Source organism: Malaclemys terrapin, chromosome 9 (assembly GCF_027887155.1).
Source record: "Malaclemys terrapin pileata isolate rMalTer1 chromosome 9, rMalTer1.hap1, whole genome shotgun sequence".
NCBI lineage: Eukaryota > Metazoa > Chordata > Testudines > Emydidae > Malaclemys > Malaclemys terrapin.
Genome location: NC_071513.1, coordinates 27,580,204 through 27,686,761, shown reverse-complemented (window position 1 = coordinate 27,686,761; position 106,558 = coordinate 27,580,204). Strand labels below are relative to the sequence as shown.

At 43.4% G+C, this 106,558-nt stretch overlaps 1 protein-coding gene across 1 annotated transcript; it reads right to left on the bottom strand.

The window, feature by feature from the left end:
* Nucleotides 1-5,978: 5,978 nt before the first annotated feature.
* On the bottom strand, nucleotides 5,979-91,642 carry LOC128842783 (sodium/hydrogen exchanger 2-like). Its single transcript, XM_054038967.1, has 14 exons — nucleotides 91,542-91,642; nucleotides 90,974-91,001; nucleotides 62,544-62,696; nucleotides 61,141-61,391; nucleotides 49,641-49,858; nucleotides 43,529-43,725; nucleotides 32,990-33,079; nucleotides 27,331-27,401; nucleotides 23,625-23,789; nucleotides 22,247-22,358; nucleotides 20,863-20,997; nucleotides 16,068-16,134; nucleotides 8,096-8,228; nucleotides 5,979-7,238 (listed from the first exon to the last, which is right to left on the bottom strand). The coding sequence occupies exons 1-14, from the start codon at nucleotides 91,640-91,642 to the stop codon at nucleotides 7,214-7,216; spliced, it is 1,746 nt and encodes a 581-aa protein (XP_053894942.1). The 3' UTR covers nucleotides 5,979-7,213.
* Between the last annotated feature and the right edge of the window lie 14,916 nt (nucleotides 91,643-106,558).

Below are 106,558 nucleotides of genomic sequence, written 5' to 3'. Positions count from 1 at the left end.
CTCAATAAATGTAATTTAAATCAGTTTCCATTTAACTAACATGTAATACTCGTTAAACCTGTCTTAAATAACAAGGAAAATCAGTTCCCTTTTGTACTGGTGACCTATATCTTAAAGTTGAACATAACTGGAGTTGGAAACCTTGGGGATGTTTTAAAATGCTCAGTTAAGACATGGGTTTGCATTGCAGATGTGAGATCCTTTTTACAGATTGCATTACATAATTATCTAAGATCCTTAAGTTAAAGCACAATATGGGCACTTGTTCCTTTTTTTAAAAAAGTGCTAATGCATTTCCATTTGGAAAGTTTCCTGATTGAAACTCAATCTCTTTGGCAGAAAAACTGTGTGTATTTGAGGTAAAGTATTGTAAGCACCCAGTCCTTGCTCTAGCTAGACTGTTATGCATACAGCAAAATATTTTCCAAATTCTTAATGGGCAGAATACGGATTATGTTTAGAATGTCAGAATGTCTCTCCGTTTAATTAGCTTCCCTTTCTCCTCAGCATGCCCCATACATGCATTCTTCAGCATTAAGGTCTGGAAAAAATCCTGAACCTGATAGACAACAAAACTATGTGCTAGGCCTCAGACCCTCGTTTACTCCTAGCATTCATCTTAATAGACAAGAGAGTCTTGTGTTTTCAAAATATGCCCCATCATTCATGCTTAGGACTTTAATTGTTTTCATTTATCCATGGGATAATTAGAAAGACTGTATCAGAACAGGGGCACATCAAGCATTCATATAGACATAGGGTAGGATTTTCAAATGTGCCAAAATGAGTTAAGAGAACAAATCTCATTGACTGTCAGTGGGACTTATGATTAACTTCTGTTCCTAACTAACTTAGGCCTTGTCTTCACTTACCGGAGGGTCCGGCGGCACGCAATCGATGTTCTGGGATCGATTTATCGCGTCTGGTTAAGACGTGATAAATCGATCCCGGATCGATCCCGGAAGTGCTCGCAGTCGGCGCCGGTACTCCAGCTCGCTGAGAGGAGTACGCGGCATCGACGGGGGGAGCCTTCCTGCCGCATCTGGACCGCGGTAAGTTCGGACTAAGGTACTTCGAATTCAGCTACGTTATTAACGTAGCTGAATTTGCGTACCTTAGTCCGAAGTAGGGACTTAGTGGGGACCAGGCCTTAGGCATATCTGAAACCCCCATCTCTCTATAAATAAATTTACTCATAATTAGCTACGATAATTTTGGTGTGTGAATTAATTTTCCTCCCTTATATTAAGGCAGGGATCGGCAACCTTTGGCATGCGGCCCATCAGGGAAATCCGCTGATGGGCTGGGACAGTTTGTTTATCTGCAGCATTCACAGGTTTGGCCAATCGCAGCTCCCACTGGCTGCGGGGTTTGCCATTCCAGACAATGGGGGCTGCGTGAAGCCGCCTGCCAAAGGTTGCTGATCCCTGTATTAAAGGGATTGTCTCATTATTGGTAAGTGCTCTGCGGAGCTGATAGAAGAAGTTAAAGTTGTAATTAGGGCTGTCAAGCAATTTAAAAAATGAACCACGATTAACCGCACTGTTAAACAATAATAGAACACCATTTATTTAAATATTTTGGATGTTTTCTATATTTTCAAATATACTGATTTCACTTACAACACAGAATACAAAGTGTACAGCGCTCACTTTATATTTATTTTTGATTACAAATATTTGCAATGTAATAAACAAAAGAAATAGTATTTTTCAATTCACCTAAAACAAACATTGTAGTGCAATCTCTTTATCGTGAAAGTTGAACTTACAAATGTAGAATTATGTACAAAAAAACTACATTAAAAAATAAAACAATGTAAAACATAGAGCCTACAAGTCCACTCAGTCCTAATTCTTGTTCAGCCAATCGCTCAGACAAACAAGTTTGTTTACATTTGCAGGAGATAATGCTGCCCACTTCTTGTTCACAATGTCACAATGAAAGTGAGAACAGATGTTCTCATGACACTGTTGTAGTTGGCGTTGCAAGATATTTACATGCCAGATGCGCTAAAGATTCATATGTCCCTTCATGCTTCAACCACCATTCCAGAAGACATGAGTCCATGCTGATGACGGGTTCTGCTTGATAACACTCTAAAGCAGTGCGGACCAGCGCATGTTCATTTTCATCATCTGAGTCAGATGCCACCAGCAGAAGGTTGATTTTCTTTTTTGGTGGTTTGTGTTCTGTAGTTTCCGCATCAGAGTGTTGCTCTTTTAAGACTTCTGAAAGCATGCTCCACACCTCATCCCTCTCAGATTTTGGAAGGCACTTCAGATTCTTAAATCTTGGGTTGAGTGCTGTAGCTAGCTCTAGAAATCTCACATTGGTACCTTCTTTGCGTTTTGTCAAATCTGCAATGAAAGTGTTCTTAAAACGAACAACAGATGATGGGTCATCATACAAGACTGCTATAACATGAAATGCAGGCAGAATGCGGGTAAAACAGCCGTAGACATATAATTCTTCCCCAAGGAGTTCAATCACAAATTTAATTAACACATTATTTTTTTAATGAGCAGCATCAGCATGGAAGCATGTCCTCTGGAATGGTGGCCAAAGTATGAAGGGACATAAGAATGTTTAACATATCTGGCATGTAAATACCTTGCAATGCTGGCTACAAACGTCCCATGCGAATGCCTGTTCTCACTTTCTGGTGACATTGTAAATAAGAAGTGGGCAGCATTATCTCCCATAAATGTAAACAAACTGGTTTGTCTTAGCGACTGGCTGAACAAGAAATAGGACTGATTGTAGGCTCTAAAATTTTACATTGCTTTGTTTTTGAATGCAGTTATGTAACAAAAAAAATCTACATTTGTAAGTTGAACTTTCACGATAAAGAGATTGCACTACCGTATTGTATGAGGTGAATTGAAAAATATTATTTCTTTTGTTTATCATTTTTACAGTCCGAATATTTGTAATCAAATATAATACTATAAAGTGAGCAGTGTACACTTTGTATTCTGGTTTGTAATTGAAATCAATATATTTGAAAATGTAGAAAAACATCAAAAATATTTAATAAATTTCAATTGGTATTCTATTGTTTAACAACGCAATTAAAACTGCGATTAATCTCCATTAATTTTTTTAGTTATTCGCGTGAGTTAACTGCGATTAATTGACAGCCTTAGTTGTAATATTATGCATCCTTGTAATAATCATGCTGTCTCCAAAGAACAAGAGGCCAATAAAAAAAAGAAGCCACCTTTCAGAGACATCTTTATGAATTATGAAATTTGTGCCCAATTCCTAGAGGAATTAGTGTGAAAAAGATGTATAGCCATACTTTTAAAAGCGACCACTGCCATTGTGTGCTTCAGTGTTTTGGGTGTCATGTAAGGTGTCTTGTGCACCCAAGAAGGGTGGCACCCAATATCAGTGGCCACTTTTGAATATTTTGACCTTAACGTTTAGAAGACTGCTCTACACTTTCTGTGTAAGCCAAAGAGAAATAACTCTATGAACTGCTTAGGGAAGTTACAATTTATTTCCACAAAACCGTGCAATATTCAATGATACAGTGAATCGATGTTTTAAACACTTTTAAAGGACTAAAACTCTGCAAAGAATTAATTAGCCATGCACTGAAGCCCAAGCATTTAACAGTTTTCCACTCAATTGTAGGATTTCAAGACCACCAACACTGGATACGGGCAAAGATTATCAAGTGTATTCTAGGCTGGAATTTATATTGGTCATAAGTCTAGGGCCACTGAGCAACTGGAAAATACTTCATGAAAGCTTTGGCTGAGCTATTATACTTAAGCTTAAAAAATATTCCATACTTTCTGGAAGGTTAAATTTGGGGCAGAGTGAATCACTGGGAAAAAATGCACTGTATAAAATATTGTCTTTTCTGCAGATCACGTGAAATGTTAATACAACAGAGATCTATTTTACAACCCCAATCCTGCAAAAGTTTCTAGCCCTCGTGGCTGTGGAAAAAGCTTCAAAATGTGACCCCAGTGCACTCTATAGGCTCAAAAGTAGAAGGCAAATAGAACATCAAATCTATTATTTTTACATAATCTAATGATTTTAAAGCCAGTCTCATTATTTTTGGTGCGTCTGACTCATAATTTTTCAACATTTGGGGTTGGCAAATACTGGAGAAATAATAAGGTTCGTTTGCTCCTTTAAAGAGACAATACCAGCAGCTTGCCACATTACCTGGCGTTAACAATTACTTCCGTTCAAAGCACAGCATTGGGTTGGTTTAGATTAAAATAGAACAAGTTTATTAACAGAAGGACGTAAGATAAGTGATACCAAGTAAAGGAAATAAAGGCAGAGATCATCAAAAGCAAATAAAAGTGAAAACACAAATCTAAAATTCTAAAACTTAATCTTGCAAGGTGCAGTCTTAGTAAGATGTTTTTTCTCACCAATTATTCTTTGTCCAGCATGTCTGACCGTCTCTTGGTCATTACCTTCCACAGAACTACAAGGTACTGGTTTTCCTTGTCTTCTTAGGCAAAAGTTAAAGATGGAGTCTCTCTCTGGACCTTATATTCCCAAAGAATTGTCTTTGTTCTCAAAGTCAGGAAGACCTCTGGGGGATTCCATCGCCTGTCTCTCTCTGGGGTGCAGGAGCCATATTAATTCTTTGTCTCTCGAGTTCAGGCGCAAGACACCCCCACTGGTTTTTTGATAGCTTTGTTTACAGCTAATATGTAAATTAAGGTACATCCACATCCCTCTGTCCGTTTATCACCTTTACCTAGGGTAGTCTGTATTCTTAAATAGGTTCTAGTAACATTATACAGCGATAATTCATTACTTCCCATATAAGATTAACACATGCATTTTATATTATATTACAAGGCATATTTTCTACTGACATCAATACAGAAGTGTGTAGGTGTGAATACAGGAGCGCTTAGATTCACACCCTCTGAAACATCTGGTACTGGGTACTGTTGGAAGACAAGCTATTGGGCTAGACAGACCATTGGTCTCAATCAGTGAGGCCATTCTGATGTTCTTAACCAACCCAAAACAAAATATTTTATTTAGATATTCCTGATGGCAAATGAAATTTTGGGGGCAAAATTGATTGTCTTCCATAGAAAATTTCAATTTTGCAAAAATTGAATTTTCTGTCAGAAAATCATTCTGACAGAACATTCCCAATTAGTTCTATTAACCATATATTGCATCTTTGCAAAGAAATCCAAAACTGGTGAAAAATCACCCCATTGAATAGGCTTCTTGTCCAATAATACTACGACAGATAATTTATTTGACAAGACATGGAAATCATAATTTAAAAGAAAAAAATCATTCTTTATTTTTTTATCCAGTACCCAAAAATGTGCTAGGTACCTCACAAGACATAAAGATGATACGGTCACCACTACAGATACCAATCAATTAGCCAAGGGGTTCCAAAAGTTTCCATTCTTCGGTTCCAACGTTTTTTGGCTCAAACACCGAACTCTCTGCATTTCTGCTCTCCAGATAAAGAACCTGAAAACGTCCACCTTGGTAAATCTTTATATAATTATACATACCATGTAAAACATAAATAGTAATTTAAACAATGTAAAAATTAAACTATAGGTAAATAATAAGGCGGAACTCACTATTTATTAAAATTCAATCACTAATGAATCAAAACAGAGATATCAGCTGTAAATGAATATGCCTCCTTCAAAATGTTAGCTTTCTGATTCTTCTCAACTCACATGCACATGTATATGATTACTAGTGTCAATAAACAGAGCAGTGTAGTTGTAGCCATGTCAGTCCCAGGTATTAGAGAAACAAGGGGGGTGAGGTAATATCTTTTACTGGACCAACTTCTGTTGGTGAGAGAGACAAGCTTTTGAGCCACACAAAGATCTTCTTCAGGGCATCACAACAGAATGCAAGGTGGAACGGTTTGTTTAGCATAAGTAGTTAGCACATATTATAAGGGACCATTCAAGGTAGAGTGGTCCATTAAAACTGCATACAACAATCTGTAACCCACTAACCCCCTCTTTTTCTCCTATAACTGCATACTGCAGCTATATATACACACACCATATATATAAAATAAAATATAGAGCAGATCCTGATTAAATTAAAGCTAAAGTATCAGATTTTTATTTGCATTAAGGCCATTTTATACAAATCAGGCAGTGTAAAAAAAAGGGGCCTTGAAAAGGAAGTAAATTAAGTCTATTTATGTCTGCTTTCAAGCCTTTTTCACTGCCAGATCACTGTGAACGGGCCTTAGTGTAATGAGAAACAGGCCCCAAATCTTTGAAAAATAATTATAATCAGTAAGGTGTGATTAACTAAAAAATGAATTATGCATCTGGTTTGGTGGTACAGTGTTTCCCAGTGGAATATTACTGTACGTGGAGGATAAAGACTGTGAAAGTCCAATTATGCCATGTAAAAGAGGACTGAGGTCTTTGGTACATTCTTTATATTTTTTTCATAAAGGATCTATTTATTTATTTGTGTTCTGTTAAACTCCCCATACCTTCTATTATGCAGATTAATAGGCAGAGAAGGAAAAGGATTGATGTTAGTGATGAGTGAACCTAACATATTTGGAGATTTGTTTTGATTTGGCAAAGCAAAACGCCAAGGTTTGGATGCATATCTGGAGTTTCTAAGCATTGCCCAAAGTATCGAGGTTTCCCACTTCCTCTATCTTCACACCCTGCCCCTTAAACTCTCCCTTTTCCTCTGCCTGTGCTATGAGGAGGATATCCCCCTTCCCTGACAGAAGCACTTTTTAGCAGAGCCTCTGAGGACTTCTCTCTTCCAAAAATTTTTTGAGAAGAGCTTCCTCACTCAGGATTTCTTTGCCCCTAGGCCCCAATAGCAGCAGCAGGAGCGGAAATCTTCTGAGGGAGGCTTTGCCACCTTTCCTCCAGCAGAAACAGTGCTAGCCTAGCTCTGTCTATGTAAGTGATTGTGTGCTGGTATTCTCCTGTTACTTATGCAGGATTTGGAGCTTCCCAGGTGCTATGAATCATTGCTGGGAACCCCGAGACTGTTAACATGCAGTTACCATGACCAAAAAGGTAGAGGAGGGAGACTTCTCTCAGGGGAATACTCCAGGTTTGCTTCATGGCATGGACAAACACTTGGGTTAGTTCTCATTTCTCCTTGAGCAGGTTTTTGAGCCTGTTCTCAGCAGACGTGCAGTGGCTGTTGGCAAGAGAACCTCAGTCCAGCAAACTTCTTTCGCTCTCTATCTCTCCTTTGTGTATATTTCTCTGCAACAAATTTTGTATTAAAAAATATCAGAAGTAAATATAACCAGGGTTTTCTGCAGGAAATATTACATTTGATACAGTAAAGTCCCCTCACTCCCTGCCCCAAATACATTAGAAAAACAGTAAGAATAACTTTGTTCAATTTCAACCCTGTTGTGTTAGATTCCCCTTAATAGTTTTGTGTTTGTGAAACATGCCAGTCCAGTAAGACATGGCACCTGACCTTCAGGACACAGCTAGTGTTCAAATGTTCCAGGACTAATTTCCTTATTCCGGAACCACTCATTACCGATGAGTGAGAAGTGCAATCCCACATCTCACCACTATTAGTGATTCCACTGCCTCCCTTGCCAGCTTGTTCCACTGCCTAATGAAACTCTCCCTATAACGTTTTTCTTAACATTTTATCTAAATCTTCCCTGCTGCTCATTGTGTCCCCACTGATTCCAGAGAATAATTGATCCCTATTCTTTTTTTAAATATCCATTTTTGTACTTGCAGTTACAGCATTTTTCCCTCTGCCTTTTTCAGACTAAACATGCTAATTTCTCTTAAGCTTCCCTCTGACTTCTATCATTCGTTGCTGCTGCTCTCCTCTGAATTCTCTGCAGTTTCTTTATGTCCCTTTAAAAATGTGGTGTCCAGCACTGAAATCAGTGTTCTAACAGAGATCCAACTAACACAGAGCAGGTTGCTTCCTCTATATGTAATATACCTATTATTACAGCCCACTATACACATAGTCTTATTTACAACAGCATCACATTGCTGACTCCTTTCTAAACTAAGGTGAACAGATTTTCTTCTACACAGCCAGGGAACAGAGTCAGATCCAGGCCAGAAGCATGTACTCTTACATTTCTGCATGTGACCCTTTTCCTGTTTCTTCTTCATTAACCAATTCAGTGCTGCCAGGCTGTAGAGGTGAGCTGAAGGTCATAGACTTTGATCGGTTGCATTTCGTACCTGGTACTTTTTCTGCATCCCCTACTATGAGAGGAGGAAAACACAGACTCTGTTGAGAATTTTTTCCATTTGTCAGTCAATGGTAATGAGGAAATATTTAAAGCTAGATTAAATTATTACCTGTACGCTGGGCTGAACTATCCAGTTACAATGATTATCTTTTAGTTACAAAAACAATTAGCAGGCAAGCAGCACTGTTTTGATAGAAGGAAAAATACAACCTTAAAGCTGCTATGAATTTTGAAATATGTTATTTAACCGGAATCAAATACTGTAATTCTTTTGTCAGTCCCCACTGGTAACCACTGAATACTTAGTCAGAGTGTTGTAAGACCCGTCATTCATGCCAATGAGCAATTTTTAATAACATTTTAAAGAAACAGATGTTCTCTACAAATCTTATGGCAGAAGAAAACTTTATTTTGGGTACCTCCAAAACAAGCCATGTTAATATGGGCACTTAGATGCACAACTAATGGATTGGATGGATTACATTCTCTTCCAGGTCTGTCAGCAATTGCATGACAGCATTTCTCAAATACAGTCACCGTGGCTGCATGCAGCTTTTCTTGGAGCCACAGTCTCCTGGGCTGTGACGGGAGGGGAGAGGGTCAAAGTAGTGGCCCCTCTCTGCTGCTCCTGGATGCACCACTTTGGTGTTGGTTGCTGGGTCCACCAGCAGGGGTCGGACCCTGTCCCCTTCTGGAGACACCTGGGGTACAGCACCAGAGAAGCAGGCAGCCAGTGAGTTCTCCAACGTCCCAGGGGCAGTGGAGCTCAGGCTTTGGGCTTCAGTCCTGGGGTGGCGGCGTGGCAGGCTCCAGCTGCACAACTTTGGGCTCTATCCCCAGGCTCCATCCCCCGACCGGAGGACTTCGGGCTCTGACCATGAGGCTTCAGGCTCCAGTTCCCCACTGCCTCCCCTTAATCCCCATCCAGGGCTTAATTTGTCCATAGGCTTGCCAGGGCTGAGTAAGGCTGCTGTGAAACGTGATACTTGTATGTTTGTTAATAACGCTTTTCACAGCAGACTTACTAGCTAGCAATAAATAAATTACAATGATTTGAATGTGTATATGTGCATATTTATTTCTTTTTTCCTAAAGTTAATTAAGTATTTTAGGAAAAAGTGTGAAAGTGGCCACCAGCAAGAGTTGGTGGCTGCATTCTGAGGCCACCAAAAAATTTGTCCTGAGAACCTGACCTAGATCTACTGTGCATATACTTGACTCAATGACAGAGATGGGAACAGAACCTAGGAATTCTAGCTCCGACCGCTCTGCTCTGATCACTAGACCACAGCCACGTTTTTTCTGGGTAATAACAATGCTGCTTGGATAACTAAAATAAACTACAAGTTAAAATGCCTACAGGATATAATGAGTGCACATTTTGATGAATACATTATGGACTCACAAATGTCACACAACTGACTGCATTCCTTTCAGCCCCTCTTGCAGCATTCCAGAACACAGTGCTAATACATCTGGTTACAAGGTGGATGACTACCATACCATCAGCTTGTTTTAGTAAACTAAGTTGCTTCAAAATTTTAAATTAAGGGGGAGAAAAACAGTAGGATAAGGAAAGAAGCAAAGAGTATAAGGAAATATCCTTATTTTGCTTATATTCTTACAGTAGATATTTTGTACAAGAAATACTCTGTATACTAAAACTAGACCCGTCCCCTCCCCACAGAAACACACTCATTGTGCTGGAAGAAGCAAGCGGTCAATAAACACAAAATTTTCCACAGAATTATACAGAAACATTCGTGCTAAATACTTTTGTGCTAAGCACTGTGAAAACTCATAGTGTTCAATATCTCACACAAAGTATCTGTAGTAGGCCTAGGAACTGAACATTACATTGTGGTTCAAAGCATGAAAGGATACTGTTCTCTGCATCCTTAAGGATTTATTTTATATTTCCTCCAGATAGAATGAACCTGAGCTTCTTTATATAGCAATGTAGATTTCTTTGATTCTTCATTAACATTAAAACATTCAAAAAGTGAGAAAAATAAGGTTTCAGCTCCCTGAGGGCTACAGGTGTGATTGTGAGAACACACAAAGCCAGGTGCCTCTGGTCTTTCTATGTTTGCATTCTAAACTAGCCCATCAGGCCACAGACTGTCTTGGTATTGGTAACTTGTAAAGAGCACCTTGTTGGCACTTAGCAAAATTAAACAACAATACACGAAAGCACTTAAGTAGCTGCTTAACTTTAAGCATATATTTAAGTCCCACTGATTTCAATAGGACTTAAGCATGTGATTAAAATCAAACACAAGTATGAGTGCTTTGCTGAATAGGTAGGGTGACCAGATGTCCCGATTTTATAGGGACAGTCCCAATATTTGGGGCTTTGTCTTATATAGGTGCCTATTACCCCTCCATGCCCTGTCCTGATTTTTCACACTTGCTGTCTGGTCACCCTATAAATAGGGATGGTTTCCTGATTCAAGACTATAACTAATAAGGATTTTTCTTTTAAATTCTTGTGAAGGGAGAAAGCTGCAGTAATGACACAGTTAGCTGTGCCATTGCCAGGAAGTGTTACCTCCAGTTTTTGTGTTAGTAAAAGTGTTCCCAATGGAGCTGTAATTTAGTTATCATATTGAGGGGTTTTTTCAGGGTAACGGATCAATTAACTTGGGTGACACTGATAAGGCTATCTTTGAGCCTGGGCATTTCCTGTACTCATTATAAATGCATTATTAACGTTGTACAGATGGCAGATTAGGTCATAGAGGTGACACAATAAGTCACAGAGGTAGGGGAATAGGACTGCTTTTAAAATATTTCATAGAACCCAATTTCATAGTATTCCTGGTGGAGAGGACCACACAGACAACATGCTGCAAGTGAATCTACATGCAGACAAGTCCAAGTTCATAAGAATGACAGGTTTCTTACCTGAATATTTTCTTTCTTTCTGTTAGCAGTGTCTCTGAGTTCATTATTAATGGGTTAATGCCCCCACCTATGGAATCTGGAGGTGATCTAATGTTGCTGGAGAGTCCAGGACTAAGCTCTGGCCACTAGAAGAGTCTTTCCACGGCTATAGGAACACTGCAGCAACCAATTATTAGCACTAAGACAAATCAATATAAGGTATGAAACTAACCTTAAGACAATATAAGTCTAAGTCTCCCTTTAGAGAAAAATGTCCATGTCTGTACTGGTCTGTATAGGTTGAATTTGGAGAGAAGCTGCTAACAAAGAAAATTATCAGATAAGAAATTTCTCATTCTGTTGCACAGCTTCTCTCCTCATTCATTACTAATGGGGAGTAGCGAGCACTGAGTCACAGTGGGGTGGCGGGGAAAGGATAAGCAGAGATAAATTATTATAGCAAAATAATAGGTAGGAATAAAAGTTTTCCCCCATATAAAGCAAGAGTTTTATAAACTAAGGAATTATGTGGGAACCAACCCAGTAGCACCTTCTTACCAAAGGATGCCCCTGCAGAGAAACAAAAACTTACTTTGCAAATCTTCCTTAGATGAGGATCATACACATTCCCTGCAGTGACTCTACGGACTGCAGTGAATAATTTCCCAGGTGCCTAACATGCCAACTGGTGTAGGATTTTTACATCGTGCCTGCAGCAACTTTGAGGCTCTAAGGCTCTGGCATTTTGGATTGCATGAAATGAACAGAGTACAATTGGGGTATGTATGATATGATATATCTTCAGAGCTCTAGGAATTCCCATTTATGGCACAACCTTCCAAGGGTTAGAACCATATTATGGGAGAACTTACCTTGAACAACAGAAAAGTTTCTGAAGCTATAAGAATAATTTTTTCCTCATGACAAAGACAGAGTGCTTCTTGTAATGACCCAGGAACTAATTCCAAAACTTGCCTTTTGGAGGTAATGGCGATGAGAAATGCCAGCCACAGGCTTGTCTAATCTGTCACTCTGATTAAACCTGGCATTTGATACTCAAATAGAGAATCCAATGTGCCTGTCTTCAAAATGTCACTGTGGCTAGTACTCACATTTATAAGGTGCATAGATGCAGGACTCCAACCAAGCCTCCTGGAGAAACTCTAATGTGAATGAGATCACCAGAACTTTTGGATTATTATTACATTTGTTTTACAATAGCACCTACAGGTCAAGGTCCCATTGGGCTGGGTACTGCATAAACAAAATGCAATCCGTGCCACCAAAGAGCTTTCTGTTTCCCCTCACACCAGAAATGTAAATTTGACCAGATCAATGAATGAAATATCCTGATTGAGTTTTGTTTGGGTACCTCACTATATCAGAGCTTAATGGAGAATCCATGCTGAACTACACTTCTCTTCCGATGTCCAGGTTGTTAAGTGTTCACAGTTTGAGTGAAGGAGTTCCTGCTTCAGGAAGTCTTGTATTTTCTGCAGGTACAAAATGCCTTCTAGGCTAGTGGAGGACAAGAAGGAGAACTTAAACTCTCCCCTTTCCATTTTTCTGCATCCTTTATGAGAACTGTCCTGAAAGGCAGGAGATTCTTTTCAGCCCAGGACATTATTTCTATTGCCATGGAGAAGCTTTGACCTCTGGTTACTCCCTGGTTTTAGAAGGGATATAAACATTCATGCCTGAATCATAAGACAACCTCTACTGGGAGGCAGGAGGAGACTTCCTCTGCAAGTATCTTAATTGCCTACTTCATAGTTCTTGCATATTCTACTGATGCAGCTGGCACTGGTTACTGTCATCGAAAAGATTTCAAACTTGAAGGACCACTTCTCCAATCCCATATGGCCATGTTTGTGGAGTTTGCTTTTTTTTTCCCTTTAAGACACACCCTGGTAGAGGTATCAAAATCAATTAAAATGATGTGTACCATGAGATTTTGAACATTTGTCTTCCAAGTATGCTAGTTTCCAAAGTGAATACACAACGATCTAGAGTGAACATTGGGCTCACTTTCAGCATGTTGTTTGTACTTACCTGACCATAAAGTGGAATTCAGAGGCAACCTGAGAATGGCACCTAAATTTGGATTGCATCAATTGCATATTTCTGTGTCCTCAGAAGGAATTTCTGCAGGTGTATTTTGAGAAACCTCCTTGAGATGCACCAGCAATCCTAGTCATTGGAGATAATTGGCTACTGATGACCCCTCAGGAAATTACTTATGCAGTGATGGATCTCTGCAAATCTTTACCATTATGGTCAAATTATGGCCAGAACCAAGTCTGTTTTGACCTCTGGGTGAGCTATTCTCTGCATTGATATAAAAAGTTTTTCTTGATTTTGACGAGCTGGTGGCTATGAATCCTTTCCAGCAACTGTCCAGTTATGAATAAGTTTGTTTCTCTGGGCAGGGTACTTATCCACATGTTGTCTTTGCATGGTGTAGGTGTGTGGTGTGTGACCTGTGCCTTGCTGTGACTGCTAACAGCCACTGATATTGCAGAGGTCAGATCAGAAGGAAGAGTCTTGTACAGGAATTGTGAGCTCTCTTACACAAATACTCCATTTGTCTTTGAAATGCTGAGGATTGGAGGAAATTTCATCTAGGTTTCCTTGGAAGCTTCTGCTCCAGATTTTTCCTCTCTACCAGGTGACAGTACCTTCGGTAGTACCCAGGGTGTTGGCAGCTACCAATGGATTGCTATGCTAGCTTTGATAATGAGGGTTGAGGCCTCTCTGCAATCTCAGCTACTAAACTCTCTAATGTTTCCTCCTATAGCTCCACACCTGTAAGTTTGGAGGCACAAGATACCTGTTTAGAATGATCAATGGCTATTCATGCATGTAACATGGCTTCCTTGTAGCCACCAGCTTAGAATCCATTGCTCATCACAAATCACGTCATTGTTTTGACCAAGGCAGCACCTGAGACATCTCACTCCAAGTAAGGATCATACCCCGAGATGAGGAGCAGTTTGTTTACCATGAAGGAGGCTTTCCTTACTATATATATATATATATCTATATATGAAAAACTTTGTCCTGAATAGCTTCTAGAGCTGAGGCTTTGAAATTGCTGTGCAGTGTGTCATCATTCTTATGGTGTATGGCAGGGATGTGCTGGCCGCCGCTTCCTGCAGCTCCCACTGGCCGGGAAGACAGAACTGTGGCCACTGGGAGCTGCAGGGGGCAGTGCCTGTGGACCATCAACATCAGCAAAACGTTTCGCGGCCTGCAATCAGATTATCCTGATGGGCCGCATGAGGCCCGCGAGCCGTAGATTGCCCACCACTGGTCTATGGGGTATTTTGAAAGGAAATCGCCTTCTGAAGGTCTGACTGTGTCTTTCATTGGGGGAGAGGGGACCATGGCTGCACCAACCTTAGGCTCCCCACATTTATAGAATTTCTTTGTTTTTATATAAACATTTCAATTTAATATTTGGTTAAATCAGACATCCTCATCTGGATCTTATGAGGCTCTGAAAGGAGGCATCATTGGGACACCATGTAGACTTAAGACAGCTGTTTGCAGGACAACTCTTCCATGCCTGAGTTGGGGCAGAGAATTCAGACAGGAAGGTGCTGCAGCAGTAAATCCAAGACGCCACCATGCTGCTCTTTACCTGATCCATGAGGGGAGGAAGAGGAGGAGGAAGAAGATTATAAGTCATAACTGCACAAAAACAATTACAAATAGAGGTTTTAAAACAAAATGTTTGGGAGAAACTGAGCCAGCAATTGGTTCTACCACCAGAGGCAGAAAACCTGGTGGCCTGGGCTTGAGGGCAGAGCTTAATCCTGGAGCCTCCAACGATAGCCCTGGACTGTCTCCGACATCCATAGATGAGGGTATTGACCCATAAGTAATGAATGAGGGGGAAAGCTGTGTAACAGAATACAAGCATACTAGCGAGGTGATATCCTACCATCCTCTGGTTATGAAAAGGACATTGAGTACACAATGCTGAGGAAGATAAAAAGGCAAGAAAATTGAATAAAATGATAATAATGGGTGACTTCAGCATCCCTCATATCACTGGTTAAATGTCACAGAAGGACACATCTTCTGTCTTACTTAGCATGTTCATTCATTGACATTTAAGTGCCTAGGTACTGATCTGAGAATCCCTGCACAAGGACTGGGAATCTCATTTTGATGCCCACATTCAAAACTTGGGTTCCCAGTAACTTTCCAAATCCAAGTCTTCATGTTATTCTCCTACAGATTCGCAGAAGAGGCTTTTGTTCACCTACTGTTCTTCACTCGGGCCAGGTCACATTCTCACTCCTTGCCTGTCGACTTTTGCCCCACAATGGAGGAGACAATACAAACAGCAGTAGGTACTACCTGAACACTTAGCTGTGAGTGAATACGTGATGTCCCACCCTTTCATATCCGCCCTAGCTGTGGACATCAGAAGCAGTGTTGCCCCATCTTTATCCTCAAACCCCTCTCCTATAATTCAGAGACAGTGGAAAGCTAGATATCTGGTGTCGGTGTATTTTAGCTGGTAGTGCACATTCTAAGGCTGCATATTTTATTTTCCAATCTCTACACAGTAGGACTATTTTACTATACATATTTACTATATATACAGCCCTCATTTCTGTTTGTGTATGCTTCAGACTGTGACCAAAAGAGTGGGCATGTTCCTAATTTACCTGTGAAAAACCCAGATTGGCACATACAAATTGGGTAGGCGATTGACTGACAGCCTCATTTCAATGCACTAATAACTGACTATGTTTGTGTAAAATAGCTGCCCACCCACTTTATTAAGTGCAATCAGTTCCTCAGGGAAAAGAGAGTGCACAAAAATGAAAATGTTGCCCCCAATGCTCCCAACAACCCAACTAATGAATCGTTGATGTAACACAATTTATTCTTCTTGAATATACCATAGGGGAAAACATCAGCATGGTCAGTCATATGATTTCCCACTTACCAGTTAAGGACCGGTGCAGTTTAGGCTTTGTGTCAGATCCATGATGTGCAGAATAGGAGTCATCCTTCTGTGATTATGAAAGAAAGTAGGTTAGGACTTTTATGGCAATAGCCTGTAAGTCTATAAATGACACTCATATTTCATACACAAGCCATTCACGATCCCCATGCACTCTGTTTCTATTTGTTTTAATTTTGCCAAGAGAATACAAGAAAAACAAAAATAAACGCTTCTAAAAATAGATTAAATACCCAGCATAGATTTCTGGGAAGAAATGTTTACCAACACTTATTTGTTTCATGTTGATGAAAGTGGTCTGAACTCTCAGGGAGCGATTTAGCAGATACGATCTGAAAGCAGCAGATCTGGAGCGATGAGGACCCAGCCAAGTGAATGAACAGAAACTTGGCAAGGCCACATACATTTATTCCCTGGCTTTATGCCAAGTAGCCAGTGGAAAGCTTGCTAGGTAGCGAGCTCATGCTAATGAGTGCTCTCCCCTTTTGCTTCAGCACTAATCTGCACTCCTCAGGAATTTCTATTAGCACAATGCAGCTAGAATTCTTTGGTATTGTTTTAACAGGAAATAAGTCCTTTATGCAGCTATGATTTGGCTTGTAGGTCCAGAAACCCATGCTGCCAAATCACTTCTGGCCACCTCCCAGACCAGTTTTCTGTTTTGTTTCCTTTCTTTTTTCCCTTTAACCAGGGGACCTGATGCCCTCAATCCATTATTTGCAGTTTTGTTGACTATTTTAGTAACAATGGCTTCCAGGGTTGAACAGCAGTGGCCTAGCTCCCTGGAAAGCCATCCCCAAGGGCATCCAAGGACTCTCAGAGCATGCTCCATACAGTCCCTCTGACACAATTACTAAAGGCAATATGTAATTTATGGCCATGCCTTACAGGCAGCTCCAAATAAGCCATTTAAAGGAGAGAGGGGACTATATGTGTGTTGGCAAAAGAACAGAGGGAAGAGTGAGTGCAAATTTCCAGGGCTACAGGTGCAAGTGTTTTCTGGGTGCTGAATAATAATTAGGTGTTGTACTAAGGCTCTGAAACCACAACACCTATGAGATTTTGGGTTGGATCATATCCCAGATGTGTAGTACAAAGAAGCCCAAAACATGCACAGTAATATAGAGCGTGCATTGTGATAAATATCTACAGCAAACTGTAATAGGAAACCTTATCCCTGAATGGTCAGCCCTCTTCAATGATTCTGTCCCCTGAGAGAGAGGGAAACTAAGACCTGAAATTGAACTTTTTTGAGAAGAAGGATGGTCTTGGGGTTAAGCCTCTGAACTAGCCCTCAAGAAATCTGGGTTAAATTCTTAGCTCTGCCACAGATGTCCTTTGTAACCTCGGGTAAATCAGTTAATCTCTCTGTGCCTCCGTTGCTCACCTGTGAAAATGGGGTAGTTACATTTCCTTTCTTCATCTGACTGGCCTATTTAGACTGTAAGCTCTCCAGGGCAGGGACTCTTATATATATGTGTGCAGTATAAGTAGAGTGACCAGCACAATGGGGCCTGGCTCATTAGCTGTTACTGTAGAACTACTCGAATTAAAAAACAAAGCTGGTAAAAACTTTTTGCATGAACAGTGTTTTGCAAGGGGGAAAATGGCCTTTACAAAAAACATGTCAACATTACTGACATTTTACATGAAAATTTCCATGATATTTTAACCAAAAAGTTTCCAAAAATTTTTAATGAAATCTCTACAGACATTTTTGTTCACTGAAATCCACATTTTGCTATTGAAAACTGGGCTTTTGGTAAATGAAAATTTTTGAAAATGATTTTAAATACTATTGTCATAAGAATATTTTTTTTTAAAAAATCAGAAAAAAAAACAGAAACTGGGTCAATTTCGAACCCTGTGAAATAGACACCTTTGAAAATTTTCATTAAATCAGTCACCTGTTTTTTATCCAGCTCTAATGAATAATAACTTTTAAATGCATCTGCCTTTTATTTTTTCCTGAAAAAAGGTGCTAAGTGGTTGAAGAATCAAGCCCCTAAGTTGTTAAAAGAGTTGAGATATGATTCAAAATAAATTTTCCCTAGTTGGATTCCTCTGCTACATCAGGCAATATTTTTCTACTAGACTGTGAATGGAAGACGACATGCAAATTCCACCAGCACTGGATGTGTTAGTGTGATCCCTTGTACCTTGCTCCTACTTCCCTCTTAATTCTTCAGATTCTTGCTATCAGTCAGAGGGTATATACAAAGCAAGTTTGTTTCAGGTTTCTTTTATTTCAGGTTTGGTCGGTGAGTATAATTGTAATAGTTCCATCTTGTGGTAAAATGCAGAATAGAATACTGCATGGAACAAGAGCACATACTTTTCTCTGGTATAATGGTCTATATCTGTCTCAAATAAAATCCTGAGGGTTAAATTCTTCCCTGGAATCCACATAAAGCAGAGTATGTGACCCTTAATTACACTTTAGTGCTCAAAAGTTCCTAGTTAGAGTTCTACAGGGTTTTCAATAATTAATCCTTTCTTCAGGAATATGGACTGTGTGTATCAACTTGGGTAAAAAAGCCTAAATGACATAATATGAAAATATTTGGCTTTTTTAATCTATTTTTATCAATGCATTTTTAATTTAATCCAACAAAAAATGTGCATTTGTATGCAATCAAATGCTATAATTTGTCACTCCATATCCTTCTGAGTTACTACACTGAGACTCTTTGAGAACACATACGAGACATCTTCCTAGAATTTTCAGACATTAATCACATTTCTTTCATTTCTGTTTGCTATAAAAATGACATCAGAAAATTACCAAGAAAAGGTCCTGATTGTGCAAACACCTAGATGAGTAGTCCCACTGACTGCAAAGGATTTCTCTAGTGTGTAAAGTTACTCATATGTGTGTTTCTAGGATCAGGGCCTAAGTATTTATATTTGTAGCACCAAAACATGGTGACATGGCAGTCACTTTAAGCATAAAATTAACATTTTGTTAACTTTAACTTTGTTAAATACCAGTTAACTTTCAGACAGTTTCATATTACAATTAACATAATGTAAAGATACGTGTTGCAGTGCTACAGGCTACACTGAAGTGTGCTAACTATGTCCCCTGTCCAGTAATGAACTCTATCTGCACAAATCCCATTGCAGGATCAGTGCCTTGACTGTATCGTGGGGTACCTACTTCCTTCACAAGTTTGCAAAGTGAGCCTGAATACAGTACAAGTCATTTTGCTGACTCTACCCATAAGTTACTCACCAGATACAACACAAATGTTCTGGTTTTTGCTCCCTTTACTAAAGGGCATAACAGAGTTCAGTCACCTTAAAGGCCCAATAGAATTATTTAGGGAAAAAATCTTCCCAAGTTTAATATCATGTGCACTGCACTATCTAACAGGCACAACAAATGATGTCTATGATGGTGTGAAAGGGTTAATCCCTGAATGTCCTTACTTAAAATATGTAATCTTGCTCACAACATTACCATTAGTTTAACGTAGCTCTTTTTAAATTTAATTATACCAAATGTTCTACAAGAACATGCCATGTTGTCGTCTATTTTGAATTATAAGTATCAATCAGCATGTAAATGATCAAATTAAATCTTTTCAGTTGTTTGCTTCTACAGCTGAAACACCTTTCTGTGAATGAAGGACTGGAAGTAGAGGCATTTGTTAGATTACTTGATATCTTGATTAGCTCTTCAGTGACTGGATTTTCAACAAAGAAATCTGAGGGGAATAAAGCTCATGGTGGTTTAGAGCTTCCTATGTTATAAGGGAAATCACTAGCTAAATAAACATTAATCATTTAAATACCATACTTTTCTCCTCTGTTCATACACATTAGGAGCCACAGTTTGCCCTTGGACATTTGACAGCAATTCTGCAAAGCATTTAAGCATGTGCTTAAATCCCACTGAGCACATGCTAAAGCGCTTTGCTCAGTAGATATGGACCACTGAATTGGGGATTTGGAAGCTAACTATTGTGGGCTTGATCTTGCTCGCTTGCTTGAAGTCAATATAAGTAACGGATGCCATCAAGTAGACACAGGTGTTTGAATCATGCACAGGAACTAATAGTCAAAGTGAAATAGTTTGTCAGTTTCTTTTTTAATTCAGAATATGATGGGTCATTAAATTATGCCAATAGTAAATCTGGCTCTAAAGTGGGCCTCTTAGGAATTAGGTATACTATAGTTCTTTTGATTTGCTTTTATTTCTTGAAGACGTCTCAAAACTGTAACTAGTTTAAAAAATAATGTCAACGTTGTGATATAAAAGCCTTACAAAAATGGCTCTGTCTTTCTGAAAAAGTTGTAAAAGAAAAATATTTACAATACATCTGGGTTGATGACAACTTGTGTCCCCAAGTTTCCGCCTGTTATGAAACCCTACCAGAACTCCTCCCCGCATGAAAAACAGGCCCTTATAACAGAAAAGCCAAGTGTCAATTCATTAAAACTGCTAAGTAAATAACTGCCCGAACACTGATAGAATATCTGATAACTGTGAGCTGATCTGTGCGGTATGATGGACTACTGCTCATTTATTTGCCAGGGATCAGAATTTTTCAGGTAACCCTAACAGTATTGTACTCACTAATATTCAGATGAAGGTTAATAGACACTTTTATTAAAAGGTACCAGAATCTCTTTTCTTTAAGATAACAACTTTCTGGAGTTTGGTGATAACATGTGTTAGTATGAGACTCCTCACCACTGAATAGACAAGTGTGTGAAAAGGAATCATGCATCATGCCTCTTTACAATGAAAAGATTTCCCAGCCCTCCATACCTCCTTTCTAGAGTGATCAGAGTCACTTCTGTTCATATGGATTCGAAGGCTCCTGTGTCTGAGAATCAAGATCTCCTTTGCCTCCTCTTCTGTCCCACTCTCTCCAGGAAGCGTATGCCTGTTATATGCTGGCACCTGCTCACATAAATCATAAATCATACAGATCCAGCTCCCACTGAAGTCAATGGGAGTTTTTCCATTTAATGGGCTTTGGATCAGCCCCATATGTAGCATCACAAAAATAAATTTCCCGGGTGTCAACTTTTATGGGCAAATTCTGCTCTCACTTCCCCTGGTGTAGACCCGAGTATCTCCATTGGCTACAATGGACATACTCCAGCTTCAGACTGGTAGCAATAACCAGACCTTGATTCTTTTGCGCCCACTTTTTAAAGAGTTTCCCCAAAAGTCTTATCTTGTTGCCTCTCCTCAGCACAGCAGCAAGACAAAAGGTGGTAGCTTTGTGCCAGGATGCCCATATTAGCCACATTCCTAATGATTTGGCATTTCATGCCTAAGCCAAGAAAGCAAAGGCTTTAGTTGCATTTAAGAGATAAGGCTCCACATACCACCATATAAACAGTGCTTAGTATAGTATAGTATAGTATAGTATAGTATAGTATAGTATAGTATAGTATAGTATAGTGCAATTGTTCTGCAAACAGCAGGATTTCCTATGCTTCCAATGGTAAATGTTTCATGGCAAAACTGTTGAATGGCTTTAAAACATCTTTCCTTTAATTATTACTATAGGGGCATACATCTGCTGCTGCTATTGGCCAAGCTCTTTGCACACATCGGGGCTCCCTGCATCACTGCAATTCCCTCTCCCCCAACAATGTGTATCACCCTCCCATCCCCTTCTCTTTCAGGGACTCCCCAACTCGCCACCTTCTCCCTCCATTGCCCCCTCCCCAACCAGGGGTTCTGTGTGGCCCCCTATTTTCCCCTCCCCCTATGCCAGGAGCTCTGTGTGCTCCTCCATTGCCCCCTTTGCCATATGCCAAGGGCTATGTGTCCCCCATGCCCTCCTTCCCCCATACCACAGTCTCCTACCCCCTGCCAGGGGCTCTGCATGCACACACAATCCCTCTTCCCCCCAATCATTCTCTCTCTCTCTTTCAGGGTGTCAACATTTTAAAATTGTATGGGGAGGATGGACAGAGCTAAAGTTACCACATTACAGACAGACAAACAGAGGAATGCCAACAAGTTGAGTGTTAGTCTTCACTTTACTTAGCCAACTATTTGCTCTCCATCGAGGGAGACCTTTAGTAGCACATCTAAATAATCCCAATATCTGTGCATGCAGCTGAGAATCAGACTAATAATATTTTACAATTCATGTAACTACTGTACTGTAGCTTGAGTGGAAAAACCTTACTGTTCTCCTTATTTTGTATAGGTTCCTTGCCAATATTTTCTGTATATTTTCCAGCACATCTGGATTCAGAGAGTCCGATTCTTTGACCATTACGGCAGACCTGTGGCTGTCACTGCAAAGAAAACACCTGGGTTCTTCATCAATGCGTAGTGCATGAGATCAATTGCAAAGGCACTTAATGAAGCTGAAGTTACAATAAGCAGCTTGTTTGCTGAGTAGATAGACTAATACAAGGAGATTGGATTGTGAACAGCAAGAACCACGGAAGAGCAGAAATGTCAGGGGGAGATGGGATCAGAGTCTAGTTACTTTAATTTCTGACAATTGCCCAAACTTGCCATTATTTTCTCCATAATTTTTGAATGATTTTAAAGTTTGCCACCAAATGCGTGTAAGTGTTGACTGTTCAGGTACAACCGCAACACGACTTGCTGGGAGTTACACACATACCGCTGCCAGGAGCAGAGACCGAGAGCTTAGCTCCTCTGGCACTGCAATGGGGTTGTTCACCAAAAGCATTTTCTTTACATCTGTCTGGGCTACACCAGCTCTTCTCACGGAGCAACCAGCAAGGAGGGGCGAAGGGGTCAGGGAACTCTGCCAGGTTTCCAAGTCACTGTTCCCTCCAGAGGGGTGGGCTGTGTGAGTGCAGATTCCCAACCTCACAGATCCTGAGTATCCACTGGGAAGGGAAGGTTAATCCTTGTCTAATGGATGCAGAGGCATCTGCATGGAAATATGGTCAACCTGGCCCCCTTATCATCTGCTCACAAGCTGTGCTGCTTAGTCACTGTGCAGCTGCTGCAGCTGCAAAAGGTTGAGCTGCAGGCAATGCTGCTTTAAGATTTGATATGTGTGAGGGTTCCTTGCCCACGTCCCATTCCCTGCCTCCAGGATATGGCAAAGCTCTTTCCTCCTCCACACCCGTAAGTGAGATTAACTGTCTGTGTTAACACCCCAAGCAAACAACAAATCAGACCTGGTGACCCAGCTACTCCAAATCATACGACAATTTCCATTTCAATTAGGATTTTAAAGGGGTCTGATATAAAGTTACTGTACAACCATTACGTGCCAGGGGATTGGCTAGCACTCTAATCTTTCAAGGCCCCAGTCACACAGTATGGATAAACCAAATATGGATTGACTGAACCTGGTTCAAATGGTTAAGCAAGAAAACGTCAACAAAATTTAACAATTTTAAAAAATATTTCTTTTAGTCATTTATATTTTACCTAATGCCACAAACATGCTAATGTCTGTGTTACATGCAGGGTCACAGTGCGCCTGCAGTCAGGATTCCCAAGCAGGGAATCAACCTCCCATCAGCCTTTCTGAAGTACTTTGTGTCATTACACCAGGCTAGGAAAACACTTACAGCAAAGATGTATGGGACGGCTCATGAATTAACTGCCCTGCTTCTACTAACTCAATGGCATGTTTCCTCTCTAGCTTTTCGTAGAGCAGCACAATACTTGATTTTGGCTGGTCATACTCTCGGAGTAAGAACTTCTGAAGATACTTGCTGTTGAAATATTCCAGTCTGTTCAGGAACAAAAAACAAACAAACACTGCTGTACTGATACAGTAATGCTCATGACTTGAAGAAAACAAACATAAAACACTGCTGTGCTGAACCTATAATGCTCTTTGTTTGAACAAAATTGCACTGTCTCATTCTTTCCTCCCCAGGACCCAGAACTGGTTCTGGCAGATTGGCTGTTGTTCCTTTAGACATCTGCTTTCCAGCAACTAGTGGGTCAAGAGGCCGGTCCTACCCACCTTGCTTTGTGGGTATGCAAAGAACACAGGGTTGTGTTCTATATTAATTCCATAATGTGGCACATGAAGCAAGTTAGAGCGTCTCAGAATGCAATTTGTAATGCAATAAAATGCCTCCAAGGGGCCAAAATGATCATGAACTACATTACCTTTGCTTATTACATTAGATCGAACAGAAGTGCCTGGGATCAAACCAGCAGCTTCCAGAATCCCGTCTCAAAGCAGCTCCTAGCTCAGTGATTGAAAGAGATCTAGTTCACTTCACATACCAGTACAGATACTCACGTTTGGCCATTGTTTGGCCCCATATATCTCTCTCTAGCTAGCAATTTAGCCTAGGTGCTACACTCATAAGGAGCCAGTCCTGAGTTGCTTAGTAGACAGTGTTTTCAACACCATCTAGTGGTCATTCCAAAAACAGTCATTCTTAACAAAAGAAGTATCTGTCAGATTACACATACGAGAATTCTTACCATGAAATCATGTGTGCATGTTTGTAGAGCAAATAGTAAAAGATGGTAGATTATTACCAATGCACTTTAAAGGTCTTTTTCTTTACAAAAACGAAATTCACATGTAAATACAATTTACCTCATATTTAATGAAAATTTGGCATTTTGTTATGAAAATCTCAGTGGATGGTCCATTATTTTTCAATACCTCAATGTAACACAACAGTCTTCAATCACTGTTCCAACCAGCATTGATCTTATGTTATTGACAAGAAAAACAAGGAAAAGCTACATTTTCATATTCACAATCCTTCACTGATCTAAACACAAGGATGACTTACAGCAGAAGCACTGGCAGGAAAGAGGAGAGTTGGACAAGCGAAAGGAAGGAGAAGTAAATATAATTAAACCTTAAATGTAAAGAACAGCTGCAGGTTCAACAAATGCAACTGTACAGATTCCTAATATGAAGTGATAAAAGCTAAGTGATAACAAATAACAAACAATGCTAATAATTAGGGCTGTCGATTAATGGCAGTTAACTCACGTGATTAACTCAAAATAATTAATCGTGATTAATCGCACTGTTAAACAACAGAATACCAATTGAAATTTATTCAATATTTTTGGATGTTTTTCTATATTTTCAAATATATTGATTTCTATTACAACACAGAATACAGACTATACAGTGCTCACTTTATATTATTATTTTTGATTGAATATTTGCACTGTAAAAATGATAAACAAAAAATAGTATTTTTCAATTCAACTAATACAAGTACTGAAGTGCAATCTCTTTATAGTGAAAGTGCAATTTACAAATGTAGAATATGTTTTGTTACATAACTGCACTCAAAACCAAAACAATGTAAAACTTTAGAGCCTACTAGTCCACTCAGTCCTACTTCTTGTTCAGCCAATCACTAAGACAAACAAGTATGTTTACATTTACGGGAGATAATGCTGCCTGCTTGTTATTTAAAATGTCACCTGAAAGTGAGAATAGGTATTCGCATGGCACTTTTGTAGCCAGTGTTGCAAGGTATTTACGTGTCAGATATACTAAACATTTGTATGCCCCTTCATGCTTCGGCCATCATTCCAGAGGACATGCTTCCATGCTGATGATGCTTGTTAAAAAAATAATGCATTAATTAAATTTGTGACTGAACTCCCTGGGGGGAGAATTGTATGTCTCCAGTTCTGTTTTACCTGCAATCTGCCATATATTTCATGTTAAAGCAGTCTCGGATGATGACCCAGCACATGTTCATTTTAAGAACGCTTTCACAGCAGATTTGACAAAACGCAAAGAAATGTGAGATTTCTAAAGATAGCTACAGCATTCAACCCAAGGTTTAAGAATCTGAAGTGCCTTCCAAAATCTGAGAGGGATGAGGTGTGGAGCATGCTTTCACAAATCTTAAAAGAGCAACACTCCGATGCGGAACCTACAGAACCTGAACCACCAAAAAAGCAAATCAACTTTCTTCTGGTGGCATCTCACTCAGATGATGAAAATGAACATGTGTCGGTCCATTCTGCTTTGGATCCTTATCTTGCAGAACCCATCGTCAGCATGGATGCACATCCTCTGGAATGGTGGTTGAAGTATGAAGGGTTCGTCTGAATCTTTAGCGCATCTGGCACTTAAATACCTTGAAACGCCAGTTACAACAGTGCCATGCACATGCCTGTTCTCACTTTCAGGTGACACTATAAACAAGAAGCGGGCAGCATTATCTCCTGCAAATTGTAACCAAACTCATTTGTCTGAGCAATTGGATGAAGTAGGACTGAGTGGACTTGTAGGCGCTAAATTTTGGGGGGGGGGGTAATTTTTGAATGCAGTTGGGTTTTTTTACATAATTCTACATTTGTAAGTTCAACTTTCATGATAAAGAGATTACATTACAGTACTTGTATTAGGTGAATTGAAAAATACTATTTCTTTTGTTTTTTACAGTGCAAATATTTGTAATCAAAAATAAATATAAAGTGAGTGCTGTACACTTTGTATTCTGTGTTGTAACTGAAATCAATATATTTGAAAATGTAGAAAACATCCAAAAATATTTAAATAAATTGTGTTCTATTATTAACAGCGCAATTAATCATGCAATGAATCGCCATTGATTTTTATAAATGCACGATTAATCAAGATTAATTTTTTTTAATCGCTTGACAGCCCTACTAATAATACCACTGTATTTGTGCCTCCTCATTAAAATACATATATTTACATTTTATCACATCACTAGCGGTGATAAAATAGTATAGTAGTGACTCTGCTATGGTTAATTCTTTCATATTGCACTTGAGTATGTCAAATACTGGATCACCAAATGTGGATAGGACATCCTATCTTTTCTGTCTTTACCTTTAGTTTTTATTTTTAAAGGAAATGCATGTTCCATTAAAACCAAAACTAAAACTCTTAAAAGGATGAAAAATAAGCTACAGTCTGTGTCCCCACAGTCCCCACATACTGTGTCCCCACAGTAATCCATACAACTGCAAAAAAGTGGCCATGAAACACAGGTTTTGGGAAGAGAAGAAAGGAGTCCTCTGTCAGTGAAGTACCACCATGTATGACATCCAAATGCGGGGAGGACAGAAAGAGGAACATGGAGAAGTCTGTTCTGATTTGGTGTCCAGACAACCTAGTCCACCTTTTGAGTTTAAGGAAAGAAAAGAAAAGCTGTCCCTCTTTGTTTGTGGCTGTCATCTGGTTTATGACACACAGATGAATGAAGCTCAGCTATCCCCAGTGGAACGGTATGGAAACAGAAACCAGACTCTTTTTTTTCAAACATGTACACAGTTGTATTTTTGGCAAATCCTTACTTGTCTTTCCAGTAATACTGTCCCCAGTGTCCAGATATATCTTCTATGCCAGCCAGCAAATGATCCAAGAACTAAACAGAAGAGAGGATTTTGCTATACACCGGTGTATCATTGCATATATGATGAACTATGTTGGATAACATCAAAAGCCAGCAGACAAAATGAAGGACATTTTCAGCTAGGTTCAGTAATCAGTAAACAAGAACAGGAGCTGTCTGCATAACTCCCCATTCAATCATCCTTGGTTCTAAAATGCAATGAGGCTTCTTTCTTTCAGGTGTGCACAAGCAGAGAATAATCACTGAGGGACATGGATCTGTTTTTTATTAAACATGCAGGTAGGCCAATGCCTTGCATGCCCTGCATAGTGCGACTTGACAAACACTGGAAGCTCATACTGAATGTTTGGAGAGCAATGTTTTTCATGAGACATATTTGGTGCATAGGTGCTGACTACATAGGGCTGGAGCTTCTCCTGGAATAATAAATACCCCCTGCTACTAAATAAAATCAATGACTACACTGCATCTTAAACACAAGCAGCTTATTTCTATGTTAAAAATTCTGAACAGGGACATTTTCAACCTTAAAAAGTCTCCTGAATTTCCCAAATTGCCTCCCCAGCTGTTGTCACCAGTACAACCTTCAGCAGACTCTGCTATGCCACTGTTCATTACCCCCATCATACAAATGTTCCTGTGCAGTTTCAACCAGCTCTAATTAGAGAAATCTCCTTTTGCACACAGAGATATACTAAGCTTTCAGCAAGTAGGTGTTAATCATGTGACAGTGCTCGCTTAACCAGCCTCCTCCACTCTTTGACTTCCCCTGAGGTTACACACAGCAACCTAACATGGCTTCAGATGTGTTAGACTGCACCTTACTGGGGCTTCTCAGGGCAGGTCTACACTACGGGGTTAAGTTGACCTAAGTTACGCAATTCCAGCTACGTGACTAACGTAGCTCAATGGTGGGTAACCTGCAGCCTGTGGGCCGCATGCAGCCCATCGGGTAATCTGATTGCGGACCACAAGACATTTTGCTGATGTTGACCATCCGCAGGCACCACCCCCTGCAGCTCCCAATGGCTGAGGTTCTCTGTTCCCAGCCAATGAGAGCTGCGGGAAGCGGTGGCCAGCATGTCCCTGCAGACCGCCGCTTACCGCTGCTCCCATTGACCAGGAATGGTGAATCACAGACACGGGGAGCTATAGGGGGCCATGCCTGCGGATGGTCAACATTAGCAAAATGTCTCGCGGCCTGCAATCAGATTACCCTGATGGGCCGCATGCGGCCCGCAGGTTGTCCACCACTGACGTAGCTGGAGAAACTCTCCCGTAGACTTACCTTATATCGTCTCGTTCAGGTGGAGTACCAGAGTCGACGGGAGAGCGATCTGCGGTCAATTTAGCAGGTCTTCACTAGACCTGCTAAATCGACCACCCGTGGATCAATCGCCATGCTTCAATCCCCTGGTAATTCTAGACAAACCCTGTCACATTAAACTAACTTGACTGAGCTAACACAACTGAAAAGCACACTTTTTTTGCCCATCAAACCAGGACCTTTAAAAGGTGATTTGGGAGGGGGAGTCCATGACATTTGTTGCCAGAGAAGTTTTCCTTCTCATTTCTCTCCTATTACATTTATAGGGCTTCATTTTTCCCTTTTGCTAGTGGTAGTAAATTCTAATGAGACAATACTTGGTCTCCCAGGCTGAGTTTAGTTTGAGTAACGAATACACCCAATGTTTTGAGAAAAGCTTGAGAATCAGAGGGATAGCTCAGTGGTTTGCATTGGCCTACTAAACCCAGGGTTGTGAGCTCAATCCTTGAGGGGGCCACTTAGGGATCTGGGGCAAAAATCAGTACTTGGTCCTGCTAGTGAAGGCAGGGGGCTGGACTTGACTCAATGACCTTTCAAGCTCCCTTCCAGTTCTATGAGATAGGTATATTGCCCACCCTCAGCTTTTTGGATAATTAGGTGAATCATATACCCATTAAATCTTAAAGGATGTCTACAAATACTACGTCTCTGTCCCGTCTTTACATTTTCTGCCTTCAAATCAACAAGGATCAGAAGCCAGAATCACTGACAGGAAGGTATTAATTATTAATTATTTTTATTTGTACAGCACCAGCAGTGTGGTGCTGACAGACAACTGATCCCCAGTGTAGGGTGGCTACAAGACATTCTGTCCATTGGCTGGAAAGGTTTTGGGAGGGGAGGAGCGGGCAGACTGTCAAGGGGGAGAGGCAGTTCTTTCTCAAAGGCTGCTGGCCTGTGGGGAGTTAGAACTAGGGGGAGCTGGCAGCTAGGAAACAGCAAGAAATAGGGATTGGTGGGCAGGGCCGGCTCCAGGGTTTTGGCCGCCCCAAGCAGCTAAACAAAAAAACAAAAACAAAAAAAAGCCGCGATCGCAATCTGTGGCGACAATTCGGCGTGAGGTCCTTCGCTCTGAGCAGGAGTGAGGGACCGTCCGCTGAATTGCTGTCGAACAGCTGGACGTGCCGCCCCTCTCCGAAGTGGCCGTCCCAAGCACCTGCTTGGTAAGCTGGTGCCTGGAGCCAGCCCTGTTGGTGGGGCAGGAAAAGTGGAGGTAGGCGAGAGCATGCTGCAGCATGAAGGGTGAACAACCCGCAGGGGAAGCTTTAAGTGAAAAAGGTGAACAATGGGAAGATGCTGGGGCAGCCAGGCCAAGCCAGCAAGGCAGGAGTAGGGAGCTCTCCGTTTGTGACTGTGCAGCACCATTGCTGATGGGGTGAAGTTCACTCTAAGCCACTGTCACAGAGAGGTCACTGATTCACCAAGGCAGCAGATCAGCACATCTACTCATTTATGGGCATCCATTTCCATTCTTGCATAGGCAAAAGTTTAGGCTGTCTAAGGACTGCAGAATTAGGCCCACTCATTGTAACACTAACACCGCAAATATTTAGTTTAAAAAATCCTAAATTGTGTCTTTCAGTCAAAATGGTAAAAAGGATCCCAGACGGAGCATTACAATAATCCCCTCTGAAGAAATAAATTAAAGGAAGAAAGCTTCCTCTGGGTTCCTGAGCGCCTGCTTTCTAGCTACCTGTATTGTTACCATGTCTACTTAATTAGTACATAGCTGTTTTCAGCTCACATTACCCAATAAACACATCTTTAGAGATGATTTACCATTCATGCTCTAACAAAAGAAGGAAGTGGTTCCTGTTTGCTATAGGAAAAGCCTCTTCAGCCTATTGAACTGTTCCATTAACCTTAGACAAAGCCCCATAATACATACTAATTGGGAGAATGCCAAGCCTGTTTCCTACAAGTGCTTTCAGAGCAAACACCTGTGTTTTCATTTTATTTGTTGTTGTTGTCAAAAAGAGAAAAGAAATATTCCTTAGGAATTAGTACTCAGGTAAAAATGATTTGCCATCAAAAAATTCTATTCATAACTAATACTTTACCTTTGACAAAATGCTTCAAGGACACCGCCAAGTAAAAAATCCCACTGCCACAATACCAACACTTCGGATGACCAGAGAAAAAACAAAGCCTCTCCAGTTTGTTTCATGGGTGAGTTTGGCAGCATTTTGTGTAATTTCACTAGCTGTTTTCCTGGTATACCAGTTCCCCTATTTGTTTGATTTGTGTTTGTAATACCATCAGTATTGGCAGTGAGACTCAGAAACAGGGGTATTACCTGGACTCAGGTTTTTAAACTGACTAGATTCCAAATGATGTTTAAACATCCTATTTGCTGTGATATGTAAGACACAGTGCGCTAGATTCTGGCCCACACTGCAGTCCCTCTGGCTGCTGCAGTGGTACGAAGGTACTCTACTATGCTAAACGGGCAGCTGAGCAGTCCCCTGGCAAGCTGGAATCCTCTGTCCACGTAGCTGGTGTAGCCAACTCTACATCACCCCTAACTGGCCCCTGAAAATGAGGGCATATCAGAGGTGGAAGGGAGCTTGTCCAAAGCACGCTGCATTCCAGCAATCCCCAGCTGGCATAACAACCCCATGGGGACTTAGACCAGCCCTGAGATTGGGCCAAGTGTAAAGCCAACATAGTCTCCCCACATTCCCTACAGCTGCTCTGAGCTGCAATTTGTCATAGCTGAGGATGTAGCCCATTTTGTCCTAGAGGCAGTAGATAAAGGAACTGGCCTGGGAGTGTAAACATATGGGGTCTACCGAGGACTCTGCCACTGATCTGCTGCACGACTATGGGCTAGTCACTTAGCCTCTCTTTGCCTGTTTCTCTCCTGTGTAGCTGTTCAAAAGTGACCGCAGGTAGGGTATGTTTGTAATTGTAGTGCTTTCACCTCTCACATTCTAGAAACTGTGAATATTACACCAAATCATCTCTACCAATGCTGAAACACACTAAATAAAGTTTTCCAATTACATGAAGGCCCATAGAAATGGCTGATATTTAACCTCAAATAGGAAGTGAGCCAAATCCACCAAATTAAATTAGTTTAGAACTCTGTACCACTGTGTTAGGGAAACAAGGTATGTTTGGTTTTTCGAGTGTGATGATCCCTTGCAATTTGAAGCTACCAATTAACATCCAATTAAATTTACCACTTCCTCGGGGCCCAGTCTTGCTCTGGGGCTCACATGATAACTCTATGCAGGCTATTTGTGCAGCACTTGTGCACACAAGCAAGGTAGTAAATAGTGTGGTAGCTGTTCTGCATAATCCAGGTGAAGGGATTTCTCAGCCCCTGCCCACCCTATGTTTGCAAAGCCTGTAACGTGGGCATTTCCGATGCATATGTTTGGGTGGGTGGGCGGCTGGGTATCTGTGCTTATGTGGGCTAAAGCCAACTTACATGGACATGGAAAACTACTACACAGCAGCCCTTCTTTGTGTCAGGAGTATCTTCACCCCAAGTATAGGATTAATTGCTCTTACTTCTATAGCATGAATCAAATGAGAGTCCTTTCAATGACTTCAGCGGGCTTTGGAGCAGGCTGCTGCTGAGGGACGGAAGCTGAGAGATGTAATTGCCATGTATATGAATATATCCAAATACATTGCCACTAGACTTGCTATCATGTCCCAGCCAGCCCCCGCAACTCAGAGCTCTGCCCACGTTTGGGGCTATGTTTTCCTTTGGTGTCAGCTCTTTTCTTTTGGAGGGTGTCCTTCTAGCATTTGGTGATTATTAGTGGCCAGCCAGAACCCCCACAGAAACACAAAAAACAGAACTACAGCTAAGCCTATATGCTAACTTCTTACCACTAGGTCCAGAGCTGGGGCACAGGGCACCAATGCCAGGTCATTCCCCCAACTAGGAAAGCTCACACACCCCCTCCCCCGTTGCCTCCTTGATCCCTTCCAGACAGGCAGAAAGGACCAGGTTAGACCGGGTTAGGTTAGACTGTAAACTCTTTGGGGCAGGTACAGCACCTAGCACAATGGCACCCTGATCAGGTCCCTGTGTGCTACTGCAATAAGAATAGCAGAGCTTACTACCTTCGTATGACCCAGAGCCTGAAAAGGAATCTGCATTCAGAAAGCCCCGCTGAACTAAATAGGACTCTGCAAGGGCTCAAGGGTCTTCACAGGCAAATTGCTTGGCAGGATCAGTCCTATTAGCAAAGCAAATTGAAATGCTGTAATCATACCCACCCTTTGGCTAGGCATAAAGAGCTGACCCACTTACCCGGATGTGAATCTGTTCCCCTACCGTGGGCGCACTTTCTCTTTTCCTCTTCACATCTAATAAGTCAACGAGAGGACGGATGGTCATTCCCTGCAGCATAACGACATGCACACAAATCAGGCTCTCTTCACAACACAGCAACTTTTCAAAGGACCAGCATGTTTTCTAGTTACGTATCTTTTAGCCTGTGCTGAAAATTTGCTGTTGAACAGCATCACCAACGTCAACACAAAATTAGCATAGCAACCCAGTTCCTGCTGCACTGAATCCTGACTTGTTTCCAGTGAGAAGAGTTCTTTGGGCCAGTCTCTCTCCTCAGCTTTTTTGCTCTTTTCAATATGTGAAGCCACTATCTGTGAAAAACTCTGTACCTGTTTGCAACCCAAAAACTTTATTTACCAACAGACAAGCTATGTTAACGATCCCAGTCCTCTCACACATTCATAGATTTTAAGGCTAAAGGGACTTGCATTACCTCTTGCATTACACAGGTCACAGAACCTCACCCAGTAATTTCTGCCTCAAGTCTATGAAAACTGCACAATTAATTGATTTTTTCAGTTTGGTGGCCAAACTGAAAAAATCTGGGAGAAAAAAACAAACATTTGGAGTCTAATTGAAACTGATTTTTTTATTTTTTTCTCACTTAAGGATTTTTTTTTAAACCATTTCAGGACAAAAAATATTTTGTTCAATCCAAAAATATTTTGTTCAATCCAAAAAAAATTTTTTTCATTCTACTGTGTTACATTTTCAGGTGGGTTTTTTTACCCTTTGCAAAAAGATCAAACAAATCTAGCTAAATTTAGAACGAAAATATCATTTCCAAATGAAAAGTCAAAGCATGATATTTCAAAAATGTCAGAAAAGCTCATTGTGATTTTTAAAAAAAAACACGTTTTTTCATTTTTCATTCAGCCAAAACTATTTGCAAATTTAACCTGAATCCATTAAACAGTTTTGGTCACCCTGAAACTTCCTGTTTTGGTGAATAAAATATTCCAATGACAAATTTCACTCAGCTGTAAAGCCTATAACTTCTGCTTGAGTGCTAGCATGTCTTGTAGAAAAAGCTCTAGTTGAAATGTAAAATTGTTAACTGATGACAGTTCTGAGCACCTTGCAAGAGTCTTACTGTCAGCATCTTTGATTTATCTATGACTCTAACTCGGGGGGGGAGGGAGGGGAGTTTAAAAAAATCTTTCCATGGAACTCATGAATGAGAAATTCTGAAGTTCTGCTGTGATTATAATCCATTATATCTCTTAAGTTTGCCACTTTAAGAAATTACTTTCCTATGCTATGCCTGCAGCAGAAATGATACAGTAGCTGATGCTCATGACTCTCTTGAATGTCACAAGAGTTGGCACGGAGGACAGCTTTAATTGCAAGAACAATTAATGTGTCATTTTAATCACTAATGTCAATACAGAATTCATCAACATTCAGTGTAAATAATATAAATCTTACAAATTTAGAAATAACACATATTGCTAATTAAGCAGAGCCTATGTAATTTGGCCTCTTGTCTTTTGCTGGATAATCAGCTGGGTTTGTTTTCATTTTAAACTGACAGTACTGAGTTCTGTGACCATGACTCCCAACTTCTCACATACACAGAAAGAGATTTCTATGTCTCTGATCCTGAGTGTTGTTTTATATGAGCAGGCCCTTGTGCTTGTGCAGAGCCCCATTGACTTCAACAGAGTTCTGGTGGGGAGATGGGGCGGGGGCAGACTCCTGCAGCCACATGGATAAACTTGCTGGATCGTGGCCTTAGTACTGATTGATGGCTGTATATAACCTGTGTGAAATGTATTCCTGGTGTCCAGAGCCGGCTCCAGGCACCAGCTTACCAAGCAAGTGCTTGGGGCGGCCACTCCAGAGAGGGGCGGCACGCCCAGCTGTTCAGCGGCAATTTGGCGGACGGTCCCTCACTCCTGCTCGGAGCGAAGGACCTTCCGCCGAATTGCCACCGCAGATCGCGATCGCAGCTTTTTTTGTTTTTGTTTGTGTTTGGCTGCTTGGGGCAGCCAAAACCCGGTAGCAGGACTTGCTGGTGGATAAGTGTCCACATCACACAAAAAACCCAAAACAAAAACCTTCACAATTTAACAGTTCCTTCTTAGCAATTTCACCAGGGAGGTCACAGTCTGAATAGGCAGAGAGAGTGAACTATAAATGGAGAACATGGCATTTAGTTTTTAAAGGACATTGAGAGAAAAAACAATGATGCTCCTTTGTGGCATTCAAGACAAACCAAAGGCTCTTTTGAGGACTTTATGGTGCAAGTGGCATCCATCAGGCCAGTCTGGGAGCACTGAGCATCTGTCAATTGCCAAAAAAATTTCACAAAATTATTGATCACTCCTGCTGTGTAAATTCAGGAATGATGAAGATACTCTTGCCACAGGTTCAGATAGACCAAAATAGACATTGTAACTGGGTTATATACTGCATGGCCACACCTAACTGCTTACATATCATATTTTAGGTCTAGTAAAGGCATTGCCAGATAATCAGCTGGGGCTTTCCAAGAGAAAAAAGCTCCCTCAAGACTCCTTACACATCCCTTTACCCCTCTGCACCAGCATCAAGGCCAACTACACTATGCCCTGAAGTTTTTACTCAGTCTTTACTCACACAAAAGCGCTCCCTGAGGTCAGGATTTGCACCATTGTTAATACAAGCTGCTGATGTACATCAATAAAGAAAAAGCTTTAAAAACAACAGCGCCATGAATGTTATTTTTTAACAAATCATTTATTTCTTCCCCCTTCCATCCAAGGTGAAATGCATTATGAAGAATGCTGGGACACTGAAGCAATCTCCAGGCCCAGCTCCAGATGTAACTGGAAACACTCCCCTTCACTTCATAGGGTGTGGGATCAATTTACACTCCGTGGTTTTTAAAAGGTTGTCTTTAATATCTGATCTATCATTTTTATATTTTTTTCTACGTTGGGGCATGTCAAGGTTGTTGTTTCTTTAAGCAAGTTTAAATGTTTCTGATTCTTTTGGCTGTCTCTGCTAAATGGTGCCACAGGTACCCAGAATTTGAATCAAGCTAGTCTTCATGAATACTAAGTGTCTGCTGAATGACTCAAGGTCAAAGGGTCATTCTATTGACACATACCCACAGGGGAGTCCCACCCTTTCGCATGGAGATGACATCACCATTTGAGCTCTGAGGTTACACAAAAGCCCTTCCACCATTCTGAGAATTATTTTACGAAGCTTCTGTGGAATGGAACCACTGCCTTAGAGCAACCTTTGTCAGGGACTCCGAGTCTCTCTGCAGGAGCGGTCCTGCCAAGTGACCGGATCTTTTCAATTTCTGACCCACATTTGCATCTTAAAACCTGTCAACCTGAACCCAACTCCCCTTTTCCCACCCCCTGGCCTCCGCTCACTCCATTCAGTCTGCCGGATAGGATTGGAAATTTTGCTCCACAATAGAGATCCAGCTGCCTGTCTGACTCAACTCCAGGCCCAGTCACATTGGCATATCAAGATCATTACTGGTTTTGCCCAATTGATCGTATCAAATATGAGGAGCTTTGCTGTGTGAGGTCAATTGTAAAACATACCAGTGTGAATCTTCACCTCGTATGCAGCCTGAGCATGAGTGTGCTGGAGAGTTCAGCGGGGTCCATGTGGAAGAAATTCTCTCCCACCGGGTGTGGATCAGCAGTGAAGCCACTCTGCACCTCTAAATGTGGCTTCAGAAGCCTCAACAGCTGCTTCAAACCTTCTACAGGGTGGGAAGTGGGTGGGGGGAGGAGGGCAGGCATTGGATTGGTGAATCTGTATGGAGCTTGTGCACACAGGTGCAAGAAGCCCCCATGGAGCTGTACTAAATGGTGCCCCCCTTTCACTGACCTTCTGAATCTTGCCCCCATATAGATTCATGCAGCAGAACTGCCCTGGGATCTACTGTGCTGCTTTGCTCATCCAACTCTGCCAATAGAATGGGGGAAGGTGGGAAGATAAGGCTATGTTTATTCCAGGAAGCAAGAGTATCAGCATCATGTGCTTCCCACAAGCAGTTACCCAGAAATAAAGGTCCTGAACCTAACCCTGGACTTTTAAAAATAGGACAGTTTGGGAGTTCCTTGACCAGATAATCCCAAATTTCCACCACAAACTCACCTTGGGCCCTGACCTGACGTACCAGTCTTCAAGATGAACTAACTGTGCAAGTGCATTTTAGGGAGGTATGAAATTTGGGCTTTAATCAGGAACCTTGCTGCAACCATGGAGTCACTGCTGCAGCAGCTTTGATGATAGCACAGGGTGCAGGGCAGCAGAGAATCGGAGCCAAAATCTTTAGCAAACTAAAAGTGTCTAGGAATATTTTAACCACTAGATGGCACTTGAATGCCAAGAGATGTTTTCGATGTGCATTTTTCCTTAAAGAGAAGCACACAAGTTATAAACGGATCCCACAATCAAAGTAGGTCTTAATAACCTTCAGTATTAGCATAGACTAAAATGATGGGAAATCTTTGACCTTCATTTACATATAAGAAAGGGGAATTAGGAATCATTTTAAACTAAAAGTGGGACATTGTAAACAAGAGAGAACAACATATAGTGAAACAGAAACATATAAGCAAGAAATTTCATATAGATAGAATTCAGAGTGGTAGCCGTGTTAGTCTGTATCAGCAAAAACAACGAGGAGACTAATAAATGTGTTAGTCTCTAAGGTGCCACAAGGACTCATCATTGTTTTTGCATATAGATAGAAGTATTTTGAAACTAACGTTTTAAAAAAGATTGCCATTAGAATCCCAATGTAAAATTAGATCATTTAACAGAATAGGTGTTGGAACTTGGGATGTGGGGAGTGCTGCCACACCCCCTATCTTGAAGTGGTCTTCATTATATACAGGCTTTACAGTTTGGTTCAATGGCTCTCAGCACTCCCTCTATACAAATTGTTCCAGCACCCCTGTTTAACAGAAGGGCCATTTAATTACTCTTAACATTCAAGGGACCTGATCCCCATTCTCTTTCAGTCTATAACGAAACCTCCATTGATTTAAATAGGTAGAGCACTGCCTGGATACAAAATTTGTATCCACATCCAATCCGCAATCTGTAAACATGGTCTGCGGATATCCACATCCACATCATAAAGGGGATATCCACAGATTTGCGGAGCTCTAAATATAAAATTTGGATCTGCACCCCTCCATGATCCACAAACATGGTCCATGAATGCGGGATATTCACAGATATAAAGCAGATATCTGCAGATTTGCAGGAACAGGAGCAGGACTAACTTCAGTGCATGGCAACTAGTGGCAGATTCTCTAATTTACCTCACTTTAAATACACATGGAAACAAATTTTGAACCTTAATCAGAAGTAGGGTGACCAGACAGCAAGTGTGAAAAATCGGGACAGGGGGTGGGGGGTAATAGGAGCCTATATAAGAAAAAGACCCAAAAATCGGGACTGTCCCTATAAAATCGGGACATCTGGTCACCCTAATCAGAAGCATCTATGAAAAATTACATCATTTGTGAGATAGCAGAGATTGTGCAGTTAGCTCACTGGATTCTTTTTCATAATTCCATTTCTTATCATTACAAACCATCTAGATAAAGTTAGAATGCTTCCAAACTCAGTTTGGTTGGTGAAGTTTCTATCTTTTTATCTTACTAGCAAGCTAATATATTTGAGCTACCTTGGGCTGTAAGACAAGAGCATTTGGCTAACATGAGTGGTATCATCTTATTTGTCATATTATTCTTGAGGAATAGTAAACTCCTTAAAAATCCACTCTTTCCATGAAGTGGACTGTAATGAACCATTATTTTGATTGTTTATGATTTATGTTACTTATGTAACTAGTCACACACCCCGATCCTTTTTTCAACGCTAGACAATATGGTAATTTAAAGCTATCACAACGGCAGGGCCTTCTTTCAATGAAACATAGACTCATAGACTCTAAGGTCAGAAGTGACCATTCTGATCATCTAGTTTGACCTCCCGCATGATGCGGGACACAAAAGCTGACCCACCCACTCCTGGAAGAATTCTCTCCCTTGACTCAGCTGTTGAAGTCCCCAAATCATGATTTAAAGACTTCAAATCGCTGAGAATCCTCCAGCAAGCGACCCCTGCCCCATGCTGCGGAGGAAGGCGAAAAACCTCCAGGGCCTCTGCCAAGCTACCCTGGAGGAAAATTCCTTCCCGACCCCAAATATGGCGATCAGCTGAACCCCGAGCATGCGGGCAAGATTGTCTAGCCAGACCCTCTGGAAAAAGTTCTCTGTAGTAACTTTTAATATCTCATCATTGACCATTGTTGCTAATTACCAGCGATGGCACATTATTGACCTAATGACTAAAATCACTTTATCCCATCAAACCATCCCCTCCATAAACCTATCAAGCTTAATCTTAAAGCCAGAGAGGTCTTTTGCCCCCACTGTTTCCCTCGGAAGGCTGTTCCAAAATTTCACCCCTCCGATGGTTAGAAACCTTCGTCTAATTTCAAGCCTAAACTTCCCCACGGCCAGTTTATATCCATTCGTTCTCGTGTCCACATTAGTACTGATCTGAAATAATTCCTCTCTTTCCCTGGTATTTATCCCTCTGATATATTTAAAGAGAGCAATCATATCCCCCCTCAGCCTTCTTTTGGTTAAGGTAAACAAACCGAGCTCCTCGAGTCTCCTTTCATACGACAGATTTTCCATTCCTCGGATCATCCTAGTTGCCCTTCTTTGTACCCATTCCAGTTTGATTTCATCCTTTTTAAACATGGGAGACCAGAACTGCACACAGTACTCCAAATGAGGTCTCACCAGTGCCTTGTATAACGGAACCAGCACCTCCTTATCCCTACTAGATATACCTCGCCTAATGCATCCCAAGACCGCATTAGCTTTTTTCACAGCCATGTCACATTGCCGACTCATAGTCATCCTGCGATCAACCAGGACTCCGAGGTCCTTCTCCTCTTCCATTACTTCCAACTGATGCGTCCCTAGCTTATAACTAAAATTCTTGTTATTTATCCCTAAATGCATAACCTTACACTTCTCACTATTAAATTTCATCCTATTACTATTACTCCAGTTTACAAGGTCATCCAAATCTCCCTGCAGGATATCCCGATCCTTCTCCGAATTGGCAATACCTCCCAACTTTGTGTCATCCGCAAACTTTACCAGCCCACTCCTACATTTGGTTCCGAGGTCAGTAATTAATAGATTAAATAAAATCGGACCCAAAACAGAACCTTGAGGAACTCCACTGGTAACCTCCCTCCAACCTGACAGTTCACCTTTTAGTATGACCCACTGCAGTCTCCCCTTTAACCAGTTCTTTATCCACCTCTGGATTTTCATATCGATCCCCATCTTTTCCAATGTAACCAATAATTCCTCATGAGGTACCGTATCAAACGCTTTACTGAAGTCGAGGTATATTAGATCCACCGCATTTCCTTTATCTAAATAATCTGTTACTTTCTCAAAGAAGGAGATCAGGTTGGTTTGGCATGATCTATCTTTCGTAAAACCGTGTTGTAATTTGTCCCAATTGGCATTGTCCTCAAGTCCTTAACTACTTTCTCCTTCAAAATTTTTTCCAAGACCTTGCATATTACAGATGCTAAACTAACAGGCCTGTAGTTACCCGGGTCACTTTTTTTCCCCTTCTTAAAAATAGGAACCACATTAGCTATTCTCCAGTCAAACGGTACCACCCCCGAGTTTACAGATTCATTAAAAATTATCGCTAACGGGCTTGCAATTTCTCGCACCAGTTCCTTTAATATTCTCGGATGAAGATCATCCGGTCTGCCCAATTTAGTCCTGTTAAGCTGTTTGAGTTTGGCTTCTACCTCGGATACAGTAATGTCAATCCCCACTCCTTAATTCCCATCAGTCTCGCTTCTACTATTCCTCAGCCTTTCATTAGCCTTATTAAATACCGATGCAAAATATTCATTTAGCTATTGTGCCATGCCTAGATTATCCTTAATCTCCACTCCATCTACAGTCTTAAGCGGTCCCACTTCTTCTTTCTTTGTTTTCTTCCTATTTATATGGCTATAAAAGCTCTTGCTATTGGTTTTAATTCCCCTCACAAGGTCCAACTCTACATGGCTTTTGGCTTTTCTCACTCCATCTCTACATGCTCTGACCTCAATAATTTAGGTTTCTTTACTGATTCCTCCCATCTTCCACTCCTTGTACGCTTTCTATTTTTTCTTAATGACCCCTCTGAGACGCTTGCTCATCCAGCTCTGTCTAAATCTCCTGCCTACGAACCGTTTTCCCTTTCTCGGGATACAGGCCTCCGACAGCTCCTGCAACTTCAACTTGAAATAATCCCAGGCGCCTTCCACCTTTAGATCCCTAAATATGTTAGTCCAATCCACTTCCCTAACCAGTCCTTAATTTATTAAAGTTAGCCCTTTTGAAATCGTAAACCTTAGTCTCCGATTTAATTCTGTTAATCTTTCCATTTAGTTTAAACCGAATTAGCTCATGATCACTCGAGCCTAGGTTGCCCCTAAAACCATTTCCTCAACGAGGTCCTCACTACTCACCTATACCAAATCTAAAATGGCATCCCCCCTCGTCGGTTCAGCAAGTACTTGATGAAGGAATTCATCAGCTATCAAGTCTAGGAAAATCTGAGCCCTATTATTGTTACTAGCATTTGTTCCCCAATCTATATCCGGGAAGTTAAAGTCTCCCATGATTACACAGTTCCTATTAGTATTTACTTCCCTAAAAACGTTAAAGAGTTCTCTGTCCATATCCAGGCTAGATCCCGGCGGTCTATAGCACACCCCAAGCACTATCCCAGGGGAGGCTCTAGTAGTTCTTTTACCCAATGTGAGTATTGCCCAGACAGACTCCGTCTTATCCATTCCATCACTTATTATTTCTTTACAGTTTACTTCATTATTGACATACAATGCTACTCCCCCTCCTTTACCTTTGATCATAAAGTGCTAACAGGTGTTAGCCTTTTGTATGTATGTGAAGCTATCTCTGACATATATACTAACGCCAAGATTTTCCAGTGACTACTGATTCTGATTGCCCCAGTTGTTGTGTGCATCATAAAGAGACCTGATTTTCAGAAGATACTGAGCCTCTCAAAATTGATACCACACACTCAAAATCAGGCCCCTTTAAGTTGTCTCATGCCAAAAACTGAGATGTTCAAAATCACTAGTTACTTTTAAAAACCTTGCTCTTAGTGTTAAGTGGGTTTAGAATGCATCCATTTCTTTGCTCTCTCCCCTGGTGTAGTGAGAATTGACCTCGTCTGGAGGACCGTTTAACTAAAGTTCCATATTACTACAAAATCCAGGTATGCCTGTCACTGGCCTTTTAAGAGGGAAGAGGCTGGTGCACTTGTGACGGTCACCTGATGCTCAGAGGGTTTAGGAGAGGGTAGGGGAATCTGGGTGAGTCAGGGCAGAGAGAGTAGATGTGGGGCTTTCACTGCCTCAGAGAATTAATGCAGAGAGCAGAAAGCTCTGCAGGCACTCCATGAGAATAGGGAGACAGGACACTAGCTGGGTGGTCTGGGGAATGGGAGAAGGAGCTGCTGGAGCAAGAGGGAGCACTGGGGAGTGCCCCTGTGGCCCCTGTCCTGTACAACAAGCAGGGAACTGAGAAAAGCCCAGGAGGAATGTGAGGCTTTTATTAAGCCCAGGTCGGATGGGCGGTGTTTGTGTTACTGCTTCATTTGAGCTTTTGAACTCTAGTGGGGGACTCCGGGGGGGGAAGCATGAGAGCCCTCCAGCCTAAAGTACAACTGAGACTGACAAAGAGCCTCAGGTCACCAAAAACAATGAAGCCAGAACCTTTTGAGTCATGGCATTGATGTTTATTTTGTGATTTGATATTAATAAATTAACCCATCTCATAGTCCAGAGTGTGTTGGAGAAATATTCTTGAGGAGCCCTGAGAAGGGGAAACTGAGGTAAAAGCTTCTGCAGGGTCATCCCATGCCAGGAGAGGGTGCTCTGAGATGGCAGCCATGTGACAATACCCAACATAACACCTGTTTTTCTCCTTAATCGGGTATCAAATCCTAGAGTGTATTTTACTTTGGTGCTCATTCTGCTCCTGGTAAAATACCTAAGGGCCTTGCTTTAAAGGGATATCTACATTAGCTTTTTCCTACTAACCTTTTCACCATTATTATTCCTGGTAGAGCTACACCAGTGCAAAGATGTGGGTTGTCAACATGGAAAAGACTCGCATAGACAAGGCCTAACAGTGTTACTCAGCGACTGTTGTCAACCACACAAATATAAGACACATTCTCCCAACTCCTGCCTCGTTCAATAAGAATTCTAACCTCTGCACGCCTGATACAAGGAAAGGTCTGATAGCTTTATGTTCAATTCTTTTGTCCAATTAGAGTCCACACTAAATCTAAAGAGTGTCAGCATCAGCCATGTATCTGAAACAAAAACACTGTCATGCACTATGTAATAATTGGACTGACGTAGGCATTCTACCATATGGATAGTATCCTTACCTGTACAAACACAGTGAAGAGAATAAGTACAGTTGTGGCTGCAATGAAGAGCTTCTTTCTAGGGAAGTCAGGGAGCAAGAAAACCAGAGAGAAACAGATGGCGCCTCTAAGACCCCCATATGCTATAATAAACTGATCCTTGCTGGTAACAGTGTTCACATGTAATCTGTTCACGAAGAAAGTCAATACAAGAACCCCTATTAAAGTAGGAAAGAAGATGAGAAATTAGCAAGCAAGAAGAGAACTTACACAGCATTAAAATAAGTGGCTATTACACTGTGAACAAATTATACATCAGTAGGAATAGGGCAGGGAAGACTTTGGTAACATACTACACTCCTCCACTGGCCAGATCCACTGGGTTTCTATCTGTCTGATACTAGCCCCAGAATAGCTAAGAATCCAAACCCAGTTATGTCTGACTTGGAGGAGACAGGAAATGGTGTTGAATGGCCACAGTTTGGTAGGTCTCGTAAGACCTATAAGACGTTAGACTGATATTTTGGTAATATCCCATGTTGGATACTATCAACCTTATGTGTCGTCAAGATCTATTCTTGAAACTGGGGTTCCTTTTAGAACAAGAATGAGGTTTGACCCAGAGTTTTAGTTTATGTACATAGCCATCACTGAGGTGTTCCTAAAATATACAAATTCGGTTAGTGAATAAGTGCTAAGTATTAACTGAGTATTTAATAAATAAAACTATTATAATACAATACAATGTATTAACGTATTTGTTTTGATGGCAGTTTAAAAAAATATTTTAAAAGTCACTCTTTGTTTCATATTAACAGTAATGCACAGGTCCAAGAATTCATATTCATTAGTATAATAATATGGGAACCGACCCTGGGAATTGACTTAAACAGTAGTTGATTCATTCTAATTGGTAATTAATTATTGGATTTTCTGGGTGATAAATACTCTTTCAAGGGCAAACTGGCAATTTGGTTTATTTTAATAATTTAGTTACAGGTTACCTTTTGAACTGCATTTGGTTTTAAGCAACAGCCAGGGCACACAAAATATTTTATGTTTTGTAATTGCATTAAGCTTGTGGATTTGGCAGTCTCTAATTCATAGAGATTAATACTGTGTGAACTTTAAGTTTACGAAAGGTGCCACAGCAATTGATGCAATTGATAATCATTTGCAATTAAACAGAAGCAAAAAGTTGCAGTAGGTCACACTGTGGGTCTATTAATTTGACAATATCCCTGTTACAGAAACTGAGAAAGAAACACATACGTGGCTCTAAACTTCTAGGGCCTGATTCTGACTTCATTAACACCTGTGTAAATCGGGCCTTACTCCATTTACACCAATGGAACATGTACAGATGAGATCAGAATCAGGCCCTTAAACTCTGAAACAGTGACTATAATTAAGCAATAACAATGGAGACCCTGGACATTTCATTTCTTGAAGATTAATCTTTAAGATTAATGGCTAGCTTGAGAATTGATGACATAAGAGGGTCATGAATTCTCTCCCTTGCCCCCTCACATCACTACAGCTTTTTTTTAAAATGTTTTAAAGACATTATCCACCTCATTTGTTGGGAAATAAACTTTAAAAACAACACTATACAAACACCTCCCCACACACTTCTAATAACTAGGAATAACCAATTTCTCTCATACAGAGGAACAATTTGGAAAAGGCAAGAAATCTTGGAATATTCAGTAATAGCGAACATGATTAAGGGGAACTGTAGCAATGATGTATTCCCAGCTCCAGGAGCGCCCGGGAATTAAGGCCAAGAGGAGCAGATGATGACAAGAACTCCAGTTTTCATTTTCAATGTTCTAGCTAACTGACAATAACACTTTTAGTTTGAAAAAATGCTACGTAGAAACATATTTCACAACTAGACCAGAGCCTTCAAGTGCCATCTTTAAGTAGGAGTGGTTAGTAATAAATACATTTTCCATCCATATAGTCAATTATCATTTATGTCCCTTAAATTAACTCAGGATCTGTTTGGTTGAAGATGTAGCATATGATTAACTATTTGGGCCAAAATATTTCTCCTTTTGGAGAAGCACCATAACAAACAGATAGCAGAAAATTCTAACTTGTTTAAAGAATGGCAAAATATTGGTGTCCTGGGGCCTGCTGTCACCCACTCAATTGCTTCATTTTTCTGCACTTTTCAGACCTCCTCCAACTTATGCCAGTGTGACTCCACTCAGCTGGTTTCAATAGAGTTATTCCTGATTTAGTGCAGCGTAAGTGAGAGAATCAGAGTGGCTCCACTAGTAGGATGAGGTCCTGGAACCTGGTGGAAAGGGCCAAGCTGCTCCAATAACATCAAAAACTTCTCGCCACAAAGACCTTTTCACAAGAGCTTTATTCTCAGGTTTAGTGTCCTCAGGTTGCAAAAAAAACCAGCAACAAAGGTTCTTACAGAAAATAAAAGATGCATGAGTAGTGGTAAGTAGCAAGAGGGGCTCACCATCCTGAGTACAAACCCACCAGGCCCCCATGGGTATGCACTTGGGGGTGCTAACCCGAGCCCCTGCCCGAGTTACCATGACTACACTACTATTTTAAGCATGCTAGCTTGATGAGAGCTAGTGTGAGTATGTCTCCTTGAGCTCCAAGTGCAGACATACCCTAAATATTGTAAATAGGTGAGCCAGAGACCAAAATGTTGAATGAAATTCAGCCCTGGATGAATGTGGGCCTAGCACCCTTTGAAGTCAAAGGGAATTATTATTCCAGGGCTGATTTTGATGTCATCTCTTCTTTGCTCTTTCTGTTTACAATATTAAACCCTTTCCGGTAATGTGATAAGTAAATAGAGAATTTGAGGTTTACTGCCTATTCTTGGAACACCAGGGCAGTTTGTTAGGTGCCTTAATGATTGTTACTGACATTGTTTGTTATCCTCCTGCCATGAGCTATTTTCAAACAAGGGGAGTTCAAATAATTCAGAATGCTTTTTTCATTGCATTGAAAACGAACATTTTAAACAAAGGAAACCATTTTCTCATAGTAAAACACTCAAGGGTGTGCATAATTGACCAATAAATGTGCTTCCAGGTACATTTATGGCACTCAGTTATTAACAGCAAATCTAGTCATGTGTTAATAGCCAATAAAGCACATCCTGCCATGTCTTGTTGTTAATCACTGAGAATCCAATTTAAGTAATTCGTTTAATGAGCCTATTAAACTTCAGGTCAAGTTTTAACCACAAAGGTATTTCTGGTTGCTTTAGTGGTTTGTAAACAGACACCCCATGAAGCAGCTTTCACAAATTCTAGGTGCCACCTTTCTTCTCAAAAATGTACTATGTTTGTGACACCTTTGGACATTAATTTAAGATTAAGTTATAAAAGGCATCCCTAGAAGAGAAAAGAGATTGCACGTAGCTACGGGCTCCAGGATTAAATCCCAGTATCAAGAGACCTGATTCTCCACTCCATTGTGGGGTCCTTTCCACCTGTGCAAAGTGGTTGTCAAACACCCCTCCTCGACTTTGCACAGATGTCAGTGACTCCATGTGGTGCAGGGCAGTGGAGAAGCATGCTCCCTGAACATCAAATCAGTGCAAGTTACACTTCTTTACTACTTTCACCCATTGTCCTGACCATTTACAAACACTGGAAAATGTCTTTGGGGGTTGCACCTGCTTACATGTGGTCTGTTTTTTGTCTGGTTACTGTAAAAGTCATCAAAGATCTAGGTCACAGCCTTTTTTCAGGATTTAAGAAGATAATTTTCAACTCCAAGTGTGTTGGGAAAGGATTTGGGGGCCTATCCCTACCCTCCCATTTAGAACTTGGTCTTGGTCTCCCCACCCATGAGTGACTCTGTATTCTCAGGTGGGGGTTTATAAGCTAGTGACGGGGAGAGCAAGTTAGCCCTGGGTCTTGTTTAACTTGCCCATTTAAATGGCAAACCTTTCCCTAGCGTGCCTGAGTTCTAGCTGTTGTGCCTCTATATGAAAAAAGGTGTGTTGTTTCTCTAACAAACTGTCTGTATGAATTGAAGTGGTTGTGAAAGGTGCCTGACTGACAAACCCACAAATGGAAGTCCTCTTATTAGCTACAGCTTAGGAAATGCCTGGGCAGCAGCAGTGTAAATTTCCTCACTTTAAGGCTTTAAGCCACATTTACATCATTAGTATTCTGGGCTGGTGAGTACCTAGCATTATTTAGGTGTCTGAAGGAGCTGCCCTAAGTTACAGACAGCCAGAGCTGCTCGGAATTGCTGGAGCATGATGCACCCCAACATACTGGGACTGGCAAGGGACCCTAAGTTTCCCATAACTGCACGGGGGGAATTCTCCTATTGCTGGCCAAGGGGCTTTTACGGAGCAAAGAGTGGCCATAGTGAGAGGGAAAATCCCTCCTGTATTCCTATACATTGTGCTCAGGTAGGTAAACAAGAACAAAGACATAGAACAATAGGGCACAATACTAGGCTATATATTAAGTTTCTCTATTTGCATATTATTTGTTTATATATTGTCTCCAAACTCTGGGCTAGGAGCATGTGTTGTGTGTCTTGATGGCAAGGAAGAATCCCTAAAAAGTAATGTTGGGAGTATCCCAGGGTTGCTGAGTAAAGGAGAGGTCTAGCCCTCTGCTTTAAAAATATAAGATGAGAGAAAAAGTAATCATGGGGCCTCTACATCATCATCAAGGGAAGCGTTCATCCACTATTTGTTATTCACTGAATCTTATTCTGAAAATCGCAGTGCCCAGCTCTGAAGCCTAGATTAATCTCCAGTTTTGCTCTGTTTCCAGGATACCATTTGCCCATTAACATTTTCCAGCTGTTCCTACAGGAGAATTTACAGCTGCTGAGGTCTTGGTTCATATCATTTCCCTCCTGTGCTGCAGAGAGTGTGGATTATCCTCTACAAAAAATAACTTGATGTAACTGCAGCGCCCCTCATTTGCTTATGTTCTTAGACATGCTAACTCAAAACTTTACCAAACCCCGGGCTTCTCACATTTTTGCTGGCCGCCTCCATTTCAATGCCCCAGTGCTCTTCTATACCAGTTCAGTGGAAGACATTCTTCCACAGGGAAGCAGAATGGCCCAGGAGTTCCAGGACAGAGAGATCCTGTGTGCCGGCTGTGATGTCCCTTTATGGGATACAGTTTGCTCCTCCTGCATAGGTAGCCAGCTCTGCTGGACAGTGCACAGATGAATGGAGTCATGGATCTCCATCCTCCCTACCCTCTTTGGGGCACAGAGCAAGTCCCAGGGCAGTAGGAGGGTGCAGTCCCTGTGCTACTGTGAGTGCAGGAACTGAAATTCTTGTTACCAAACAAGCAAGTGATGAGTTTTTCACATGCTGTCTGCCCACTGTACCCAGATAATGGCCAGGCGGAATCTGTCCTGGGTTTAAGTAAAGTTACTGTTGTCATTTTAAAATACTTCCATCCCACATCTACTGAAAGAGATGACTACACATTGTGTATAAGGACTCTGGATTGATCGCCCAGCTGCATAGATGCGCATGGGGATTCACATTTCACTACAAAACACAGGCCTCTGCTTCTCCTGCTAATAATACAGCTCATTAGCTCAGCTAGCAGAGAGAACTGGTTATACATAACATCCAGTCCATCACCTTCCCATCTAAGGGAAATGATTCACATGCAACCAAGCCAATACAGGACTTATTTCTTCCAGTTAAGACAGCATTTGCCCTTGAATACACTCTAGAGGAGTTGAGTACTCAGGAGTCCAAGCCAATCCTGAGGCACTCATCTGAATCAATCTGTGCCCAGATACCTGCAACCACGTTAAGAAGAGACAATAAGATTCATGCTTAAGATGATCAGCTCCAAAAACAAGATCCCCCCTATTAGCTAAAGAACCAGTTTATCTTATCCAATACAGGAACAAAGGGAGTCAATCACATTTTCCATTGAAGGCTGTGATAAAGTGAACTGGAAACATGGTAGAAATACAAATGGAAGTACTAAATGAATCAGCAGTTAGAATTAAAGTTATGTTCTGAATGTTAGGCAACCAGTACTTTTCAAAGAGTCACTCCACTCCTACGCTTAAATGAGATACATAATAAACTCCGAGATTGTACATGTCATTGCCACAAAGAAAAATCAGTTTTTCACCATACCTAGTGCTCTCCAAATAAGACAGAAAATGACGGTAAAGCAAATATAAGACCAACTCCACTCGTGGTTGTCTCCAATGGTAGAGACCCCAAGGAAGATGAAGATAAGGGTATCACTAACACTGCTCCACATCTTCATAAAGTATTTGATTGTAGTGTGAGACTTTAGAGAGATATTCGCCTCCACATAACGTTTCATGCCCATAGCACAAGCAATAATACTGAGGAAAGAAAATAAATCAATTACATATGGTACATAGGTTGGTTGGCAGAACATGCTAGATAGGCAAAAATTATATCATAGCCTTTCCAAGACAATGTAAGTTTTGGGTCAGATTCTGGTATGCTGAGACTCACTAAGTAGTACCTTACTCCCCAAGTAATTCTATTAAAAATCAGTGAGACTACTTGTGCAGAAAGAGACTACTCTGTGTGAGTAAGGGTATTTGGATCTGGCCCTTAATAAATAAATGCTAAGTTATTACATTGATTGTAGGGAGGTAGCGACACCTATAGTTAATGTTGCCCAATGCTTTCCATTATAAGACCCTGTTTTCAGTTCCTTATAAGTTTGCCAAACTTTAACCATTTGGGCTGAAATTTTCAATCCTGGGTGTTTGCCTCAGGCTGATGTTTTCTGGAAAATTTCAGCAAAAAAGGTTCAGCTGTTTCTCAGAGTGAGGTTAGGGGAAAAAATACATTGGCTTGCTTATGTTAAAATATTCTTATAAACATTTCATTGAGAAGATCTAGCACCTCCTCCATGGGCCACCTTATTTCTAGCATTTCCTAGCTTTTGAGTGTTTTACTTTGCAACTTTGTAACATTCTTTTAATGTAGCTTTACATATCATTATTAACATATTGCATATATCCACTTCCTGTCATCTGTTTGCCATCAGCAGTGCAACGGTGACAGATTCAAATCAAGACTTAATCTCAATTTTTGGAATCAAAGACTCGTAAATATTAGAAATGCAAAAGGCCTGTTAGATAATAACCAAGTTCATCTCCCAGCCATAGCAGGACTGTTCCCTATATACACAATAAAAATTGCTCCCTGCAGTACACATTGTTATTTGTATTACCATGGTGCCCCAGGGTCCCAGTTATGGATCATGCCCCACTGTTCTAGGCTCTGTAGAAGCACATAAAAAAGAGACAGTCCATGCCCTGAAGAGCTTGCAGTCCAAGTGCAAGACCAGAGACAATGGGTGGATGCAGCAAACTGGCAGTAGGGAGCATAAGGAAATGATGAGACAATACTGAAGAGACAAGAATTACAGAAAAGGAATAGGAGCAAATTCCAACATAAGTTACATCAGTGTAAATCTGAAGTAATTCAGCTCATTCAATGGAGTTTACACCACTATGAGGCCAGAATCTGGCCCGTAAAATTTTGATCTCTCAAAAGCATAATAGTGACCTCCTTTAAAAAAAATCTTGAGAGCTTTTCCAGTGTTTTCTGTATATTGTGTCTTTTTATAACTCCACTCCCGTGCTATCCCATGTGCCCACAGAAACCAGCTCTAACTCACAGATCAGTATGGCACATAGAATAATGCTAATGAGCTGAGCATTTATTGCCCTTTCACAGCTTCCACACATTGGGGGTTTCACTGAGAAGTAGCCTGTGATGAGGAGGAAAATGTCACGCACAAAGATGTTTGCCCAGATTCTGCACTGCTCTCTGATGCTTTGGGAAGCTTATCTGGTGAATTCTGGCCCTAAAACCATCATAATCAGCCACAGGAAGATCATCCCAGTATGGAGGGATCTTCAGAATACAGAGACCTGAAGTAGCAGCTCCTGTGCTGCTGGTATGAGGGGTGTGAAGAGGGCTTCCTCAAATCCGGCTGATCTGTGGCTGCTGTATCAGACTCTTGGGGCCAGGGGCAGCCAGCATAGCATAAGAGTAGCCTGCAAGCCGCTCTAACTAACACCAGGGACTGGCCCAGGATGGGGGAAGCACATTTTACATTCTCATCCGCATTCTGAGCTGCTATGTTCTTTGGCCACAGCTGAGGAGCTGGCCCCTTAAATCAGCTGAAGGACTACAGAGAGCTCAACTAATATCAAAGAAATCTTACTGAACATTCACTAGGCTGTGTGATGAACACAGAGCAGGCCTTCAACGGGACCACTATGCTTCTGAGAAAATTAGAGAGTGTTACTACAGCAGTAACATTTTACCTCTTCATATATTGTACATACAAGGTCATTTTAGAAGTGCGAAGCACCAATTAAAACTTTTACCCTTTAATTGTTCATGGATAATTGGTTATTTAAACTACAGGACACATGTGGTTAGCATAATTCATCATCTTTTCAAATCAGCATAATTTCAGCCTAGCAATCTCAGAAGGTCAAAGCAATTGAAATCAAAGAGTCAAAGAACTGGGGGGAGAGGGGTATGTTACTTTGACTGAAACACATTGTACTAAAGGACCGGTTGAACTCCTGAAGGCAAGACAAATATCAGTTTCTGAATTCTGGTCACCATTGCTATTTTGACAACAACTCTCTGAAGCAAAGGGCCTGGTTTTCTTCTAATCTACATCCGTGTACATCAGGAGTAATTCCCCCGAAGCTGCTAGCATTACACTGAGATAAATTGGTGTGATGTACATAGGATCTAGCCTATTGACGTTAAATTTTACTTTACTGGTGACTGCCACTCCATAGTTTTCCAAACAGCCATTGGCTACTGCTGGTCCATTCTATTCATAGTTCATTCTCTCAGCTGGTGGTCATGCAGCATATAATACAGGGGCCACAGAATGACAAACTTATGCATGGGAAGAAGTAGACACTGCCGAGGAGATTAGCATTGGACACTGATTGCAAAAAACACATTCTGACTGGGTGTTTGGGCCTTATTGGCAAAGTCACAACTGTGTGCCAGCTCCCAGTGAATATACAGTGCAGCTATGGGCATGAAAAAGAGAGAAAATGAGAACATTTCTGTCCAACTTTCTCCTCCCTCCCTCCCTCTCTTTGATTTTAATCTCATCATTTTTAAGTCTTATTTTACCTGTAATTTCCATCCTTTCTTATTTCATATGCGAGTCCCAGGAAATCGACAAAAGTAACCCACTACTTTTTTGCCTCCACTTCTAAACTGCAACTCCCTGCAGCGAAATGAGGCAGAGAGAGGAGCTCATCCGTCCTTTCTGTATTCACTGCCAAAATGTTGGGCAAAGTACATCCTAGTGCACAGTGGGACTAGAGTGGGCCTCAGGAATAAATGTGATCATTTGCTGTTGGAAACTGTCAATTTTTCTAAGTAGGGGAAATATGTGGCCACTGGGAAGCCTGGATGTGCAGATCTGTACTGAGCATTAATAACATGGGTAGGGAGCACTATCTGTAAGGGCAGCAAATAGTGTGTTTCAACAACTGAACAGAAGGATGACAACAGCAGCAATGGCCAAGGTTTCCATGAGATGAGATCTCACCTGACTATTTTTCTGCAACCCATGGAAAACCAAAGAGCCTGATTCTCCTCTCACCAGCCTCCTCTGTCCTCTTCTACTAGTAAAACACCATTAATTTCAGCATAGTTATTCCTGGTTTGTCCTGCTGTTAGCAAGAGCAAAATGAGGCTCATCTTCTTGTGATCATTCCCCCTCTGCTGGCTCAGCAGCAGGTAATTAACAAACTCTTATTGACCCAGCTGTGCAGCTATTTCCAGAGCAAAACAATGAAGTTAAACTACAACAGTTCATTTCAAAGCACAAAATAAAAATACTGTTAGTATGGGGAAAATATTTTCAGGATACTAAGCTGGTATCAAAAACAAGAGAGCAATACAAAAAAATTTAAAAGGCTTAGAAAACACAAATGAGCCATAAGCGTCTTTGTACTGTGACAGACCCAGACCAGGGGGGTACAGGAGTCTGGTAGAGGGCAAATATACTGGTCACTGGATGAGTAGTTTTCTGTTCCCTGAGTGACCAGAGCAGGGGCTATACTAGAATAATCAGGAACCTGCTAGAATCCTACAAATTAGGACACCTGGAGCCAATTAAGAAGACGCTGCTAGAATCAATTAAGGCAGGCTAATCAGGGCACCTGGGTTTTAAAAAGGAGCTCACTTCAGTTTGTGGTGTGAGTGTGAGGAGCTGGGAGCAAGAGGTGCAGGGTATGGGTATGGGTATGGGTATGGGTATGGGTATGGGTATGGGTATGGGTGACTGAGGCGCACAAGCGTTATCAGACACCAGGAGGAAGGTCCTGTAGTGAGAATAAGGAAGGTGTTTGGAGGAGGCCATGGGGAAGTAGCCCAGGGAGTTGTAGCTGTCATACAGCTGTTACAGGAGGCACTATAGACAGCTGCAGTCCACAGGGCCTTGAGCTGGAACCTGGAGTAGAGGGTGGGCCTGGGTTTCTCCCAATTGACCTGGACTGTGGGTTCTTCCAGAGGGGAAGGCCTCTGGGCTGTTCCCCCAACCTACATGGTGAATCTCTGAGGCAAGAAAATCCGCCAATAAGCGCAGGACCCACCAAGATAGAGGAGGAACTTTGTCACAGTACTTATATTTAAATCTTAAAATATACTGCTATCTGTAATGTCAATTTCTTATGACAAGGAATTAGCTGTCCAAGCAATCATTTTGATCCAGAATCAATGCATTATTAAAAAGAAAAGAAAATAGGTTCCATACTGGGTACAGTACATTGTGACAGAAGGAAACACCATTAAGTCTGAATGCCTTCTCCTTTCATGCTGATTATGCAGCATATTTCTTTCACTGTTCAGTCACATGATACTATAACAGACCCTTAGTTTGTTTTCCCATGAACTATAATTGTTTTCAACAATAGTGAAATATTGCTTTGTATTGGCAATTCTAGGAAACAAAAGTCTGCAAAGTATAAAAGATTCCTATTTATATACAACATAGTACCATTGGTTTCAAAATAGATCATCCAGATACTGCTGTATTTAACTGGATGTTTAATTTTTCATTTTCTTCTCATCATCGGTATTATCAATACTGGAGTTGTCTATAAGGCAAATATCACTGGAGTCTAGGTGCACTTTACAGTCATTAGGGAAATACTAAATATCTTTACTTTTGCAATTGTCAGCACTAGATGAGTCCGTTTCCTGAGTCAGGGTCAGAGCTAGTAGATTGCAACCGGTGCCAGGGAGACGGACTGGATGACCTCATGCAGTCTTTTCCATCTATTCTGTCTTTGATTCTAAGGTAAGATCTCTTTGTCCATTAGAAATACTAGATCCAGTTTTGCAGGGCTAAATCATTTCTTCCTCAGGCACAGTTCTTATTGATGTTAGTGGGAGTTTTGGTGTCTGATTCAAGTTTGAAGGATTTAGCCCACAGTTAATCGTGTTCTTAAAGGCTAAAGTCAACTTCTTCACATTAAAAACTAGTATCTCTCAATTACTATATAAGGCTGTACTTAAAGAACCTTAAAAAGAACAGGAGTACTTGTGGCACCTTAGAGACTAACAAATTTATTAGAGCATAAGCTTTCGTGGACTACAGCCCACTTCTTCGGATGCATACAGAGTGGAATAAATATTGAGGAGATATATATACACACATACAGAGAGCATAAACAGGTGGGAGTTGTCTTACTAACTCTGAGAAGCCAATTAAGTAAGAGAAAAAAAACTTTTGAAGTGATAATTACAATCTACATATCACACAGACTATGCTGAGAGACTGTGTCACACACTCTCAAAGAAACTGCGAAACCACCTGATCAGCATCCTATACAGCAAACAGGGAAAGATTAAGAATGAGCTCTCAGAACTGGATACTCTCATAAGAAACCAACCTTCTACACAAACTTCCTCATGGATAGACTTTACAAAAACTAGACAAGCCATTTACAAGACAAACTTTGCCTCTCTACAAAGGAAAAAGGACACTAAACTATCTAAACTGCTACATGCCACAAGCAGCCACAACAGTAGTTCCCTTAACCCACCCAGCAATATTGTTAATCTTTCCAGCTATACTCTTAGCCCAGCAGAAGAGTCTGTCCTATCTCGGGGCTTCTCCTTTTGTCCCTCCAGACCCATGAATATGATACAGTTCTGCGGTGACCTAGAATCCTACTTTCTACATCTCCGACTCAAAGAATATTTCCAACATACCTTTGAACAGCATACTAACCCACAGAATTCCCCCTACCAGCACTACAAAAAAAAGGATTCTGCGTGGACTCCTCCGGATGGTCGAAACAACAGACTGGATTTCTACATAGATTGCTTCCGTCAACGTGCAAAGGCTGAAATTGTGGAAAAGCAACATCACTTGCCACATAACCTCAGCAATGCTGAACACAATGCCATCTACAGCCTCAGAAACAACCCTGACATCATAATCAAAAAGGCTGACAAAGGAGGTGCTGTCGTCATCATGAATAAATTGGAATATGACCAAGAGGCTGCTAGACAGCTCTCTAACACCACATTCTACAGGCCATTATCCTCTGATCCCACTGAGGATTACCTAAAGAAACTACACCATCTGCTAAAAAAACTCCCTGACAAATCTGTACAGACACATGCCTAGAACCCCGACCAGAGGTATTCTATTTGCTACCCAAGATCCATAAACCTGGAAATCCTGGACGCCCCATCATCTCAGGCATTGGCACCCTAACATCAGGCTTGTCTGGTTATGTGGACTCTCTCCTCAGACCCTACACTACCAGCACTCCCAGCTATCTTCGAGACACCACTGACTTCCTGAGGAAACTACAATTCATCGGTGATCTTCCAGAAAACACCATCCTGGCCACTATGGACGTAGAAGCCCTCTACACCAATATTCCACATAAAGATGGACTACAAGCTATCAGGAACAGTATCCCCGATAACGTCACAACTAACCTGGTGGCTGAACTTTGTGATTTTGTCCTCACCCACAACTATTTCACATTTGGGGACAATATATACCTTCAAGTCAGCGGCACTGCTATGGGTACCCGCATGGCCCCACAATATGCCAACATTTTTATGGCTGACTTAGAACAACGCTTCCTTAGCTCTTGTCCCCTAACGCCCCTACTCTACTTGTGCTACATTGATGACATCTTCATCATCTGGACCCATGGAAAAGAAGCCCTTGAGGAATTTCACCATGATTTCAATAATTTCCATCCCACCATCAACCTCAGCCTAGATCAATCCACACAAGCAGTCCATTTCCTGGACACTACTGTGCTAATAAGCGATGGTCACATCAATACCACCCTATACCGGAAACCTACTGACTGCTACACTTACCTCCATGCCTCCAGCTTCCATCCAGGACACACCACACGATCCATTGTCTACAGCCAAGCTCTAAGATATAACCGCATTTGCTCCAATCCCTCAGATAGAGACAAGCACCTACAAGATCTCTATCAAGCTTTCTTAAAACTACAATACCCACCTGCTGAAGTGAAAAAACAGATTGACAGAGCCAGACGAGTACCCAGAAGTCACCTCCTACAAGACAGGCCCAACAAAGAAAATAACAGAACACCACTAGCTGTCACCTTCAGCCCCCAACTAAAACCTCTCCAGCGCATCATCAGAGATCTACAACCTATCCTGAAAGATGATCCTTTGCTCTCACAGATCTTGGGAGACAGACCTGTCCTCGCTTACAGACAACCCCCCAACCTAAAGCAAATACTCACCAGCAACCACACATCACTGAACAAAACCACTGACCCAGGAACCTATCCTTGTAACAAAGCTCGATGCCAACTCTGTCCACATATCTATTCAAGTGACATCATCATAGGACCTAATCACATCAGCCATACCGTCAGGGGCTCATTCACCTGCACATCTACCAATGTGATATATGCCATCATGTGCCAGCAATGCCCCTCTGCCATTGGCCAAACCGGACTGTCTCTCCACAAAAGAATTAATGGACACAAATCTGACATCAGGAATCATAATACTCAAAAACCAGTGGGAGAACTCTTTAACCTGTCTGGTCATTCAATGACAGACCTGCAGGTGGCTATATTACAACAGAAAAACTTCAAAAACAGACTCCAACGAGAGACTGCTGAGTTGGGATTGATATGCAAACTAGACACAATCAACTCAGGATTGAATAAGGACTGGGAATGGCTGAGCCATTACAAACATTGAATCTATCTCCCCTTGTAAGTATTCTCACACTTCTTATCAAACTGTCTGTACTGGGCTATCTTGATTATCATTCAAAAGTTTTTTTTTTCTCTTACTTAATTGGCCTCTCAGAGTTAGTAAGACAACTCCCACCTGTTTATGCTCTCTGTATATGTGTATATATATCTCCTCAATATTTATTCCACTCTATATGCATCCGAAGAAGTGGGCTGTAGTCCACGAAAGCTTATGCTCTAATAAATTTGTTAGTCTCTAAGGTGCCACAAGTACTCCTGTTCTTTTTGCGATACAGACTAACACGGCTGCTACTCTGAAACCTGTTAAAGAACCTTGATAGCTCCAGTTAGCTTCCCCGGAGACTTGTAGGGGAGTTTTGTAAAGGAAAAGTATCTCCATTCCTGAAATGAGTCAGTCTCTTGAATTCTTTGTTAGACTGATGCTGAAACGAATGTACAGAAATGATTTTGCAACATTTAATTAAAAATAGTTTCTGATTTTTAAAAATCTTGATTAAAGGAGCCATATATTTTAACTGTAGATCAGACATCAATATTTTGCATTTATCTTCTTGGCTATCAACCTCCAATATTTTCAGAAACAAAATGTAGATATAGATAGTTCAACAAATACCATGCTCCTCTTGAATAGCCTTGTGACCTTTCAGTGCTGCCACTTCCCCATGCACTTTCAGTTATGGAAAAGATAATTTATTTCTGTATGGTCAAATGCCTTCTCCACTTCTAAAGAAGGCATCCTCAGCGCTCCTTGCATTGGGCTGATCAACTGCAAGTTGAACAACATGCATTTATTTATCCCTTGGTTTTCTACTGACAGTCAGTAATCCTATGACTCCAGGTGCTGGAACTTTACAAAAACTACTGAATACCAAGAGACTTGTGATGAAATCACAAGCGTTGGGAATCTCCAAACATCCTGCATGGGTTGACCCCTGAGACTGCATGGAGTCCCAGTGGCTGCAGGGCTTCACATTGGCACAGTGGTCTGATCATATGGAGCTCACTGGGGGATCAGGGCCAAAGTCAGGAATGCAACATAGGATGACAGTCAAGAGAAGCAGCAGAAGCACCAGTGAAGGAGGTACATCCACTCAGCTAGATACAGTATTTGCCTAGTTTTACAACAGGCTACATAAAAAGCACTAGCAAAGGCAGTACAAACTAAAATTTCATAGACAATGAGTTGTTTATACTGCTCTGTATACTATACGTTGAAATGTAAGTACGGTATTTATATTCCAATTGAGTTATTTTATAACTATATGGTATAAATTAGAAAGTGAGCAATTTTTCAGTAATAGTGTGCTGTGACACTTTGGTATTTTTATGTCTGATTTTGTAAGTTTTTAAGTGAGGTGAAACTTGGGGATACACAAGACAAATCAGACTCTTGAAGGGAGTACAGTAGTCTGGAAAGGTTGAGAGCCACTGGTCTACACAAACCACTTAATGTGCAGTATGACACTGCATTTGGTTTGAGCATTGGCCTGCTAAATCCAGGGTTGTGAGTTCAATCCTTGAGGGGGCCACTTAGGGATCTGGGGCAAAATCAGTACTTGGTCCTGCTAGTGAAGGCAGGGGGCTGGACTCGATGACCTTTCAGGGTCCCTTCCAGTTCTATGAGATAGGTATATCTCCATATATATTTAACAAATCACACCCCCGTAAAGCGCATCACCCCAACATCTAGACAAGCCCATAGTTACACACTCATCCTACTTCATACACACTACGCTACAAGCCAGATTTTGCTCTGTTACGCCACTGAAATCAGGTATGATTCCACTGAGGTTAGTGGAATTATTCTGAATTTACATCAGTTTAACTGAAAGAAAAATCCAGCCCCTGATCATGCATGATAACATCAAGGTCACTGGGTGTGCGTCTGTCTATCTGTCTACCTACAATCAAAGAGTCATTATGCACATTGCCACTTCATAATCTAAGTGTAGGGGGAAACTGGTGATCGCGGATGCTGTTTTGTGACACTCACGGTATGTGAAAGTATACCTGTGAATTGACTCGATCTAGAAAAACTAAGCTAAAACACAAGGAGCCAGTTCTTGCCCTGGGCTGAGCAGGGGCATGCTGGGGGGAGAAGATGGTGGTGGGACCTGAGCTGATCACCTTAGCAACAGTATGGCAGGATACCGAACACTAAATGGAGTGCTACAGGACTGGCTCCTGTGCACTGAAGTGCTACAGCGCCAAGGGTTGCTGGTCAGGGATGCAGCTAGGTCTTGGCCAGATATCATGTATGCTGGAGGAAGGTGTGCAATCTTTTCCTTTTTTAAAAGGAGAAGCAGTGTGCAACCTACCACATAGTCATCCCAGTCACCATGAGGAATCCTGCCTGCCCAATCATACCATCAGAAACTAAAGGCAGGATATAGACCTATATAAGCTAATCAGTAAGGATGGGCAAATCACTGGAGATAAAATTAGAATGGATTCAAGTCTTGCCCAAAACCCAGATCAAACCCAAATTTTTCTGATGTTCGAAGAGTCCAATCAACTACTTAATGCACCTCTTCATATCCTGGTATTGATTGGAACTCAAAAGACAGCTAGAAAGCCTGTTCTGGCCCAGCCAAAACCACAAAGCACTGGAAGTCTCACACATACTGGCCATCCAAGTTTTCCAGACCAAAGACACTAAACCAAGCTTGAATAAGTATTCAAACATTTGGATGTCTGACTGAACTGATGAACCATATGAAGTTTGTCCAGCTCTAATCAAGACTATTTATGATTTCCAGTTTTAAAATACACAAGCTCGCTCCGATCTCTACATCATGAAATGTATTGTTTCAGCTTAAGTCCTTTAGCATTTCAAATCATTTAAAGTCAGATGTCATCTGTTCTGTGAAACACTGCTAAGGCCATTTCTTTGTCTCTTAAATCCTCAGAAAATGTGAGCGCATTTGAAGAATGCATATCACCATTTATGTGGAATTGTATAATGCATGCAATGTGGTTATGTCCCGGTACTATTTCAAAGGCTTTTATATTGTTTTGTTTCTCTTAGTACATAAATGTTTATCATACATCTCACACTAAGCAACGCTGATGTAATCGAGGGTCCTGGGGCACCTTTAAGACTAACAGAAGTATTGGGAGCATAAGCTTTCCGTGGGTAAGAACCTCATGAGTGAGGTTCTTACCCACGAAAGCTTATGCTCCCAATACTTCTGTTAGTCTTAAAGGTGCCCCAGGACCCTCTGTTGCTTTTTACAGATTCAGACTAACACGGCTACCCCTCTGATGCTGATGTAATCATGACTGATTCTTTTCTGAATATAGCCAAAAGCATTAATTGCATGAATAAGAAAACCCGTGCATATACTTACGCCACAATACCAGAGAGGTGAAACATTTCTGCAGTGAGATAGGATAGGTAACTGTACAGGAAGACAAAGAGGGGTTCAATTACACGGATATTCTTGGTAAATCGTGTGGTAAAGGCAGCAATCATCCCGAATAAAAGGCCTACCAAGACCCCTCCTATTCCAACCACAAAAAATTTCCCAATTCCTGCAAACACATCCACAGTTTTGATCGTTGACATTTCGCAAAAGGATCTAAACAGCTTGTACAGCACCTAGAAGAAAAATAAAAGGAAGAAGAGAGAGAAACAAACATTAGTTAGAGATGACCGCAGGCAACAGACACACCATTAAATGTTTGTGACGCTTCTGCCAATGTGGTGAAATGCTTCCCTAGTGTTGTGACAAAGACACTGTGTTCTTGTTACCCCAATGGGTTTTGCCTCATAAGTACATCATCTACCCTATGGCCCTGCAAGGATTTCCAAGAAAAGATAAAGCAGCCTAAGCCTTGGTTCTTGGGGCTTCAATGGATGTGGGAGGCCCTACCAGGAGCTTGGTCAGGTGTAAAGGCATACAGTTTCCTCACGGGCTGCCCTAGACCCCCTGCGGATCCCTGGGGAATAACAGGGTTTCTCCACGGCCTATCACATGGGAGACAAACCCCATCCTTCCCATAGAATGATACCAAAGGGGTGTTCTGCAAGGAGATCTTCATGGAGATTTTCTCCCTCTAAGTCTCCACTGGAGATTTGTTATATGAAAGAAACTAGCAATAAGAATTTGCCTGTGGGATAAAACGTCTGAATTTAATGGTTCCAATTAGACTATGAAGCTCACCCCTCGCTCATATGAATGAACGGGGGAAGAGATGAACTCCTACCTTTGCTGCTGCTCCATGAAGGATTATAAATACAGACACATTGATATTGTATATCTATAATCAAAGCATTTAAATACATACTATTTCTCACTATCTTCCTTTTACTCACATGCCAGTGCAGTTAAAATCCTAAACATTAACAGTAACTCCATCAAGTCAAATTTTGGTTGTACATCAGGCTGTTGATGCAGCCAATGATACCAGCAGTCTTATACCAATCACTGAAAGCAATGAGGGCACTATGATGAGTGGTGAATCTGGTGTACCAACTTTCTGGCATGCAGATAGGACCGGACCCAATGCCCGCTGAAGTCAAGGCAAATTATTCCATCGACATCAATGGGCTTTGCAACAGACCCTGAATATTCCTGAAGTGGGGAGCTTTGCAGAGATGTCGGACAACAAGGGACTTGCCCAAGGTCATACAGGAAGTCTTTGGCAGGACAGGGAATTGAATGTGAGTTTCCTGAGTGCCAGGCTAGCACTAGCCACAGGACCATCCTTCCTCTGTACACTAAATACCAACATAAGGGATAGTACTTACCACTGTAACAGCATCATTTAGGAGCGATTCTCCAAAAACCAAAATGTGAAGCTTTTCATTGACATGTATCTCTTCAAACACAGATAACACCGCTACAGGATCCACTGCAGCAATCAGGCTGCTAAACCAGAGATTATGGAGCAACGATATATCCTGCAGGTGAAAGGATTTCACTTGGCATATCCCATACAGCGAGAAGCCAATCCCAAACACATTCCATATAGTTCCCACTACAGCATAAAGAAGAATAGTCCCAATGTTCTCAAAAAAGGGACGGCTGGGCATGAAGTACCCTGCGTCAAGGACTATAGGTGGCAGTAAATAGAGGAAAAAGATATCACTGTCCATGACTGGTGGGGACTTGTCATTTAAGCCATAGATGATTCCTCCCATGATGAGTCCCACAAATATCAATAAGCAGCTTTCCGGCACAACTGACGGCAGCTTGTTAAACAGATGAAAAGCTGGTGAACAGTAAAGAGATGACATCATTATCCAGAATCCGTATAATATGTTGACATCATCATTTCATCACACTTTTTTATAATACAAAAGAGGAATCGCTCCACATTGTCATTTTTAGCAGAGAGCATTGTGGGGTGTGAACTGATGCTGTTTATCATAAATAATAATTTTCCAACTTAATACCAGTAGGATTCTTTAGGTGAGCATGAAGTGAATTTAAAAAAAGCTGTAAAAGTTGGCAAAATGAAAAGCTAATAAATAAATAGCATCCTATAGCACCTTTCATCCAGGAAGATCCCAAAGTGCTTTACAGTTTTATATACTCTGTTGAAACAGCCACATCTGGGGTGAAACACAGCCATCTTGCTACACCACATCAGTAGTCAACATTTTTTTAAAGAGAAGCTGAAGAATAGCATATAGGATTCAAAATATGAGGGGAAATTTAGGTAGGTGAAGTATATTTACCTAAGTTGGAATTTGGCTAGCACGCCTCTAATGTTGCCAAAAGTGCCAGGAGATTTTTAATAACCACACTTGGCATATTCCTCAATTCATCACAACAAAAGGTTAAAATCTAAATATTTTAGACAACAGTACAGTAGGCACTGAAAATAATCTACCTAAGATAAGTATACGTGAAGGAATTCAGAATAACAGATGGCGTAGAGTCTAAATAGCATACTCTCTTCAGCACTACAAAAGTGGAGAGCAACAGTTCTTTTTTTTTTAAATTGTGTTCCATGTTTCCAACTAATTTTCTTTGTCAGAGATAACCTTCTTATTAATTATAAAGGAGGCCATTTTAATATTCACTAATCATTAGCTCTTTAAACAGTTAGAATACAACATTGTGAAAAGTGAGCTCAGCACCTCCGGACAAGCGGTGCATCCAGCTACTTTGCACAGATCTAGACTTTAAAGAGAAATTCATACAATACAAGTCATGAAAAGAAATAAACTGAAATAAACCAAACTGAAATGGAAAAATTAGAAAAAAATCTTATTAATCATTATTTGTATTTTTTGTTTGTATTACCAGAACTGGGCCCCTAGAGTACTAGGTGCTATACAGAGTTAAAACAAAAGACTATCTCTGCTCCAAAGACCTTACAATGTAAATAAGCATCAGATATTTCATATTTCTGAATAATTAAATTAAGGTTAAGGGGCTTCTGCAGTACTAATGGATTTCATAGCCTGTATTTATTATTTCCCTTCTTATAACATATTACTCTTAGGCCAAATTATTCATTGTGATGGGCCTGATCCAACCTACTCCTCATTCTTAACTCCCATTGGCATCAATGGAGACCTGAGTGCAGAAAAGTTGCGAAAGCAGGCACATAATTCAGGATTATTATTCACTTTTGTAATTTGTCACTCCAGTTATATAATTACTCAATTATTCCCATTATCCTTTCTGGACTTTCCTCTCCCCTGGATACGTGTGTGCAGTTCGTAAGTTTTGCATGTATAAACTTACACATGGCTTTGGAAATGTCACTGTCATTTGCAGCTGTAGTATTACAAGTTGACAAGCAATTGTGTGGGTTTTTTTTTCCATTTGCAAATATGGCAATTTAATTTACAGTACTCTATTGAAACCCAGCCCCGGAGAGCCGGGGAGCAGGGCCAGGTTCACACACAGGGAAAGTCTCACACTCAGCTGCAAGATGCTTAGCGTTTGCTTAAAAGAAAGCCTCACAAACCCTGTGTGTCTGTGTGTGTGTAGGGGGGAAAAGGGGAGATAAAGAAACAATCAGCCCAGAGGGCTATCTAGTTTGGTATCCTGTCTACAAGCAGCCCTACCTGATGCTGCAGAGATGAAATGCAGTCAGTTTGAGCAGCACAGTACCATAAAGGGAAGAAGTTATTCTCTTCTATCTAGCCCAAGATTTAAAAATATTATTGATAACTCACTTCCCACCTGAGCTTCCCCAGGATATGGGAAGCTGGCTGGGAGTGGGAAGTGCATATGTTGACTGTCTTTCCCAGCCTAGGGCAATTCAGTCAGGCACTGGGCAGGATGGGGCACTCCGAGACTTTGGAAACTTCACAGACCAATTTAGGTGGGGAAGGTTTTAGGCAAGGACTTTCCACCCTAGCTGGGGTTTGACGAACAGATGCCCAATGCAAGGAAGTTCTCAGAGTATCCCTCCCCTGTCTGAGCTCGGCCCCGCTGCTCTTCCTCCTGCTGCAGCCCAGAAGAAACATGGCTCCTTACCTATTTTGGCCAGAGAAGCTAGCATGATCCAGAGCGTTATTTCAAAGGGGACCTGCACATGATGATAATCCAGGGAGAAGAAGACTGTGCGCACAGAGGATTCATTATCCTGGGCTTCCTGGGACCCCCAGCTGGCATTCTCTGGGCCACTGTCCTCGAGGGGCAGCAGCAGCGATGGTCCCTGGAGTGCACTGACCACGGGAGCACCCAGCAGCAAGGAAAAGCAGGGACCCAGCATCCATCCTGCTGCAGCCTCCCATCCCAGCCTCTGCCTCTCCATGTGCCCTGGGAGCCGTCCGCTCTGGAAAGTTGGTGGCTGGCTGCTTCCCCGCTCCTGGCTGCTGCTGCGGCTGCTGCTGCTGCTCTGATCCTGAGTGGCTGGGCAGGGCTCCTGCCTAACAGGCCCTGCAGAATGCAGCCTGCCCTATTTGCGTGGGTGGGTGTGAAGGCAGGAGCCACTGAGCAGCCCAGCGAATCCCAACCCCCAGAGAGCCGGGGAGCAGGGCCAGGTTCGCACACAAGAAACGTCTGCACTCAGCCGCAAGGTGCTTAGCATTTGCTTACAGGAAAGCATCACAAACCCTTAGTGTGTGTGTGTGTGATTCTGTGAGTGTACGGGGGAAGGGGGGAGATAAAAGCAGGATCCTTACCGTTTTGGGCCTCAGCCACCCAAATTCCACTGCCTAAATGGAGAACAAGTGTAACTGCTCCTTCTGCACCCCCAAGCCCCAGACCCGGAGGCAACAGCAAAACCTGGATCCTCCAGCACTGCTTTCAGGCCCCAGCCCCCCAGTTCTAGTGCTTACACATAATACTGGTATAGATGATACCTTTGACCAATGCATCTTCCCTTTGGTAAACCAAATGCAAATCAGAGTATCCACCAAAAGGAACTACAACCAGCTAATACGATCACTTAACAAAGCATGCAACTGGAGGGGCTAGGATGGAGGGCATCTCAATAATAAATTCCAGCAATAGCTTGTCGTCTTCTGCTGCGGTCAGGAGCAGAAGGGAGAGCTATTTCTGTGTTTACTTTTCATGCTAGGCACTCAGCTACCACAGGGATGGGGGTGGGGAGGGGAATATAAAATGGAGAGAGAGAGAGAGAGAGAGTTGATGTCATTAACTACCATCTCTGAACTTCAGGGGCTTTTGATTACTTGGCCATTTCTTCTCAGAACAGTTCCTTGCACTGCAGTGGCCGGTGTGGCCATTGGGAAGGTTCAGGGATAGGTATCCACTGACCTTAGGGGCTACTCTCGCACTCATTTTGGGAAGCAGGGTATTTGTTTGACACATTATCAGACACATTAATAAAATGGAGGGCAAAACGCAGAAGGCCAAATTCCTCCATGATTTAGTTTCACTAGAAGCAGTGATGTTTCACGAGGGATGAATTTAGCCCATACAGCACAAACAATTAAAATATGGGGGCCCCAGGCTGCTGCTGGACTAATCGATGACCCATTTTGGTGCCCAAAGGACACCAAACCTGAGCTGCTAATGACATATTGGTGATCCATTTTTTCTGTAATGGAGAGCTAAATGGGAGACCAAAATCACATATGTATGTACTCTTGTTTGTCAATAGCACACCATGTCCCAATTTCTGATATTATTTTGTAGGTCAGAATAATAAACAGGAATCTTGGGAAGCAGTGATACATTCTGAAAATCACACTCCATCCACCCCCATTTAACATTGTTTATCAGCTTTTATACTGTGCCTTTAACAGAAATTTCTACCTTGACTAGAGAAAATGCTGCCTTGACATCTGGGCAAACTGAGATTTCAAGAGTTTTGGCAAAAAATTCTCCCTTTGTGTGGAAAAAAATGACAGAAGGGAATCCTGGGGAAGGAAATCCTACAGGGTTCCCTTTATGCATTTCTCCATAATCATTCCTTGGGGTGGGGAACAAGGCCCCTCAGAGTTTGGAACAAATGGGGGTTAAGCATACGTGCACTGTTCCTTTAAATATTAAACAGGAAGTTTGGTGGCAGGGGGCTGAAGTGATCTAGGCAGAAGCTTTACAGTGAAACTAATAAAGAGGCAGAAGAGTCTTGAGAACATGCTAATAAATGTCCTTGTTCAGTGTCAGAAGAAAGTGACTCTGTGATCATTTACCAGGGTGTTCTGCCTCCAGAACCCACAGATTCTGGGACAAATCTAGGACTAGGGTGACCATATTTCCCAAAGTAAAAACGAGACACCGTGCGGGGTGGCTCGAGCCACCTGCATTTGCCACTCGCCTGAGCCCCGTGCTTCCCAGGGCTAGGGCTAGGCTGACCAAATAGCAAGTGTGAAAAATCAGGACGGGGGTGGGGGGTAATAGGAGCCTATGTAAGAAAAAGCCCCAAATATCGGGACTGTCCCTATAAAATAGGACATATGGTCATCCTAGCTGGGGTTGAGCACCCGAGCCCTGGGCCGTCTGAGGCTGGGGCTGACTGCCCAGGTCCCATGTTGCCCAGGGCTGACAATCCGAGCCCTGCCACCCAGTGCCTCGTGTGCCACTCGCTCTCCCCCCCCAAAAAAATGTTCCTCTGCACCCCCTGGGGGTGTACACTCCATTCTGGGGAGGGGGAAACTGGGCATTTGTTCCGTTTGCTCTTGCCAGCTCATCATCAGTTGTCAAGAGCAAATTGGACAAATGCCCATTTTTGCCAACAAAATGTCAGGACATCCAGGACAGGGCTTAAAAAGGGGACTGTCCCAGCCAAAACTGGATGTATGGTTGCCCTACCTAGGAGGCCAGGACCACCTGCATCAGCTATGAGTCCTCTCTCTGGTTCCTAGACGTCTTCCACTGGACCCCTTCTCACAAAGTTAGGTTCTTCCACAGGGAAGAGGCTATGGAGAAGTTAAAATGCCCCAGAATGCATGAAGTTTTGAGTAAATTCCCTGCAGATTTGGGAAGGATGAGGTCCATCTCTCTGACACTCAGCCCACCTTCTCCCCGTGTGCAGGAACCATCCCCTCTGTAAGGTCTGAGAAAAAGGAAATGGTGCTGCAGAGATGGATGATTGCCCCTCCTGGTCACTCCACTTTGGACAGGGATGGGTCCCTGTCTGCATGGGAATCCCAGGGGATGATTGAGACCTTCATTGTTTTCAACAAAGAATAATTAAAAAAAAAATCAAAACCAGAACTTCTCCAGAAATTTGCATCTCTTGATTTCTGTGCTAGGGAAATAACAGAGGCACTCACAGTTCCCCCTTAATTACCACATTAACTGAGCTCAGGGTGTCTGCAGTCTCTTTTGATTGGGGTTCCCTCTCAAATACAGCACGTGCCATTATAAACTAGAAGTTTGGTGCCCAAGTGCCCACAGTAACCAAAAGGGTCTTGAGCCCCTGAGACCCTACTGGAGCTTGATATCGCTATGGTAGTGTAAAACTTCCCTAAGCTGGCCTCTGGAGGTTTCCCTCTGCATAGGGAATCCCCGGGTGGCTCAAAGACACCATACTCGCTATTACCTCAACCCCCATCCTGGCTGAGGGTGCCGGTGGCATGGCTGGGAGTAAGGGGATAGAGCTGGTAAGGGGACTGCTGCAGGCCATTTGACACTCAGTCCAACTTAATCTTCAGGCTGCTTTAAGTTGTACTTGGGGACTGGCCTAGCACTCACCAGCCTTAGGATCATGGAAGCACAAAGGTTGTCAAAAGCCCCCTTTGCAGCCCTTCCCCTTCCTCCTGAGCTGTGCTGAGTGCTCCTGTAGCACAGCCCAGCATCCTGGGAGCATCTTCTTAGAGTCAGGAGATCCTGCAGTACAGCAATAACTGCAGAGACAGCCAAGGGCCCAAGGGAGCTAACAGTCAGGGCAGACACAGACCTCTGCATGTAGAGCCATGACTTTGGCACATCCCCCAAGGAAGCACACGATAGATCTTGGTTGATCCGTGGCTGTGGGGGGCCAAAATTCGGCCTTTTGTGACAGGGCAACACCTTTTCCCTCTGACAGATCAATATGGGGAAAAGCCCTTGACAGGGCCGGCTCCAGGCACCAGCATAGGAAGCAGGTGCTTGGGGCGGCCAATTCAAAGGGGTGGCACATTCGGGTCTTGGGCAGCAATTCAGCGGCAGGTCCCTCATTCCCTCTCCCTCTTTGAGCTGCCGCCGATTTGCCGCCGAAAAGGAAGAGAGGGAGGACCCGCTGCCGAAGTGCCGCTGAAGAAGCAGCGCGATTTAGCTTCCGCCGTTCGTCTTCTTTTTTTTTTCTGAGCCGGCCTTGGCCCTTGAGGGAAATGTCAGAGTTTTCGTCTCCCCTGGGTCCCTCTTGACTTGAGGGTTTTTCTATGACAACCATAACAGTGGCAAAGAGTAATGAACACAGTTCCATTTTTCACCAAAGATCTCTATGTTTACAAAGATTAATTCTCACAACAAACCTGCATAATTATTAATTCTACTTCTTTTACAGAAGAGTAAACTGAGGCACAGACAATAAGATGAGACACCCAAAGCTACCCAGTAAGTTAGTGTTAGAGCTAACAGAACAAGGAGACTTGGCCCCAAGTCACGCTTCTCCTTATGAGGTAATCTCCACCCAGCAGAAGATTCTGGTTATGAAATTTGGGTTTGGAAGACTTGCTCTGTTTTTGGTGAGCCAGGTAATTAAAGCTTTGTGAAACAAAAGAATCAGTTTTGATTTTTGCTACTTCTAGGAAAATGCAAGAGTCATTTTTTCCAGTTCACTTTCACCCATGTTCATCCTAAGCAAAAACAGAAAGGTTTGCATCACAGCAGAGGGCAGAGCTACAGAGCAGAGCTCAATACTGCTTGCTGCAAAATATTTTACCAGACAAATCAATGCCCATTTAATTAATTGCAACAAACAAAAATAGCAGTTAAAAAAGGGAAAGTGTGGAGGGAATATCAGAGGGAAATAATGTTAAAATTTGCTTCATGTGGCTACTTAAAAATAAAAAAATATTTTAGGGCAAATGCTTAAAACCAGAAGCTTGAGATGTATGCAAAAAGCTTGAGATGTATGCAAGTGCGATTTCATGACAACTTATACATGCAACATTACCTAAATTGCACAAAAAAATTGCCTCTCTGAATAACACAAAGTGTACTGTGGGAAATAATCATATCTGAGAAAAGAATGTGAAACATTTTTTACCGATATCTATTGGAGTTTTGAATGAATTTGCTTCACTTGTACTCTCAGACTTCTGTGATCATGGCCCTGATCCTACAATGAACTCCAAGCAGGTAGAGCCGCGCCCACATGAAGTCTCCGAACTCCAATAACTGCAGTCTTGGGGCTTCTGTGTGCAATTATGCCCTGATCCTGCAAAGACTGACACATGCGCTCAACTTTTCCCACTGATATCCTCAGCCTAATCACTGATTTACTTTGCCAATATATCTAGAGACATAATGAAAGGGTCTTCATAACGTTTAATTTTGGGTGTGATCTTAGTGGTTCTTTGTGAGTCTTAGAACTTGTTTTAGCATTTCATTAAGATGATGTATTTTTATTTTTTGAACGGTTCTGTTTTGAAGTTTGACACAAATCAGTCTACTAATTCCCTCAAGAATTTAACTATTCAGTCATCACCTTTTATTGTGGATTCATTTGTCTGTAAAGTCAAAGTCTGATTTTTTCTAAAGCCTGCAGTATGTAGATATTTATTCCTCTTGTTTTAATGGGTATTGAACCATATTGAACCACGTTTTAATGGGAGTACCATTTGGTCATATGTTTATTGATGTGCTTTTACTTTTTCTGATGTCATAGTCTTTCCCCATATTCATAGAGTTCTAGGGCCAGATTCGATCCCCTTATTCATGGTGACTAGTACCTTGCTCCACAGGCAGCCCCACTGAAATTAAATGGCATTACTAGAAGAGTAAAGTACTATTTAATATGAAAAAGGTTATCAGAATCTGGGCTCATGCGATTAAATTATTGAATTAAGTTAATCATTTTAACAGGTCCTATATGATACTCCTTAATTTCATTAGTGCCAACGTCTTCTTGTTCCTTACTTTTACAGTAAAGAAAAGAATGGGCGGGCGGGGAGGACTTACGATTTTATCCCTTCTGGCTCTTAGTTCTGCTGTTCTGGCATTGATACGTACAGTATTAGGCACAGCTGGGCGTATAACTCATAACTTTTATTCTTCGCTATGTATATGACACATCATGTAGTGAAACCCAAATAGCCTATGCGACACCATATAATTTACATCAGCTACTGAAATTCATGCCTCGTATCATTCTGAGTAAAACAGATACATTATACATGGAAATGACTCATCAATAATGTGTTTTTTACCTATGCTCCCAGAAGGTCTTTCCAGGGCATTCAGACCCTGATCCAGCAAAGCACTTAAGCATGTGCTTAATTTTAAGCACATGAGCAGTGCCACTGAAATCAATGGAATTACTCACATGCTTATAGTTCAGCACATGCTTGTGTGCTTGTTTGGATCCGGACCTTATTGCTCAAATAGAGAAATGCTAATCTCCATTTAGGTAGTTATGTTTACAGTAGCTGACAGAAGTAAAATATATGGCTTCTGTTTTCACTTAAATTGGTTCGTTCTGTTATGTTGGGCCCAGAATGCATTTTTAACTGGGAAATGCTCCATCCGTCTCTCAAGCCAGAAGTACTAAAGTAAATCAGCAAAACAAAAGCTCTTTATGCTTTGCCTGTGTTTCTTACCAAACAGGTGTGTTTTGCAAAAATAAAGTCACTGTAACATGTTAACCTCCATAGTGTTGATTTTTAAACATGATTTTTACTTACTAACAACAGCATAAAAACATAGGAGACAACATAAGCCCATGCAATCCCCAACTATAGAGCTCTGAACAAAAGATTTTGTTTTAACACCATGGTGTTGATGCTTTATAAAATATTATTTTTTAAAAATCCTTTCCCAAGTGAAAGATGTTATCTTGTGTGTGCCTTGCTGGCTTTTGAAACCAGGCACCATTGTGTCCAAACTTGTATTGAATGCACACATGCTGCATCCATCTCCAAAGTGAATCCCATTCAGGCCATCCTAAGACTTATACCATCCCTGCTGGCTGGTGATCTCTGATGAGAACACTACAGTCCCAGCCCCAGCCATCCCCAGCCTCCAAGAATGAAATGTCCTGTTGCCTCCCAGCCTATAGGAGCCCTCAATGCTGTCCTTCTGGTCACTGCCCTGTGAACGCAGAGAAGCCATTTCCACATTGCAGCTGAGCTACATTAATTTGTCTGCTGCTGATCTCATATGCTCCCTGTGGATCTCATGGGAGGATAAACCTGTACGTGTTCATTAATCTATAGTGACTTCTCTTGAAATCCCACATGTACAAAGAATTTGAACTAATGCAAAATTACGCTGAGCAAACTACAGACATGTTAACAAGAAATGAGCAAAGAAAAAAATAAATCAAGAGGAGACATACATTATCTGTATCTCAAGATTCTCTGACAATCTGAAAGGTGTGCAGATTTTATACTGTGCTCTGCACAGACTTTAGGGACCATTTCTGCATATATTAACAACATGAGAATTATACCTGTTGATAACAGCTGATTTTACTTTTCAGGAATTTGGAGAGCCGAGTATTACAGAGAGATCTGAAATGTAATGAATTACTTGCTTCTAAACCTTCTCCCTGCCTAGTATCCCATTCTTTTCCTATGCCCTTCAAATCTCCCATAACAATCGAATACACCTGTCTGATTATGTTCCTCTCTAAGCAACTGTTCTGACAGTATAGTCATTCAGGCTGGCTGTGTCACAACTTTGCATTTAACAGCCACCCAATTAGTACTGTCTTAAAGAATTCCTATAGAACAAATACAGGCTGAGTACATTTTAATAATTTTGGCCCTGACCTCTGTGGTGTTGTATTTTTCTCAGCAACCAACTCGTACACTCTGAGCAGTCATTTAAATGATTTGCAAATGGCCTCTAATATTTGTTCTTCATTATTATCTCTAGAGAAGACCATAAGTGCAGCTTCAGTAAAATGACAAATAGGCAAACTCTCTGGTCATATATCTATGTATGATTCTCAAAAATATTTGTATGTCACTTAAATCCCATAGTTTGAGTTCTTTGAGAACCTCTGACAATTTGCAGCAATTGCAAATGGAATATTTTGAAACTCATGGTGTTCTGGTAAGAATAATGTCTATCCCTTAAAAATATGATGGCACTTCTTCCCCTCCTCCCCCATCTCTTTTTTTAAATGATCACATTACCCAAAGGCCCCTAAATTCATTCAAATAATGCTTCAGTTGACATCCCTTGGAAATACAGCTAGGTTTAATACAAATGTCCTTTCCTATTAAATCAGTCCAAAAGCTTCTTGTGACTTCAGCAAACCACTGACTCTTTTTCTTTCTACATATTACAGATAGAGGCCCAAAATAGCAGAGAAGGGACTTCTCTTAACTACCATTTTAGTCCCTTTTGTTTCATCACTTTAGCTGATGCCTGCCTATGCCCCCATATCAGGTCTCTTTATACAACACTGTCAATGCTACACACAGGACCAGGCAAAGATACCTATGAAGCTGCAAGCTCAACCTCAAACTGAGTGTGAACTGTGTTTGAGCTAGTTTGCTGTGTCTACTGCCCTCTACAGTTTCAAAGCACTAATTATTTATCTCAGGCAACATGCATTGTACCTGGCAGTAAAATTAACACTATTCATTTACCAGTGTATTCTGTTCCACTGTTCATTATAACATTAAGGGACTTGGATGGGTGGATGCATGAACAATTATGTTATGTATTCAACAAGGTAAACCATCCCCTCTAACTTTGAACCCAATTATGTGCCATAATCATTTTAACAAGAGCCAACGAACATGGAAAGTAATGCACTTGGGGGATATTATCATGCTTTAGAATAGCATTGTCAGTGTGGAAGTCAATAAGCACTGCTAGCAGTCATGTCTGGGTGTATTGTGGGGGAGATAGGGCTCAAACCAGTGAGAAATACGAGTACATTCATACAGTTTGATGCATTATTGCTTTTATAAAGTAACTTTTCACCTGCATGTAACTGTTGGCTAACACATGCTGACTCGCAATGGCGACCCATGGGGGGGGGCAAGGGTCACATGACCTGCCCCAAAATGCTGGGGGGCGGGGGCAAGGCCGGCAGCTGGGGAGATGAAGGAGCAGGGCCAGGGCCAGAGCCAGAAGGGAAGAGGCAGGGCCAGAGCCGCTCCTCTTCCAACCTCCTCTTCTGGCCACACTGCCTGGTGCAGCACGCAGCGGCTGCACTCTCACAGGCAGCCTCTGGCCACACTGCTTGCCTGGGACACTCCAGATGTAGTTACATCTGGTAAGGCAGTGTGGCCGGAGGCTGCTCGGGAGAGAGCAGCCGCTGAGTGCCTGTGATAAATGAAGGGGGCAGGGGGATGACGGTGCACTCCATATGATGTTATGAAAATATGCTGAGTGTGAATATAATGTAACTGGAATATGCTTCATGCAAAAGTAAGGTATCATTACAAAGCTTATAATCTACTGAGTGTGTTTATCCTATTTGTATAAATGTATTGTTCTTGTATCTGAAACTAGAAATATGAAATATAATTCTGAGGTCCTATTGTAATTATGCAAAGTGTGGGCCATTAATGGTGGCTTGGAATCCTGATGGTTCCCATTAACCAGGACAATTGGTTGTAAATGGCTCTGTTTACTTGTAAGTCTTCCTGTATATGTGGGTGCTGCCAAGTGGGTAATGAAGTCTTACAGTGACATATGATCATGTCACCTGAACTGGAATCCATCTTTAACCTGGTGATTTTCCATTTAGAAGGAGGAGTGGGAACTCAGAGAGTGACAAAGGCTCCCTTTTATGGACCCAGCTGGCCAGTTGGCTATAAAATCCCTCTTAGTAGTTGTTCTCTGGTTGTTCTACCTGCAAATGGTTAAAAGAATTGAGTGGGCACCTGGCCAAGGGAGAGAATGGGAAGGCTGGAACTTTAAAAAATTGAAACAAGACTCCTTTTGTCTGTCTGTGGTTGTTCTCCGGGAGTGAGGGGATAGGGCAGAACGGTGCCTTAAGAAACTTGGGGCCAGGTATGAAAAAATCATCAGGATCATACCTAGAAGCTACTCATTTAAAACCCCAGATATGTAAGTAGATCAGGAAATGTCTAGGAAGATGCAATTAGATTTATTTTATTTCTTTATGGCTTGTAGACTTCTCTGTGCTAACCCCAGGTGTTTTTGTTTTGCTTGTAACCTTTAATCTGGACCTCAAGAAACTATCCTTGATGCTTAATCTTTGTAGTTGCTCTTTTTAAATCTAGCAATAGCCTAAGTTCCCAGATATATTTTCTTCCTTTTGTTTTTTTAATAAAATTTACCTTTCTAAAGAACAAAATTGGATTTTTGTGTCCTAAGAGGTTTGTGCACATGTTGTTTAATTAGCTGATGGCAACAGCTGATTTCCTTTGTTTTCTTTCGCAGCTCTTCCCCGGGGGGGGGGGGTGAAGAGCATGAGGGTACCCCACCAGAAGGAATTCCCATGTGCGCCTTCCTGGGTTCCCAAAGGGGCTTTGCACTTGGGTTGTGGCAGCATCTACCACTCTAAGGTCAGAGAAAAGCTATAACCTTGGGAGTTTAATACAAGCCTGGAGTGGCAAGTATTAATTTTTAGAGTCCTTGCGGGCCCCCACTGCACTCGAAGTGCCAGAGTGGGGAATCAGCCGTGACAGTACTGCACCAGACAGTGTCCGAGGCAGGCAGCGTGGCCGGAGGGTGCCTGGGAGAGGGCATTAGAGCAGGCTCCACACATGCCAAGGGGACTGGAGCAGAGCCCTCCTCCCCCGCCAGGTAACATGGGATGGGGAGGGGGCGGGGATGAGTCACATGAGGGGGTTGTGTGGGGGGCAGGGACAAGTCACGTGCGGAGGTCATGTGCCCCCTTTAGCTGATGCCCCCTTTGTGTCCCTGACTCATGATAATATATTGATTATCCCCACAGCTGTAAGCTTTGCCAGCTGGTGAGGACATTGGATAGCACCTATTTTAAAGTGTCCTCAGTAATGCATCGTATGGTGTCCCTTTAAGTTTTGATGTCGCTAAGGACAGTGTAAACAAGAGAATGTTGTGTTTAAGGTAGGAGGCTGTGATGTTAGGACATAGCCTGGGAGGAATTGTCACAGAAAGGGAAAGTGGCCAATAGTAGACTGAGGCCTGCAGGCGTGAGACAGGTTATAGAAGAGGGGAGAACACAGGAGACAGAAAAGAGATCTGGAGGAGACACACAGCTTGGAGAGTAGAGCAAGACGGGACTTGACACCTGATGAAGTGGGACATACTGGCCGCGGTTAGCCACTCCAGGCCAATGGGAGCTTCTGGAAGCAGCCCGGGTTGAGGGACGTCCTGGCCGCCACTTCCAGCAGCTCCCATTGGTCTGGAGCAGCGAACCGCGGCCAGTGGGAGCCGGGATCGGCCGGACCTGCGGATGCGGCAGGTAAACAAACCGGCCCGGCCCGCCAGGGTCTTTCCCTACACAAGCGGCGGCCCCAGTTTGAGAAACACTGATGTAAGTGAACCATATAATCAGACCATAATAGTTACATCTGGTAAGTGATTCACAGGCATTTAAAAGATCATCTGAAGTTTCATACTCTTGTAGGTACTTGCAGGACAAAAATGTTTTCTACTTTTTAAAGTAATTAAAAGGTTCAAGTTTCTGTATTTAGTCTGTTTCACAGTAATATTGGGGTTCTGGCTTATTCGCAAAACCATGCAGGACTTACTTATCTTAGAGCAAGATCCTGTGCTGCAATGGAATCTGATTTGCCACAGGTATGTACTGCAAGAGAGTGATTGGTTTGCACTTAATATTATATCTGATTAACGTAGCCACTTTTTGTGGATTAACCATGAGCAGATGGCAACTCCCTAGAATTTATTCATTACATAAATGGATTCAACAAATTTGTTGGCAAACTGTGCGTGAGCTCTGTGGGTTTATGGTGAACAGTTCTCTGTATTTGATTTTCAGTCATTGAGCTGAGCTAATTAGTTGTGATTGGTTAGGTAAGCAACATGGTTTTGTCTCTGCTCCTTGACTGAACATGCAAACACTTCCTGTGAAAATACTCATGCATATGAACTTAAAATTCAGTTTCTGCAATTTTTGCACATCTGACTGTGAAGTTTGCACTTCATGAACTTTCATGCTAGTAAAACTTGATTGCTTGATCCAGCAAACAGGAAAGTGGCACAAGAATGGCCAAATGAATTCATTTAAATATTTATAGAGATTTGTTTATGGTATTTGTCAATCTCTAATAAGAACCACAAGTTTTGTTCTCTTTGAAACTAGAAAATGGACTCAGCTGTATTCTACTTAACATCTACAAAAATGTAGATGTGTGGCAACTGATTTTGCCTTTCCCCTCTCCCTATTCTTCCTACGTAGGTGTAACCCTTCTGCCAGGTGGAGCCAGCAGGAACCAGGGCTGGGTTCAATATCTAGGGGGTCCTTTCCATCGATTCAATACAGAACCGGCTCGAGCCCCAACCCGGTAACCTGGGAAAATTACACACCAACGTTGGCTGCCTCTGAGAGGCAATACTTCCCCACTCGCAAGCACATAGTCTGAGTGTGGAAAAGAAACTTTTAATAAAAGGAGGGAAATAATTCGGAGCTAATTTGGGAAAACACTGCAAACAGGGTTCATAAACATAAACCATGAGTAAAAGACCAACTGCCAAGTAGGTTGGGAAGTGCCCTTTTCCTCTCAGGTTCTTAATCCAGCAACCCAAAAGACCCTTTCACATGCCAGACCCTTCTCTGCTTCTCTGCATCCCACTCACAGTTGCTGTCCTTGGTCAGTGGAGACCCAGAATTCACAGGTGCATCTGCAGAGTTCATCTCCCATCCTGGGGGGAGGGGGGTAGTAAAGAGGTATCTTACTCGCTCCACTGGCCGCTCACTGGCCACCTGCTCACCACTGTCACCGTGCCCTTCCACCAGCCGCCCTGCTGGTCCCTCGTCACACTTCTCCACCACCACCCTGCTGGCTGTCAGTCACCTTCTGCCTCTCTGCTGTGACCTCTGCACATCTGTCTCTCACTGATTTTCAGCTCTTTTGCAGGCAGGGCATAAACACAGTCTTACCACAACTGGTTTCAGCCCTGATTAAGCAATTAAAATAACAAAAGAGGCTCCTAATGAAGCCTACTTAGCTCTATTCTTCGAACACTGGGGAAGAACAGGATACGCCAGTTTAGAGAGGACCTGGGAAGGTTGTGCAGCCTCCTGACCAGGGCACCAGGACTTCTGTCCCCACCCTTCTTACTTTCACAGGCCTCTGACATTCAAGCCCCTGCTTAATGATGTTATTTCAACTGAGGGTGCCCCATCTCATTTGGGACAGGTTAAGCACAGTCCTGCTTTCCTGTATTGCTACAATAATTACAACACTGGTAACCATATTTCACTACCCCTGCAATCAATACTAAGGTCATTTGTACCCAACACCAGCCAAAGTTGATCCTTCGACACAGCTGTAAATGATGAATATGTAAACAGAGCAGGAGCAAACTGTATTTACTAGAGTGGTTGATTAATCGCAGTTAACTCACGAGATTAGCACAAAAAAATTAACTTTGATTAAAAAAATTAATCGCGATTAATCGCACTGTTAAACAATAGAATACCAATTGAAATTTATTAAATATTTTTGGATGTTTTTCTACATTTTCAAATATATTGATTTCTATTACAACACAGAATACAAAGTGTTCAGTGCTCATTTTATATTATTATTTTTATTACAAATATTTGCACAGTAAAAATGATAAACAAAATAAATAGTATTTTTCAATTCACCTCATACAAGTACTGTAATGCAATCTCTTTATCATGAAAGTGTAACTTACAAATGTAGATTTTTTTTTGTTTACATAACTGCACTCAAAAACGAACCAATGTAAAACTTTAGAGCAGGCCTGCACAACATGCGGCCCAGGGGTCCGCATGCGGCCCGCATGGGCTCACTGTGCGGCCTGCGGGGGTTGAGTAGATGGGCTCACTGTGTGGCCCATGGGGGGTGAGTAGGCAAGCAGCGGGTATGGGGGGGGGGCTGAGTAGGCGAGCGGGCGGGCAGTGGTGGGGAATGAGTAGGCGAGCCGGGTGGGTGGAGGGCTGAGGAGGCGAGTGGGCAGGCAGTGGCGGGGGAGCAGGTGAGCCAGCAAGCCGGAGGGGTGGGGGGCTGAGGAGGTGAGCGAGCAGGCAGTGGCAGGGGGTGAGTAGGTGAGCCGGGGGGGCGGGCTGAGGAGGCGAGTGGTGAGTCGGTGGCTGGTCTGGCTCCCATCCCCTCTCCCAGGGCCAGCTCCAGGCACCAGCAAAACAAGCAGGTGCTTGGGGCAGCACATTTCTAGGGGCGGCATTCTGGTGCCGGCCATCATAGGTGCCGACTGCAGGGCATGGGGAAAAAAGTGCCCTCACCACCCCAGCTTGCCTCCGTCTGCTCCCCTGAGCGCGCCGCCGCCGTTCCGCTTCTCCCCCTCCCACCCAGGCTTGCCACGCGTGAAACAGCTGTTTCGCACAGCAAGGCTGGGAGGGAGGAAAAGCCAAGCAGCGGGGCACTCGGGGGGGGCGGCGGAGGTGAGCTGGAGCGGGGAGTGGTTCCTCTACCCCCCCCCGTTACTTCCTGTGCCCCCCCAGGCTCACCTCCGCTCTGCCTGCTCCCCTGAATGGGTCGCCACTCCGCTTCTCCCCCCTCCCTCCCAGGCTTGCCACATGCGAAACCACTATTTCACGCAGCAAGGCTAGGAGGGAGGAGAAGCTGAGCGGCAGGCGCTTGGGGGAGGCGGTGGTGGTGGTGGAGCGGAGATGAGCTGGAGGGGGGAGCGGTTCCTCTACCCCCCTACTTCCTGCGCCCTCCCCCACCCTAGCTCACCTCTGCTCCGCCTGCTCCCCTGAACACACCGCTTCTCCGCCCTCCCTCGCTTGAGAGGGAGCGGGGAGAAGCGGAGCGGCGGCACGCCCGGGGGAGCAGGCGAAGCGGAGGCGAGCTAGAGCGGGAGGTCACGGGGGGGGCACGCAGGAAGCAATGGGGATGAGAAATGCGGCGCTGGGGATTTGGGAAAGGGATTCAGAAGTGGTGGAGTTGGGGCGGGGCCGGGGGCACGAAAAAGAAAGGGGAAGTGGCCAAACATTTTTTTGCTTGGGGCGGCAAAAATCCTAGAGCTGGCCCTGCCCTCTCCAAGGGTTGCACCTGTCTGGAAGTGCCTGCCTTCCACGCTTTCCTCATTCACACCTCATTCATTCAACAGGGCAATTGATTACAAAGTGGGGGGAAGATCTTATTCTACTTCTAGCAAAAAGACATTTTTCTTTTACCTTAATTATACTACCTTAGATGTAGAGATGCATAGCTCCCGAATCGCCAGTCCACAGGCGCGGCAAACTGCTCCCATGGCTACGAGGCAGGAGTGACCTTCAATCCAGCGTTTGTGTTTGGGAAACTTATTTGGCTGATTTGATTGTACCCTCGCAGCTGGTGTTCACGCGCTCAAGAGATGGGTTCGTTATCTTATGTGCATGTATACTGCCTGGCTCTTCTATGCGCAAGAATGTAACCACTAAGAAGTGTTGTAAACAAAGTAAGGAGAGAAATAAAAACCCCAGGAAAAGTTTTCCTGGGAGGCTTTTTGCAAGAGGCTTGTAAAGCTCTCTAGCTACCACAGACCTGGCGTTCTGTTTCCTTTCCTGCGTCGTCACCACAGCTGGTGACCCCGACGTGATACCCCTCTACTCACCGGCTGGATACGCCGAGCGCGCCCGCGGCTGTTTGCCGCCCCTTATTCGTGAGTATGGGGGGGAAACTTTCCAGTGCCCAGAAGGAGCACGCAAGAGAGTTACAAGAGATTATACGACAGCGATCATGTGTCGCTGTCCCGGTCGCTCATATTGAGGACCTCCTAAGGGAAATAGATCGCCAGTGCCCCTGGTATCCAGACTGCGGGTCATTGCAGCTTTTTGATTGGATACAGATTGGGATCACCTTGTATAGTAAACCCCGTGCCCCAGTTCAGTGCCTGCTGCTCTGGCAGCGTTGTAAGGAGGCACTGGAGGGGATCGGCCCCAACAGCCCCAAGCCGGTCCCCCTTTTGCCCCCAGGTGATGGGCCACCCCCCTCCTGCCCACAGCTGACCCTCCCTGCGCCGCCGCCCGTGGCGGCGCCCCCCTGCCTACCGGTCGGGCAGGGGGGCGCTGTCGCCGCGGCGGTGCGGCAAGCGCGTGAGGCCGGTCTCTTGACCGATGAGGAATCCAAGTGTGGGTTTGAGGCGTTTCCCGTCTCTTGGCGGGATAATGGAAATGGGGGGCAGATAGTGGACTGGGAGGCTCTCCCCTACTCAGTTCTGCGCGAGCTCCGCAAGGCAGTTCGTGAGACCGGGGTGCGGTCCACTTTCACCCTGGGGATCTTGGAAGGTGTGTCAAACGGTTACTTCTTGCTCCCCCAAGATTGGAAAGACATGTGTCGCATGGTGCTGTCTCCCGCGCAATACGTTGTGTGGGATAGCGAGTACCAGCGAGAGGCGTTTGCAGCAGCAGCGCAAGGTGGGGGGGCTTATCTTGCTGAGCAGTTATATGGCACAGGGCAGTTTTCGAGCATCCCCGAGCAGGCGGCGGGCACGCCCCGGGTAGCTTTTCCCATCATTGGCCAGTGTGTCCGTCGCGCGTTCCGCAGGGTCCCCGCTGCAGGCGAGTCCTCTAAGTCCTTTGCGGTTACTCGGCAGGGTGCCACCGAACCATTCCACCAGTTTATTGACCGCCTCCAAGAGGCAGTCCAGAGGCAGATTGATAACCCGCAAGCCCAGACTGAACTAATGATAAAATTGGCTTACGTAAATGCCAATGCAGACTGCCGCCGTGCCATGCAGGCAGTGGTCGGGCGCCCCGGGTATACCCTGGCAGAATTGCTGCAGGCGTGTGCTGACGTAGGCACTCAGACCCATCAGATGGCCCTGCTGGCAGCTGCCCTGCACAAGGGGCAGAAGCCTCAGGGGAACTGCTTTAACTGCCAGAAGCCCGGACATTTTTGGCGGGAGTGTCGGGCCCCTGCGGGGGGCATGTGTAAAAACAAACCCAAGCCCCGGACAGACCAGAGGCCCCGCACGCTGTGTCCGAAATGCAAAAAGGGCTACCATTGGGCTGCGCAGTGTCGCTTGGCCGGGGGTGACAGCCGGGTCTTGGCTGCTAACCGAGACAACCCCCCGGGAAACTAGTAGGCGGGCCTGCGACCAGCCCGAGACCCAAGGCCGCGCCCCTCTCCGTGCACGACGCCCCCGCCGCCACAAGGGGCAGTGCGGGGATTGACCTTGTTAATCAGGAAAATATGGATATCACTCTCCCCGGGGAGGTCCTCCTCATGCCGTCCCAGATTCAGGGCCCGCTGCCGGAGGGCATGGTGGGCCTTGTCCTACCCCGCTCGTCCGCCAGCAAGCAGGGCCTGTTTGTGGTGCCTGGGGTGGTGGATTCGGACTATGGTGGAATTATCCATGTTCAACTGTGGAGTCATCTCCCGAAACGGCTGTTTCAGGGAGATGCCTGGGCGCAACTCATACTTGTGCCCTACTCCCTTCCGGCAGGGGGAAGAAACGTTCCCCGAACCGGAGGCTTCGGGTCCACCGACCAGCGCACTATTCACCCACAAGTGGCAGCAGTTGTTAAAGACATTGGAGCACCCCAACCCAAACGCATTTACTGCCTCAACGATCAGCCGTTCGAGGGTGTTATCGACTCTGGGGCAGACATTACCGTCATTGCCGCTGCGCAGTGGCCCGCCCATTGGCCCACAGAGCAGGCTCCGGCAGTTTGGGGTGTGGGCGGGGCACAGGACTCACAACGAAGTGCCCGATGGTTGGAGGTTAGGGCGCCCCAAGGCATCCGCCGCGCCCGTATCCGGCCTATCATTCTCCCCGTCCACCTCAACCTGTGGGGCCGTGATTTATTGACACAGTTCACTGCCACCATCCATATCAATGATTAGGCATACGGCCCTCCCCCTCCGTTGGCTCACTGATGAACCCGTATGGGTTGCGCAGTGGCCGCTTCCTTTAGAAAAGCTGGAGGCCCTCCAGCACTTGGTTAATGACCAGCTGAAGGCAGGACGTTTGGAGGAGTCCACTAGCCCCTTTAATACCCCCGTGTTTGTGATTAAAAAGAAATCTGGCAAGTGGCGCCTCCTGCAGGACCTTCGCGCCATTAACAAAATTATACAGCCTATGGGTCCCCTGCAGTGTGGTACCCCTAATCCCAACCTTATTCCCTGTGATTACCGGTTATTTGTAATAGATTTAAAGGATTGTTTTTTTACCATCCCCTTGCACCCTGAGGACCGGGTGCACTTTGCCTTCACTGTTCCGGTTTTGAATCACTCCCAGCCCACTCCACGCTATCAGTGGAATGTGCTCCCTCAAGGCATGTTGAATAGCCCCACCTTGTGTCAGCATTTTGTTGCGCAGGCCCTACGGCCCTTCCGCGCAGCACACCCAGATGCCTTAATTTACCACTACATGGATGACATCCTGGTGGCTCACCCCGTCCTCCCTGATGACTGGCTGGACGAACTGCGCCACCAGCTTGCGGCGTGTGGCCTGGTTGTGGCACCGGACAAGATCCAGCGTCAGCCACCCTTTTTGTATCTTGGTCACCGCATGCTCCAGTCATATGCCCGTCCAGTTTGTCCCGAGTTGGTATTGCCCAACCCTCTTACGTTTGTACAGCTTCAACAGTTATTGGGGTCCCTTAATTGGATTCGTCCTTTTTGCCCTCTGACTACCTCCATGCTGTCCCCTCTTTTTTCTGGCCTTCGGCAGGGCCGTCTCCCCGGAGATATCATTCCCGTTTCCCAGGAACAGCGCCAAGCGGTCACCCTCATTAACCAGACCCTGGCCCAGGTGTGGGTCGACCGCCGAGAAAGGGAACAGCCCCTTTTTGCCATTTTGCTTCCCACACTCTCACAACCGACAGCTGTCCTCGCCCAGGAGGGGGCGGCAGCGCGTCTTCGTTTAATTGAATGGATTTATTTGACCCACTCCCCTCCGCATACTATTCAGACACTCCCTCAACAGGCCGCAGAGCTGATTTTTAAAGTGCGAGAACGGTCCCGTACCCTCTTGGGTTGGGACCCCGTTGCCATTATTGTCCCCATCCCGGCTAAAGACTGGGAACGCACTGTCTCTTGCAGTGCCACCCTCCAATTGTCTCTTGCTGACTATGTTGGGGAAGTTAAATATCACATTCCCCCTGACCCCCGTCTTTCATTCCTACAACAACGTTGCCTTCACCTCCGGCCGTCCTTGTCAACCGTCCCCATTAAGGATGCACTTACCCTTTTTACGGACGGCGGCCCAACACGAGGTGCGGTCAGCTGGCAGGTGCAAGGCACTTGGCAAGTCCGCTTTACCCTGCCTCAGCGCTCCCCACAGCGCGCAGAGTTGGCTGCTGTCATCCTGGCCTGCCGATGCTTCCAGGATGACCCTTTTAATTTGATTACTGACAGTCTTTATGTTACTAATGTTCTTAAGTCTCTTCCAGGTTCCTATGTGTCGCCCTCCTGTGATGACAATTTGTTGGCCCTTTTTCTTACCCTGCAACAGCTCCTTTCCTCCCGCTCTAGCCCACTGTTTGTGGCACACATTCGCAGTCACACCACACTACCGGGCCTATTAACAGAAGGCAACACGGTGGCCGACCAGGCGGTCAAATCGGTGGCCTCAATTTTTTCCTCCCCAATCGAAAGCCACGCCTTTTTTTATCAATCCGCCAAGGCCCTTGCCAAGCAGTTCACTCTCCCATTGTATCAGGCGCAGGCCATTGTTCGCCAGTGTGACCTTTGCGCTTCTCTCTCCAATAGCCCGGAGGTAGGGGTTAACCCTCGTGGAACCTCGGCCAACCAGCTCTGGCAAATGGATGTTACACATTTCCCTCCCTTTGCCCCCTGGCAGTATCTTCACGTGTGTGTAGATACCTTTTCCCATTATGTGTGGGTCACCCCCCAGAAGGGTGAGGCCTCTCGTCATGTTATTAATCACATGATTCGCGCTATGGCAATCATGGGTCACCCGTCCCATCTTAAGACCGACAACGGCCCCGCCTACTGTAGCTCGGCCTTTGCCTCCTTCTGTACCACGTGGGACATTGTCCACACGTTTGGTATCCCGTATAACCCCACAGGCCAGGCCATTGTGGAACGAGCCAATCGTGCGCTCAAACAAGCCCTGGTCCGCCAAAAACAGAAAGGGGGGATTCCCGTAGGCCTTCCTCCCCGCCAGGAATGGCTGGCTGCAGTGCTTTTTACCCTGAATCATTTGAATTTGACTGACAACTACTCTGCAGCAGAATGTCATTTTCGCAGCTACCAGGCCTTGCCCCGCCCCTTTGTTAAATATCGCAAGGCCCCAGACCCTCAGTGGCATGGCCCAGTGCCCCTTATAACGTGGGGACGAGGGCATGCTGCCGTTTCTCTTCCTACAGGTCCGTTGTGGGTCCTGGCGCGTAACGTCCGCCCGTGGCACGGCGATGGCCTGGCACCAGGGACTATCGAACCCCATTCCACAGTTCAACCTACATCTGCAGGATCCCGAGCGTCCTCGCCAGCGCCCCCCGCGGGGGCCCCCGCAGCGCATAACCTGGGGACAGGTTAAAGCCCTTTCATTGCAGGCCGAGCAGCTGCGAGTGCAGCAGCAGCTAGAACCTACCGCAGAAAATTACCTTGTGACATTGTTAGCTTGCCTTAATGCTAATTCACTCCTTATTTTGTGTGTATTGGGGAGTTTCCTGTTGGCCCCTAGCTGCCAAGGCGAACCCCAGATGGAGCAGCGGCTGCAGTTTAACACCTGGGTCCACCTGGCAGAAGTATTAAATCAATCTGATTTCTGCCTGGCCGTTGCCCCGGAAATGCAAGGTCTGTTAAGTACCTGCCTTGTTCCTGTCTGTAAACCACCCAGCAACATCTGGGGTGTGAGACAGTGAAAGAAATGTGCTGTTTTAAGCTTGCTGATAATAGTTTTGTATGCAATAGCAAATTGATATGCTGAAATGCTATGCTTAAGTCATCCGCCAAGACGTTTTTCTTCCTTGGTAGGATTATATTTAGTTATAGCCACCCTTAGAGTGGATGAAGACCCCTTTTATAGTATGGGGTCCTAGTTTTGATGTTTGACGTTTTACTTTGCTGCTTTGTTTAATGTATACCCAATCTAGTGGCATTGTGTATGCTACCCTGCGAGAGTGTTTTGTTTAAACACCGCATTTATAAAATAAAACAGGGGGAGATGTAGAGATGCATAGCTCCCGAATCGCCAGTCCACAGGCGCGGCAAACTGCTCCCATGGCTACGAGGCAGGAGTGACCTTCAATCCAGCGTTTGTGTTTGGGAAACTTATTTGGCTGATTTGATTGTACCCTCGCAGCTGGTGTTCACGCGCTCAAGAGATGGGTTCGTTATCTTATGTGCATGTATACTGCCTGGCTCTTCTATGCGCAAGAATGTAACCACTAAGAAGTGTTGTAAACAAAGTAAGGAGAGAAATAAAAACCCCAGGAAAAGTTTTCCTGGGAGGCTTTTTGCAAGAGGCTTGTAAAGCTCTCTAGCTACCACAGACCTGGCGTTCTGTTTCCTTTCCTGCGTCGTCACCACACTTAGAGGCCCACTATAACATATTACTGAGGTTCAATACTGCCGTTTCAGTGGGACGGCGCTGGGGAAGGAGGGTTTTGTTCCGCAGGGCAGGTGGTGCAGTGAGGGGGGGTGTTTCGGCAGCGCTGGGGGGGGGGTGTTTCCGTGGGGTGGGCAGCGCAGGGGTGTGTGTGTGTGTTGTGTTTCGGGGGTGGGGGCTGGGTGGCGCTGGGGCGGGGGGTTGTCGGCGCTCGGAGGGTTTCGGCCCTCAGCTGTTTTCTTTGGAGTAATATGGCCCTCGCTGCTTTACGAGTTGTGCAGGCCTGCTTTAGAGCCTACAAGTCCACCCAGTCCTACTTCTTGTTCAGCCAATTGCTAAGACAAACAAGTTTGTTTACTTTTACAGGAAACACTGCTGACTGCTTCTTATTTACAATGTCACCTGAAAGTGAGAACAGGCATTCACATGGCACTTTGTAGCCAGCATTGTAAGGTATTTACGTACCAGATATGCTAAACAGTCATATGTCCCTTCATGCTTTGGCCACCATTCCAGAGGACATGCTTCCATGCTGATGATGCTCGTTAAAAAAATAATGCGTTAATTAAATTTGTGACTGAACTCCTTCGGGGAGACTAGTATGTCTCCTGTTCTGTTTTACACACATTTTGCCATATAATATATTTCATGTTATAGTAGTCTCGGATGATGACCCAGTTCATGTTTGTTTTAACAACGCTTTCACAGCAGATTTGACAAAACGCAAAGAAGGTACCATTGTGAGATTTCAAAGGATAGATACAACACTCGACCCAAGGTTTAAGAATCTGAAGTGCCTTCCAAAATCTGAGAGGGGCGAGGTGTGGAGAATGCTTTCAGGTGTCTTAAAAGAGCAACACTCCGATGTGGAAACTACAGAACCTGAACCACCAAAAAAGAAAATCAACCTTCTGCTGGTGGCATCTGACTCAGATGCTGAAAATGAACATGCGTTGGTCTGCTCTGCTTTGGATCGTTATTGACCAGAACCCATCATCGGCATGGACGCATGTCTTTTGGGATGGTGGTTGAAGCATGAAGGGACATATGAATCTTTAGCGCATCTGGCATGTAAATATTTTGCGATGCCGGCTACAACAGTGCCATGCGAACGCCTGTTTTACTTTCAGGAGACATTGTAAACAAGATGTGGGCAGCATTATCTCCTGCAAATTGTAACCAAACTTGTTTGTCTGAGTGATTGGCTGAAGTAGGACTGAGCGGACTTGTAGGTTCTAAAGTTTTACATTGTTTTATTTTTGAATGCAGTTATTTTTTGTACATAATTCTACATTTGTAAGTTCAACTTTCATTATGTCGGGGACTCGAACCCAAACGGCATGGTTCGTTGTCTGACCGCAGAGAGACAGTCAACATCAGCAAGGTCCAAACACAAGCTCTTTATTGAGGAGTGCACACAACAATAGAGAGCGGCCCGTCTCCAAAGAGAACCAGCCCCAATTACAATAACTAGTAAGGTTATATAGACAGTTCCATCGCGTCATAGTTAAAACAACCCAAGCCCCCTTTATTAGTTAGAAAGCTTCTAATATTCATGCATATCTATTCTTTGACACTACAAACAATTTGTGATGCCTCAGCAACTTCTTATGAGCTTTGTTGTCATGCACCAGAACTAGGAGAAAGGAGGGAGTTAAGAACAGATGAAGAACAGAAACAGGGAGTGGAGACTGCAAGTTTCCATATGTCCAAACAAACTGTTCCTAGCACTTCTGGTACAAGAATGTGGCCCCCACCTCTTATCTCATTCTCTGCAGCTCAAGCAAGCATGACCTCAGGTTTCACAGAGAGACAGGAATTGGCCAGCAACTACTGTTAGCCTCACTTTGGCTAAGCTGGCCAAACAATGTTCTATACTCCATATTTTTGGGCCTAGCAATTATAAAGAGATTGCTCTACAGTACTTGTATTAGGTGAATTGAAATATACTATTTGTTTTTTACAGTGCAAATATCTGTAATAAAAAATAAATCTAAAGTGAGCACTTTACACTTTGTATTATGTGTTGTAATTGAAATGAATATATTTGAAAATGTAGAAAACATCCAAAAATATTTGCATAAATGGTATTCTATTGTTTAACAGTGTCATTAATCAATTAATTTTTTTTAATCGCATGATTAATCGCGATCAATTTTTTTAATCGCTTGATAGCCCTAGTATTTACATAAACACACCCATAGTCTCTTCCCCTCCCAGCCAGCTGTCAGGGAAGCATTCATTTAGACCCTGCTTACATAGGAAAGAACTCGGGGCTTGTTTACACAGGAAAGTTATATCAGGATAAGCTAAGGTGTGAATTTAAACTGGTGTGTTATACCAATATAACTTCCATGTGGATACTCATATTCCAGTATCAGAATGGCTTTTTTTTTTTAGCTTATGACACTTAGGAAGAGGTTTAAGCTAAAGAAAAAAAAAAAGCTCCCTTATACCTGAATAAACCATAACTATACTGTTATAACCAGTAAAACTTTACCAGAGAAAGAAGATGGCATGAAAAGGAGAAACAGAGGTTTTTGAATCACAATTGCCCAACATCTAGGTCTGGTCTACACTATAGGCTTACATCAGTATAACAGCATTGCTCAGGGGTGTGAAAAATCCATACCCCTGAGCTACATAGTTATACTCACCTAACCCCTGCTGTAGACAGTGCTATGTCAGTGGGAGAGTGTCTCTCAGGGAGATGGATTAACTGCACTGACAGGAGACGATCTCTCCTGTCGACATAGAGTGTCTTCATTAAAGCACTACAGCAGGTGCAGCCGCGCCGATGCAGATAAGTGTAAACCTGAGTGTGTCATTTACACCATTGCAATTGAGTGCAAGGTAGGTGTAAAACTCTCTCATTCTAATCTGTAGCATTTTACGCCCACTCTGCAACTGCTGTGAATAACTACACAAAGGGCTGGTCTACACGGGGGGGGGGGGGGGGGGGGGAGGGGGGGGAGGGAAGGGGTCGATGTAAGATACGCAGCTTCAGCTGGGGAATAGCATAGCTGAAGTCGATGTATCTTATTTCGACTTACCTCAGGTCCTCACGGCGTGGGATCGATGGCCGCGGCTTCCCCGCCGACTCCGCTACCGCCGCTTGCCCTGGTGGAGTTCCAGAGTCAACGGGAGCGCGTTCGGGGATCGATATATCGCGTCTAGACAAGATGCGATATATCAATCCCCGATAGATTGATTACTTGGACGTACCCACAAAAGGGCAATACAATAGTGACTTGGGCCTAGAGAAATAAAGACGATGGTTTGGCGGGCTCAGAAAAAGAGATGTAGAAGGAAACACAGAAAGAGTGAGTGGTCATTCAGAAAGCCAGAGGCACCTCACCCCCTTTGCTACTACTTTAGGGACTACTCTTAGCACCATAACTTTGCCCATGATCAAGCTCTTGCCTGAGGGAAGCTAACCCCATCACAGTAACAATTATATGGCACCTGAAAGGCGGTCATGGCTCTCTCCCCGTCCGTCAGGGAGGAGACCACGCCCCCTCGCTACAACGCCTCTGGAGCGACTCAGTTAGTAGACCCAAGCCTGCAGTCCAGGCCAGGCAGCAATTGGGTCTGTGAGCCCCAGCCCTCGACCAGGGCGGGGCAGCCAACAATTAAGGGCTCTGGCCTGCAGTCAGGCTGAGCAACAATGAGTCTATAGGCCCAGGGCCCTCAATCAGGACAGGGCAGCAAATAGTTAATGGCTCTGGCCCGCAGTCAGGCAGAGCAACACAGCAGTCTAGGGGGATGAGCTTTCTGGTGGGGCAGACAGCAAAACTGTCTGGTGTGGACCACAGACCAATGCAGGCCTCTTGGCCTAAAGGTGGAGAGGCTGCCACCCCCAGGGGTGGGGAGGTAGGCGGATGCAGGCCCACCTGATTCCACTGCGTCCCAGCCCAGGGCCCTAATAGCGGCGGAGTGGTCCGCCACTGGGTCAGCAGGGAATCCGGCCGCAACACGCTGCACGGCTTGCAGTCAGTAACACAGCCGAACCGTATTCAGCTTCCCTGGGCTCCTTCCTACACTCCCAGTCAGGGGGTACCTGCGTTCCGGGGTCATTGTTCGTCTCGCTGGGGTAAATTAGGGTTACCATACGTCCGGATTTTCCCGGACATGTCCAGCTTTTGGGGGCTCAAATCCCCGTCCGGGGGAAAATCCCCCAAAGCCGGGCATGTCCGGGAAAATCGGGAGGCTCGGCCGGGGCCTCTTTGTCCGGGGTCGGGGAGCCGGGGAGTGCGCCGGGGAGTGCGCCGGGGTCGGGGAGCCGGGGAGTGCGCCGGGGTCGGGGAGCCGGGGTCGGGGAGCCGGAGCCGGGGAGTGCGCCGGGGTCGGGGAGCCGGGGGGTGCGCCGGGCGTGCGGGGCTGGGAGCCGGGGGGTGGTCGGTCGGGGCCGGCACCCCAGGGCCCGAGCCGACCCAGGCTGGAGCCGCGGGGGGACCAGCCTGGGCCGCGCCTCCTCCCCCCGCCCCCCTTACCTGCTTCAGGCTTCCCGCGAATTAAATGTTCGCGGGAAGCAGGGGAGGGGGCGGAGACTTTCGGAGGGGGCGGAGTTGGGGCGGGGGCGGGGCCCCAGGGAGTGTCCTCCATTTGGAGGCACAAAATATGGTAACCCTAGGTAAATGGCTAGTGGCAGCCCAACAGCTCCTTGGTGTCCCCAGTGCCTGGCAGCTCCAGCAGTCCCTCTAGTCTCTGGCACTGTAGTGGCCTCCATCAAGTCTGAGCTCCAGCAACAGAGGGGAGAGATCCTGTTCCTCTGGCAACTCTGCCCCAACTGAGCTGGAGGGCCTGACTTTTATATTTCCAGTTCCTGTCCCACCCCTCTGCTTCCGGCAGGGTGGTCATGGGTGTCCCAGCTCTGCTCACCAGAGGGCGATCGCGGCTCTCTCCCCCTCCATCAGGGAGGGAGACCACACACCCTCATTACACACCTTTTACCTGAGGTTTTCAAAGTGCACCTCCAGTACTACTAAGTCTCTCCAAACCACTGAGAGGCAGGTAATTTTAGATCCATTGTATAGGAGGCTATAAACTGAGGTGCAAAGAGGTTAAATAAATAAACTGTCCAGGGTTGTAGAGTGTCATTTGCAAATTTGGCAATGAAAAGCAGAAATGCTAGATTCCAGTCCTCTGCTCTAACCACTAGACAATAATAGCACAGGATATTAGGTAATCATACTGTTGCACAAAATAAAAAAGTTTTCAAAGTGGGATTTCAAGGTTCTTTGCAGAGAAAGTCAAAGATTGCATTAGCCCAGCTTGCATTAGTAGCAGCTTTACATAATGAGTGAACTTCCACATTCCAGAGGAAACACTGGTAAATCCCCTAAAGCAAAACAGGACAAGCAGAAAGAATTGCCATACTTCTGTAACCAGTGTTAGGACCTCACCATCCACCCTCTGAGAACAGTGAACTACCACATCTTCCGAGCACTCACACTCAAACTAGTTTAATTGTTAATAATTTTCCAGGGATCAATATAATAATTTATAAAGCAGATACAATAGATAAAAACAAAGCACCGAATGAATACCGATCAAGGAATTCCAATTGCATACAGCGACTTGAAGCTTACAAAATCTATTCAGAACATGTAACATTATGGAAACAATAGGACATGAAGATCTTTTGGACACAGGCCCTTGTTGGTGTTGGAACCAGAGCAGCCACTATGGGCCTGATTTTTAAGGGTATGTAGGTGCTGAAAGCTGCAGATAAGCACTGCGTGGGATTTCCGAAAGTGCCTTAGCACCTAACGTTCTCCACGGTTCAAGTCACAGTGTCCTAGAAGTGTTTCTGGATGGGCTTTGGCATGAGGACTGGACGACAAGTGGAAAAATTCTCTCCTGCATTTCCCATTGGGTTTCAGATTTTCTGGCCTGTGCATAATTGCCAGTCAGGAAATACTATGCTTTCCCCCACTAAAAATATTCTGCTGTGAGGATGCACTTCCTAAGCACGGAGGTGAGTTTTCAGTTGAAAATTTGGATTAAATGTAGTTTAATGCATACTGGGGAAAAAACAGTACAGATAATCCTTTGCCACATGTCAAAATGCATAGAATCAAAGTGGAACATGTGACGGGTTAGATCACAGAAACCCCCTTGGGAGCTGCCACCTGATGTTCCAAGACTACTTCTGCCCCTGCTTTCCTGCCCTGGCAGCTTAGGACTTCAGTGCCCTGCCTGGTTTGAGCCAGACTCGCTAGCCTGCTGCAAACCCAGACCCCACGTCTGAACCACATCCCCTAACAGCTATAGGCTTGACTGAAAGCAGCTTACAGACATGTTCTTATCTTTAACACTCAGGTGCCCAACTCCCAGTGGAGTCTAAACCCAAATAAATCCGTTTTACCCTGTATAAAGCTTATACAGTGTAAACTCATAAATTGTTTGCCCTCTATAAAACTGGTAGAGAGATATGCACAGCTATTTGCTCCCCCTCCCCCAGGTATTAATACATACTCTGAGTTAATTAACAAGTAAAAAGTGATTTTATTAAATACAGAAAGTAGGATTTAAGTGATTCCAAATAGTAACAAACAGACCAAAGAGAATTACCAAGTAAAATAAAATAAAACATGCAAATTTAAGTCTAATACAGTAATACAACTGAGTACAGATAAAAACCTCACCAGTAAGCTTCCTTTTACAGACTAGTCTCCTTCTAGTCTGGGTCCAGCAATCACTCACACCCCCTGTGGTTATTGTCCTTTGTTCCAGTTTCTTTCAGATATCCTTGGGGTGGAGAGGCTCTCTCTTTAGCCAGCTCAAGACCACTTGGAGGGATCTCCCACGGGCTTAAATAGACTTTCTCTTCTGGGTGGAGACCCCCTCCTCTCTTCTATGCAAAGTCCAGCTCCAAGATGGAGTTTTGGAGTCACCTGGGCAAGTCACATGTCCATGCATGACTCACAGTCTTTACAGGCAGAAGCCATTGGCCACATGGTATCTTGTATGTCTCCAGGAAGACTTCTTATCTGGATTGGAGCATTCCAAGATGCATTGTTCCTTAAGTGCTTCTTGATTGGGCACTAAACTTTGCAAATTCCTTTCTAAAGAAGCTGATCAAATGCCTCACAAAGTTTACTTAGAAATCAAGCAAGCATACAGCCAATATTCTTAACTTCAAGTTCAAAAATGATATATGTGTACAAATAGGATGAATAGATATAGTAGACCATAACCTTTACAGAGATAATTTGCTAGATTCTATCAGTTGTCTTCGCTGTCAGTTTCTTCATAGAAGATAGAAGGTTTCTTGCTTTTTAGTCACAGCCCACTCACTATCTTTCCTCGGTAAGAACTGAATTCTGTACATACAGTCAGTCACTTACCATATTGCTGTGACTTTACTGCTAAATGTCTACCCTCTTTCAGGGCCCCATAACACCCCCCTGTAATAGGGTCCTTGTGTGTTAAGATGGCCTAGTGGCTAGCGCACCTACTACCCTATCCCAGTGGGTCGCTCTTACAGTGCTGGCTCACTTCTACTCAGAAGTACAGTGAGCAGTACAGGTGGTTCAAGTCCCTCCTGTAGTAAGGGCAGTGGCAGAGGGGAGCCTGAGCCTACCCACTCCACTAGGCTCTGACCCAGGGCCCTAAGAGGGTCAACAGTGCCTGGCCCCCAAAGGTGCCCTCTGAGTTACCTCCCCTGGGTCACTTCTTGCTGCTGCTTTCTTCTCTCAGTGGTCAGGTCCAGATACAGTGAAAAGAAAAGGAAAAGGTAACCAAACCATTACTCCAAACGGACTCAGCATACAGTCATACTCCCTCAGGGAGGCTTCTCCAGCACCCTTCTCAGGAGCCTTCAGGATAGGTCTGACCTGTTCCTCAGCCTCCCCTTTCTGAATGGGGTTGCTCCCTTTTCAACCTCTTCTCCAGTTCGAGCATGATCTGCAGGGATGGAGGGGTGGGGCTACCTGGGCCCAGTACTGTCCTTTAACCTCTTTCAGCCCAGTGTGGGGTTTGGATACCCCATTACACCACATTGATGAGTTCAGCTGAGATTCAGTATTACCAGCAAGACTAATATATATATTGTCACAGTTTCAGACTAACTGCACAAGTCTTCCCTCTACATGGTCACTCAAGGGCACCCACATAAGATTTCTGGTTCCCAGATGTCACCTCTCTTGGGCAGAGACCCAGGTCTGCCTCCTTTCTGAGTAGGTTTTAAGGCTGCACATCTCCCAGCCTTACACTGTGAGATCCCAAGCAAACCAGTCTGCCAAAAGGCCAGGCCTGTGCTGTGCTTTCTCTCTGAGGTTATTGCCAGTAGTCACAAATTACCACACAGCTCTTTCTAAGCAAGCCCATTTATTCTTAAGGCAAAAGTATTATAGAGAAAACATGTAAAAAACCAGAAGTTCCTATATGCATGCAAGCAGCTTACCAGAGGTCACCCATCAATCTTATGGGGCCCTAATAGGCTAAAGTCTTTCCAATCCTTCTGCAAGGGTTGTGACCCTGCTTAGACAGAAGGTCCTCTCTGTTTTCTGGATCAGAAAGAAGGTCCTGAGTCAATTTGAATGAAGCCTTTTTATGCCAAAGCCCTTTCTTTGTCTGTTGGTCTCTGGAAAACCAAGTTTGAACAAGTATATACAAGACTTTCTGGGGGTGGTACTTCTCTGGAGGTGTCTAAAACCTAAGTGATTCACCTTGAGCATCCCCTACTGTTTTTGATTCCTGAAGGAGTTGTGATAACCCTCCCCCATGGAACAGAACACAACCATACGTACAATCCCTGGCCCACTGTGATACATAAACTTCATACAATATGTTCCCCAAAAAATACTGTAGGCGGTTTTAATATCTGTCACACACGTCTACCCACATGGCAATCACACCTTTAATTTCAATGTAGACATACCTAAGACAGAAAGTATGGTATTAAGGTGAGGAACATAAACAGCGGGACTGAGGTTTTCAAGACACCTAAAGGAAACAGGTGCCCAACTCTCACTGGAATTCAGTGGAAGTTGAGTATCTAACTGCCTTAGGTTTCTGGCTGGGATATCAAAACCAGGGTGTACTTTGAAAGAAGAAATGGCTCAGGATGAGGCAGGGTATAAAAACTAGAATGAAAGAAGGGCATGTAACAGCAGTTCACTTTATCACATATCTAAGTGATATGGAAGATGGAATGCCCACCAAGGGGATAGCATTTGTTGAGTTAGAAGGATAGCCAATATACAGAAGGGAACTTAAGAATGCCTTGGTTATTCTGGGAGCATAGACAAATCAGTAATCGATTTTCATTAAGAAGAGAAGGAATCTTAATGACAGGCAAGGTCCTGTGGAAAAAATAATATTTGATCATGTGCTTAAAGACTGTATTGTAATGTATATGCACAGGCAACCTTAATTCTGCCATTTCCTAACTTTTTAGTGCTTGGATTTACAACCTTAATATTCTTTAAATGTCATATTTTGTGTGTAATTTTCTAGGTTTAGAAAAGCAAACTGAAAAAAAACTATTATGTAGAACTGTACTGATGCTCACACATTTCATCAGCAAGTTTAGAACCTTTGGATCCACCACACAGACCTTTGTCACTTGAGGTAGTGGAGTAACTGACTTCAGTAGCAGGTTGCCATCCTGTGTATGGGCCAACCACTACAGGAAAATGAAGCACCAACTTGCCAGTTGGTTTCACAGCTGTTTGCTGACAACAGATGAATGTTGAGACCCAGGAATACTTGGTTTTATTACAGGTTCTGAGGGGAGGTGCTCTACTGGTTACAGATCCTTCTACCCCTATACCCTCAATGCCTGACCTCTTCTGCCCCTGGCTTGTCCTGCCTCTCCATGTCCAAATCCCAATCTACAACCCCCTCAGCGTCTTGACACAATTTCCCAGCTCCTTGTCTCAGATACCCTACCTCCCAGTTCCTCATCCCAGTCTCCCCCTGTGGCACTCTGTACCTCAAAGCTGTACCCTGGAACCCCCATATTCACCCTTCATATAATTATGATATATTTTATACAAAGCATGCCATGTAAGATATCAAATGAAAAGTCATGATCTGCTGAAACCCATTGTTCTGTCAAAATATGTATATCATTAGTGTGTAGGAAGTTATCAGATTTTGCTGTATGGTTGTTACTGAAATATGTTGTAGTTTGAGAGTCTCCACTGCTAGTTCTCCAGTGACAACAAAGGAAGTAACCCACTCTCAGGAGGATGTTAAATGATCATTAATCAGCAGGGGAGTTGTAATCAAGGGATTTACAATGCTGTAAAAGAGTTGTGCAAGCATCACACAATGGGAGATTGCTCAACCCTGTGACTCAGCAGAGCACACCTCCAGCGGAGGGCAACAAAAATTATTAGGGGGCTGGAGCACATGACTTATGAGGATTGGCTGAGGGAACTGGGCTTATTTAGTCTGAAGAAGAGAAGAATGAGGGGAGATTTGATAGCTGCTTTCAACTACCTGAAAGGCGTATCCAAAGAAGCTGGATCTAGATTGTTCTCAGTAGTACCTGATGACAAAACAAGGAGTAATGGTCTCAAGTTGCAGTGGGGGAGGTTTAGGTTGGATATTAGGAAAAACTTTTTCACTAGGAGGGTGGTGAAGCACTGGAATGGGTTACCTAGGGAGGTGGTGGAATCTCCTTCCTTGGAGGTTTTTAAGGTCAGGCTTGACAAAGCCCTGGCTGGGATGATTTAGTTGGGGATTGGTGCTGCTTTGAGCAGGGGATTGGACTAGATGGCCTCCTGAGGTCCCTTCTCACTCTGATATTCTATGATTCTATGTCTGGGCTAGTGTTTTCCAGGCACATGGACCGAGGATATAAAATAAGGTACAGCAGCATCAGGTTTTTACCTTTCTCTTCGTCCCCTACCCTGGAAGCAACAAAAAAAAGCTGGAAAACAGAGACTTGAACTGAGGAGACTGGTCCCAGACTTAAAGGGGAAGTCTGTGTATTAGGAACTGTAACTACCTGAAACATCCAGTGGGGTGAGAAAAACTGCTTGGCTCAAATACTGCCTAGACTAATAAAGTTTAAGATTTAGACTGCTCGCTTACCTTTTTATTTTCTTTGGTACCTATGTCTGACCTTTTATGCCTACCACTTATAACCACTTAAAATCTATCTTTCTGTAGTTAATAAATCTGTTATATATTTAACCTAAAACAGTGTGTTTTGGTTGAAGTGCTTAGGAAATCTCTGCTCGGTTTACAAAGACTAGCATGTGTCCTCTCCACATCGAGGGAGGGGCAGACTGGGTAATGAACTCTGGCCAGGCTTCTGGGGTACAGGGCTGGGGAGATTTACTGGTACCTTTCTCCGTGTGATTCATGAGTGGCTCAGGGAGCATTCATGCAATTTAGCTAGGCGTGGGGCTCCACATGAGTAATAACAGCACCTGGAGGGATTTGCTGTTTGTCACTAGCAAAAGATTGAGAGAGACAGCCCAGGCTGGAGAGGTAAGAGGGCAGAGCAGTACCCCAGTTCCAGGTTGTACCCCAGGATCCCGTCACATCCCCTTTGCAGTCCCCCCATCCTGGCTGCTCACCATTCTCTATTCCAGTCAAGCCGTTTCCTCCTTCTCCTCCCCACTGCCTGGGCACCAGCAGCAGAAGCAGTGAGAGCACAAGAGAGAGAATCTTCCTGCACTCAGCTCCTGTGCCCAGTGCCACAGCAGGGAAAATCCTGGTCAGCCCCCACAACCTTCAGAAGGAGCAGTCTCAGTTCAGACAGAATCTTCAGAGAATTTAGCTGCCAAACTAGAAAGTTTCTTCTGAGCATGTGCAAACTGAGATTTTCAGAAGCTCAGACCTTGACCAAATTTCATCAGATTTTCATGGAGACAGCAGAAGGTCATCCCTAACATCAGAGCAATCCCCCTGCCAAAGGTCACCTTCCTATTCCAATGTCTGGGGCATGCATAGATCATCTCAATTAAAAGGATATAAGAATTTTTTTAACATGGGCAAAAAGAATGTATTTTTCCCTAGCCTCATTCTGAGAAATGCCTAAATTGTTTTTGCAGAAGTTTTCTAGAAGTCAGCTGGAAACATACACCTAGCATGTCAAATTTAAGCCCCAATGGACAACGTCTGGCAATATTAGAAGTAATTGAAAACAGGGTTTTATAATGGAAGTTGTCGGACATCCTTAACTATAAGTATTGCTATAGGCACAATCTATAATGGCCCAATGCTGCAAGATATTGAGCACCTTCATAAGGTGCTGACCACCGTGAGATTCAGCTGAAGTTAATGGGAATCAAGGCTGTTTATTACTTGACAGGAGGAACTCAGGCAACCAGGCCGAAACACTTTAAAAATATATATTTTACAAATTCTTGGTGGAATACTTTATCTGCCCCTGCCCACCTGTTTTTTCCCCCAAAGAAATTATCTTTCCTGGTGTGTTTTCACATATAGGGAGAGATACTCAGCCGGTGTAAATCATTAAAGCTCTGTTGATGTCAGTGGAGCTGGACTAATATGTCTGTTGCCCTTAGACCTCCCTTGAACAGTGCATTTAGAAATGTGGATTGTACAAGAAATACTATTGTTCTCATTTAGGAATATACACATGATCTCAACATGCAGGAAGCTACATATACATCCTTGTGTATCTAGAGGGAAATAGATCTCTTCATCTTAGACTTGCATTTTACCTTTAAAAATATACCTAATTAATTGTACACTTGCCAAGCTTTTTCTGTACATGTACATTGAATGAGAAAATAACAATAAAATTTAGACGATAGATGGTAGAATAGGCAATATTTATGAACAGAAAGGTTCAATTAATAGACATGCATATCTCCAGTTAGCCATTGTTGTTCTACTATCAGACTGTATTTGTATTTATTTAAGATGACCTAGAGGAGGAGGATGATCTTGTGGTTAAAGCACAGTACTAGAAGCCTGAAGACCAGAATGCTACTCCTGGCTGAAGCTACAGACTTCCTGTATGACCTTGGGCAAGTCCCCTTCAGAGGAAATTTCAAAGTGCCTCTGTTGGAAGCTCTGCATTGTGTTTGCCAGCAAGGTGTGGGTACTCAGAAAGGGAATTGTCAAAGCAGATTGTGATGTGTTCTTTCCAAATATGCTCTCAGAACTTAGTGTCCAAGATGTTTAGACCCTCAGGTGCCATCTGGAGACCAGATCACTTTCAAAACCTCACTGCTATATGCTGCTATTCTCCAGGCACTGCTGTTTTCCCAGTTTCTAAGGTCCTTTGCACTAGAAAAGAATACCCATTAAGCCTGAGAAAAGGTTCTGATCAAAGAATTGGCGAAAGGTAATATTTATGGGGGATTTGATCATTAGAAACATAGATAGCTGGGTTTGCGATGACTGGGAGAACCGCATGGTGACTCACCTGCCTCATGCAAAGGTTGCGGATCTCTCAAGACATCTAGATAGACTTATGTGTAGTGCTGGGGAGCAGCTGGTGGTCGTGATACATGTATGTAACAATGACATAGGTAAGGATAGGAGAGAGGTTCTGGAGGCAAAATGTAGGCTGCTAGGTAAGAGATTGAAGTCCAGGACCTCCATGGTAGCATTCTCTGAAATGCTTCCAGTTCCACGCGCAGGGCCAGTTAGACAGGCAGAACTGCAGGGTCTCAATGCGTGGATGAGACAATGATGTAGGGAGGAGGGGGTTAGATTTAGTAGGAACTAGGGAAATTTTGGGAAAAGGGGGAGCCTATACAGCAGGGGTGGCCAACCTGTGGCTCCGGAGCCACATGTGGCTCTTCAGAAGTTAATATGCGGCTCCTTGTATTGGCACCGACTCTGGGGCTGGAGCTACAGGTGCCAACTTTCCAATGTGCCGGGGGATGCTCACTGCTTAACCCCTGGCTCTGCCACAGACCCTGCCCCCACTCCACCCCTTCCCATCCCCTCCCCTGAGTTTGCCATGCCCTCAATTCCCCCCTCCCCCAAGTCTCCTGCACGCCACGAAACAGCTGATCAGGAGGGAGAAGGAGGCTCTGATCAGTGGGGCTGCTGGTGGGTGGGAGGTGCTGGGAGCGGGGGGGGGGGAGCTGATAGGGGGCTGCTGACATATTACTGTGGCTCTTTGGCAATGTACATTGGTAAATTCTGGCTCCTTCTCAGGCTCAGGTTGGCCACCGCGGTATACAGGAAGGATGGACTCCATCTAAACCAAAATGGAACCAGATTGCTGGCACTTAAAATAAAAAAGGTCATAGAGCAGTTTTTAAACTAAGGGCTGGGGGAAAGCCGATAGGTGCGGAGGAGCACAGTGGTTTGGACAGAGGCATCCCTTAGGGGAGGATTTATTAATAGAGATTCTCTATGTCCTAGTAAAGAGGAGAGAATGGAAGATGATAAAATACAGGTAGGATCTGATGAGAAACAGTCAAATGAAAAAGAATCCCATTCAATTAAATCATGTAATGGCAGACTGCTAAAAAGTGACAAGTTTTTAAAGTGCTTGTATACAAATGCTAGAAGTCTAAATAATAAAATGGGTGAACTAGAGTGCCTCGTATTAAATGAGGATATTGATATAATAGGCATCACAGAAACTTGGTGGAATAAGGATAATCAATGGGACAAGTAATACCAGGGTACAAAATATATCGGAAGGACAGAACAGGTCATACTGGTGGGTGAATGGCACTATATGTGAAAGAAAGCTTAGAATCAAATGAAGTAAAAGTTTTAAATGAACCAAACTGTACCATAGAATCTCTATGGATAGTAATTCCATGCTCTAATAATAAGAATATAGCAGTAGGGATATATTACCAACCACCTAACCAGGATGGTGATAGTGACTGTGAAATGCTCAGGGAGATTAGAGAGGCTATAAAAATAAAAAAACTCAATAATAATGGGGAATTTCAACTCTCCCCATATTGACTGGGTACATGTCATCTCAGGACGGGATGCAGAAATAAAGTTTCTTGACATCTTAAATGACTGCTTCTTGGAGCAGCTAGACCTGGAACCCACAAGAGGAGAGGCAATTCTTGATTTAGTCCTAAGTGCAGCACAGGATCTGGTCCAAGAGGTGAATAGAGCTGGACCACTTGGTAATAGTGACCATAATATAATTAAATTTAACATCCCTGTGGTGGGGAAAACACCACAGCAGCCCAACACAGTAGCATTTCATTTCAGACAAGGGGATTACACAAAAATGAGGAAGTTAATTAAACAGAAATTAAAAGTTACAGTGCCAAAAGTGAAATCCCTGCAAGCTGCATGGAAACAGACTCAATTTAAATGTATACCCCCAAATTAAAAAAAAAATAGTAAGAGAACCAAAAAAGTGCCACTGTGGCTAAACAACAAAGTAAAAGAAGCAGTGAGAGGCAAAAAGGCATCCTTTAAAAAAGTGGAAATTAAATCATATTGAGGAAAATAGAAAGGAGCATAAACTCTGGCAAATGAAGTGTAAAAATATAATTAGGAAGGTAAAAAATTTTTTGAAGAACAGTTAGCCAAAGACTCAAAAAGTAACAGCAAAATTTTTTTTAAGTATATCAGAAGCAGGAAGCCTGCTAAACAACCACTGGGGCCACTGGACAATCGAGATGCTAAAGGAGCACTCAAGAATGATAAGGCCATTGCAGAGAAACTAAATGAATTCTTTGCATCGGTCTTCATGGCTGAGGATGTGAGGGAAATTCCCAAACCTAAGCCATTCTTTTTAGGTGACAATCTGAGCAACTCTCATAGATTGAGGTTCGGTTTTGGAACAAATTGATAAACTAAACAGTAATAAGTCACCAGGACCAGATGGAATTCACCCAAAAGTTCTGAAGGAACTCAACTGTGAAATTGCAGAACTACTAACTGTAGTTTATAATAGGGTGACCAGATCACTGACATGAAATATTGGGATGTGGGGGGGGGAGGGGCGAAGGAGGCGGAGCAAAAAAAAAAAAACATTTTGCAGGTGCCTGGGGAATTAGCAGGCCCCGGCCATGCCGCGGCCACGTACACTGCCCCCGCCCCGGGGCCCCGTGCACATGCGGTGCGTCCTGCCGCCCCGTGGGGAAGGAGCCGCTGGAGCGCAGCCGAGCAGGAGAGGGAGGGCAAAATTGCTTGTTTGTCCAGTGTCCCGACTGCACGTCGGTCGGGACGTGGGACAAACAAGCAAATATCGGGACAGTCCCAATAAAATCGGGACATCTGGTCACCCTAGTTTGTAACCTATCATTTAAATCAGCTTCTGTACCAAATGACTGGAGGATAGCTAATGTGATGCCAATTTTTAAAAGGGCTCCAGAGGTGATCCCGACAATTACAGGCTGGTAAGCCTGACTTCAGTACCGGGCAAACTGATAGAAACTATAGTAAAGAACAAAATTGTCAGACACATAGATGAACATAATTTGTTGGGAAAGAGTCAACATGGTATTTGCAAAAAGAACAGGAGTACTTGTGGCACCTTAGAGACTAACAAATTTATTTGAGCATAAGCTTTCACAAATAAATTTGTTAGTCTCTAAGGTGCCACAAGTACTCCTGTTCTTTTTGCAGATACAGACTAACATGGCTGCTACTCTGAAACCTGTCAACATGGTATTTGTAAAGGGAAATCATGCCTCACCAATCTACTAGAATTCTGTGAGAGGGTCAACAAGCATGTGGAAAAGGGGATACAGTGTACTTTGATTTTCAGAAAGCCTTTGACAAGGTTCCTCACCAAAGGCTCTTAAGCAAAGTAAGCTGTCATGCGATAAGAGGGAAGGTCCTTTCATGGACTGGTAACTGGTTAAAAGATAGGAAACAAAGGGTAGGAATAAATAGTTTTCAGAATGGAGAGCGGTAAATAGTGGTGTCCCCGGGGGGTCTGTATTGGGATCAGTCCTATTCAATATATTCATAAATGATCTGGAAAAAGGGGTAAACAGTGAGGTGACAAAATTTGCAGATGATACAAAACTACTCAAGATAATTAGGTCCCAGGCAGATTGTGAAGAGTTACAAAAGGATCTCACCAAATGAAATCAATAAGCAGGTTTAAAACAAACAAAAGGAAGTCGTTTTTCACACAATGCACAGTCAACCTGTGGAACTCCTTGCCAGATGATGTTGTGAAGGCCAAGACTATAGCAGGGTTCAAAAAGAACTAGATAAGTTAATGGAGGATAGGTCCATCAATGGCTATTAGCCAGGATGGGCAGAGAGGGTGTCCCTAGCCTCTGTTTGCCAGAAGCTGGGAATGGATGACAGTGGATGGATCACTTGATGATCACCTGTTCTGTTCATTCCCTCTGGGGCACCTGGCATTGGCCACTGTTGGAAGACAGGATACTGGGCTAGATGGCCTTTGGTCTGACCCAGTATGGCCATTCTTATATTCTTATTTGGATATCTTCATTTCCCCAAATTGATTTTGCTGTGCAAGAAACTGGGTAACTTCCCTTTCAGGAAATAAGAAAACAGAACCCAGCCGCAATTCTGTCAAGATCAGATGCTTATCTTAGTTATAAATAGAAAAGAGGTAGGTGGAACATTTGAAAAAAGCAGCACTGGTATACAAGGAATTATTTACTAGGGAAAGCTGCTAGGTTAATATTTTCCTAGCTTAATCATGCAGTTTTTACAGATGTTTTTTTCACCATCATATCAAATTTAATGGGGTATTTCTTAAAAGAGGATTCTGTCATACCATTTAGCAATAAGGCCATTATTTAGTTTTGTAATAAGGCAACAAATTGCTCAATGTGATTGGCTAAGAGATGTCTCAAGCCTTTCATATCATATTTTAAGTGAGTGCTCAGATCTACTTCAACCTATAAAAGTGAGAGCTCAGATCTACTTCAGCCTATAAACATTTGGGTCATATGTTCAAAAACAGCCTCTACAATGGCACCTGCTGTTTTGTGCCTGCAATTTTAAGTGCAATCACTTACAAACACAAATAGTAAAATGCAGACACCTGAATACCTGAATTGATCAGACTATCAGGCATCTAGGTTCTATTACTACTCCAGGAAGTCCACTACGGAATTTAATATTGCTACTAATCACATGTGGAAGGTGCTCAGATACTACAGTGATGGGTGACAGTATAAAAGGGATCAGTAGATTATTTTTTACATTCATAAAATTGTGGGGCAATTCATTAGGCTTGGATGAACTCTTGTGAAAATTTGCCCCTAAGCTGTAGAGCTTCATTTTAAAAAAAATTAAATCAGTATAATTAAGAAATTAAAAAAGAAAACACCAAAATTGAATAAACGGAGTGACAGAAAGATGAGTGGGCCAAATCCTCAGCTGAGGTAAATTAGCATAGCTCCTTTGACTTCAGATCCAATGACTTGGGCGTTATGATCTCACCCACAAATTTTAATATCTTCAGTGAAAAAAAGTGTTCAAAAACATCATCAGATGTAAAATGAAACCAAAAACTACACCTAATGTTAACCTGGCCTTTCTCCTAAGATTCTCAAACACGAGACTTCCAAACTGAGCATGGAGGAAATTGCAACCCTAATTGTTTTGAATAATCTCACCATACACATAGTTAATTTAATAATGTGGCTGTTGTTATATTTTTATATGCCTCTCTCTTTATTGTCACCTGCCCCAGTTTCACCTGGTCAAACAGTAGTTCCTAAACACAAAATTGAGTGAATTGTAGCTTTTCTTTTCTTTTCTTGCTTCACAAACCCTTTATAAATCAATCCCATAACATGGGAATCTATTAAATTAACAAATAATAGCTCTGAAGTTTCTGCACAGTTCCTGATGTAGTCAGTGTTTGAGGTTTGAAATTTGATCTCAAAGTGAGTAGTTTGAATATAAATATTGGATGTCAAATACATGTATTTGCAACTGAATACGAGCATTAGACATCAAATACATGCATTCAGCTGAATCATCCAGACTAGTTTTGATGACTTGAAGAGACTCAGTGAAATGAAATCTTTATAAATACATCAGAGCATAGGCGCCGACTCTGTGGGTGCTCTGGGGCTGGAGCACCCACAGGGAAAAATTAGCTGGTGCTCTGCACCCACTGGCAGCCAAGCTCCCTCCACCCCCTCCGCTTCCTGCCGCCCTGCCGCCTAACAGCTGTTTGGCAGCGCTTTGGACTTTCCGGGAGGGAGGGGGAGGAGCAGGGACATGGCACGCTCAGGGGATGAGGCGGAGAAGAGGCAGGGCAGGGGCGGGGACTTGGGGGATGGGGGTGGAATGGGGGCAGGGACTTTGGGGCAGGGGTGGAATGGGGGCGGGACAAGGGTGGTGCAGGGGCGGAAAGAGGTGGTGGAGGGGTGGGGCCGGGGCAGGGAGGTGTCGAGCACCCACCAGGCAAAGGGGAAATCGGCGCCTATGCATCAGAGGGGGTGGGGGAGAGGACTTCTTTAAATTAAGGGCCAATGCTGGCATATGAACAAATTGATATAAAATGGCCATCAATAACTTTAGGCTTGAAGTTAGATGAAGGTTTCTAACCATCAGGAGAGTGAAGTTCTGGAACAGCCTTCCAAGGGGAGTAGTGGAGGTAAAAAACCTCACTTGTTTCAAGAATGAGCTTGATAAAGTTTATGGAATGAATGGTATGATAAGATTGCCTACAATGGCATATGGCCCATCCATAACTGCTATTAGCAAATATGTCTGACAGCCAGAGATGGGGGCCCTGAGTTACTACAGAAAATTCTTT

Excerpts from the sequence above, each read along its gene's own strand:
- LOC128842783 (XM_054038967.1), bottom strand. The coding sequence starts at position 91,642 with ATGGAGGCCACTACAGTGCCAGAGACTAGAGGGACTGCTGGAGCTGCC. Across the intron at positions 62,697-90,973 it reads ACAATGACCCCGGAACGCAG|GATATATCGTTGCTCCATAA; the intron begins GTACCCCCTGAC and ends TTTCACCTGCAG. Across the intron at positions 27,402-32,989 it reads GGGAACAGATTCACATCCGG|TTCTTGGATCATTTGCTGGC; the intron begins GTAAGTGGGTCA and ends TCTTCTGTTTAG.